The 144179-nt window shown below is 39.3% G+C and overlaps 3 protein-coding genes across 3 annotated transcripts; 1 reads left to right on the top strand and 2 right to left on the bottom strand.

Annotated features, from left to right (window-relative positions):
- Positions 1-5577: 5577 nt before the first annotated feature.
- LOC138901663 (uncharacterized) lies at positions 5578-6018 on the top strand. Its single transcript, XM_070189442.1, has one exon. It carries the CDS (start codon positions 5578-5580, stop codon positions 6016-6018), a length of 441 nt encoding a protein of 146 aa, XP_070045543.1.
- Positions 6019-16573: 10555 nt separating this feature from the next.
- LOC138901662 (uncharacterized) lies at positions 16574-17320 on the bottom strand. The gene is made up of 2 exons (XM_070189441.1): positions 17026-17320; positions 16574-16839 (listed from the first exon to the last, which is right to left on the bottom strand). Exons 1-2 carry the CDS (start codon positions 17318-17320, stop codon positions 16574-16576), a joined length of 561 nt encoding a protein of 186 aa, XP_070045542.1.
- A 28852-nt stretch (positions 17321-46172) lies between these two features.
- Positions 46173-125014, bottom strand: LOC138901661 (uncharacterized). The gene is made up of 5 exons (XM_070189440.1): positions 124707-125014; positions 114086-114143; positions 113574-113976; positions 113170-113419; positions 46173-46368 (listed from the first exon to the last, which is right to left on the bottom strand). The coding sequence occupies exons 1-5, from the start codon at positions 125012-125014 to the stop codon at positions 46173-46175; spliced, it is 1215 nt and encodes a 404-aa protein (XP_070045541.1).
- Between the last annotated feature and the right edge of the window lie 19165 nt (positions 125015-144179).

The raw sequence follows: 144179 nt of genomic DNA, 5'->3' as shown, positions 1-144179 counted from the left end.
CCATGGATCAACCACAATGTGTACAAGAATATCAACAATAACAATGAATGTAAATTGCTCAACAAGGAAGATATCTCAACAATTAATAATTTTGCCTCAATGTGATAACGACTTTCACAACTTCAACACCAATAACTCAACAAGAAGACATTTCACGAAATAACAACTTCAATTACAAGTAATTCAACAATTAAAGATATAACAAGGCAACAAGAAAGGAAATAACTTCAACTAGGCATATAAGAGCAAAACAACCAAGTAAGAGGTAGACAAGTGATAACAAAGTCAAATAAGGCATGTAGAGATAGACTAACACATGTAAGAGTAGATTAACAATGAGAATTGGAACCTGATATTACAATTGAATTAAAGGCATGGAAAGAGTCTAAATAACCTAAACCGTTCAAATACCACAGATGACCTGTGTACCCACTCGTCACCTTGCGTACACGGCTTTCACGTAACACAAATAGCATAATCAATCCCAAATCCTAAGAGGTAGTTCCCTCACACAAAGTTAGGCAAGATACTTACCTCAACTAGGCCAACTCAATCCTCAAAAATAGCTTTTACCCTAACATTCGCCTCCACACGGCTCAAATCTAACCAAAATTGACTTAATATCATCAAACAATGCAAGGGAAAATAATTACGATAGACAAAGCTATGATATTTATACTTTTCCCAAAAATACAACAAAAGTTAATCCGGGGTCCGCCCAGTCAAAACCGGGCTTCAAGAATAGATTACCACTATCCATAACCCCACGAGTCCATATATGTGATTAGTTTAAAAATGCGAGTCCAAATCGACTCTCAAACCTCAAATTCTTATTTTTCAAAAACTTGACAAAATTTCCCAATTTTTCCTCTTTGATTCACACAAATTTGATGTTAAATCTAACATATATTCATGAAATATAATTGCAAATTTATTAGAATCACTTACCCAAAATTTGTAGATGAAACTCCCCTCTCCAAATCGCCTTCTACCGAGTCTAGGGTTCTAAAATAAGAGAATATGTTGAAAAATCCCGACTCCCAGCCCTTTTGTCCGCTGCAGATGTTGCATTTGCGACACAGGGTTCGTATTTGAGAACATGTGAACCCTCGCAATTTGCGGACCAGGGATTGCATTTGCGAACCCTGACAGCCTCAATAAACATCGCAATTGTGACAAAGGCTTCGCAATTACGAAGCTACACATCTTTGCAAAAGCGAACAAATCTTTGCAAATGCAACCCAAGCCTCAGGCTTGCTGACTTCGCAATTTCGAAGGGGTAACTCGCAATTGCGACATCAGAGCACCTCCTGTCACCTTCGCAATTGCGAGGTTAGTGCTCACAATTGTGATAATAGAGCACCAACACACTAGCAATTCTATTTCCGGTTCAAACCATTCTGAAACATATCCGAAACTCATCTGAGCCCTCGGGGCTCTAAACCAAACATCCACGCACATCTAAAAATATCATGCGAACTTGCCCAGGCGATCACAACACTAAAATAACATGTAGAACTACGATTCGGAAATCAAACGCATGAATTTTAAAGTAAAGTTCAAGAACTACTAGAATTCCAACTATGCGTCCGAATCCTACCAATTCAACTCCAATTGATATCAAATTTTGCAGACAAGTTCTAAATAACATAATGGACCTATTCCAAGTTCCAAAATCACATTCCAAACCCAATAGTCAAAAGTAATCCTACGATCAAGTTTCTAAACTTCAAATTGCCAAAATTTGGCAAAACAACACAAATCAACCTACGGACTTCCGAATTCGATTCCGGGCGTAGTCCAAAATCACGATACGAGGTCAACTATTGGTCAGCATAAATAGCTTAGGCTTCTAAGCCTAGAATCAAAGGGTCCAAGTTCTGGGTTCGTTTTTACAAAAGTCAATCATTGGTCAACATAATAACTTATGCTTCTAAGCCAAGAATCAAAGGGTCCAAATCAATCCGAAATCTTTCCGGAACGAAACCAATCAACCATGTAAGTCATAAAACTATAAATACACATGTGTAACCCTCAAAAGGAGAAACGGGGCGCAGTTACACAAAATGACAGTTTAGGTCGTTACACCGAGCCCTCGGGTCTCCAAACCAAATATCAACACAAGTCTAAAAATATTACACGAACTCTCTCGCATGATCAAAACAAAAAAATAACATCTAGAACTACGAATCAGATGTCAAAACGCATGAATTTCAAAAAGAAAACTCAAGAACCTCTAGAATTGTAACCAGAAGTCCGAATATTATCAAACCAACTCCAAATAACACCAACTTGGCAGACAAGTTTCAAATGAAAAAACGGACCTATTCCAAGTCCCAAAACTAAATTCTGAACCCGATAGCGAAAAATTCAACCGACTATCAAACTTAAGAAAACTTCCAAACCTCAAATTGCCAACTTTGACAAAACAAGTCAAATCAACTTAGGGACATCCAAATTATATTCCGGGCATACACCCAAGTCCAAGATCACGATACGAACCTATCGGAGCCATCAAGATACCATTCCGGAATCGTTTTTATAAAAGTCAAACTTCAATTAATATTTTCAACTTCGGCTTCTAAACTAAGAACCAAAGGGTCCAAATCAACCCAAAACCTTCCTGAATGAAACTAACCAACCCCACAAGTCATAAAATCATAAATATACATGTGTGAAGCATCAAAAGGGAAAACGAGGCTCAAATACGTAAAATAATCGGTCGGGTCATTACAGATTTGTTAAGAAGGGAAGATCATACAAAAAGTAGAAAGGGGAATCAAGCACCGGTGAAAGAATTAGCATACCCTTTGTTTCCTTATAGCTTGTTTGGCCAAACTTCTCCAATCTTAGAAGCACTGTTTTTTTAAAAGTGCCTTTTTCAAAGTTAGAGTGTTTGGCCAAGCTTTTGGAAGAAAAAAGAGTGCTTTTGAGGAGAAGCAGAAGCAATTTTTGGAGAAGCAGAAAAAAGTAGCTTCTCTCCAAAAGTACTTTTTTGAAAAGTAGTTTTTTGAAAAGTACTTTTGAACGAAATACACTTAGAAACAGTTTTTAAAAGCTTGGCAAAACACTAATTGTTGCTCAGAAGTGCTTTTCAAATTAATTAGTCAAACACAAACTACTTCTCACCATAAGTACTTTTGAGAAAAAGCACTTCTTAAAATAAGCTATTTTTTACAGCTTGGCCAAACATGCTATTATTCTCACCATATTTCAGAATTTTTATTTTAATTATCAAGTAAAAGGATTAGGCAACTATGAATTTATTCTCTAATAAGTAAAAAGCTTGTTCAATTATTAATCCCTATCTCTTTAATTAGATTGATCTCAACCCATCTCCTCTCTCAATTTGTTATCCCTCCCTAATCATCTCCTCCCCTTCTTACGTCTTCAGATCCAGAAATCCATTGAAGAAGAATAATGAAAATGTGAAATATTTCAGAAATAAACCCCAAAATTTTGAGAAAATAAACCCAGAAAGCCATTGACGTAAAATAATGAAATAGAAATGTTTTTAAAAATAAAATTGATGAAAGGGAAAAGATATCATGAAAGAGAGGAAGAGAGGAAGAGAGAAAAGAATGTGTAATCGAGATGGAAGAGAGAGGAGGGAAGAGAATCAGATTTTTCTAGCTTTAATTTCGAAAAGACAAAAAGCCCCCTCTCACTATGGAGTTCTTATAAGTTATTAAGGGGTACTAAGGGAAATATGAAATGGGGTCAATGCTAACATACTATCTTCATGTAGTATATTAGCAAGACCATACACACACACACACACACATACACACACACACACACACACACACACATATATATATATATATATATATATATATATATATATATATATATATATATATATATATATATATATATATATATGTATTCTGTTTGCAAGGAAGATAACTAACTAACATTTTAAATTGTATGTTCCTGAAATACTATATGTTAACAATTGTACACGGTCAAAACCGAACTTGCCCTTCGTATGACTAATCGAGACTAGAACACGATAGGCCAAGGTTCAACCTCATGTTATATCTAACCATGGTGCGATGTTAGATTGCCGAGCTCGTGACCCAGAGACCGATCAAGATCGAGATCAGCCAAGATAGAGACCGATCAAGATAGAGACCGATCAAGATCGAGATCTGCCAAGATCGAGATCGAGCAAGATCGAGACCGAGCGAGATAGAGATCAAGAGAGACCGAGGGAAGCTTACCGAGCCAAATAACAGAAAGCCGAAATATCCGCAATCAGGCAAGAATCATGACGGAAATCCTGGCACGTATCAAGAAGAGGCCGATTAATTAGCCTATCATGAGATTCCTTACTATATTTAGAATTGTATCAAGAGTAGGACTCCCCTACTATATAAAAGGGGCCTGATCATTTGTAAGACACATCACATTTACGCAATACAAAGCAATATACTGACTTCTTCTAACTTTCAATATCTTGTTACTATGTTATTAAATCAGTTGAATCTTCACTTGGTTTGAGGGTGATAGAACTCGAGGGCCAAGGCTATTTAATTTATTTGGTTCGCATTCATTTCTTTCACAGTCAATTTCAATATTAATATATAAATTTTCTCAATTTGTGCCAAGTTATATCACGTATCTTTAAAACTGCGTATAAATTCATTTGTTATCCGTTTTTTGGGTAAACAGTTTGGCGCCCACCGTGGGGCTAAGGATAATAGTGATTGCCTGGTACTAAATTTCGTAACACACACTATTTTACACTTGTTCTTGTGAGTATCTTTGGTTCCAGGCTAAAATACAAAAATATCAAACTCTCAATCAGCACCTCTACATGTTGACAAAGAGTCCGGTCACCAAGGTAAAAATAACAACATAGCACCCGGTAACGAGATACCGTCTTCTGATCACGCTGGAATTCTGAGAACATATCCGATTGACTCTAATTCGCAAGTGGCTATCAATGCAAATTTGCTTACCGACCCCGAAAATAACGTTCGTGGTGGAGCCCGATCGGTGACGCGGAACACACAAAACGTTAAAGGAGACGGGATCAACCTACGAATGATCTTTGATATGTTGCAGGCTCAAAAAGCAGTGATAGCATAGCTCCAAAACCAGAACCATGCACCAAGCAGGATCGAGCCCGAGCCGTACCAGGAAGTTGTTCACAGGGTCAAATCGGTGCCAAGGAAATCGAACGAAAATGAATAGGGGACCGATCCCCCAATCATGAAAATGCCCGAAGAACTAACGAAGCGAGTTAAGTCTGGGGAAAAAAAGATCAAAGAAAACAACAAGAAGGTGGAAACTTATAACTCCAGGGTTGATCAAATCCCGGGGGCACCACCAATATTAAAGGGTTTTGATTCCAAAAGGTTCATACAAAAGCCCTCCCCCCCGAGCGCGGCTCCCAAACCGATCCACAAGAAGTTCAGCATGCCCTAGATTCCTAAGTATAATGGAATCACTAATCCCAACGAGCATGTCACCTCTTACACATGTGCAATTAAAGGGAATGATTTGGAGGAGGACGAGATCGAATCCGTATTACTAAAGAAATTCGAGGAGACCCTGTCAAAGGGAGCGATGATATGGTACCATAATTTACCCCCTAGCTCTATTGATTCTTTTGCCATGCTTGCAGATTCTTTTTTAAAAGTACACGCCGCAGCCATAAAGGTCGATACTAGGAAGTCGGACCTTTTCAAGGTAAAGCAGAAAGATAACGAGCTGCTCAGAGAGTTTATGTCTCGGTTCCAAATGGAACAAATAGATCTACCACTGGTCGCTGATGATTGGGCCATTCAATCTTTCACACAAGGACTAAATGTACGGAGATCAGTGGCTTCACAGCAGTTGAAGCAGAACTTGATTGAGTACCCGGTTGTTACCTTGGCTGATGTACATAATCGGTATCAATCGAAGATTAGAGTCGAAGACGACCAGCTGGGGGCTCCTTCTTGGTCCGTTTATCCTATCAGGCCCATTGACATGATCAAAATGGACATTGATCTAGAACAAGATTGAACAGTGGTCGATACTATCCATATAATGGAGACCGTAGGGGCAACGAACGTGGGCGCAACCTTGAAAGGAGAAATGATTGAGGCTAGAGCTCTTGAGAGCTCATGAGCAAGAATGGTTTCGACAGGCATACCGGACCTAAAGAAGCACCACGATTGTCAGAATATAACTTCAACGTCAATGCATCCGCCATCATATCGGCTATCGGACGCATCAAAGATATTAAATGGACTCGACCTCTGCAGAACGATCCAGCCCAGAGAAATCCCAACCAAATGTGCAAGTATCACGGCATCCATGGCCACAGAACAGAAGATTGCAGACAGTTGAGAGAAGAAGTAGCCCGGTAATTCAACGACGGGCACCTTCAGGAGTTTCTATGTGATCGAGCCAAGAATCATTTCAGAAACAGAGAGTCCAACAAACAAAACAAGCAAGAAGAATCGCAACACATTATTCACATAATTGTCGGAGGGGTCGATGTTCCCCAAGGGCCAGTGTTAAAACAAACCAATGTGTCGATCACAAGGGAGAAACGAGCTCGGGATTACATACCAGAAGGAACCTTGTCCTTCAACGACGAGGACGCAGAAGGGATCATGCAGCCCCATAACGATGCACTGGTAATATCTGTACTCATGAATAAGACTCAAGTTAAACGTGTGTTAATTGATCCAGATAGTTCGGCCAACATCATTCGGTCGCGGGTCGTAGCACAACTCGGCCTACTGGATCAAGTTCTTCCCGCAGCCCGAGTGCTAAATGGATTCCACGTGGCATGTGAAACTACCAAGAGCGAGATAACTTTGCTACTAAATGTGGCCGGGACCATCCAGGAGACGAAGTTCCATGTGATCGAGGGCGACATGAGGTACAATGTCCTGTTCGGGAGACCATGGATCCACAACATGAGGACAGTACCCTCGACCCTTCACCCGGTTCTAAAATTCCCGACACCAGAGTGAATCAAAAAAGTCTATGCGGAGCAACCCGCCATAAAGGAAATGTTTATCGTTGACGAAGTGATTCCGGTATCGGCACTCTCATCGACAAAAGGGTCAAATTCGAAGGGAAAATAGGAGGCCAAATAGCAACCACAGATGCCGGCCTCGACCCAACTATAGAAGCAGGGGACTGACGAATTACTTAAATGTCCTTCTAAATAATTTAAATGCGTTATTTATAAAATAAAAACTGTCACTTACAAACATACCAAGCCAACGGTTCATGCAACACTAACAGTCACAACTATTAGTGAAAAAACCTACAAACAGATTTATTTGGGACTATATCTATTTTGACTATTCATTCGATAATGCAGTGACTTTTATCTCAAGACCAATTTGAGGAAAAGGTATAATGAAGTGATTCTAATGGCAAAACGCACATTCAAATGTGTCTGGTCTAACATAGAGACTAAAGATGGGTACTATTTTGTGTGGGAGTCATGACAACAAGTTTTCAAGTATGATGAAAGAAAGTCTATTAATTGATAAAATTTCGATTCATAGTACTTTAGATAGTTGTTCTGGCCTTTGTAATGGTCGCGGACTCTAGGAGATGAACCAGTCACTTAGCTTTTCTACAAAAGTTTGGGACCTGCACAAGCTCATATAGACGGCTAAGTATTTTTCCTTTTTTCACTGTCTTGTAATTTATTCTTAAAAAATATATACATCTTTGTCAAGTTTCTCTTTCCAGGCAAAAAAAAAAAAAGAGTGAATATTAAAAATTACATGCTGGGCAGCCTTTGATTGGGAACAACGGAGAATGAAGGTTCTTATTAGTCATGTAACGTTATATGAAAATAAAACATAATTAGGAGTAGTATTTAATTTGAAGATTATTCTGTTGTCTTGAGATTTCTTCAAAAAATAAATAGGGTATTCTTAATGCTTTATTTAATTTTTTGTCATTATTGAAGGAATCATGTGGTGCCAAAAATGGAATGTTGATTAGAACAGTGCTAATCAATCGAATGATTCAACAAATAACAAATCTCCCAAATTGGTAATGTATAGTTATTTGCATATAATTTTTTTTTTACTTGTGATAATACTATTGCATTAGAAGTCATGTCTTGCAAAGCTCATGCAACTTATAAAATTAGTTGTTGTTTTTTTTCAATCTAAAGTTTGTCCACGTTTTATAATAGTTTTTTTTTTTTGTAGTTTAATTGCTATAGGGGGAATGATCTTATTATTTGCTTAATAACTGTATATTTTTTAATTATAAAAAATGATATTGATATACATGTCAATATTATTCTTTGCTACTTTTCTCCTAGAATGGATGACGCCTTTTAACATAAAGTTAAAAAAAGAGTTAGTAATTTTTTTTATCAATGTTGTTTTATTTACAAAAGCTTCATTACATAGATGTACAAAATAAATTAAAATAAGTAAAAAAATATCACATGTATCAAATTAAGTTTTCGTTGTTTATCTTTGTAGATTGTTATCTAATCATACTTACCTCGCAAATAAGCCACCATACAAGGACTTATATTGTATTCTTCCATGTAAAATTACTTACTCAAAATTTTATTTACAAATATTAATATTATTTTATATCACTTGACATACACGTACAACCCACGTGCCGAGAAACTAGTATATATAAAAGTTTGAACACTCTTAACGATTTTCCAACTTCATTACAATACTTCTATTTAGCTGTCACGTGATAGCGACATAGCGCATACTACATGACAACATCATTAGTAATATGTGGATTATGATTAATTTGTTACTTGTTTATCCGTAAAACGGTACAGTTAAATTTATATGTGGTTTATAGATAAATAAATTAATTTGATCCCAAGATGATAAATATATTAGATAAAATGTAATACTTAGCCTTGAAATGGAGATAAACAACAGAAATCGTAATTCCGGGAGCAGGGCTTCCGGGGACAATAATAGTGATATAAATGAACAAGAATAGAGAATTATATTAAGCTTTGAACAAAGTATAGCATATGTTTGTCAGAAAATTCGTCCCCTTTACAATGAGAATAGAGCTCACTATTTGTAGCTGCATCTAGGGAACAAGGTCCTAGGATCAAGCCCATCTTTAATGAAAATTATGAGGACCATTGAAGAATGTGTAACAGTAGGCAGTGAATGTCATATTCTCTGTAACGGGCCACATACTTAATGAGTATCATTCTCTCCAATAACAGACGAGATCGTTGCCTTCGGATCCGAGTGCCTTCTGCCTTCGGCTCCACGTGTCACTTTCTCATGTAATCATTTAATATAACAATATTTTACCCCATATAGATAGTCTCCCTGCTTTCCGGTAGCATAAACTTCTGTTACCGGAAATTTGATAGAAATACCTTAGACGCACGTCTCTCCGCATTTAATACCCCGAACACGCATCATCCCACGATTTAGCATTACTTTTGCATGTTATCGAGGTAATTATGGCCATGATTTTAGCCGTCTAGTCCTTTACTTATACGCATCAAACTTCTTTATTTGCACTTCATAATTCTCTAAACTTTCTCAAAATCTCTTTACTCAACTCGTACTTTGTCCTCAACCTTTCTTTAACATTCTGCTTGAGAGAAAACCTTTCTTCCTTTCTGATTAAAAAATGGCCTCTTTTTAGAGAAACCCAAGTTCCTCAATGAAAGAAGGTAAAGGTGATGATGCTGCTCCTCCTACGGTGAGCTCTATCATCCCAAAGAGTCTTTTCACAACTAAGGTCTTCGAAGAGAAGTATCCTTCCGCTCACCCTCGTACGTGGGCCATTAACGTATACCATTCTTCCATCCGACCTTCCAATATTCCTGTTGTGAAGGAAGACTGCTATTGCCAATATTTAGACATTATCGCTCCTGACCTGACGGAGCGAATAACCTTACCGAAAAAGGGTTTTACATATTTTTATATGTATCCCTTCACTTTGGGGTCGTTCTCTTTGAGTGGAGAGCTTGACTCTGTCATCGTGGAGTTATGCATCTACTACCAGGTATGCCTGGACCAAGTGAGTCCTTCTGTGTGGAGTACAGTTGCTTTTCTTCGGCACCTGTGCCAGGAGACGGGAGAGGAGCTAACCCTAGCTCGATTAATGAACCTTTATTCCCCCAATATTTTTTACAGGGGAATGATAAATTTCAGCAATCGTGGCCACCATGCTCTGCTATCCAGCATGGATGATGACAACGACCGTGGATGGATGGAACGGTTCATCGCCACCAGTGACATATTTCCGGCCACGGCTTCATCCTTTCCGAAATTATGGAATCGCACTCGTAAGTTCATCATTTGTCTTTTCTTCCATTAAAGATCATCCCATATCGTTATTGTCGCTTCTTCTTTTGCTTATTTCAGTGACTCGGTGGATACCACCTAGGGTTGAAGGCTTTGACCAGTGGGTCCTAGAAATACTTGGACGTTACTACGCCCGAGACCCGCACTTGGAAAGAACTGGCCCTTAAGTATGGGTGAAAGGCCAAAAATCATGGTAAGTCGAAGTCATCTTGTTTTTACCTTTCGTATAAGGAAGTTGTATAACATTTCTCAGTTGTCGTTCTCAAGGAGGATATTTTGGCTAATCCTGCTGACGCGGCAAGGCTTCTGCAAGAGGCTTTTACGCAAACAGGTGTCTCTGGGCCTGCTTCTGGTGTAAGTGTTTCTTTTGGGAGTCTCCGATCGGAGAACAAGCAACCAAAAAGAAGACGTTCCTCCGCGTCCGGGGGAAAAAATAAAAAGGCAAAGAGTGCCACACCCGGGTCATCTCCGAAAGTTGTGGTGATGAGCCCCGGGCCCGAGCCGGCCATATACACTGTGATGATCGACGATGATGGAGAAGCCAGTGAAGAGGGGGCTTTTCTACATGGAAGACGACGACCTTCCTCAACTCAACAGACTGCTCAATATTGAGTTAGTTACACAAACCGAGGATGATGCATCGGCACTCTGGGGGGAGTATGATATAGTAGAAAATGCCAACTCCCATTTTAGAATCCCAGTCGCCGTGCCCAATACTGTGAGGCTGAGTACTGGGTCCCTGCCAACTTCGGTTGATGAGCAACCAACAACAAGCACTGCGTTTGCTACAGCCACTTCTCGTCCTTCAACACCATCAGCTTCATCTCCTGATTCACAAACTCTTCCTTCGCCACCAACAACTGCTACATCATCTCCACTTGCCTTGGTTGCCCGAGAGGAGAATGCCCCTCTTCCCCAGTCCCCAGTTCGCGGGAACTTGGAGAAACATTATGCTGTCCCCTCAAAAGATCCATAAAGGAGGAGGAGCGTCACCCTCTCGTTTTCCACCGGATACCATATGTTGTTCCAGCCGATGGAACTTGTTATCTGAAGCCCTTGGCTTCCGAGAAAGATTGGGAAAAATACAAACTCTCTCGGGAGAGGGTTTGTTGAACAATGCCATGCACAATGCAGTGGGTGTACAACCCTTATTTTCTCTGTTATTTCTTCTACGTGTGTTATGGCAGGGTTTTGAAATTGCATTCTTGTTTTGCAGGCCAACTTCCTTGCTTCTGAGGGCCTTCAAAGGCTGATTCGTGATAAGGAGGAACTTACCTCCGAGTAAGATCAACTTTTGGCCGAGCGGGACCAAACTGCTTCTCGCCTCTCAGAGCTCGAAGCTCGAGCTACCGAAGCTATTGAGTTGGAGGCTCGGTTGCAGCAAAGTTAGCAAGAAGTGGTGACTCTTAGCCAAGAGGTCACCCCATTAAAGGCACAATTCAAAGAAACTAGGGCCAAATGGGTTGAGGTTCATAATGCCATTCTTGCTGCATCCGTTCTTGACGTTGACACTGCAGAAAGGTTGAAAGATTTGGAGGCAGCCTTAGCCTCCAAAACTGAATAAGTTACTGTTGTTGAGGCAAAGTATACCCGGTTGGAGGAGAAGCATAAGAGGATCCTAAAGAACAATAAGGTTTATAGTTCCACTATCCGCGAGCTCAATTTCAGCCTCTGGTCCACCAGATCCGGGTGGGAAAATATTTTTGCCGAGGTCAACCGACTTATAGAAGAACTCAAGCGCCGAGCGGCTTCCCTTGTTATTGTAAAAACATATTTTATGTATAGTATGAGGAGAAAAAACTTGGAAGAGGCTAAAGTGGGTGTCATTGATTTTGATGCCAAAATCGCTAAGGACCGTGAGCTAGAGTTAACTGCCAAAAGGGGTCTTCCGGCCCGGCCTGATGCTACCGATTCTTCTGGTTCTGGTTCTGAGTTCTCAGGAACTGAAGAAAAAGCGGAAGGTGATGATGCTAAAGGCCAAAATGATGAGCCGGCGGCGGATCCATCCACTTCTACTAGAGGCGCAGATGCTTCCCTTCCTCTGAGTCCCGGAGATGCAGTAGCTTAGTTTTTGTTTTCTTTTCTTTTCCATACTTTTGTATCGATGCTACTTTTGTTGTGGATAGAAGAACTTTTTCGTTTGAGTATTGTGCAAATTTTTCTCTTTGCATAGCGCAGGTCTCTGCGTACTTTTCTTTTAGTATTTGTGCAAGTTTTATTCTTTGCGTCGAATTGCGCAAGCCTTCGGGTACGTTGTTCCCCGAGAGCATTTTGATTTCGGGAATAAGTTCCTCCAAAATCAACCCTTTGCCGTGAGGGTTTTATAAGAGAGGGCCCTTTTATGTTTACGGTGCTCTTGAAGAGGACGTCTCATGTTCATTACGGCACTATCATTTGAAGTACTTGTTTAACTTTCAAATGATAAAATTAATGCATCGTTCAGACAAGAAACACGATAGATATTAAAGGACTGATGGTACAACTTTGTTTTCGAGTTTTGTCTTCCGGTTGATGTGGCAGTCATTGTTGTCGTATCCTCATATTATTCCCCCTAGTGCCCAGTGTTTGAATGTGAAAAATGTGAATTTGAACACTTGAAGTTTTACACCTTCGAGGATTCCACTAGTGAATTGCTAGATAATCTTCAGTTTGATAGCAAAATTCACTTCCCCTTAGGAATTTATGCTATCGAGCCAAAAATTATCTAACAATCCCCCAGTGTCTTGCACTTGTAAATGGTTGGGTAATCTTTGTTCGACGACAAACTTTACTTCCCGGTAGGAACTTTGCTATCGAGCAAACGACTATCTAACCACTCCGTAATGGTTCTTTGCTTGTGTGCCTTTTCATTTAAAGGTCTTATTGTTGATGCTGAAGCTTCCTTCATAGTATGCTTTCCATTGCTGCCTCGTTAAAAATCTTGCAAGAAAAACCCAATTGGGACAAAAACTGGATGAAGGGAAAAAGAGTGGAGCACATACTTTCAGTGTAGGCGATGCTCATTAGCAATAGTATCTTTTGAGATGTGACACGTCCTAGTTGCTTGGCAACTTTTCTCCATCTTGATTTTCCAACTCGTATGACCCTTTTTCCGGTGACAGCTGAAACCCGATAGGGGCTTTCCCTTGTCGGACCTAACTTCCCTGTATTGAGCTCTCAGATGTTCTGAGTTACTTTCCGCAAAACTAAGTCTCCCACTTTGAAAAAACGGGGATTGGATATTTGATTTTAATATCTTTCCACTCTCTGCTTTTGGGATGCCATCCTTATATCTTAGGGTAGTCTCTCTTACATCCACCGGGATTAAGGCTTCTGCTCCATACATGAGAGAGAAAGGATTTTATCCTGTGCTTGACTTGGCTGTTGTCCGATTCGCCCATAGTACTCCCGACAACTCTTTGGGTCATTTACCCTTAGCTGTTTCCAATCTCTTTTTGAGATTTTGTATGACCAGCGTGTTTGCTGATTCTGCTTGGCCATTTACGCTCAGATGATAAGGTGATGATGTGATCATTTTGATTATTAAATCTTCAAGGAACTTTGTGACCTTTGCGCCTATAAACTATGGCCCGCTGTCATAGGCTATCACTTTTGATATCCCCTGCAAATTATATTCTCCCATAAGATATCTACTACTTCTCGTTCGCCAATCTTCTGATAAGGACCTGCTTCAACCCACTTAGAAATATAGTCAGTTAAAATCAAAAGAATTCTTACCTTATCGGGTGCGGTGGTAGTGTCAAACGATATCCATCCCCCACTTCATGAATGGCCATGGTGACAAAACTGAGTGCAATAATTCTGCCGGTTGATGTACCAACGGTGCGTAGCGTTGACATTTATCATATTTTTGAACATAATCCTTGGCATCCTGCTCCATCCGGGGCCAATAGTATCCTATCCTAATTCACTCTAGCACCAAGGAATCTGTGCCTGAGTGATTTACGCAGATCCCTTCATGGACTCCTCGCATAACATAGTTAGCTTTGGAGGCTCCCACACATTGGGCCAACGGGCATTGGAATGATCTTTTTTTATAATTGATGTCATTTGAAACTATATCGCGCTTCCTTAGTGCGTAGCGGCCGGGATGCCTTGGGATCTCAAGGCAACTTTTCGTGCTCGTGATAGTCAATGATCTTATTTCTTCAATCCCAGACTAAATTGGTTGCCTTTACCTCATAATAGCTATCTGCATCCAGCACTGAGTGCATAAGTTGAACGACCGTACTGAAGTCCGATCCTTTCATTTATGTAGACGAGCCCAGATTGGCTAATGCGTCTGCTTCCGCATTCTCTTCCCTCAGAATGTGCATAATTGACCATTCCCTGAACCGAGCAAACAAAGCCTGGACTTTCATTACTCATTGTTGCATGCATTCCTCTTTGGCTTCGAAGATCCCGTAGACCTGATTTACCACCAGCTGGGAATCACACTTGATTTCCACGACCTCGGAGTCCAATCCCCGATCCATTTCAAGCCCTGCTATTAAGGCTTCATACCATGCTTCATTGTAAATAATAGGAACAATTCTTATGGCATGCCTTAGGATTTCTCCTGAGGGTGTGGTCAACACTATGCCGAGCCCAGACCCTTTCACATTGGAAGCTCTGTCCGTGCACAAGGTCCTGACTTATGATGTCGATTCCGACACTATTAATGCTTCTTTGGTAGCCAGAGGTAAAAGTCCCGGACTGAAATCGGCCACAACGTCTACCAAAACTTGTGACTTAATTGCAGTCCTGGGTTTATATTCTATGTCAAATTCGCTTAATTTGATGGCCCACTTGGCCAGCCTACCTGAGAGTTCAGGTTTATGCAGAATATTACGTTGGGGAAAAGTGGTCACCACAGCTATTGGGTGACATTGGAAATAAGGCCTTGGCTTTCGAGCGGCGACTACGAGGGCTAAGGCTAATTTTTCCTGATGTGGGTAGCGAGTTTCGGCTCCCATTAAAATTTTACTAATGTAATAAATAGGAGACTGCGTACCTTCATCCTCACAGACTAAATGGCACTTACCGCTACCTCCGAGGCTGCTAAGTAGATCAACAATTGTTCTCCTTCCTCCGGTTTTGATAGTAACAGAGGACATAACAAATACCTTTTCAAATCCCTCAATGTCTGCTGACACTCCGAGGACCATTCAAAGTTTTTCTTCTTTTTGAGCAGCGAAAAGAAATGATGGCATTTCTCTGAAGACCATGAAATGAATCTACTCAAAGCGGCCAGTCTCCTTGTTAACCATTTAAACCTCCCTGTTAATTTTATCGGGGTTAACTTTGATCCCCCTTGGTGACACCAGGAATCCGAGGAACTTACCGGAGCTGACCCCCAAACACACACTTCTCAGGGTTAAGCTTCATGTTATGCTTCCTTAAGATGTCAAAAGTTTCTTGCAAGTGTTTAAGATGATCACCTGCGTTCAAAGACTTAACCAGCATATCATCTATGTAAACTTCCATGGTTTTCCCTATTTATTTTTCGAATATTGTGATCACGTGTCACTGAAATGTGGCTGCGGCATTCTTTAGCCCGAAGGGCATCATATTATAACAATATGTGTCAAAGTTCATTATGAACGAAGTTTTTTCCTGGTCCTCCAGGTGTATCTTGATTTGATTGTACCCGGAGTAAGCATCGAGGAAACTCGTTAACTCGTGCCTGGTCGTTGCATCGATCATTTGATCAATGTTTGGTAATGTGAACAAGTCTTTTGGGCATGCCTGATTTAAATCCTTATAGTCTACGCACATGCAAAATTTATTGTTCTTCTTTGGAACTACTACTACATTAGCTAGCCAGTCAGGATACTTTACCTATCGAATTGAACCGATATCAAGTAAGCGAGTTACCTCTTATTTGATAAATTTGTTTCTGACCTCGGCAATAAGACATTTTTTCTGCCTTACCGGAGGGATGCTGGGATCTAGGCTTAGCTTGTGTACGGCCACCTCTGACGAGATACATGTCATATCCGCTTGCAACCGCACAAAATAATCGATATTAAATGTAAAGGAATTCAATAAATCCAGACCTGAGTTCAGGGTGCAGTCTTATCCCCAACTGGAACTTCCTTTCCAAGAATTTTTTGAACAATGCCACTTGTTCAAATTCTTTCTCTTGGCTCGGGAGAAGGCGTCAGTTCCTATAATTGCTATGCCGCAGGCTCCTTCCCTTTGCTACTGGAGACTGAGATTGCATTCATCTCCCTTGCTGCTGGTTGGCCACCTCTTATTTGTTTAATTCCCTTGGGAGTTGGGAATTTCAGTAACTAATGATATGTTGATGGCAAAACCTTTAGCTCGTGCAACCATGGTCTCTTTAGGATGATATTGTAACCCATATCGTCATCCACTACCTCGAAAAGAGTCGTCTTCATCACTCCTTTGACATCTGTGGGCTGCAGGATCTCTTCACGGGTTGTCACGCTTGCCAGATTGAACTCGGCGAGGAGTTTCGTGAACGAAATGATACTTCCGGTGAGCTTGGCTTGCTCCAACACTCTCCACTGGATAATATTGGCCGAACTTCCTGGATCTACCAGAACACGTTTAATTTTAAAATCTAAGACATTCAGAGAGATTACCAGGGCGTCGTTATACGGTAGCAGCAGTACATCCGCATCTTCCTTCGTGAAAGTAATGTCGTCCTCAGCGACTTCTCGGAGTCTCTTATTGTGGGTTACCGACACTTTTTTCTTTTATACCACCGAATATGACACACCATAAATCTCGTTTCCACTGAAAATCATGTTGATCATCAAACGTTGAGGATCCTCTCCTACTTTCGAAGGCTCCGCGTTATCGCGACTGCATCCGTAATTATTTTTAGCCCAGTCACTCAAAATTTCCCTGAGATGTCCATTTTTCAGCAATGTTGCCATCTCTTTGCGCAGATGCCGGTAATCCCCAGTCCGGTTACCGTTTGTTCCGTGGTATTCGGAGCACGAATTATGATCCCTTTTGCAGGGATTGGATCTCATTGGCTTCAGGAACCGTGCCTCTTTAATATTCCTCATAGCTGACACCAGCTCCACTATGCTGACGTTGAAGTTGTATTCAGAAAGCCTGGGTTGGAAGAATCTCGAGGACCAGACGTTTCCTTGTCCTGTAATGACGTATTATTTCGGCTGCGATCAACTCTCATATTAGTAGCGAATCTATCTGGCAGATCGAAAACCTCTGCCATGTCCCTCGGCCCGTTCATAGGTCAAAAAACCCGACTCCTTGAAGACCGTGGATCTGTGTCTAAATCATCTTTCGCTTTCTCTTTATTCTTCTCCCGGTACCGACCCTTGGCCGACGCCGGGAAATGAGCTGATCACCCTTAATCCTTATCTTTGACCCGTACCGGTTGTGAACATCTGCCCAAGTTGTTGCCTGGAACTTGAACAAACTCTCTTTCAACTTCCGTGAAGCGTCGAAACTCCTCGGATTCAGACCTTTGGTGAATGCTTCAGCTGCCTATTCGTCTGGTAGCTACATCTTTTCCTTCTGGAATCTGGTCACAAACTACCGCAGCAACTCGGACTCTCCTTGTGCAATCATGGATATATCGGCCTTTCGGGCTTGTACCTTTCTGGCCCCGGCATGGGCCTTGATGAAAGAGTCCTTGAGCATCTCAAAAGTGTCTATGAAATGCTCGGGCATAAGCGAATACCATGTTAGGGCTCCCTTCGTAAGAGTCTCCCCGAATTTCTTCAGTAAGACTCATTCAATCTCATGGGGAGCTAAATCGTTCCTTTCATCGCCATTGTATAGGTGGTGATATGCTCCTAAGGATCTGAAGTCCCATCATACTTTGGCACGTCTGGCATTTTAAATCGCTTTGGGATCAATTCGGGTACCGCGCATGGTTTGTATGGCAATTGTGTGTTCTTCTTTGAGTCCGTCCCTTTTAGCACTGGTGGTGCGCTCGGAACTTGATCCATTCGGGTGTTTATGTCACGCCCCGACCTCGGGGAGAGCGACCGGGGCTCAAAAGAGTTACCTCAGTCGAGCAAACCTGCATAGTGTCGTCTACCCAATTCACCAACACATAAAGAGAAGAATACATTTCATTAATAAATCAATAAGACTCATATGAACAACACCGGTTCATTTCCATTAGTTACGTCATTAACAATCTTCAAAACAGTACGTTGTATAATCATAGTTAAAGTGGAACAGATGATACCATTATAACATTTTGAGTTTAACTTTCCCATAGCAGATACAACCCACACTATGTCTACGGAACCTCTAAAAAGAACATAAGAGTGCTATGACAATGTCGGCAACAAGGCTCCGGTTATACCTTAAAATGCTATGTACAAAGGATAGAAGATACAAGACCCCGAAATAAAGTGGGGCTCACCAAATCAGCTGAGGAGAGGGTGTGCTGCTATTACTGATCAATTCCACCTGCTATGGAACCACCTGCATCCATTAAAGATGCAGCGCCCCTGACAAAAGGGACGTTAGTACATATGTAATAGTACTAGTATGTAAAACTAAACACCCTCTCAATAGAACGAGCAATAGTAAACGGAGAATAAACATGATATCAATAAGAGACTCATACGGTGTTAAAGTGCCACATTAGGGGAAACGTAAATTTCACGTAGGTTTCGGTAATTTAAGTTGGGAGATATTTAGCACCGATATACTACCGTGTTTTAGCACGGAGTCCGATCTCAACCCGACCGGCTAAGTCGTCTCACCCCGAGACATACACTCACAATACCACCATGTGCGCGGCATGGCATCCAATCTCAGCCCGATCGGCTAAGCCGTCTCACTACAATGCCGTGTGGGTAGACATTACATCACATTTAGCTAGCAATAATCTCATCCTATTTAAGGAGGAAATATCTCAACACACCAATCTCATCCCATATAAGGGGAAATAGTCTCATCATAATAACACGGGGATTTATCCCTCAATCACTCCTACACCGGCACATGTAGTTTCAGGGTTAGGTTGTTCCGACCTACCCTTCCTTGGTGTCTAATAGATACTCCCAAAGCATTTGTTACATATCATACATTTTATTGACATCATTGGCCATAACACAATATCATTCTTGGCACATTGGTCGTACTTCATAATCCCATTTTCAATCATTATCATCAATAATCAACAACAAGGCCTTTTAACATTAAGACTTTAATCACATCCTTGAGCAAATTAGGGTCTTAGGCACATATGGCTTCTTACACAATTGACATGGTAGCTTTCATAAGAATTCACGCTTTCAAATCATAACACAGTAATACACAACCCATACTTAAACCAAATCCTCAAACATTAACTTAACATAACAAGAATCTTTGGAATACACATTGAACACATAATTATTTCGACACAAGGCTTATTTGACAGAAATTCAATTTATAAAGCGCATCACAAGACTTACAAGGACATTGTGGGGTTCAATTCTAAGAGAAGAGTTTAGCCAACATACCTCACTTGAGCTTCCTTAAACTATAAAGTGTTCCAGAAATCTTAGCAACTTCAATCTATTTTAGAAATGTAACAAATTTAACCAAAATTAGGAAGATACTCATGGTTCTAGCTTCTTTGAGAATTTCATCAAATACTAGGTGTGCATTAAGGTTTCAAGACCCTTTCATGGAGGATCCCATCATCCCACAACCCATTATTTACCATTTTAGCTCAAAAACCTCCCTACATCCCTTGATAACGCATGCATACAAAATAAACAACTCCCATACCAAAAATTTATCTTACCAATTACCCATTCCTAGTTAAATTTCGAAATTTAGGTTTAGGGTGTAGAATTTTACTTTGAGGATGAAGACCTAGTGTGCTTTCCTTGATAATCTTCCAAGATTTGAGTAAGAATTAAGGAACAATTGGTTGAGGAACTCTCCCTCTCTTGAGCACTTTCTTTCTCTCAAAATACCAGGTTTTTGCTCAAAAGATAGTACATATTGTCTATTTAACGAAATAGGGTCGGGTTATAAAAACTCAAAAAATGAAGCTCCGGAAAAGGATCTGCGGTCGCATATGCGACCGCATAATGCATCTGCGATCCGGGAAGTGAACATCCGGAACTAGGCAACTCTGCCTGGGTTTGCGGTCACTATGTGGCCTGCAGACATGTTCTGCGGTCTCATAATGAACCGCAGAATAGTTATACGATCGCATAGTCGACCACAGAATAGCACCCAAACCTGGCCAGTCTTGCCTCACACTGCGGCCATTTTGCGGCCCGCAGAGTGATTCTGTGGCCGCATAATAGACTGCAGAAATGCCTTTTTCTGCCAAAAAATTTCCTTTAACTCCTCAGCGCACTGTTCAACCCAAAAAGTCCGTACTACGGCGAGCATGTTCGCCGCAAAGAATTTATACAATTCTCAAACACGTAAGCCTACTTCGGCACCATGAAACCTTAAATTACCTAGCAGAATTTTACGGGGCCTTACAATTTACTTCCCTCATAAACCGCATGAGTTCAATTTTAAAGGGATCACTCTCGTTGTTGTGATCAGATCCGCTCCCCCCGACCTCATCGAAGCCAACCTCGCCCCTCGGGGTGTTATTGTCGACCCTCTATGTTATTTGATTCGCGGGAGCACCAGGAGGAACTGGACCTCGTCTATTCGCGTTGTTGGAAGCACCCGACAACACCTGCTTCAGCTCCGTCATGACCTTATCCTGTCATGTGAGATGACCTATAATGGCCTCTTGTTGCTCCGCAAGATCCTTACTGCTTCAACGACGTGCTCTTCTTCAGCATCATCAGGAGTAGCCTCTCAAACATGTCGCAGATATCGTCTGCTGTGGACCGACATGGCCTCATTCCCCTCGTTGCGGATATCACTAATTGAATCCTCGTGCTGAGGCTGATTTCCTTGGACCTCAACTTTGTGTGCGATGTTGATACCGTTATCTGCCATTTTTTGTGATTTTTTGCAAAGAACAAATAATCAAACGAGTTAGTAATAGATGCAAGGAACAACTCAATTACACAACTGTCAAAGCCCCACAGTGGGCGCCAAACTGTTTACCCGTAAAACGGTACAATTAAATTTATACGTGATTTATAGACAAGTGAATTAATTTGATCCCAAGATGATAAATAAATTAGATAAAAATATAATACTTAGCCTTGAAATGGAGATAAAATAGCAAAAATCGTAATTCCGAAAGCAGGGCTTCTAGGGACAATAATAACAATATAAATGAACAAGAAGAGATAATTATATTAAGCTTTGAATAGAGTGTAGCATATGTTTGTTAGAAAATTCGTCCCCTTTACAATAATAATAGAACTCACTATTTATAGATGCATCTAGGGAACAAGGTCCTAGGATCAAGCCCCTCTTTAATGACAATTATGAGGACCATTGAAGAATATGTAACGGTGGGCAGTGAATGCTATATTATCTGTAACGGGCCACATACTTAATGTTGTAGAATATTCTTCATTAAATGCTACCAGGTGGCAGACATTTATTTCACCTTTATGAGTATCATTCTCTCTGGTGACACACGAGATCGTTGCCTTCGAATCCGACGGCCTTCTGTCTTCGGCTCCACGTGTCACTTTCTCATACGATCATTTAATATAAACATATTTTACCCTATACATTACTGGTTTGGTTTTAAAATTAATTAACAAATGGATTATGTGAGATATCTGAATGTTATTGGTCCAACTCCTTATGAATACTTACATTGAAAAGTACATTTTTTTTGTTTCAGGAAAAACACATTAATCTTGGAATATCGGAGGGTATCTTCTTATTCCCTATCTATTAGGTTGTTTTGTTGGAGGAAGAAAGCAAATACCATTGTAAATGAACTGGCTAAGCAGGGTCATTTTCTGGACAAAATAGCATTATATTTCAAGATACACAAAAGGGGCTATCAAGATGGACAAAGCTGGTTTGGCCAACTTCTGGATTCGACAGAAGAAGAGTAGGCTAATGTTTCCTTGGAACAAATGGTTGAATCTGGAAATAGATTCACATTTGTTCCCAACTTTGTAAGCTGCATTGCAAATAAGTTGACCCTCATTCCTTTTCTTTTGTTACTCTTTGTAAACGAATGGTTTTTCATTCCTCTTTTGGATATAGTGTTGTTTTCAACCTCGTCGTGCTAGTAATTATTTTGCTGTTGGTGTGATTAAACGGGTATGGGTCTTGCCAAATCCCCCTCAGCACAAAAATGTTATTTTAATATAAAAACTCATTATAAATTAATCATTCTGAATATGTCAGAAGTTTGAGAATTCATATACAGACGTAAAGAATTTGAAAGAGTTAAAGACCACGATATCACAACTTACAAGTCTGACGCAAACGAAATAAGCATACTTTAATCGATCAATATATATCGATCTGAATACAACTATTACTTAATAAACAACTTTCTTTATATAAATAAAACGTGATAAAGTCAACTTTTACTTCTCTTTGATGAGATTAATTTGATTCTAGGTATACTAAATTTTTTATTTTTTTTACTTTATTTAAGCATATTAAACATCTAAACTTGGAAGCTAATGATGCACTCCTGAAAAGAAAAAAAGAAAAAGAAAATATAGGCACTTCTCCGTCTGCATACTAGACGGAACGATGATCCGTCCTAAAGAGATAACAACATTTTCCCACTACATACATTACAAAAGGAAAATGGAAATTTTATTTAAGTGCAAAGGGGGTGATGCATATAATATACATCTCAAAAGTTAAGGGGATTATATATAATTGATAAATTAAACATTGAGAAGCGATCATATAATCTCCCTCACTCGCGCGCCCACAAAAGGGACTACCTAGTTAAAAGTAGGAAAATAAATAAGTTATCCTTTGTACTTGTTCAAAAAAATTATTTACATATTAATACTTTACGAACGATCTAATACTCCTTATTCTTGTGCCAAATAAAATTAATATGTCGCGAGGCATAAATACTTCATTTATAATTAATTAATTATTAATAAACTATAAATAATAGGATTACTTATTTTGTCTTTTTACGAGATGACGACATGGTGTACTTATATGGCGACATCATTATTGTTATATGATCGAGGATTCTTATATTTAATGGGATCTGTCAGACATTTGAATGTTATAAGTCCAAAACTTTATGTTTCGCCTTGCAACAACACTCATTATTGTATATTTTATTCTGTTATTTACAGGAACAATTTTTCTTTTTAAGGTAAAACCAATTTGGGAATAACCAAGGGCATCTTCTTCTTCCCATCTATAGGACTGTTCGTGGTAGGAAGAGGAACACACATTGTCAAGTCCATGTAAACATACAAGCTAAGTTAAGGGATCTTGATTCTTGTGTTGCTTATTATTTATATAACGTTGATGAGTTGCCAGCATTTGGTAGAAGAAATGACCTATTGGTGAACTTTAGATGTAGAACAAATGTTTGATGAGATTGCAATATTGTGGACTTTGGCAATTAACCTAGGTGAATGCCGTATATATTTAGCATCATTTTTCCTAAGGGTTGGAAGAACATATAAGCTCATTATGAATTAATCAATATAAATATGTTAGAACTCAAAAGCTTGAGAATCAATCATACAGATGTAAGATATTTGAAAATTTAAAATTACATGATATCACGACTTTACGGTCTGACTTAGGGCTGCTTATCGGGCAGATTGGGCGGTTATTTACTCTTAACGGTTTGGCTTATCGGTTATCGGCTTTTAAATGTATTAATCCGCTAGCCACCCGATAAGATATCGGGCGGATTGGTATCGGTCACTACTAAAAATCTGCTAAAAACCGACCAACTATTTCCGACCAACGTTGGTCGGTCAAAAAAAGCGACCAAAAACCGTCCAGGTTGGACGGAAACTGGGGAAAAAAAATATTTACATTTTTTTAAAACTAAATACCGACCAACGTTGGTCGGTAAATTGGTCAACGTATTGACCAAGCTAGTCAGACAAGAAAATTTTGGATTACCGACCAACATTGGTCGGTAATCTCGATTCAATTTTTTAAATTTTAATAATTATTTTATTATTTAAAATATTTTATAATATTTAAGAATTTATATTTAAAATTACCGACTAACGTTGGCCGGTTAATGTAGGGGAAGCATTTACCGACCAACTTTGGTCGGTAATTGTTATTTTCTGCAAAATAACCGACCAAAGTTGGTCGGTTATTACGTCAACATTGATCAAACTTTCGAATTACTTTTATATTTACTATCTAAATAATATAAATATAATTTGTTAACACTTTTGTAATACACTAACATATACTATATATAACATGCTATTTGTAAATTGATTCATCGACTTATAACTTACTTAGATACATCGATGAATATTAAAAATAAAACGTTTGACCTATGTCGACTAATAGTAAAAATAAAACGTCTCGACTTATATCGATTAATCTAGCTATGCCATGTATTATTAGTGATGAATGAATGAAAAATAAAAGAATTAATACTAAACATCTGTGACATACATATATATGACATACATATATATATATATATATATATATATATATATATATAGATCACAAATTAAATAAACGAAAGAAGATATTAGTATTAAGTAAACGAGTTAAATTAATAGGTCAAACATGGTCAAACTTTAACAAGCTATATATATACACACTAACATATACTATAACAAGCTATATATATAGTTAAAGTATTACAGTGAAGTGTGTTTGTATGTGTATATATAGATATATATAAGAACACGAAGCGCTAGGACCACAGGGTCGGGTTCTTTTAGGGATAGAAATGGGAAGATACTAATTAGTATATACACTTTATCATCAAATATATCTATTTGTAAATTGATTCATCGACTTATAACTTACTTAGATGTATTGATGAATATTAATTGATGATTCATCAAAACGTCTCGACCTATATATCGATTAATCTATGTCATGCATTATTAGTGATGAACGAATGAAAAAAGAAGTTATTAGCATCAATTACAATATAGTGTATGTGTGTGTGTGAGAAATTACTCACATACTTAATTATAACTTAGAAAATTTACTTAGATAGATGCTATTATAATTTATTAAAATTAAATAGTTAATATAATTATTTATAAAGATTATGCTTATAGTTTATAATTATTTATAATAATTGCATAGTTAAATAAAATAAATGCTTGTAGTTTATAATATATTTTTTTATAGTTTATAATATTTTAAGAAAACAAACACAAAAAAAAAAAAGAATTTAAATTTTTTTTTTAAAAAAAAACCGACCAAAGTTGGTCGATTTTTGGTCAAACGGTCAGCACGTAATATACCGACCAACTTTGGTCGGTAATTCTAAAATCAGAGAAGTGAAAAACGGGGAAAACCCCCATTTCTCTGAAATTTTTTCCTCTTCACTCTAAACCTCCCCCTCTCTCCTTCTCCCAGCCCTCCCCCTCACCGTCGCCGCACCGTCACCGTCGCCGCTGCTACTGCCACTGCCGCCCCTCTCCTTCTCCATCTCCTAAAAATTCTAGGTTTGAATTACAACCCATTTATTTATTATTTCTAGATTATGTTAATTAGTTATGAATTAGTTTCAATTGATTAGTGTTTCAATTATTTGAACTTGTTTTAATTAGTTTTGTTAATTAGTTTTATTAACTAATTAGTTTTGTTAATTAGTCAATTAGTTATGAATTAGTTTAGTTTAGGGTATGGGTTGAATTTCTTTAGTTTAGTTAGTTTATGTTTAAACTCGTAGGATATGAATTGAAATTTTAGTTTTTAGGATTTGTTCTTGTGAATTGAACTTTTAGGATATGAATTGAACTTTTAAGATATGAATTGGACCTTTTGGATATGAATTGAACTTTTAGGATATAAATTGGTGTAATTAGGAAAAAATAATTATCTTGAATTAACTAAAAAAGATATAATTAATTTATAATTGTAGAATAAATTAATTTGTTGTTGTGAATCGAACTTTTAGGGTATGGGTTGAATTTCTTTAGTTTAGTTAGTTTATGTTTAAACTCGTAGGATATGAATTGAAATTTTAGTTTTTAGGATTTGTTCTTGTGAATTGAACTTTTAGGATATGAATTGAACTTTTAAGATATGAATTGGACCTTTTGGATATGAATTGAAATTTTAGGATATAAATTGGTGTAATTAGGAAAAAATAATTATCTTGAATTAACTAAAAAAGATATAATTAATTTATAATTGTAGAATAAATTAATTTGTTGTTGTGAATCGAACTTTTAGGGTATGGGTTAAATTTCTTTAGTTTAGTTAGTTTATGTTTAAACTCGTAGGATATGAATTGAAATTTTAGTTTTTAGGATTTGTTCTTGTGAATTGAACTTTTAGGATATGAATTGAACTTTTAAGATATGAATTGGACCTTTTGGATATGAATTGAACTTTTAGGATATAAATTGGTATAATTAGGAAAAAATAATTATCTTATATTAACTAAAAAAGATATAATTAATTTATAATTGTAGAATAAATTAATTTGTTGTTGTGAATCGAACTTTTAGAGTATGGGTTGAATTTCTTTAGTTTAGTAAGTTTATGTTTAAACGCGTAGGATATGAATTAAAATTTTAGTTTTTAGGATTTGTTCTTGTGAATTGAACTTTTAAGATATGAATTGGACCTTTTGGATATGAATCGAAATTTTAGGATATAAATTGGTGTAATTAGGAAAAAATAATTATCTTGAATTAACTAAAAAAGATATAATTAATTTATAATTGTAGAATAAATTAATTTATTGTTGTGAATCGAACTTTTAGGGTATGGGTTGAATTTCTTTAGTTTAGTTAGTTTATGTTTAAACTCGTAGGATATGAATTGAAATTTTAGTTTTTAGGATTTGTTCTTGTGAATTGAACTTTTAGGATATGAATTGAACTTTTAAGATATGAATTGGACCTTTTGGATATGAATTGAACTTTTAGGATATAAATTGGTGTAATTAGGAAAAAATAATTATCTTGAATTAACTAAAAAAGATATAATTAATTTATAATTGTAGAATAAATTAATTTGTTGTTGTGAATCGAACTTTTAGGGTATGGGTTGAATTTCTTTAGTTTAGTTAGTTTATGTTTAAACTCGTAGGATATGAATTGAAATTTTAGTTTTTAGGATTTGTTCTTGTGAATTGAACTTTTAGGATATGAATTGAACTTTTAAGATATGAATTGGACCTTTTGGATATGAATTGAACTTTTAGGATATAAATTGGTGTAATTAGGAAAAAATAATTATCTTGAATTAACTAAAAAAGATATAATTAATTTATAATTGTAGAATAAATTAATTTGTTGTTGTGAATCGAACTTTTAGGGTATGGGTTGAATTTCTTTAGTTTAGTTAGTTTATGTTTAAACTCGTAGGATATGAATTGAAATTTTAGTTTTTTGGATTTGTTCTTGTAAATTGAACTTTTAGGATATGAATTGAACTTTTAAGATATGAATTGGACCTTTTGGATATGAATTGAACTTTTAGGATATAAATTGGTGTAATTAGGAAAAAATAATTATCTTAAATTAACTAAAAAGATATAATTAATTTATAATTGTAGAATAAATTAATTTGTTGTTGTGAATCGAACTTTTAGGGTATGGGTTGAATTTCTTTAATTTAGTTAGTTTATGTTTAAACTCGTAGGATATGAATTGAAATTTTAGTTTTTTGGATTTGTTCTTGTGAATTGAACTTTTAGGATATGAATTGAACTTTTAAGATATGAATTGGACCTTTTGGATATGAATTGAACTTTTAGGATATAAATTGATGTAATTAGGAAAAAATAATTATCTTGAAATAACTAAAAAAGATATAATTAATTTATAATTGTAGAATAAATTAATTTGTTGTTGTTTTATTTGTATAGATGGAACATCGTACTTGGATGTACAATAGAAATTATCCTAATCGGCGGGGATTGCGGGAGGATTTTGTAGAAGGGGTTGATGACTTTATTAGACATGCAATGTCACTTCCACCATACCAAAGTGAAGGAGTAATTAGGTGCCCTTGTGTCAGGTGCGATTGTATGAAGTTTAAAAAATGGGAGGAAGTTAAGCTTCATCTTTATAGGAAGGGGTTTATAGTGAATTACTTTGTGTGGACTAATCATGGAGAGATCGATGGTAGCCGTGGGATATTTCATAACATGGTTGTTGGTGAAAGTAGTAGGTCGGTGGAGAATACAAATCTTGATTCTAGAATTTAGGATATGGTTGCGGATGCTTTTGGGGGTGAGCCCAATGAAAATGTTGAACAAACTCCTAATGATGACGCAAAATATTTTTATGAACAGTTAGAGGAAGCCAGTCATCCACTACGTGAAGGAAGTCCGCACTCTGAGCTGTCTGCTGCAGTTAGATTACTAAGTATCAAATCTAATTGGAATATTTCTCAAGCAGCCATGGACTCTTTCATTGACCTTATGAGTGAACTAGTTGACCCTAATATCAACTTACCTGGTGATTTCAGTTAGGACTTTCGTCAATGAGAATTGATTGTTGTGAAGATGGTTGCATGTTATATTATAAAGATGATGCAACTTTAGACAGTTGTAAATTTTGCGAAAAGCCTCGTTTCAAGAGGCTTTCCAGCTGGAATATGGTCGCTGTCAAGGCAATGCATTATTTACCTCTTATACCTAGGTTAAAGAGGTTATATGCGTCGATGAGTTCTGCTCCTCATATGAGATGGCACTTTGAAAATAGAAGACCACCTGGTGTTATGTGTCATCCTTCAGATGGAGAATCTTGGAAGCACTTTGATAGGACATATCCAGATTTTGCTAGTGAACCAAGGAACATTCGGTTAGGTCTGTGTGCCGATGGCTTCATACCTTTTTCTATATCTGCGACACCATATTCATATTGGCCTGTCTTTCTTACACCTTATAATCTACCACCTGAGTTATGTATGACTAGTCCATATATATTCTTAAATTATATTATCCCCGGTCCACATAATCCGAAAAGTTTGATTGATGTATATTTGCAACCTTTGATTGATGAGCTAAAACAATTGTGGTATGATGGTGTTGAAACATATGACATATCAACCAAGCAGAATTTTAATATGCGTGCTAATTTAATGTGGACTATTAATGATTTTCCTGCGTATGGAATGTTGTCTGGGTGGATGACTGCTGGGAAGCTAGCTTGTCCTTACTGCATGAAAAATAGTAAAGCGTTCACTTTGAAACATGGCCGAAAGCAATCATGGTTTGATTGTCACCGTCAATTCTTGCCTGATGATCATGAGTTTAGAAGGATGAAAAATGCATTCAAAAAGAATAAAGTGGAATATGATTCTCCACCTCCGATACTTTCAGGTGAGGAAATTTGGGAGAGGGTCCAGAACTTCAGTAAAGTTACTGAGGCTCCACCTTATAGATTCCCCGGATATGGTGTTAATCATAATTGGACGAAACAGAGTATATTTTGGGAGTTGCCTTATTGGAAGGATAATCTTCTCCGACACAACCTTGATGTCATGCATATTGAGAAGAATTATTTTGATAATTTGTTCAACACAGTGATGGATGTTAAAGGTAAGACAAAAGATAACCCGAAGGCTAGAATGGACTTACAAGAATATTGCAAGCGGCCTGAATTATACTTGCAGACAGCAAACAATGGTAAGGTGTTCAAGCCCAAAGCAAGTTACACATTCACTTTGGAGGAAAGACGACAAATTTGTGATTGGGTTACGAAATTAAAGATGCCTGAGGGTTATGCGTCGAATCTTGGAAAAAAAGTAGATATGGAGGTAGGGAAGTTGAGCCATTTGAAAAGTCATGACTGCCATGTTTTCATGGAGACCTTAGTGCCTATTGCATTTTGTGGTTTGCCTGAAAGAATCTGGAAACCCATCACAGAGATTAGTTTGTTTTTCAAAGACTTGTGTTCTACCACATTAAGGGAAGAAAACCTACTTCGGATGGACCAGAACATCCGTGTAATTTCTAGTAAGATGGAAAAAATATTCCCATGTGGTTTCTTTGATGTGATGGAACACCTTCCAATACACCTTGTACACGAGGCACGACTTGGAGGGCCTGTTCAATGCAGATGGATGTATCCCTTTGAGAGGTAATATTATAAGTTTGATGTACTATTCTATTTTATTTGAATGTTATTGGCTAACATGAGATTATGTAGGACAATTGGCAAATGCAAACAATTTGTTAAGCAGAGGAATAAGATTGAAGGATCTATATGCGAAGCCTATCTTGCAAAGGAAACTGCACATTTTTGTTCTTATTATTTTGAGAGTAACGTGCCATGTTCTAGGAATAGGCCCAATAGGCACACGGTCGAATGTGTGAATGATCCATTATATCCACCAATGTCCATATTCAATCAACCAGGCCGATGTTCTAAGGATGTTAGAAAGAGAAGTTTGAGTGATATGGAGTACAAGTCAGCTACACTTCATGTGTTGCTAAATTGTCCCGAAGTTGTACCCTTTCTCAAGTAAGTATTGATTTATTAGTTATCAAAATGTAAAATTTACTGTGACTACATATTGATGCAACTACTAAAAATATTTGATATGTCACAGTCACTTCGTGGGTCAATTTGGCTATGATGCTGTATATACGAGATTTTTGATACGTGGTTCAAACAGTTTGTAAGTGTATATATATATATATATACATATGTAGTGAATGTATAAAAATTGATTCATAAGTTGTGCTAACTTATGATTTTTTTTAACTCTATGTAGGTAAATAATCCAAATAATGGTGTAAATCAATTTTTGAAAGATATATCTTGGGGACCTGGGCTTCAGGTCACAACAATGTCTAAGTACGTAGTGAATGGTTATAAGTTTCATACAGAGGATTGCTCTAAAAATAAAAATAGCAACAACAGCGGGGTGTGGGTTCAAGGTGGTGATGGCAACCAAGTTGGAGATATTGATTATTATGGTGTGGTCAAAGAAATATTACAACTAGAATATACAGGTTGGCCATATAAGAAATTGATACTCTTTAGATGCAAGTGGTTTGACCCAAATCCAACAAGAGGTACAAGAGTACACAACCAATACAACATAATTGAGGTTAATCATACGAGGGAGTATGATCGCTATGATCCTTTCATAATTGCACATAACGTTAGGCAAGTGTATTATGCTCCTTATCCATTGCGGCGGAATAAGTCCGATTGGTGGGTTGTAATAAAAATTAAGCCTGTAGGTAGGGTGGAAGTCGAGAATGTGTTAGATGTTGCATATCAAAACGATATCTCCAATGTTCACCAAATAGTGGACGATCAGTTAGAAAATGATTTGGAACATCCTAAACGCATATTGGAAGAAGTTGATATAAATGAAGTAACAATTATAGAAAATGAGGACGAAGAATCAACTGATGAAGCTCAAACAAGTGAGGACGAAGAATTCTCGGACGAGGAACAATACGTCGATGAGGATTAAAAAGTTGATTTTTTAAAGCACTCTCGTTTTATAGCTAGTTTCTTATATGTTTCAATCTAAATGTGTATTATATTATGCAGATGGCAGGCAAGGGTCAAGGTAACAATGACCCTACTAGTTCTCAGGGTCGAGAAAAGGGTAGGAAGGGAAAGAGGAGGGTAGAAAATAATACTCCCTCTTGTCCACCCTTTTCAGAGATGCCTATGTCTTATCCTCCACCACACGACTATACTGAGCTGCCACAGCATCACGAGCCGTACACCTTCATTCAGACATCCAGTCTTCCATCACAGGGCCACAGGACTATACATCCGACATACAGTCCAGCTGCCTCACAGCCATCTGCATCACATCCACATGGATCACATCCCTACATATCACAGCCACATGGATCGCATCCACCCATGTCACAGCCACTCGGGTCATAGCCACTCGGGTCACAGCCACTCGGGTCACAGCCACTCGGGTCACAGCCACTCGGGTCACAGCCATCGGTATCACATCCACTTGGGTCGCATCCAGCTATGTCGCAGTCACAGGGATCGCAACCATCTTCATCATCGACTCCATCTATTGCAGGCCTTCGCCTGCGAGGCATTAGCTCTGACCCGCCTACACCGTCTTCACATGCCTCTGATACACATGCTTCGGATGGTGATGACAAGGTAGTGCATTATGATCGATATGGAAGGATCATCATAGTTCCTGAGGGTGATGGGTAAGTGTTATTCATTATTTTTGCGTCTATTGATTTGTAACATTTTTACTAAGATATTAATGTGCTTTTATTGTTAAATTGCAGGTTCAGGCTGGGTAATAAGACTACGAGGATAATCGCCAATGCCATCAGAAAGCTTTTTGATGGCCCTTATGCGACTTGGACCGATTGCCCATTCTCACTGAAGGAGCAAATTTTCAATCAATTTAAGGTATAAATGTTCTTTTAAACAGTTTAATAATTTATATTTATGATGTTTCCATCTAATATTTAACTTTTGAAATACAGAGCAAGTGTGTATGGGAAGACCGCTATAGCGCGGAAGTAGCTACAAATTTTTATCATAAAGCTCGCAAGAGATTGGCAGATGCTTTCCCGGATGCTAGAAAGAAGAACAAGAGGCCTGGCTGGTTACTTGAGAATTTGTGGAATGATTTGCAAAGGCAATGGCTTACCGCAGAGTTCTTAGAGAGGAGCAAAAAAGGAAAGAAAGCTCGCGCATCCGAGAAGGGAGGCTCCTTGCACACTGGAGGTGCGATCAGCCTAGGGACAATAAAAAGAAGATTGGTACGTAATTGCTTAAATTATTTTACTTTTCTAAGTATATCTATTCTGTTTATTAACTAAATTAATTTGTTTTCAGGAAAAGAAGTATGGGCGTCCAATGAGTCATGATGAGCTATTCAAGGAGACACATATTGTGAAGAAGAAGAAAGAGGGGAATTAAGATAGGTGGGTCGAGGACCGGGCCTCGACTGCATATGTAAGCTTTCAATTTTATTTAAGTATTATAATTTACTTTTATAAACAACTTGAAATACTGATTTAATTTAAAATAATATAGGGTCGCTACCAAAGTAACGTGGAGGAATTCATCCGTAGTCATCCAGCTGGTGAATCGGGTGAGCCAACCCAACCTTCGGACGAGGATGCTGAAAGAATATGGTTGGAGTCTGTTGGCGGTCCAAAATGGGGGAAGGTATATGGGCTTCCTACTAAAAACTTCCATCGCTATAAGTGTGGAATGCGAGGAATAGGGACTTCCTCGCAAGGCGAGCAACTTAATAGGGAGAGCCTCTCCGCTATGCGGGAGACAGTGACAAAGCTCACATCAGAGCTAGAAGCGGCCAAGGAAAGAGAAAGGCTTAGAGATGCTCAATTCCTTGGCATGCAAGCTCAGATCAGAACTCTCCTATCTAGTGGAGCTTTTCTGTTGCCCCGATCTCGTGAGTCATCTCCAGAGGGTCGACCTCCACGTGATCGTTCCTCTTGCCCTGTTCGTGATCGTTCCTCCCGTCCTTCCCGTGATCGTGCTTCCCGTCCTCCACAAGACCGTTCTCTATATCGTCTTGTAAATGAATGTTCATCATACGATGATGATGATGTTGTAGAAAACACCCCTTGACTTTTATATACTTTGAACTAGACAAATAGAACCAGTTTTGAACTAGTTGTAATTAGTTTTAACTTGGTTTTGGATTTTTATGTTCAATTGAACTTTAATTTGTTAGTTTTAAAGTATTTATTAAATGTTTTGGTTGTTGTTGTTGTGTTGTTGTTGTTCTTGTGTTTTTGTTGTTGTTGTTGTTGTTGTTGTTGTGCTGTTGTTGTTGTTGTTGTTGTTGTTATGTTGTTGTATTGGTATGCTGGCAGGTGGTGTAGCTGCCAAAACAGGCATTTATGCCAAAATTAAACCCAGAAAAACCGACCAAAGTTGGTCGGTTTTTAATTAAAAAAATAAATTATTCCAAAATACCGACCAAAGTTGGTCGGTTAATGAACATTAAATTCCCAGAATTCAATACTACCATCCAATTTTGGTCGGTATTTTGCTTGCATTATTGAGATTACCGACCATAGTTGGTCGGTACGGTTTAATTTTAATTATTTTTAAAATATATATATATTTTCAATTACCGACCAAAGTTGGTCGATTTTTTTTAATTTTAATAATTAATAAAAAAATATAATTTAGTTAAACCGACCAACTTTGGTCGGTAAAATTAAATTAATAAAATATGTTTCCGACCAAAGTTGGTCGGTAAGTAATTAAACTTGTCAGATGGTCGTTTTAATATACCGACCAAAGTTGGTCGGTAATTTCTGACCAACTTTGGTCGGTAAGCCATTCTGACCATCAAAACACCGCCCACACCATAATGGTCGCGTTTTGGTCGGTAATTTGCCATAACCGACCAACGTTGGTCGGTATTTTTGGTCGAGTTTTAGCAAATTTTTAGTAGTGGGTTTAGCTCTTATCGGACGGTTATCGGGCGGTTTATCGGATTGTTTGCTGACCGCTGTGACTCAAAATAAAATTCATATGCTCAGCAGACTATATTCCAGTCTATAGAATATGGCACCTAAGAAGAGAGCTAAATAGAAGAAATATAGAGCTACATTCCAGCGTATTTTTCAGTAGAATCATCTCTGGGGATGAGCCTATTAACAACTTATAGCTATCAGAAGAAATAGAAGAGAACACTGGGTATAACACATGATATCAAAATTATATAATAGTAACTAACTGGAATAGTAAATTATAACTAAATGTCTAATAGTAAATTAGTAATAGATAGAGTACTAGAAGTGGAAGAAGGGTTTTTGATTATTTAATATATATATGGATAAAAATAAATTATATATATATATATATATATATATATATATATATATATATATATATATATATATATATATATATATATATATTTTAACGGGTTAACGGATTATCCGTTAAGAAAATTGAATAATCCGCTCCCAAACCGATAAGCCGTTAATAAAAAAATTTCAATCCGTTCCCCGTCCGTTAAACCGTTAAACCGATACCAATAAGCCATTAAGCTTCGATTTCGGTTCGGTTTTCGGTTTCGGTTCGGTTTTGAACACCCCTAGTCTGACTAAAACAAAATGAACATATGACTCTATATGACTAACCAAACCGAGATGTACATATTTGAGTTGTGACTTGAATAACAATTTTTATTATATTGATAAACGTAATAAAGTCAACTTAATTTTACTTCTCCTTTTCAAGTCAATATCACACCAAATTAAAGTCTTGTGTTGCTTATGCACTAAATTTGCAAGTGTTGATGAGTTTGCCACCGTCTGATTGATGGATAAAGTTCTTGTTGAACTCTAGGTCAGAATATATGATGAGATCAAAGTTGGTCGGTAAGTAATTAAACTTGTCAGATGGTCGTTTTAATATACCGACCAAAGTTGGTCGGTAATTTCCGACCAACTTTGGTCGATAAGCCATTCTGACCATCAAAATACCGTCCACACCATAATGGTCGCGTTTTGGTCGGTAATTTGCCATAACCGACCAACGTTGGTCGGTATTTTTGGTCGATTTTTAGCAAATTTCTAGTAGTGGGTTTAGCTCTTATCGGACGGTTATCGGGCGGTTTATCGGATTATTTGCTGACCGCTGTGACTCAAAATAAAATTCATATGCTCAGCAGACTACATTCCAGTCTATAGTATATGGCACCTAAGAAGAGAGCTAAATAGAAGAAATATAGAGCTACATTCCAGCGTATTTTTCAGTAGAATCATCTCTGGGGATGAGCCTATTAACAACTTATAACTATCAGAAGAAATAGAAGAGAACACTGGGTATAACACATGACATCAAAATTATCTAATAGTAACTAACTGGAATAGTAAATTATAACTAAATGTCTAATAGTAAATTAGTAATAGATAGAGTACTAGAAGTGGAAGAAGGGTTTTTGATTATTTAATATATATATTGATAAAAATAAATTTTATATACATATATATATATACATATATATATATATATATATATATATATATATTTTTTTTTTAACGGGTTAACGGATTATCCGTTAAGAAAATTGAATAATCCGCTCCCAAACCGATAAGCCGTTAATAAAAAAATTTCAATCCGTTCCCCGTCCGTTAAACCGTTAAACCGATACCAATAAGCCATTAAGCTTCGATTTCGGTTCGGTTTTCGGTTTCGGTTCGGTTTTGAACACCCCTAGTCTGACTAAAACAAAATGAACATATGACTCTATATGACTAACCAAACCGAGATGTACATATTTGAGTTGTGACTTGAATAACAATTTTTATTATATTGATAAACGTAATAAAGTCAACTTAATTTTACTTCTCCTTTTCAAGTCAATATCACACCAAATTAAAGTCTTGTGTTGCTTATGCACTAAATTTGCAAGTGTTGATGAGTTTGCCACCGTCTGATTGATGGATAAAGTTCTTGTTGAACTCTAGGTCAGAATATATGATGAGATCAAAATGTTGATAAAATTGTTGGCGAATACAGTGTAATGGTACTTCTTTTAAGTGTCGAAGGAATATATAAACTCATTATGAATCAATCATTCTAAATATGTCAGAAATTTGAGAATCAATATATACAAATATATAGAATATAATGCTCGTACTTAACCTGCTGGCAATTCAAATATCTTACCACAAATTCAACTATATCCTTCTTCATACGCCGCCACCATAATGCTGCCTTTCGTCATGATACATCTTTGTGGCACTTGGATGAAAAGAATAACGCGAACTGTGTGCCTCCTCTAGAATCGTCTCCCTCGGGCCATCAACATTAGGAACACATAAGCAACTCTGGAGTCGCAGAACACCATCATCACCTGTAGTACTCCTTGGAATCACCCCGTAGCACAGCCTCTCTAAGAACTAGCAAGTGCGGATCATCATACTGATGAGCCTTGATCCGCTCGAAAAAAGAAGAATGAGCCACAATACATGCAAGAACTCGGCTGGGCTCTGCAATATCCATCCTCACAAATCGGTTAGCTAAGGACTGAATTTCCAAAGCCAAAGGCCTCTCCTCTAATGAAATAATCACCAAACTACCCATACTCTCGGCCTTCCTGATCAAGCCATCCACGACCACATTTGCATTGCCCAAATCATAGAGGATAGTAATATTATAATCCTTCAGTAACTAAAGGTCCTTGCCCTGCCTTAGATTAAGATCCCTCTGCTTAAACAAATGCTGAAAACTGTGATGGTCGGTATAGACCTCGCACGACACCCTATAACGATAATGCCTCCAGATCTTAAGAGCATGAACTATCGCAGCCAACTCCAAATTATGCACGTGGTAATTCTTCTCATAGGGATTCAACTGATGAGAAGCATATGCAATAACTCGCCCCTCCTGCATCAATACACAACCCAAACCAACGCGCGAAGCATTGCAATACACGGTATACATCCCTAAATCGGAGGCTAAAACTAACATTGGTGTTGTAGTTAATCCGGTCTTGAGCTTATGAAAGCTCGCCTTGAAATCATTGGACCATCTGAACTAAGTACCCTTCTAGGTCAATCTAGTCAAAGGATCTGCAATAGACGAGAAGCCCTCCACAAACCAACGATTTTAACTTGGTAGCCTCAAGAAACTCCTGATCTCGAACCCGGTGGTAGGACGAGGCCAACTCTGAACTGCCTTGATCTTCCTGCGATCCACCTTAATACCATCACCTGATACAACATGCCCCAAGAATGCCAGAGAATTAAACCAGAACTCGCACTTGGAGAACATTGCATATAGCTTTTGTTCCTGCATGGTCTGAAGCACCATCCTCAATTGCTGCTCGTGCTCCTCCATACTACTCGAGTTAATCAATATGTCATCAATGAAGACAATGACAAATGAGTCATGATATGGCTTGAACACTCGATTCATCAAATACATAAATGTTGCTGGGGCATTAATCAAGTCGAAGGACATCACTAGAAACTCATAATGCCCATATCTAGTCCGGAAAGCTATCTTTGGAATATCAGAAGCACGAATCCTCAACCGATGATACTCAGATCTCAAGTCTATCTTCAAGAACACTCTAGCACCTTGTAGCTAATCAAACAGATCATCAATGTGCATCAACGGATATTCATTCTTAATGGTGACTTTGTTCAGCTGGAAGTGATCAATGCACATCTGCATACTCCCATCCTTCTTCATCACATATAATATCGGTGCACCCCAAGGAGACTCACTCGGCCTGATGAATCCATTCTCGAGAAACACAAAAAGTTGCTCCTTCAACTCTCCCAACTCCACTAGATCCATGCGATGAGGCAGAATAGAGATAGGTTGCATGCCTAGTGTCAAATCAATGTTGAAATCTTTATCACGAACCGGTGGCATACCTATAGATAAGCAGGAAATACATCAGAGAACTCCCATACCACAAGCACTAAATCAATCGTGGGAGTCTCTATAGCAGTATCACGAACAAAGGCTAGATAGGCCAAACAACCTTTATAAACCAAATGTCGACCCTTCAAGAAAGAAATAACCCGACTAGAAGTACCAATAGATGAACCTCTCCACTCCAACCTAGGAAACTTTGCCATCTCAAAGGTAACAGTCTTGGAATGGAAATCGAGAATGGCATGGTACAAAGACAACTAGTCCATGCCCAAGATAACCTCGAAGTCCATTATATCGAGTAATATAAGATAAAGTCTAGTCTCATAGCAACAAAAAGTCACTACACAGGACTAGTAGACCCGATCCACAACAACTAAATCACCCTCGGGCGTGGACACATATACAGGAACACCCAAATAAGGGTAAAATAGAGAAGAAACACAAGAATAAGTAGACCCTGGTCAAATAGTATCTAAGCATCTCTATGACAGACATAAACAGTACCTGTGATCACTACAGCAGAGGCAACTGCCTCTGATCTGGCTGGAAAGGCATACAATCTAGCCGGAGCGCCTCCTGACTAGCCTCCACCTCTAGGGCGACTCCTAACCACATGCCTTCCTCCTCCAGCTGGCCGGACGAGCAGTGTGGCAGCCAGTGCGGTAATCATGGGCCGATGGTCCTGCTGCACTACCTTGCCCCGAAGTCTGGGACAAAACCTCTTTATGGGGACCAACTCCCCGCACTCAAAACAATGTCTATGAGAGGAAAATTGTTGACTATGAGCCTTTCCCTAATAACCGGAATTCCCACTAGAGGATCCCTAAATAGTTGGCAGACGATAAGTACTCTCTGGAATAGCGCTGAAGTAGGGTCACGCTGGAACACCCTGAGTAGGTTGTGGTGCTGAATGCATTGGCTTGCTGATGGCGTCCAAATCCGCTACTAAAAGGTAAATGGACACGGTCGCATGCAATGCAATTTACCAAACTATAAGTCAGAGTCGAATCCCACAGATAATAATATGTAGGCGATTAGGCGTGTAAGAGAATTATCACTTATTATACTAAGCCAAACACTTCGAAAGGTTTTGAGAAAATATTTATAAGTAATTACGAAAATACAAACCAACCTAGAAAGCAAGTAAAATGATCAATGGCTACAAGATTGGATGCATTGGGAATTACTCTCAAGTAACGATCCAATGTATTTCACGACCAAATGGTAAGAAATTCTCAACCAAAAGCTTCAAATCTTCAAAACCCAAGTGTGTGCGCAAGAACCCTAGCTCTAAAACTTGTGTTCTCTAGTCAAAATAATCCAAAGATATGTTTTCAATAAGCTAGGTTGTGTATTTGTGGGTTTGGAATGAAGCAAATGTGAATTATCAATCATGCCCAGGTCTGAAGCCCGTTGACCACACATGCGGAACAATCATCGCAGGTGCGGCTCCGCAGATGCGGAATTTCTGCACGCAGATGCGACAATTGGTGGAAAATGGTTACTCCGCAAAAGCAGACAAGTGGTCGCAGAAGCGTGTACGCAGAAGCAGACTCCAAGCGCAGAAGCACGTCTGCATAAGCAGTTCATCAATCGAAGATGCGATGCGTGCCTCGCATATCTTCTTCCGCAAATGCGCACCATTTCTCGTAGATGCGAGACCGCAGATGAGGATGGTTCTGCACAGATGCGATTCCACTGGAAAAATTTTGCACTTCTTTCACTCTTTTTGCACAAATCCACTTCATTTAATTTCAATTCTCTTCGAGACTTCATTTACCTGAAAATCTAGCAATGCACACCGTAAATCACCTCATTTTTTAATTAAAAGTCACAAAACTAAAGAAAAGAGACTAAAATAAATGGTAAAATCACCACTCATCAACAACTCCAACTTAAAACTTTTGCTTATCCTCAAGCAAATCAAAACCAAAAATTCAATGAGGCTCTACTATTTAAAGCACAATTAGCATCGCTATCATTTCCAAATCACATTCTCCAATTAAGCATAACACTTATGGATTTGGGTGGTACTAATAATTTGTCTCAAGTGTGTGAATCTCAACAAAATAACTCCCTTATTTAAAACAATCTCAAGAATGCAATGGAGTTTTAACATAATCAAGTGACAACAATCAAGCCTTAAGAAGTAACTCAGAAGCACTAGTCTACTACATATGCTCAATTTACTCAATTTGAAATATATTAATGTCACCAATTCATCATAATCCATGTGCCCTCACAAGAAAGAACGTCCCAAAATCACCATATTTACAATAACAACACAAGGGACAAATGCACAAAGACACTCACTCTCAATAAAGAATTTCAAGTGTTACAAAATATCATGTCATAAGCTTGCCCTTATATTAATTCGCCGCCTATTCAAGAATATTTGGTTAGAGATCCTATAAGGACTTTTTAAGCTTGTAATGTAGGCTTAGAGAAGGGTAGGATAAGCATTTGGGATACAAGTAACTACACCCTCCTTGAACACAACTACATTTATCTTTTCTTTTCACACCTTGCTTCTTTTTAAACCACATAGCCCTAGTGGACATCTAGTTACCAACATAGAACCACCTTAAAGTACCTCTTTGTTTTTCTCAAGACTACATATTTTTTTTATACAACTATTTTCTCTTGGAGCTTGAGTATCTTCATATCAACAACTTTGAGGTATATGTTTCTACACACAATGTACATCTTTACCATTTTCCAATTAACACCAACAACCCCAACTTAGGCTTTTAGCCTCATTCTTAACATTCAAGGAGGGAAGGGTACAAAAAAGAGAATTATTTCACAAAAAGGGTAAAGGTTTGTAATGAGATAGCCAAAGAAAAAGTTAAAGGCTCATATGGGGTTAACTAGTGATAGTATTTATGCAATGGTAGGCTGGAAAGGCTAAAGAGGCCTTTTCAAAGATCACCAAGAATGCCTAAGGTCATCCCTCCAACCAAACATAATTAACATTAGCCTTGAAAGACCAATCGGGCAAGTTCTAGATGACAAAAATAAACACAAGAATTATTTTTAACAAAAACTAACAACATGGCACATGAACTAATCAAGACAGATCAATTTCACTTCTTAATAAAAATAATTAGAGAAATATCATGCCAACTAGTGGGCAAAGAGTCATAAAATGAGCCAAAAAGTTATCACAAAAATTATTCTTCCCCATGAAACTTACTTTTTCAATGTACAACCAAAATTTGGAGGGGTATTCTTAATTCACACATCACACACAAGAGACTAATTTTATTAGTATCAAACAATTCAAATGTCTCCACATAACAAAACAAGACTAATTCCTTTAAGAACGTCGTCACGCCATCCATCATAGGGAAAAGTCACCCGATTCAACACAAAACTATTCCTCAGGAAAGAACCATAGCATAAAGAAAATCCAAGAATAATTTATTAAAAAGTATATTACCACTAAAGAGGTAAAAATAATATAAACTAAAAACTACTAAAGAAAAAAAAAACACTAAAGGAATAAAAATAAAATAACTAAAGAAAATAAAATAACAAAAGCAACTAATACTAAAGGAACAAAAATAACATAAACTAAAAACTACTAAAGAAAATAAATAAATAAAGAAAAATAAAATAGAATAACAAAGGCGACTAATCCGCAATTATATCACCAATCACAAACTATGCCCGGCAAAGGCACATGATAAACAATGAACAAGCCCGGCAAGGGCACACATATCCATACAAAAGCATAAGCCCTTCAAGGGCACAATTTAAGCATCAATTCACAAATAAAGTATATTCCCTAAAGCCACCCCCAACTAAAAACACTGCAGTGTCCTCACTGCATAATATCAAAATAAAATAAGAGTAGTTTAAGGGTCTCCCTGAGGTCTGCATCAGACTAGCAGACTGCGGAAAAACGCTAATCACTGCCGTGTAGAGCTCTCAGCCTCATCATTATCGGTAGCATCAGCATCAACATCAACATCATTCGACAAGATGGAATACTCTTCACTATCATCTTTGTCCTCGACCGGTATCTTCCTGTTCGGCTGCCCCCATTTGAAGATGGCCTTGATGCCTCCCCACATCTTTATCATGAACTTGCTCTTCTCTTTATTTCTCTCTTTATCCATGTTGAAGTCTTCCTGAAGATCTTCATGTGCCTTTGCCATGTTGCCATAGGCTGCCTTGAGCCTCCTAACAGAAGCTGCCAACTTCACATGCGACTCTGCTTGCTTTTTCTGGTTCTCCAGGTAGGTCTTCATTTCTTCCCTGGTAAAATATTCGGGCATAGGCTGGGAGTGTGAGGGCCCACTAGGGAGCTGTGACACTAAGTCACAGATGGAGACAAACTGTGAGTTCAACATCCCAAATGGTCCCTCAGGCAGTGCTGCATGTGTGGAGGAACCCTCACCTACAACAATATTCATTTTCCTCTTATTGCTTTTTACCACACTACCTTCTCCTGTCACTCTCAATGGGTGAAAGGTCTTATCCGCCGGTATCAAATGATCTCCATTCCATTCTTCAGCATGTGCATGTACTCCTTCTGCTCCCAAACTATGTAGTGACCGACATTCACAGGAATGCCATCAACGATGCAAGCAATTATCATGACCCTGGTATATGTGACATCAGACACGTTCCCACAAAGAGACACTCTGATCGCAATGATATACAACCACATTTTTGCTTCGGCTGTGAAATCACCACATTTGATGCTTTTTTTCTTTTTAGCCCAAGTCACTCTTTGACCTATAGGACAAAGCTTTGAGACTAGCCAATCATCATTGTCACATGTATCTCTTTTTTGCATTGGCTCGAGATGATGCTTTTGAAGCCAATAAACATCATTTATCTCTTCAACTCCAAATTTTACAATCTTGCCCCTTATTGTAAGTTCATGATTTTGGAAATGTGTATGCTTTAAGTTGGCATAAAACTCCCTAACCCATTTCTCATTGGCCTTGCATAAAGTGGGGATGAAGCAGGTCCAGCCGCTTGAAACTAGCTGGCCATGGAAATCTGAAAGGAGCTCGGCCACTTTGTCATCGGCAAGTCCTTTCTCAAGTTTGAGCTTCTTCGTGAGGAGATCATCACAATACCGGTTTTGGCACTCGGAAGATATGAATCTGCTGGCATCATAGTTCAAATCCTTATCGACTTCTTCAATTTCATGATCAACCGCCACATTTTTGTTCATGTTTGAGTCCATTTTAATCTCAATGTACCTAAAAGAAAATAAAAACCAATTTAGTCGAGAATTATAATCATGTTAAGCAATTCAAAACAATACAATTAGGCCAAACAATCAAGCCAAACGGGCCCAGCAAGCCAAAGTTACATAGCTACTATTTTGCCCCAAACTGCCCAGTCAACGCACCCGCTAAAAAACTATCGCAGGTGCGGTTCCGCTTCTGCGGAATGTTCTTCGCTTCTGCGAAATTTCACAGTTGACCAAATATCGCACCTGCGGAGAAGGCATTGCAAGTGCGAGGATGCATCTGTGGCATTTCTCCCGCTTCTGCGGTGTTCATCAGGGGTTTCAAAACACCCAGCAACTGTCGATTTCTTTCACTTCTAAACGTGGTTTTAGCACACAATTTATACTCAATACTTCTAAATTAGTGCACTAGATGATTATACGACTTGATTAAACCTAAATTTAAGGAACTTAGCAATAAAAATTCTTTCAAACAATTTGTCGAACATTTAGTGAGCATTGAGAATGTTATACTTCTTCAATTTTATTTGGTACTCAAGCTTCCCAAAATTGTTTTTCATCATCAACAACACACACAAACACACTCTTAACCAATGTCCTCGCCCCTAATATTAACACTAATTAGAACGAAATGGGGTTATGGGAATTCTGCCATGGAAAAGAGATGAAGAATAAGAAAATAAAAGTAGAAGAGGGGAGTAGAAGAGAGAACTAAAAATGATACCTGTTTGTCTTGTGTGAGGGCAGTAGAATGCACGAGCAGTGGAGATTAATGTGAGAGATGAGAAGGCGTTTTGAGTTTTGGGGAAAAATTAGAGTCTCACCTGATGAAGGGCTTTAAAATTTACCCGAAGATCGCATCTGCACGCCTTTAGCCGCGTCTGCGTAAATGCTGATGCCTATAAACTTCCGCTTCTGCAATAGAGTCGCATATGCGGCCAAAACTTACGCTTCCGCGAGGCCGCATCTGCATGGATGTTTCCACAGATGCGGCTGCACCAGATTTTTGCTAGGCAAAACTGGACAACCACTGTTTTTGTTCACTCTAACACTTCAAACTCTTTAATTCAACTCCAAAAAATCTAAAACTTTGTAGATTAGTCAAAAATAATATATTAAGCTATTCTAAAAAAGAAAATTTCAAAAATGAACTCAAAATTTAAAAAATGATGGGTGTGTGCTTGGCCAATGTGCGATCGCATTTTCGGTCGCATAACCATTATGCGGTCCACAGAAATGGCATTCCACCGCATTTTTGAGCGACAAAATCTTACGAACTTCTGACTCATTCTGCGACCAATATGCAGTCCGCATAACTAATATGGGATCGCATTATTTTTGGCGCAGAAAGCAAGTTTAGCCACTTTTTCTTCACTTTCCCTGCACTCTAAGACACACACACACATCAAAATGTTCAACAAAAATAACTAACATGCAAAAAAGAAAAATCTAACAACAATATTTGAAAACAATGGGTTGCCTCCCACCAAGCACCGCATTTAACGTCGTGGCACGATGCAAAGCAACCTTACCACTTTTCTCGCCACTTGGAAGATATAAACTAGGCACCTAACTTGGAATCAAGCTTGTGACCACGAGCAACGGGGGGTGGTAAGTAGATGATCAAGTCAAACTTTAATTTCTTCAGTTTGTATTTCTTGGCTTTCATGTGAGGAATTTTATTTTGCCTTCTTGAACTTTCAAATTGTAAAATGTATGGCCTTTGCCTTTCTTCTTTGCAATCCCTCATTGATTCGTGTAGTTCAATTCCCATATCACCACACATCTCCAATATTGAGACATGCTTGGAATGTGACATCAAGCCTCCAAATTTTAATTCTTTTCGAATTTTGACATCCTCTTGGTCCCCTGAACTAGAGTCAAATTCAACCATCTTCTCAACTACATTGATTAACTCGAATTCCATATTTTTCTTGGCACCACTAACAAGCAAGGAATCAGTTGGCGGATGTTCAATTCTTGATTTCTCAAAATAAAGCTCACTTTCTTCCTCGAAGTTGGACTTTTCTTTACACACTCTCAAGTTGGTAGGCATAGTGAGCCTCAACCAATATTTTCATTTGAGCTTCCAAAGTGTGGATATTCTCATCATTGTTTGAGTCAAAACTTGTTTCAAGTCCTCAAGTGCCAAGTTGTGCTTCTCCTCATTTTCAAGAATGGCCTCCAACATGAGCATCATCTTCTCATTTTGAGCATTTGAGAGTTCTTCTTGATTTTGATCAAGTGCCAAGAAGCTTTTTCGGTTTCAACCTCTAAGGAAGGTTCTTTGCTATCATTTACTTATGAGGCTTATTGGACCTCTAAAGCTTTAAGCATTTCTCCCATTTGTGAGTTCAACCTTTCAAGCGCCAAATCGTTTTGGAGACTATTCTCCAAAAGCTCCTCCAAGGCATTTTGCTCTTTATTTCCTCCTTCAAGTAGGCATTCCATCATTAGCTTGAACTCTCCATTTCGACCATGCTTAATTACTTCCACTTCCATATCCCTATACTTATTATCACAAAAAGTAGAATCATCATAGCGGGGGTTCGGGGAAGGGAAGGACAAATAAGCACAATTATCCCAATGGCCATTTTTACCACCACACTTATCACAAATACTCCACTCATGGGTTTGAGATTGTGCGCACAATCTGCCCTCGGGAGAATTTAAAACAATTTGCCACGAGTGTGGTCCTCCACAATAAGGACATGGTCATCAAAGTATGAACAACTACCATCCGACCATTTTTCATTACATGATACCATTTTTAAAAATTAAGAAAATAAACAAGAAACAAACAAGAAAAATAATCAAAGATAAGAAGATAATTACACAAATATTTACAAGTCTGGACCAAAGCATGTACGATTACTTCTCAAACAACCTAAATACGTCAAATTATTCCCCGTCAATAACGTCAATTTTAATGACGTCTAAATCCACTACTAAAAAGTAAATAGACACGGTCGCATGTAATATAATTTACCCAACTATGAGTCGGGGTCGAACCCCACAAAGAACAATATGGAGGCAATTAGGTGTGTAAGAGAATTATCACTTATTATGCTAAGCCAAACACTTGGAAAGATTTTGAGAAAATATTTATAACTAATTGTGAAAATGTAAACTAACCTAGAAAGCAAGTAAAATGATCAATGGCTACAAGCATGGATACATTGGGAATTACACTCAAGTAACGATCCAATATATTTCACAATTTTACAAATATGAGCGAGTTTATGTTAATTAGCCTTGGGTAATAATTCTATATTAGCTTCTTTCGAAGACTAATAAGACCTCCTAGTTGAGTTATCCCTAAAAAAATTAAGACATTAAGCATACCCGGATATGGATACAAGTAGTTCAATCCTATCTCTAGGTAGAATCAATAAAGTGAGGGTTAACGCCTCAAGTTCTTGTTAACTAATCTTTCTCAATACCAAATTAGTTTTTCCAAAATTAATTCGAAGTAAATGGGCGATTCCTAGTGTTAGCTAATCCCTTTAGAAACATTAAAGAACAAGAATAATTAAAGAAATAATAACTCACTTGATAATAAATAAAAATCGTTCAATACATAAGCACAACAAGGTATTTAATCCACACTTTAAATAAAATATTCCCATAAATATGATTCAAGTGTTAAAAAAAATACTACACACTTAGATATACAATACAAAGCAAGAAAATAAAGAAATGAACATAATGGGTAAGAAATTCTCAACCAAAGGCTTCAAATCTTCAAGACCCAAGTGTATGTGCAAGAACCCTAGCTCCAAAATTTATGTTCTCTAGTAAAGAGACTCAAAAATAATCTTAAGATATGTTTCCAATAAGCTAGGTCGTGTATTTGTGGGTTTGGAATAGAGAAAATGTGAGTTGTCAGTCCTACCCAGGTCTAAAGCCCATTGACCGCACCTGTAGAACAATCATCGAAGGTGTGGCTCTGCAGATGCAGAATTTCTGCACGCAGATGCGACATTTGGTGGAAAATGGTTACTCCGCAAAAGCGGATAAGTGGCCGCAGAAGCGGACTCCAAGCGCAGAAGTGCGTCCGCAGAAGTGGTTCATCAATCACAGATGCGATGCCTGCCTCGCATATCTTCTTCCGCAAACGCACACCTTTTCTAGTAGATTTGAGACCGCAGATGCGGATGGTTCTGCGCAGATGCGATTCCACTGGAAAGTTTTTGCACTTTTTTCTCTCTTTTTGTATGAATCCACTTTATTTAATTTCAATTATCTTCGAGACTTCATTTACCTGAAAATCTAGCAATGCACACCGTAAATCACCTCATTTTATAATTAAAAGTCACAAAACTAAAGAAAATAGACTAAAAAAATCGTAAAATCACCACTCATCACCTGCTAGGATCGGCCCTCATAAACTAACCCGTGCCCTCAGACGGGGCGCCACTGAATCTACCAAAATGCCGAGGCCGCTTATCCCTCCACATAAACTCTCTGCTCTTGTTGCGGATACATTCAATTCTCCTAGCTATCTCTACAACCTGGAAGAATGAATTCCCCATCTCTGCCTCTCTGGCCATAGAAACTTGAATATTAGGGTGCAACCCTGCAACGAACCTCTACACTTACTCTACAAATGGGGAGAGTATGATAGTTGCATGATGAGACAAGTCAGTGAATCTCGTCACATAGTCAGCCACAGACATTTGACTTTGTCGGAGCCACTCAAACTGACGACATAGCTCATCTCTCTATGAAGGTGGAATATTCTTCTCCGGGAAAAGGTGTGTGAACGGATCCCAAGTCAAGGGAGTTGAACCTGCTGGCATGCTCTAGAGATAAGAGTGCCACCACCTACGGGCCTTACACTCCAGCTGAAATTTGGCGAAGTCCACCCCATTGGACTCCACTAATCCTATATTATGCAGCCTCCTTCTGTAATGGTCAACGAAATCTTATGGGTCCTCTGATTGCTAACTGCTAAAGACCGGAGGATGAAGTCTAGTCCATCTATATAGTCACTTCAACTCCTCAAAGGTCGCAACGAGTCTGGTCTCAACTTTAACCATTGCAACCGATTGAGCCACGCCCGCCGGCAGTGCACCTAGGGTCTGATAAATGGCATCAGCGTGCTCGGAATAATGAGCGGTAGGGGTCTATGCTACCCTTCCCACTTGAGATTTTAATGACCTGACCAGTCATAATGAGCGGTAGTCATTTTGGCCTGTACTTTCCAGTTGTTATATAACTTGTCATGGTAGTTGGTTCGGGTCCGGAGAGGATTCAGAATGAATTGAGACACTTAGTCTCAAGGTTGGAAAATTAAGTTGAAAAGGTTTACCGGGTGTTGACTTATGTATAAATGACTCCGGATTAGAGTTTTGATGGTTCCGTTAGCTCCGTTGGGTGATTTTGGATTTAGAAGCGGGCACGGATTGTGATTTGGAGGCCCGTAGTTGAATTAGGCTTGAAATGGCAAAGTTGGGAATTTATAAGTTTGACCGGGAGTGGGCTTTGTGGTTATCGGGCTCGAATTGGAGTTCCAGGAGTTGGAGTAGGTTCGTGGCGTCATTTGTGACTTGTGTGCAAAATTTAAGGTCAATCAGACGTGATTTGATATGTTTCGGCATCGTTTGTAAAAGTTGAAATTTCCTTAGTTTTAATAGGCTTTAATTGGGGTGCGATTCATATTTTTGATTTTGTTTGATATGATTTGAGGGATCGACTAAGTTCGTATCGTGTTTTAGGACTTATTGGTATAATTGGTTGAGGTCCCGGGGGCCTCGGGTAGAGTTCGGATGGTTGACATATCGAATTTGGGGTTTGGGTAATTGCTGAAGCTGGGAGTCTGCTGGTGCAATCGCACCTGCGGAGCTTTGATCGCAGGTGCGATATGTGTTGCACAGAAGCGGCCAAGAGCGAAGCCGGGCAGTGCTCACAGGTGCGAAGAGATTCATCGCACCTATGGAGTCGAATGTGCCAAGAATCGAGCGTAGAAGTTGAAATGGAGATGGGGGCTATGTCCGCAAAAGCGCTCGTGCGGCTCGCAAAAGCGAGTCCGCTGGTACGCTCCTATGGTCCACAGGAGCGGTGGGAATTGCAGAAGCGGAGAAGTTGTCACAGGTGCAAGAAGGCCTGGGCAGTGTTTTAAAAATGAGGGTTCCGTGATTTTCGCCATTTTAAACATTTCAAGCTCAGTCTAAGGCGATGTTTGAGAGGAGTTTCGAGGGATTTCTTGAGGTAAGTCACTTATGGTTAAATTTATTCAATAATTATGTTTCCTTATAGAATTTCCCACCTAGATTATAGGGTTTTGAGGTGTAATTTGAGGGGTTTGAGGCTAGGGAATTGGAGAGTTTAAATTGGAGATTTGGGTGTCGATTTAGTGTTGGATTTTGGGTAAATTTGGTATGGCTGTACTTGTGGTTGAATGGGCTTCCGGGTTTTGGGACATTTATTAGATTCCGAAACGTGGGCCCGAAGGCCGACCTTTGAGTGGACTTTTTGACTTTTAATTAAAATCTTAGTAATTTCATATGGAATTTATTCCTTTAGCTCGTGTTGATTGTATCGAACTATTTATGGCGAGATTCGAGGCCTTTGGAGTTTGATTCGCGAGGCAAGGCCGTGTTGGAGTAGAGATTTGCACAGTTTGAGGTAATTAACACTTTTAAGCTTGGTTATGAGGGTGTGAAACCCCGAATTTTGTATTATGTGATTGGTGTTGAGGCGACATATGCTAAGTGATGGGTTTGTAGGCGTGCACCGTATAAATTATGACTTGGTCGATTCCATGGAACTAAATAGTAGTTAAATCTCGCTGTTACCCGTATTTTCACCATGTGCTAGATCTATTGAGTTGTCAGTCATGTTAAAAACCTTGCTTAGGCTATATGATGGTACTATTGGAACCCACAGTGGTCGTACTTTGTTGCTGAACTTATTTCATAATCTGCCAAATCGTACTCAGTTATAATTATTGCTTGCATATTTTGTCTCAGCCTCTGTTGTCTGTTTTTGATATATCATATCATCATTCGTAGGCTGAATATCATGATTTTGGTGAGCCTGAGAGAATGGAGAAGTTATTGGCTGATTGAGGCTGAAGGCCTATTGTGAGTAGTATTATGGGATCGGGTTGTACACCGCAGCAGGTTTATTGATTCATGCTAAGATTTGGCTTATTATAGCTCTTAGGCTGGATCGGCCCTCCGCAGTCTACACCCACAGTGGGCACAATGCTAGCAGTTATGACATTTTGGCTGGATCTGCCCTGTTTTATTTGCATGTGGGCTGGATCTGCCCTGTTATGTTTTAAGTTTTGTTGTGAAATCTGAAAGCATGTCTAAGTTCTTGTTGAAATCATGTCCAAATTATTGTACCTTCATTTGTTGAATATAAATATCTGAGATATCATTGTTATATTTATGTAACTTTCGTACTATTAAATGTTGAAAGTGAACCGTAAAAATTGGGCTTGTCACTACTTTCAGTCCAAAGGTTAGATTTGTTACTTATTGAGTTGGTTGTACTCACGCTACACACTGCACCACGTGTGTAGATCCAGGTGCTCCCGGTTTCGGCGGTTGTAGATTTGCAGAGGCCAGAAATTCGGAGATCATCGAGGTAGCTACTTGGCATTCGCAGACCTTGACTCTCCTCCTTTATCTTTCAGTTTATTCATTCAGTTTTAGTTCTAGATAGTGTATCGGACTTGGTTATTTTGTAGATGCTCATGTACTTAGTGACACCCCGGTTTTGGGAAGAATTTATGTATTGAGTTATGATTTCCTATCCTGTTGTAAGAGATTTTCCCTTATTTAAATTGGTTTAGTATCTTTCAAAGATATAAAGAGTTGGAAATGTCTGAATAGTCGGCTTGCCTAGTGCCATGATAAGCGCCATCATGAAGGGTTGGTTTTGGGTCGTGACAAGTTGGTATCATAGCCTAGGTTACATAGGTCTCACGAGTCATGAGCAGGTTTAGTAGAGTCTTGCGGATCGGTACAGAGACGTCTATACCTATCCTCGAGAGGATGCCAAACCCTTAGGAAACTTCACATTCTTGTATACTTGTCGTGCGGATTTGTTGATTCCGGAAACCAAAACTTCTGTTATTATATTCTCCCATAGACAGTGAGGACACGTGCTACTAGACATGATGGACAACCACTAGCGCCACCAGCTAGGGCCACGAGAGGCCGAGATCGTGGTAGAAGCCGCGGTAAGGGCAGAGGTGCAACTGGTACAACAGCTAGAGCAGCACCTGCAGATCCACCAGTTGCTCCAGCTCAGGAGCAGGTTCCAGATATGGTTGAGCCAGTGGGGCCAGCTCAGGCACCAGTTGTGCCCATTATGATCCCAGGCCTTCAAGAGGCTTTGGCTTATATTTTGACTGTGCACTAGCCTTGCTCAAGCAATTTCTATTCAGACCGCGCTAGCCACTTCTCAGGCCGGGGGAGGTACTCACACTCCTGCCGCCCACACTCCAAAGCAGGTGATGCAAGGACTTCAGATACCGGAGGTATTTCCAGCCCAGCCGGTTGCAGGTGCTCAGGCCCAGGTGGGTCCCGTTATGACTGATGAAGAGCGGAGGAGACTTAAGAGGTTTGGGAGACTCCAACCTCCATCATTCAGTGGGGCTGAGTCTGAGGATACCCAGGACTTCTTGGATAGGTGCCGGCAGATTCTTCGCATGCCGGGTATTCTTGAGACCAGTGGGGTCTCATTCACTACTTTCCAATTCACTGGGGCTGTCTTCACATGGTTGGAGGCCTGTGAGAGGAGTAGGCCAGTCGGTGCTATGCCACTATCATGGCATGAGTTCTACGCTCTCTTCTTATAGAAATTTGTGCCACCGACCCATAGGGAGGAGCTGCACAGTCGGTTTGAGTAGCTATGCCACGATGGCCTGTCTGTGACCCAGTATGAGATGATATTTTCAGAGTTGTCTCATTATGCAGTTTGGTTGGTTCCCACCGAGAGGGAGAGGATTAAGAGGTTCATTGATGGCCTCACCTATCAGCTGCGTTTTGCTAAGACTCGGGAGAGTGTATCTGGTGTTCAGTTCGACAAGGTGGTTGATATTTCTTGGTGATTAGAGATGGTCCGTAGTTAGGAGCGTGAGGAGAAGGAGGACAAGAGGCCTCGTGGATCGGATGGTTTCAGCGGTGTTCCTTCTGGGGCTCAGTTCTACCACGGCAAGGGTCGTCCTTATAGGCCCGCTCAGATGGATCGTCCAGTCCATCGTGGTGCATCATCCAGTCATGGTTCATACAGCACTAGACCGGGCCAGTCATCCCCCACTGCTCTCCCAGCTCATAGTTCATCTCGTGTACCTTTAGTTAAGGGTTCGTCTGCACCAGGTTCTTTTGGTAGTTATTCTGGTTCTCGGGGTCCGTCTCAGTATTTGCCACCATTTTTCGAGATAGGATGTTTTGAGTGTTTAGAGTTGGTTCATATGAAGAGGTTCTATCCCCGCCTTACATGAGTCCAGTTCAGTAGAGGATTCAAGCCACGACATCCACACAAGTTACTTCACCACCCGCCTATCCAGCTCGGGGTGGGGCTCAGGTAGCTAGGGGTCACCCAAGAGGGGGAGGTCGATCAGGTGGTGGACATGCCCGATTCTATGTTATTCCTGCCAAGCCAGCTGTTGTTGCTTTAGATACAGTGATCACAAATATTATCTTAGTATGCCACAGGGATGCTTCTGTATTATTTGATCCTGGTTCCATTTATTTGTATGTATCATTTCATTTTGCTCATTAGCTGGATATGCCCCGAGATTCCTTAGTCTCACTGTTCATGTATCTATGCCAGTAGGCGATACAATTATTGTGGACCGTATATATCGGTCATGTGTAGTGACTATGGAGGATTGGAGACTAGAGTTGATCTCTTATTGCTTAGTATAGTTGATTTCAATGTGATCTTGGGGATGGATTGGTTGTCTCCATTTCATGCTACGCTGGATTGTCACACTAAGACTGTGATGTTGGCGATGCCGGGGTTGCCAAGGATCAAGTGGAGAGGTTCGCTAGTCTATGTTCCCAGTAGAGTGATTTTATATTTGAAGGCCTAACGGATTGTTTGGAAGGGTTGTTTATCTTATTTGGCCTTTGTAAGGATGTTGGTGCTGATTCCCCTACTATTGATTCTATTCCGGTGGTACGAGACTTTCCGGATGTGTTTCATGAAGACTTGCCGGGGATGCCGCCCGACAGGGATATTGAATTTGGTATTGACATGGTGCCGGGCATTCAGCCCATTTCTATTCCTCCATATCATATGGCACCGACTGAATTTAAGGAATTTAAAGAACAATTTTAGGAACTCCTTGATATGGGGTTTATTATGCCTAGTGTGTTTCCTTGGGGTGCACCTGTTTTGTTTGTGAAGAAGAAGGATGGCACTATGTGGATGTGCATCGACTATAGGCAGTTGAACAAAGTAACAGTCAAGAACAAGTATCATTTGCCACACATTGATGATCTATTTGACTAGCTTTAGGGAGCAAGGGTGTTCTCTAAGATTGATTTGAGGTCTGGATATCACCAGTTGAAGATTCGGGACTCAGATATTCTAAAGACAACATTCAGGACCCGTTATGGTCATTATGAGTTCCTTGTGATGGCTTTTGGGATGACCAACACCCCAGCAACATTCATGCATCTGATGAACAGTGTGTTTCAGCCTTATCTCGACTCGTTTGTCATATTATTCATTGATGATATCCTGGTATACTCTCATCGCCATAAGAAGCGTGCCCAGTTTTTGAGGATTGTGTTGCAGTGGTTGAGGGAGGAGAAATTTTATGCCAAGTTCTCCAAGTGCAAGTTTTGGCTTGGTTCAATGGCGTTCTAGGGGAATGTGGTGTACACTAAGGGGATTCAGGTAGATTCGAAGAATATAGAGGCAGTTCAAAGTTAGCCCAGACCATCCTCAGCTATGGAGATTCAGAGCTTTCTCATCTTGGCCTGTTATTATCGTCGCTTCGTGGAGGGTTTCTTGTCTATTGCATCGCCCTTGACCAAATTAACCTAAAAGGGTTCTACTTTTAGGTGGTCGGATGAGTGTGAAGAGAGCTTTCATAAGCTCAAGACTACCTTGACTATAGCTCTAGTTCTAGTTCTACCTTGAGCTTCTGGTTCTTATACAGTGTATTGTGATTCTTCTCGGATCATTATTGGGTGTGTCTTAATGCAGGAGGGTAGGGTGATTTCTTATGCTTCACATCAGTTGAAGCCTCCTGAGAAAAAATACCCCATCCATGATTTGGAGTTGGCTACCATCGTTCATGCATTGAAGATTTGGAGGCATTATCTCTATTGTGCATCTTGTGAGGTATTTACGGATCATCGAAGTCTTCAGCAGTTGTTCAAACAAAAGGATCTAAATTTGAGGCAGCGGAGATGGTTGGAGGTGCTAAAGGACTATGATATCACTATTTTGTATCATCCCAGTAAGGCCAATGTGGTGGCCGATGCCTTGAGTAGAAAGGCGGTGAGTATGGGTAGCCTTCCTGTTGGTGAGAGACCGCTTGCAGTTGATGTTCAGGCCTTGGCCAACCAGCCGTGTTCTAGCTTGTGTGGTTTCTCGGCCTTCATTATATGATCGCATCAGAGAGCTCCAGTATGATGATCCCTATTTAATTTTCCTTAAGGACACAGTTCAGCACAATGATGCTAGGGGTGTTACTATTGAGGATGATGGGGTGTTGAGGATGTAGGGTCGGATTTGTGTGCTTAATGTAGATGGGCTACGTGAGTTGATTCTTGAGGAGGCCCACAGTTTGCAGTATTCCATTTATCCAGGTGCCGCAAAGATGTACCAGGACTTGTGGCAACAGTACTGGTAGAGGAGAATAAAGAAGGATATAGTGGGATTTGTAGCTCGGAGACTTAACTGTCAACAGGTGAAATATGGGCAGCAGACTAGGAGGATTCCTTCAGAGTCTAGAGATTCCAGAGTGGAAATGGGAGCGTATCATCATGGATTTTGTAGTTGGGCTCCCACGGACTTCAAGGAAGTTCGATGCTATTTGGGTGATTGTGGATCGGCTGACCAATTTCGTGCACTTCATTCCACTTAGGACTACTTATTCTTTGGAGCAGTTGGTTGAGATTTACATCCGCGAGATTGTTCGCCTTCACGGTGTGCCAATGTCTATCATTTTAGATCGGGGCACATAGTTTTGGAGAGCTGTGCAGCGAGAGTTGGGTACCCAGGTTGAGTTGAGTACACCATTTCACCCTCAAACCAACGGATAGTCAGATTGCACTATTCAGATATTGGAGGTATGCTACGCGCTTATGTCATAGAATTTGGGGGTTCTTGGGATCGGTTTCTGCCGCTCGCGGACTTTGCCTACAACAACTGCTACCAATCGAGCATTTAGATGGCTCCATATGAGACTTTGTATGGGAGACGGTGTCAATCTCCGGTTGGTTGGTTTGAGCTAGGTGAGGCTAGGCTATTTGGTACTGACTTGGTTCAGGATGCTTTGGACAAGGTTAAATTAATTCAGGATCAGCTTTGCACGGCGTAGTTTAGATAGAAGAGTTACACCGATAGGAAGGCTCGGGATGTTGCTTTCATTGTTGGGATAAGGTACTGCTCAAGGTTTCACCCATGAACGGTGTTAAGAGATTCGGGATGAAGGGCAAGTTGAGCCCTCGGTATATATGGCCGTTTGAGGTACATCAGATGAATTGGAGAGGTGGCTTAGAAGCTTGCCTTGCCACCTAGTTTGTCAAGTGTGCATCCAATATTTCATGTTGCTATTCTCCGGAAGTTTGTAGGCGATCCATCTCATGTTTTGGATTTTAGCACGGTTTAGTTGGATGGTGATTTGACTTATGGTGTGGAGCCGGTGGCTATTTTGGATTGGCGGGTTCAAAAGTTGAGGTCAAAGGACATAACTTCAGTGAAGGTGCAGTGGAGAGGGCAACCAATTGATGAGGCTACTTGGGAGACCGACCGGGAGATACGGAGCAGATATCCACGCCTATTTGAGACTCCTTGTACGTTTCTAGACCCGTTTGAGGATGAATGTTTGTTTAAGAGGGGGAGGATGTAACGCCGATCAGTCGTTTTGAGATTTGTAGTCCTATTCCCCCATTTACTGGTCATTTTGTACTTTACAGTTGTTATACGACTTGTCGGGGTAGTTGGTTTGGGTCCAGAGATGTTCAGAATGAATTGAGACACTTAGTCTCAAGGTTGGAAGCTTAAATTGAAAAGGTTGACCTGGGTGTTGAATTATGTTTAAATGACTCTGGATTGAAGTTATGATGGTTATGTTAGCTCCGTTGGGTGATTTTAGACTTAAGAGCGTGTCCAGATTGTGATTTGGAGGCCCATAGTTGAATTAGGCTTGAAATGACAAAGTTGGAAATTTATAAGTTTGACCGGGAGTCGACTTTATAGTTAACGGGTTCGGATTGGAGTTCTGGGAGTTGGAGTAGGTTCGTGGAATCATTTGTGACTTGTGTGAAAAATTTGAGGTCAATCGGACGTGATTTGATAGGTTTCGACATCGTTTGTATATGATCGAATTTCCTTAGTTTCAATAGGCTTGAATTGGGGTGCGAATCATGTTTTTGATGTTGTTTGATGTGATTTGGGGGCTCGACTAAGTTCATATCATATTTTAGGACTTGTGGGTATAATTGGTTAAGGTCCCGTGGGGCCTTGGGTGGAGTTAAGATGGTTAACAGATCGAATTTGGGGTTTGGGTGATTGCTGAAGCTGGGAGTCTATTGGTGTAATTGCACCAGCGGAGCTCTGATCGCATGTGCGAGCTGTGTTGCGCAGAAGTGGCCAAGAGTGGAGCTGGGCAGTGCTTACATGTGCGAAGAGATTGATCGCACCTGCGGAGTTTCAAGTGCGAAGAATTGAAAGTAGAAGGGAAAATGGAGATGGGGGCTGGGTCTGGAGAAGCGGTTGTGCGGCTCGCAAAAGTTAGTCCGTTGATGCGCTCCTATGGTCCGCAGGAGCGGAGGGAACCGCATAAGCGAGATATGGAGCACTTCCGTGGCACCGCAGAAGCGGATAAGTTGTCGCAAGTGCGAGGAGGCCTAGGTAGTGTTTTAAAAATGAGGGTTCCGTCATTTTCACCATTTTAAACATTTCAAGCTCGGTCTTAAGGCAAAATTTGAGATAATATTCGAGGGGTTTCTTGATGTAAGTCACTTGTGGTTAATTTATTCAATAATTATGTTTTCCCATTGAATTTCCCACCTAGATTATATGGTTTTGAGGTGTAATTTGGGGGTTTGAGGCTAGGGATTTGGAGAGTTTAAATTGAAGATTTGGTTGTCGATTTGGTGTTGGATTTTGGGTAAATTTGGTATGGCTGGACTCGTGGTTGAATGGGCTTCAGGTTTTTGTGACTTTTATTAGATTCCGAGATGTGGGCTCAGGGAACGACTTTTGAGTGGACTTTTTGACTTTTAATTAAAAGCTTAGTAATTTCATATGGAATTTATTCCTTTAGCTCGTGTTGATTGTATCAAATTATTTGTGGATAGATTCGAGGAATTTGGAGGTCGATTCGCGAGGCAAGGGCGTGTTGGAGTAGAGATTTGCACTGTTTGAGGTAAGTAACACTTCTAGGCTTGGTTCTGAGGGTGTGAAACCCCAAATTTCATATTATGTGATTGGTGTTAAGGCGACGCATGTGCTAAGTGACGGGCATGTATGCATGCACAGTATGAATTGTGACTTGGTCGATTCCATGGAACTGAATAGTTGTTAAATCTCACTGTTACTCATATTTTCACTATGTGCTAGATCTATTGAGTTGTCATTCATGTTAGAAACCCTTCTTAGGCTATATGATAGTAATATTGGGACCCACAATGGTCGTACTTTGCTGCTAAACTAATTGCCTAATATGCCAAATCGTACTCAGTCACAGTTATTGTTTGCATATTATGTCTCAGTCTCTGGTGTCTTAATTTGTTATATCATATCATCATTCGTGGGCTAAATATCATGATTCTGGTGAGCCTGAGAGATTGGAGAGGTTATTAGTTGGGTGAGGCTGAAGGCCTATTGTGAGTAGTATTATGGGATCGGGCTGCACGCCGCAGCAGGTTTATTGATTCATGCCAAGATTTGGCTTATTATAGCGCTTGGGCTGGATCGGCCCCTCCGGAGTCTCTACACCTATAGTGGGCGCAATGATAGCAGTTATGACATTTGGGTTGGGTCTTCCCTATTTTATTTACACGTGGGCTGGATTTGCCCTGTTATGTGTTAAGTTTTGTTGTGAAATCTGAAAGCATGTCTAAATTCTTGTACCTTCACTTGTTGAATATAAATATCCAAGATATCATTGTTATATTTATGTAACTTTCGTACTGTTAAATGTTGAAAGTGAACCGTAATAATTGGACTTGTCACTACTTTCAGTCCAAAGGTTAGATTTGTTACTTATTGAGTTGGTTGTACTCACGCTACACCCTGCACCTCGTGCGCAGATCTAGGTACTCCCGGTTTCGGCGGTTGTTGATTTGTAGACGCCAGACCTTCTGAGATCATCGAGGTAGCTGCTTGGCATTCGCAGACCTTGACTCTCCTCCCGTATCTTTCTGTTTATTTATTCAGTTACTACTAGACAATGTACCAGACTTTGTTATTTCGTAGATGCTCATGTACTCAGTGACACCCCGGTTTTGGGAAGAATTTATGTATTGAGTTATTATATCCTATCATGTTTTAAGAGATTTCCCTTTATTTAAACTGTTTTAGTATCTTTCAAAGAATTAAAGTGCTAGAAATGTCTGAATAGTCGGCTTGCCTAGTACCATGATAGGCGCCATCACGACGGGTTGGTTTTGGGTCGTGACGGAGACATGGTTAGATCTGCTGGAAATAACCTAGCCCGAGTCATAAAATCCACAAACCGCAACATACGGCCCATGACCTCCAAAAATCACGGTGCGGTCATAAAATCTACTAGGCTAGCTCGGCTGAAGGTACCTCATCCTACTCCTTAGTAATAGGACCCTCCACCGGATCCACAGTTGGTACCACTAGGGAAACCCTAGGGCGCCCTCGTCCTCTAGCAGAAGTTGTGGCCTCCCTCGGCCTCTGCCTCTACCTCTGACTGCTGGGGGAGCAGCTCCTCTACCACTGGGTGCTCTCGTTGCATGTGTTCTCACCAACTATGAGAGAATAAGAGAAATATACTTAGCATAACATCTACTCCACGATAATAGATGAAAAAAAAAGAAATGTTTCCTAATACTCCACAACCTCTTAAAGATAAGTACGGACGTCTTTGCACTGATCCACAAGACTCTACTAGGTCTGCTCATGACTCGTGACACCTATGTAAACCTAGTGCTATGATACCAAACTATTATGACCCAAATCCCATTATAAGTCATGATGGCTGTCACACCGAACCAACTCGTGATGTTTCATATTTTTGTTCATAGGATCTAGGCCATTGAGGCCTCCAGGTGATAATTACCAAAGTTTAAAATGAACACAACTAATTAACAAGGAAATCATTGGCATTTTATACATACTACAACGTTTTTTAACAAAATTGTAACTGCCTCATTTACACAATATACTACCAAACTTTAGCTTGCAAGCCTCTAAGAGTACCAAAAGACACATACACGCACACAAATAGGTCGAGATAGGGCCCTACTGTACCCAAAATATTTATAACATTTTCCTCTGTACCTATCAACTTCTTAACAGCTACTCCAAAGAAGTGGAGACCAACAACCAACAGTTGAACCGTGCACCTACTGGACATAAATAAAGTGCCAAAAGAGAAGAGGCGTCAGTACAGATAATATACTGAGTATGTAAGACAAAAACAAAACACAAGCAACTTAGAGTATTAGCATAAGAATTGTGAGTACGTGATTCCAGCCTGAATACCGTAGACACGCTACTAGGGGCGTAAACCAAACCGTGGAAAACTAGGGACCATGGATCGTAAATTGATGCAACTTTTGTAAAACCATGCCTCTAAATTGGGCCATACATTATTTTATACTATATATTTATATATATATATATATATATATATATATATATATATATATATATATATTCATATCTTCAGCCACACTTTGGGGTAAATTCTCATCATTCTATACCCAGCCTCATAGAAGGCTCGGTCATACCTGGCCTCAGGAGGTCTCGATTGTACCAGGTCACAATAGAACTCGGCGTAGCTTGCCTCAAGAGGAATCGATAGCCTCACATCACACATCATCATATCCGGCCACACCTGGGCTCATAATATCTCATATCACGCCTCAACATACCCAACTGATCAGTGGTTGCACAATAGGTGTCATACGCGGCCGAAGACATATTACCAACAACAACACACAAGAACAAGATAACATTACTGAGAGGGCTTAGAACTACTAAACCTTACAGTACATGAGTCATTTAGAAAGAAGGATAGACTTACACTATCTCATGCCAAAAAAGAAGATTGCCCTACATTCCTTGTTGAAGAGCTAACTTTGCTTCTATGGTGGTTAATTTTTCCTTTAATGAACCATCAAAATCAATGCCACCAGACGATGGGGGTCACAACAACGACTCAAAGTTCCTCCAAGCTAAATCTTGCCAAATTCAGATTTACCTTCAATTTTACCTTAATTTGCTAGGAAAATTCTAAATAGGCGTAGAGAGTATTTGAGAGGACTTGTTCTGATGATATTTCTAAGAATGAAAGAGAAATAGCCTTAATGTCATTTTATATTATTGCCAAGCCTTGGAATTTCTGCCGCCTCTACATGCAAAATGGGTTGCCCCGCCATTATTGCTGCACCCGGTGAGACACTTTACACAGGCCTACTGACACAGGTGACCACCTTATGGCTTTGAACATGCCTCCCACTGATTGGACATGCTAGAATCCATACTTATCACACTTTGTTTAAGTGTGGGGTGTAACATCATCCCCCCTTCGAAACATTCGTCCTCGAATGTTGAATTATGGCCCATGGTGACAGTCGCAACGTTGCCTTTCATAGTGGGAAATAGATGGGGGTACCGAGATTTCATATCTTCTTCAGCTTCCCACGTCATTTCTTCTTTATTCTTGTTCCTCCAAAGTACTTTAACTGAAGCCACTTCTTTGGTTCGTAGCTTAAGGATTTGTCGATCTAAGATAGCCTTCCAAATTTCTTCATAAGATAGGTCTTCTGTAACTTGGATATATTCAATAGGTGTAACACGGGATGGATAACTTAAGCACTTTTAGAGCATAGACATGTGGAATACCATATGTACTTCTTCGAATTCCGGCGGGAGCTCGAGCTCGTAAGCCATATGACCAACCTTCTATATAATTCTATATGGTCTGATATACCGGGGGCTGAGTTTACCTCTTTTGCCAAATCTCATCATGCCCTACATAGTTGATACCTTCAAGAATACAAATTCTCCTACCGCAAACTCTAAATCTTGATGTCGGTTATTGAATTAGGATTTTTGTCTACTTTGGGAGGCCAACAATTGGTTTTGAATTAGCTTCACCTCTTCGCCCATATATGGCCTCATAGGGTTCCATTTTAGTACAGGCATGGTAGCTGTTGTTTTAAGAAAATTTGATGAGTGGTAGATGGACCTCTTAATCTCCTTTGAAGAATAGAACACATACCCGTAACATGTCCTTGAGCATTTTAATAGTATGCTCGGCTTGGCCATCAGTTTGTGGATGGAAAGCTTTACTAAGGTTGATCTTTGTTCCCAACCCTTTTTGGAATGATCTCTAGAAGTTAGCTGTAAATTGGGCACCTCTGTCTGATATAATAGAAGCCAAAATTCCAGGGAGTCAAACTATCTCCTTAATGTATATCTTAGCATAATCTTCAGCGGAGAAGGTAGTGTTAATTGGTAGAAAGTGAGCTGATTTGGTGAGTCGATCCATGATAACCCATATAGAGTCAAACTTTTGGTGTGATCGGGGAATGCGGTTACAAAATCCATGTTGATCACTTCCTATTTCCAGGTCGGAATTTCCATATTCTGCAGCAACCCTCCCGATTTCTAATGCTCAATCTTGACTTGCTGACAATATGGACACCGAGCGATGTATTCAGCGATGTCTCTCTTCATCCTATTCCACCAGTATAGTTATCGAAGATCATGGTACATTTTGGTTGAACCTGGATGAACTGAATATTGGGGCTAATGAATCTCTTCCAGGATTCGCACTCGGAGTCTCCCGACATCAGGCACACACAACCAGTCCTTGTGTCTATGAACTCTATCCTCTGATAGCTTGCACACTTGCTTCTTTTGTGATGGAACGCTTTCCCTTATTTCCAACAAGGATAGGTCTTCAAATTGTCATGCTTTCACTTTGGCTACTAGCGAGGATTCGACAGCGTTTGTAACGATGACTGCTCCGTTGTCGGAATCAAAAAATTGCTCGCTTAGGTTTGCCAGCCGGTACAAGTCTTTTGTCATCTCCAACTTCTACTTTTCCACATGTTGTAGACATCCCATGGATTTCCAACTCAGTGAATTAGCTACAACATTTGCTTTCCCGGGATGGTATAAAATGTCAACATCATCGTCCTTTAACAGTTCAAGCTATCTTTGCTGCCTCAAATTTAATTCTTTTTGCTTGAATATGTACTGCAACCTATTGTGATCGGTGAATATGTCAACACGATCTCCATACAAGTAGTGACGCCATATCTTCAAGGCAAATATAACAACTGCTAGCACCAAGTCATGAGTTGGGTAATTCTGCTCGTGCCTCCTTAGTTGCCTCAAAGCATAAGCGACAACTTTCCCATGTTGCATTAGAACACTGCCCAATCTCACTCTAGAGGCATCACAGTGTACAACGTACCACCTGGGTCCTTCGGGGAGTGTTAGGACTGGTGCCGAGGTTAACCCGTTCTTTAACACTTAGAAGCTCTTCTCGCAAATATCGGTCCATTGGATTTTTACTGTTTTGTGCGTCAACTTCATTAATGGAGTATCTATAGATGAGAAACATTCCAAAAACCTTCGATAGTAACCGACCAAGCCCAAGAAGTTACGTACTTTGGTAGGAGTTATGGGCCCGGGCCAACTCTTAACTATTTTAATCGTTTGATCTTCAACCTTGATTCCTTCACCGGATACTATGTGCCCAAGAAAGGTCATTGATCTCAGCCAGAACTCGCACTTGGAAAACATGGCATACAACTTGTGATCCCGGAGTTTGCATAAAACCATCCGCAAATGTTCTACGTGCTCTGCCTATGATCGAGAATAAACCAGGATATCCTCTATGAACACGATCACAAATATATCTAGATACGACCTGAATATTCGATTCATCAGATCCATGAAAGCTGCTGGTGCATTGGTAAGGCCAAAGGACAAAACGAGAAAGTCGTAATGGCCATATCGGGTCCGAAAGGATGTCTTTGGGACATATTATCACTTGATCCTCAGCTGATGGTACCCGGATCTAAGATCAATCTTCGAGAAAGACTTAGTACCTTGCAATTGATCAAACAAATCATCGATTCTTGGAAGTGGATACTAGTTCTTGATGGTTACCTTATTCAGCTATGGATAATCGATACACATCCTTAATGAGTCATCTTTCTTGCGAACAAATAACACTGGGGCTCGCCACCGAGAAGTACTGGGTTGGATAAAACCCTTATCAAGAAGGTCATTTAGCTAATCCTTTAATTCCCTCAACTCAGCTGGAGCCATCCTGTACGGGGGAATCGATATCGGCTGCGTATCGGGTGGTACGTCAATAACAAACTCAATCTTACTCTCAGGTCAAATACTCGGAAGCTCATCAGGGAACAAATCGGGGAATTCACTTATGATCGGTACCATCTAAAGGGTGGGAGGCTCCGCCCCCGCATCTTTCACCCGTACCAAATGATAGAAACATCCTTTCGTGATCATCTTCCGGGCCTTAAGGTAACAAATAAACTTCCCTTTTGGCACTGCAACATTGCTCTTCCATTCGATAGCAAGTTCTCTCGGAAAGTTAAAGCGAACAACTTTCTTCCAACAATCCACGGTAGCATAGCAAGAGGCCAACCAGTACATGCCCATAATGTCACGACCCAAAATCCCTCCATAGAAGTCGTGATGGAACCTAGTCTCTAAGACTAGGTAAGCCTAACACTTACTGAATTAATAACAGATTTTAACCAGTCAACTATTAAACATAAACCTGAAATTTCTATATAAAGCCAATAATCCAAAATAGATATATAACGTCCCAAAACCGGTAGTACAAATCATAAGCTCTACTGAGTTTGCTCGAAAGTCTCTAAGTATAGCTGTTCTGGAATAAAAATAAACAAGACAAAGTAAACTTCCAAATATGACTCTGAGTCCTGCGTACACGGCGGCAGGTATACCTTGAGTCTCCACAACAATACTCAATCAACTAACTAATGATCAACACGTTCCGAGGTGCCTAGATCTACACAAAAATGTGCAGCAAGCGTAGCATGAGCACACCACAGTAGTACCCAGTAAGTATCAAGACTAACCTCGGTGGAGTAGTGACGAGGAACAGTCAAGAAACCTACTAGACATAAAAACCTATACAAGTATGAGTATAAAACTAACAGGGAATGATATAAAGCTGAACATGGTAAGAATAATGTTACAATATTTGCAATAAAAACCAGAAATAACAATTAACAACAAGGACCAACAGGTAATAACGTCGTAAAGTAAGTGGAATACAGTTAAAGCCCGGTGAAACCAAGTAAGGGAAAACAAGTAACAACCCAATAAAACAACCGCTTTCACACAATGTTTATACAAGAATTTCCCCTAGGTACCACACCTCATAATCACAAATCACGGGTCCCGAATCGCGAACCATTAGCACATGGCATCTTGTGCCCACATTGCAAATCACAACCGTACGGACAACTCACGTGTCAATACCATTAATACCTCATAATTCCACGGACAATTCACGTGCTAAGAGAGTAACAATATCCCACATCCGCATGGACAACTCACGTACTAACGGTGCAACTCACGCACAAAAGGCAAGTATACAAGAATATATGTAAATAATCTATAAACATCAAGGTTCATCTTCTTAGACTGATATGAGTGACAAATTACTGTTTATGCTTGTGCAAGTGTTCTATCACAATTCGAGTCAACAAGTAAGATCAAAGACAACGAATGTCACATAGGAAACAACAAAACAAAACTGTATTATGCATGACTCACACAAGGAAAGCACACCACTACACAAATATCATCAATAACAATGCCCACATGCAATCACAAGTCATCACAAACCATCCCCGACATAGCCCATTGTCTCGCCGCGTGCCCAAAAAAAATGTGAATGTCTATCTTGTCTCGCCACAAGCGCATAATAATATTCCCACCCTATCTCGCCACATGCGCAAACCCACATATATAGCCTGCCTTGTCACGCCAAATGTGAAAATATCAATAATAACAATAGCAAGGACAACTCACGTGCAAACACCCTGACAATCCTCTCAACAATACCACGTGTGCCAAAAACATAACAACAAAATATAACAACTCGCACCACATGTGCCCATGTCACAATATTTCCTTAGAAACAATTCCAATACTACAACCACATATGTCACCCGTCTGGCCTCTATCCTAGCTGATGGTGCAGGTATAGCAGCAACTAGAGTGTAACTCATAGCCTGAATACAATGCTGTGACACACTTGTCCGGAGTCTGGGACAATCTCTCACCATGTGGCTGGTATCTCTACACTAAAAGCAACCTCTCTGCTGACATGGCTGTGGAAGCTTTCAGGTATGAGTACTTTGAAACCCATGAATATCTAAAGCACTAGGTGAAACCTGAAGTGCAAACTGAACTGGCTGACCCACAAAACGTCTGCCATGACACACCCTACCTCTAATATAGGGATCAGTAGATCCTCCCGGTCCATGAGGCCTCTTAGCCTTCTAGTCCTCTCTCTCCTGGCCCCGCACACCCTCTAATCTACAAACGATCTCTACCACATGCTGAAACGAAACATCCATCTCCAGCTTTCGAGCCATGATGAATCGAATACCATAACTGACACCCTCAATGAACCTACGGACTCGCTCACAAACTGTAAAAACCAAAGCAGGTGCGTGACAGGACAACTCACTGAATTTGATGATGTACTCTGACACTGTCATAGTGCCCTAGCGCAGCTGATTGAACTATGTGTGCCACGCTTCCTAGAGGGTCTGGGCAACAAACTCCCTCAAAAATATCTCTGAAAACTGAGTCCAAGTGGGTGGTGCTGCATCAGCTGGCCTACCCTCCTCATAAGCCTTCCACAACTAATATGCTGCTCCAAATAATTGGAACATAGTAAAAGCAACTCCGCTCGTCCCCACAATACCCATGGTGCGGAGAATACGGTGGCACTTCTCTAGAAAACATTGTGCATCGTCGGTAGCTAGGCCACTTTAAGTAGGAGGATGATACTTCTTGAACCTCTCAAGTCCCGGCTGCTCCTCCTCATATGCCCATGGACTGACCTCAGGCTAAACCAGAATAACATGTTGTGCTGGCATGACATCCGGAACCTAAACAATGTAGACCCGCTGCTTTGGAGTACGGGCGGTGGGAGTTTGAGCTCCTCCCACGGTCTGTGAAGTAGTTGGTGCAACTGTAATTAATACACCTGAGCTAATGTACCAAACATGCTCAGGAACTGCGCTAAAGTCTCCTGAAGTCCTGGGGTAGCAACATGCGCCTCTAGTGCCTGTCCCCCAATCGCAACTACCGGTAGCTCCTCAATTGCTGCTCTGGCATTAGCACATGCTCCTCCTCGACCTCTGCCTTTGCCTCTTCCCCGTCCCCTAGCAACACTGGCTTTGGGGGCAGCGACATCAGTAACTATACCTCATGTTCGCACAATCTGTGAAAGAATATAATGACAAAGGCTCAAACTCCGAAATCAATAAACTCGCATGATAGGAATCAAAGAATAAAAGTTTTCCTAATAGTTCCTTAGCCTTTCAAAGATAAATACAAACGTCTCTGTACCGATCCGCAAGACTCTACTAAACTTGCTTATGACTCTAGCACTTATGAACCTAAAGCTCTGATAACAACTTATCACAACCCAAAATCCATCCATAGGAGTCGTAATTGTCACGCCCGAACTTAGGGAGCGCGACTGGTGCTCAACCGAGTGAACCCAATCGAGCAAGCCTAATTTACATTAACCTCTCATTATTGCTCATGCATGATTTACCACAACATAATTAGATCTCGACTTTCATATTGAATACATTTGGCTTAATGGCCCATAAATTCTTTCGCATGATGGTTAAACAGCTTTATAAATAACTATAAATACTGTGAACATAAATACATGACAAAACTCATATCTTTAATTACATGACCCACAATGTACATGGAGCTTCTATGACAATAGATACCTATTCAATACATAGACTGTTCTTAACGTTTACTTACACAATACAAATACACCTATTCAAGGGCTTGGAAATAAAAAATGAATATGATGAATCATGGTAACAATAAAAGGTCTTAGATAGTCGTTAACGTCAAGAACATTTATTAAGAGCTTCCATTAGCATTTACAGATATTAAGTCGGGGATCCTCTATAACCACCTTCACACAAAGTGGCCATACCACCTCACCCCAACATATGCGGTTGGAGGTGTATCACGATACCATAATCTCTACACAAAGTGGCCCTACCGCCTCACCCCAATATATGCGGGTGGAGGTGTATCACAATACCACAATCTCTACAGAAAGCGGCCCTGCCGCCTCACCCCAATATATGCGGGTGAAGGTGTATCACAATAACACAATCTCTACACAAAGTGGCCTGGCCGCCTCTCCCCAATATATGAGGGTAGAGATGTATTCCACAATACCAAAACTCTACACAAAGCGGCCTTGACGCCTCACCCTAATGTATGGGGGTGGTGGTGTAACCCCAATCATAATACCATATATAAACTTAAAGCGACATAATTGTTATTACATTTAAGGTCGTAATTTCTCATATCATTTGAATACTTCATGTTCATGCTCATCATGGAGAAACTCAACTCATTACATTAGCACATTCATGGTAAATCAATAAGTCAATTTCAATGGCACATAGGCTCAATTTCTTTCCTTAAGGTTCATCATCATTTAGCATAGGACATCTCCCTTTCATCTCGTTATTCACTCATTTGACATCTTGAGTCCATTAGCTAAGTTCATGGATCTTGGGGACTTAACATCAAATTCATTTACATTAATTATTTTAGTAGCATACATACTATGATTGAAACCATTGGGACATACAACACCTCATAATTCTCATTTTGGCAAACAACCACATTTCATGTTTATACCATTACTTACTTGTACTTGCCATTGGTGATCATAGGACATCAAGAACAATTAAAATATTTAGGAACACCATAGCCTCTCCTGATGAGGGCGTAGGAGCTTATAACACATTGGAAACATAAGTACAAATACGTTCATCTCATAACCTTTCACACCATATATCAGTTCAAAATTACTTTTAACTACTTATAACATCATTATTTCATTGACTCCCTTAGCCATACATATTATTCTTAATTTATGGAACTGTGGTCGTATATCATATTCCGCATTTTTATTTCTTTACTTTCAAGGATTATCATCAAATAGAAAACTCTTGAAATACCTTTCCCCAAAAAAGGCAATACACAATTTCAACTCATGAATATGTAAGAACTCAAAACATATTATAAATACCTACCAAGCATAGCATTAGTTAGAACAACCACATTTGGACATGACTTGAGTATATAAGCTTTTGGATAATTCTATTTTCGCACTCAATTTGGAATAGTTGAATCAAGGCTCATTTCATAATATTTCACGCATCATTTCATTTCATTGGCGCTATTGGCCACAAGTATAACTTTCATTCTTGGCACGGTGTTCACATTTTATATCCCCAACTCACTACTTTCACTTTCAAGCATCTATATAGATTATCGACAACAAGGAATCCCTAATAACGACTTTTAGTACACCTATGATAATTAAGAGTCTTATGCACATTGAGAGTTCTTACACAATTTGGCATAATAGCCTTCACTTGAAACACTACTTTGAGTCATAACATTTTTTTACCCAACTCATGCTTTGAACACGTTCCCGAAGGATAACATCATATGATAAGAGAATCCGACACACATTTTGAACATATACCTTTCAACACAAAGCTTTTTTGAAATATTTAATTTATAAAGAATAACTCGGGACTCACAAGAACATCATGGGATTCAATTCTAGGAAAGAATTTTAGCCAACATACCTTGCTTGAGCTTTCCTTAGATTACTACAATGTTCCGAAAATCCTAGCAACTTCAATCTATTTAGAAACATAACAAAAGTGAACCATAATTAGAAAGATATTCATGGGTTCACCTCATTTAAACATTTCATCAAATACTAGGTGTGCAAATTTGACTACAAGGTTCTTCTACAAGATTTTCTTCATTCCACAAATCAATCTTTACTTATTTGAGCTCAACAATATTCCCACAAACCTTATTGGTACATGTGTGTATAAATAATACTCTTACACCGAAGAATCATACTCCCAATCACCCATCTTTTACCCCAAACTCGAAATTGAAAACTAGGGTATTGAACCTTACCTCTTAGATGAAGAACTTGAGGGATTTCTTGTTGGATTTCAAAGCTTGGACAAGATCTTGATGAACAAAGCACTTGAGCTTCTTTATTTCTGTATAACACTCTCACTTCTTTCTAAAATCATCAGATAATAGCCCAAAAATAAGCCCCAAATGCTATTTATCAAAATGAGGTCGGGTTATAAAAATAGGAAAATGGACCCTCCAAACTCAGGTCTGTGGTCGCACAATGGACCATACAATGGGTATGTGGGTCGCACAATGGACCGCAAAATTAATGCCCAGAACTGGTTTACATTGGTCAGGTCTGCGACCATTTTACGGTCCGCATAATGATTCTGCGGTCACACATCTGACCGCAAAATGACATTCTTCTAGCCTTTGGTAATTTGGTCATAACTTCTTGTAGGAGTGTCCAAATGACAAACGGTTTGAAGCGTTAGATATGTTCGTCCAAAGTTTGGTCTTGTGCGCACTCATTTGGAACTTTAGTCTATCATGAAATTTCCAACTTGACTTAGGCTTAGGGCTCTCCTTAGACCCCACACCACTTATAATATGCCCCGTACACTTATTATCATATCCAATTGATATTCATCATATTAATAGTCCTCGTCTGCACACAAAATAATATAATTAACGCACATCAACTTTCTTAATAGCGCTTAAGTACTTCAAAATTTTACGAGGACAGTAATGGCCCTTAGTCTCTAAGAATATGTAAGTCTAACACTTACTTAATTAATAACAGATTTCAACCAATCAACTATTAAACATGAACCTGAATTTTCTATATAAAGCCAACAATCCAAGGTAGATATATAATGCCTCAAAACCGGTAGTACAAGTCATAAGCTCTACTGAGTTCGCTCGAAAGTCTCTAAGTACAATTCTTCCGGAATAAAAATAAATAGTACAAAGTAAACTTTCGAAGGTGACTCTGAGGCCTGCGAACGCGGCGTCAGTTATGCCTTGAGTCTCCACAACAATCTCGATCAGCTAACTAATGATCAACACGCTCCGAGGTACTTGGATCTACACAAAAATGTGCAGCAAGCGTAGCGCGAGTACACCACAGTGGTACCTAGTAAGTATCAAGACTAATCTAGGTGGAGTAGTGATGAGGAATAGTCAAGACACATACTAGACATAGTTACCTGTACAAGTATGAATATAAAACTAACAGGGAACAATATAAAGCTGAACATGGTAAGAATAATGTTACAATACTTGCAATAAGAACCAGGAACGACAATTAAAAACAAGGAGCAACAAGTAATAACGCTGTAAAGTAAGCGGAATACAGTTAAAGTCCGGTGAAACCAAGTAAAGGAAAACAAGTAACAACCTAATAAAACAACCGCTTTCACACAAGGTTTATACAAGAATTTCTCCGAGGTACCACACCTCATAATAACAAATCACGGCTCCCAAATCATGAATCCTAATCACATGGCATATTGTTCCCACATTACAAATCACAACTGCACGGACAACTCACGTGATGCACAGACAACTCATGTGCCAATACCATTAATACCTCATAATTGCACTGACAACTCACGTGTTAAGAGAGTAACAACAACACACATCTGCACGGACAACTCATGTGCTAACAGTGTAACTCACGCATAGAAGACAAGTATACAAGAGTACATATAAACGATCAATAAACATCAAGGTTCATCTTCTTAGACTGATATGAGTGACTAATTATGGTTTAAGCTTGTGCAAGTGTTCCATTACAGCTCGAGTCAACATGTACGATCAGAGACAACGAATGGCACATAGGAAACAACACAACAAAACTGTATTATGAATGATTCAGACAAGGAAGGCACACCACTACACAAATATCATTAATAACAATGCCCCCAGGCCATCACAAGTCATCACAAATCATGCCCGACATATCCCCCTTGTCTCGTCGTATGCGCATTAATAAAGTAAATGCCCGCCTTGTCTCGCCACACATGCATAATAATATTCCCACCTTATAACGCCACATGCGCAAACCCACATATATAGCCTGCCTTAATAAACCGCATGTGAAAATATCAATAATAACAATAGCACGGACAACTCACATGCGAACACCCCGACAATCCTCTCAACAATACCACCTGTGCCAAAAACATAACAACACAATACAAAAACTTGCACCACATGTGCCCATATGGCATAATATTTTCTTATTAATAATTTCAATACCATAACCACATATAGCCATCAGCTCAGCAACACTAAATACAACAACAATAACAACAACAACAATAGTAACACAGGAGTGCGGCAAGTAAAATAACACAAGAATTACAAAACAAAATGAAATAGAAGTATGAGATCGCAATGAAAGACATAACAAGTGATAATGGCTTCAAATAAGAATAATTCAACAATGAGAGAGATAATGTGTAACAATGATGTCAAATAAGAATAATTGAATAATATAAGAGATAACATGTAGCAATGATTTCAATTAAGAATAACTCAGCAATAGGAGAGATAGCATATATCAATAATTTCAATTAAGAATAACTCAACATTAGGATAGATAACATGTAACAAATATTTCAAGTATGGACAAATCACAATGGGAGAGATAACATGGCAATAAAAGAGGCAACAACTTCAATTAAAGCATATAAGAGTATGATTGGCAATAAAGGGTATAACATGAACCAATCAACTTCATATAAGGCATGTAAGGGTAAATTTAACAATGGAGGATATACATGATATAGAAACTTCATTTTAATGTACATAGGAAAACCTAAGAATCTAAAACAGTCAAATTTCCACATATAAGTCGTGTAAACACTCGTCACCTCGTGTACACGTCTTTCACGTAGTTCAAATGATACAAGCATACCAATCCCTATGGGGTAGTCTCCCCCCACAATGTTATGAAAGATAGTTACCTCAAAAGCCCTCAGTCAATACTCTAAAATAACTTTTCCTTACAATTCACCTCCGCTCAGCTCAAATCTAACCAAAATCGACTTAATATCATCAAATAATACAATAGAAATCAATTCCAATAAATAAAGCCACAATCTTGCCCGGTCAAATGTCAACCCCGGGCTTGTCCGGTCAAAACCCGGGTCCAAGGGTAGATTCCGGCTACCCATAACCCCATAAGTCTATAGATGTGCTTTATTTCAAAAGCCGAGTCCAAATCGACTTGGCATGACGCCAAACTTTGCAGACAAGTTCCAATTAACAAAACGAACCTATTCCACGCCCCGAAACAGAAATCCAAACACTATAGCAATAAAGTCAACTTACGGTCAAACTTATCAAAATTCTAACCTTTCAAATTACCAACTTTTGGCAAAACACACAAATCAACCTACGAACCTCCGAATTCATTTCCGGGCATACGCCCAAGTTCAAAAGCACGAAACGAACCTTTTGGAACCATCAAAACATCGATTTGGGGTCATTTTCACAAAAGGCAAACCTTGGTCAACATTTTCAACTTAATCTTCTAAAATGAGAATCGCTCATCAAAATAAATCCTGAAACATCCGAAGATCGAATCCGACCATGCACGCATTTCATAATACACAATATGAAACCACTCGTAATCTTGAACCACTGAAAGAAACCTTAAAGCTTAAAACGACCGGTTGGATCATTACATTATCCACCTCTTAAATAAATGTTCGTCCTCGAACGTTCCAAGAGTCTTTACCAAGTCATCAAATCACGGTATAAACTCACCATACACATACCCACGGGTGATCCGACGTCACCCCAATCCTCATAGGCCCGACAATATAATATTAATTGTAGATTATTCCTTCTACTCATGCTGATAAGCCTTAGAATCAAATTTTTCACATCCACTAAGTGCCCTATCATCACGCGAACACTCTGTAAAATCCTCAACTAGATGCAACAACTCATGCATACATCTACAAGATACAACCACGCGACATAACACATCACCATATGCCTATAGAAACAACTCTAACCACAATAATTGCCTATTCCCAAGCCCGATACCGAAAACCAGACACATATCGACTAGAACCTTATTCCAAACCTTTACAACGCTAAAAATGATGCAAGAGACATATGAAACTCATAGCTACTCACCTGATCAAGAAGCCAATTCAAACGCCACCCAGGCAGATACATCGCAATCCAAACCCAACAAGCATAACTCGAATACGACTGAATATAAAGAGAGGAACATTTGAGAGAGCTATCAAACAAGTCTAATAGGCATAACCGTCCACTGATACCATACTACGGTTTCAATCTACAAGGAAGGAACAAGACACACGCATCAAACACAACGAATCTTACCATAACATAACTCCACCGCGACTCATAGCCCGGTACAAACACATATATCCATAAAGAATACCAGGTCCCCATCCTCCACTTAAAATCACGAGTAAAATAAACATCTCAATAACTAAGCCAGTCTACTAACTCAATCTTTTAGAACCAAAACCACAACATGTAACAGACTCCCATACCTATAGAACACCCGAATCATAGGTCATGGACAAACCACCTAGAAATTGAATCAAAACCTATGGTATTAACTAACAGAAAGTCCACCCAAGTATCATGACCAGCATTAGCAACTAAACCAGAATGATAGACATGGGCTATCACAATAGAATTCCCCAAATGGTGTGAACACACAAATAGAGTTCAAGAATCACAAAACACAACCATATCTGAAGCAAGGTATGCTGAATTTTATTAATAAATGGGACCGGATCGAAATAACACAAATGCATATCTATAATCAATCGAAACCATGGATGTAATGACATCATCTAGTGCATCAACCTACGTCGAGCCAGGAAGATCATATCAACGGGCACAACCTCCCCCTCTAAGGCGACCTCCACCTCCCTGACATCCAACATAGATGGTGGTGCAAGTATAGCAGCATCTGGAGTGGAACTCATATCCTGAATACAATGTTGTGACATACCTATCTAGAGTCTAGGACAATATATCACCATGTGGCTGGTATCTCCACACTCAAAGCAACCTCTCCGCTGACGTGGATGTGGAAGCAGTCCGGTATGGGTACTTTGGGACCCATGAATATCTAAAGCACCACGTGAAGCTTGAAGTGCAAACTGAACTGGATGACCCACAAAACATCTACCATGAAGCACCTTGCCTCTAAAATAAGGATCAGTAGATCCTCCCGGTCCATGAGGCCTCTTAGCCTCCTTGTCCTCTCTCTCCTGGCCCCGTACTTACTCTAATCTACGAGCGATCTCTACCACCTGCTGAAACGGAACATCCATCTCCAATTCCTGATCCATGTCGAATGAATACCATAATTGAGCCCCTCAATGAACCCGCAGATTCGCTCTCTAACTGTAGAAACCAAAGCAGGTGCGTGACGAGACAACTAACTGAATCTGATCTCGTACTCTGACACTGTCATAGTGCCCTGGCACAGCTGCTCGAACTCTGTGTGCCACGCATCCCGGAGGGTCTGGGCAACAACTCCCTAAAGAATATTTTAAAACACTGAGTCCAAGTAGGTGGTTCTACATAAGCTAGCCTACCCTCCTCATAGGTCTTCCACAACTGATATGTTGCTGCAAATAAGTGGAACTTAGTAAAAGAAACTCCACTCGTCTCCTCAATACCCTTGGTGCAGAGAATACGGTGGCATTTCTCTAGAAAATCATGTGCATCCTCGGTAGCTAGGACGCTATAAGTAGAAGGATGATACTTATTGAACCTCTCAAGTCTCAATTGCTCCTCCTCAGATGCCTCTGGCCTGACCTCAGGCTGAATCGGAATAACAGGTTATGCTGGCATGACACTCGGAACCAAAATAATGTGGACCCGCTCCTCTAGAGTATGGGCGGCAGGAGTCTGAGCTCCTCCCCCGGTCTGTGAAGTAGCTGGTGCAACCGTAATCAATCTGCCTGAGCCAATGTACCAAACATGCTAAGGAACTGCGCTAAAGTCTCCTGAAGTCCCGGGATAGCAACAAGTGCCTCCGGTGCATGTCCCCCAATCGCAGCTACTGGTGGCTCCTCAATTGCTGCTCTGGCAGGTGCTCTGGCCGTAGCACATGCTCATCCTCGGCCTCTGCCATTGCCTCTTTTCCGGCCCCTAGCAACACTGGCTTTGGGGGCAATGACATTAGTAACTACAGCTCGTGTTTTCACAATATTTGTGAGAATATAATGACAAAGGCTCAAACTCGCACGATAGGAATGAAAGAAGTAAAGTTTTCCTAATAGTTCCATAGCCTCTCGAAGATAAGTAGAGACATATTTGTACCGAACCGCAAGACACTACTAAACATGCTTATGACTCGAGCACCTATGAACCTATAGCTCTGATACCAACTTGTCACAACCCAAAATCCCTCCATAGGAGTCGTGATGGAACCTAATCTCTAAGACTAGGTAAGCCTAACACTTACTGAATTAATAACAGATTTCAACTATAAGGCCCCGTGAAATTCTTCCCAAACAAGCCGGGGTTCCGTGATGCCGGGGCAAGCGTAGAGGTTAATAATAGTAGAAATTATTTGCCTTGGGAGGCCAAGGAAGAAATGAAGAAAAAGTATCCTTATTTACTTGAATAACCATGTATTTATAAAGTTGTGTTTTATGAAAATTCTAAGGGTTACCTTCTATGAATTATGTATCATTTGAACAAATTGACGTTAAGGGTGTTCCTTTCTGGTAATATAATGTATGTAAGGCCACAGTTGGTGTTGTTTTATGTTATCTTACGTCATTGGTTTATGTATATGTTTTAATGATGTGTTTCTAGGGATCTCTGACAGGTGGATAGGTGGTTACAGGGGAAACTCGGGCAAAATGTTTTCGAATTTAGGGAGTTAGTCAAATTTGGGGCAGATGGTGTATGGTATGAAACCTGAGATGCATAAGATGCTAATAGTGAACCTTGACCCTCATTCGAGGATAAATGATCTTAAGTGGGGGAGGATGTAAGGCCCCGTGAAATTCTTCCCAAAAAAGCTGGGGTTACGCGATGCCGAGGCAGGCACTGGGGATTTAAAGGAAACTATTGGGCAGAAATAGGCGTTTTTGCGGCTCATTATGCGCCACATAATCACTCTGCGAGCCGCAGAATGGTCGCGGAGTGAGACAATTTTTCTGGGTCATTTTTTTGTCATTTTTGCGGCCTATTATGCGTTTTGCGGGCCACACTCTAGTAGCACAACCAGCCTTGAAGTTTTGCGGAGGGAGGTTCTGCGGCACATTATGCGACCGCAGAACAGCTCTGCGGGCCGCATAGTGACCGCAGACCCAGTCAGCTCCTTTTCAGTTTTGGCACCCAATTTGTGCGGTCGATATGCGGACCGCATATCCATTTTGCGATCGCATATGCGACCGTAAATCCTATTCCAGGGCTTTATTTTTGGGGTTTTTAAACCCGACCCTTCTTCGTTAAAACATATGCCATAGCCCATTTTGAGCACATTTCTGATATTTTTAGAGTGAGAGAGTTCTTAGATTGGGGGAGTAACCTTCAAACTATTATCCATCAATTCTTGCTCAATCATTGAGGATTCACAAAGAAAGTCTTCATCCTAAAGGTAAGAATCTATGTCCTAGCTCTCAATTTCAAAAATTTACAAAAATGGGGTAATTAGAGAGACAATTATTGCGTGTGGGGGTTGTTGTCTTGCATGCATGTATTATTGGAGTATATGGGAAGGTTGTGAGATAAAAATGGTAGAGAATGGGTTGGTGAATGATGGAATCTTCCACAAAAGGGCCTTAAAACATTGATGCACACTTAGTGTTTGATAATATGCTCAAATTAGCTAGAATCATGACCATCTTTCTAATTTTGGTCCAACTTGTTATATTTCTAAAATAGATAGAAGTTCTAAGAATTACGGAATGTTTTAGAGTTTAAAGGAAGCTCAATTGAGGTATGTTGGCTAAACCCCCTTCTTCTAAGAATCGAATCCCACGGTGTTCATGTAATTGGTGTAAGTCCTTGATCATTATTGAATTGGCTATTTCTAATGTGGTTGTGCTGAAGGATGTATGTTCAATATTTATTCTAAATGCTTCATCATGTCATCTTGCCATTTGAGGATGTGTTCAAAATGTAGAATATGTGTTACAAATGTTAAGACTTCATGTCAAGATCGAATAAAGGTTGTTATGCCAAATTGTATGAAAAGCCTCTATGTGCCCAAAATTCCCAAATTGCTCATATGTGAATTTAATGTCTTGAATGGGAAGCCTTATTGTTGTTTATAATGATAATGATATTTGAATGTGGAAAAGGGAACTAGAACTATGAAATACAGCCAAGTGCCAAGAATGACTTGTAATCGTTATCACTAGAGCCAATGAATCGAAAAGATATGAAAGAAGTATGATGTGAGATGATTGACTGAAAAAGGTAAATTCTTGGGTGAGACGGCCTAGCCGATCGGGCCGTGATCGGACGCCATGTCGCACACATAGTGGTGACTGTGCTGGAAATGATAATTGAAATTGTGGTTATGGATGGTGTCTCAAATGAGACGACCTAGCTGATCGGGTCGTGATCGGACTCCGTGTAAGAATACGGCGGTATTGTGAATTATGGTATATCGGCACTAAAGATCACCCAACCTAATAACATGGAAATTGACTTGAAAACTTATGTGATCCTTAACTTGATGTCTTAATATTATTTGAAGCTATTATTGAATTCTTGATTGTTCCCCTTGTATTATTATTAATTCTATTGAGATGGTGTTTGGGTTTACATACTAGTGCTATTTGACTGTACTAATGTCCCCTTTGCCGGGGGCGCTGCATCTTTAAATGGATGCATGTGGTTACATATGTCATGCCCCGAACTCAGGGAGTGCGACCGACACTTAACCGAGCAAACCCCGTCGAGCAAGCCTAATTTACATTAACCTCTCATCATAACTCATACATGATTTACCATAACATAATTAGATCTTGACTTTCATATTGAATACATTTTGCTTAATGGCCGATTTATTTTTCTCGTGATAGTTACACAGCTTTATAAATAGCTATAAATACTGTAAACATAAATACATGACAAAACTCAAATCTTTGATTACATGACCTACAGTGTACATGGAGCTTCTATAACAATGGATACCTATATACATAAAATGAACTAGACCCAAACACCCACTAAAATTGTAGCGGGCTCCCCATAAGCTGAGTGGTGAAGAAGATCCCTATCAAAGATCCATTTCATCTTGTAGAAGTATACCTGCATCCATTAAAAGATGCAGTGCCCCCGAAAAAAGGGACGTGAGTACATGTGGAATAGTACTCGTATGTAAGGCAGTCAAAACAATATATGAAAATACAGTAACTCAAATAAAAGGCAAACAAAGTACACCAAGAAACTACAAAACATCCCATAGGATCACATTTCAAGTCTTATTATACTTGCATCATTCTAAACTTATTTTAGGATCAACTGAGCCATATATACTATACGTGGAATACATAATATAATGTAACTATAACAACATGTACAAACAAGGCTAGTGAAAGTGGCACCTTCCTCCCTTATATTACACATATACATTTCATAGATCGTCCTTAGCGTTCACATATCATATTATACACCTATGAGTCTAATATACCGTTCATAGTGTTCACTTACACAATATAAATACACCTATTCAAGGGATTGGAAATACGACATGAATATGATGAATCATAGAAACAATAAATGGGCTTAGATAGCCATTAACGTCAAGCAAATTTATTTAGAGCTTCCATTAACATTTATAGATATTCAGTCTAGGATCCTCTATAACCTCCTTCACACAAAGCGGCCCTGCTGCCTCACCCCAACATATGCGGTGGAGGTGTATCACAATACCACAATCCCCACACAAAGCGGCCCCACCACCTTACCCCAATATATGCGGGTGGAGGTGTATCACAATCCCTACACAAAGCGGCCCCACCACCTCACCCCAATATATGCGGGTGGAGGTGTATTACAATATCACAATCCCTACACAAAGCGGCCCCACCGCCTCACCCCAATATATGCGGGTGGAGGTGTATCACAATACCACAATCCCTACACAAAGCGGCCCTACCGCCTCACCCTAGTAGATGCGGGTGGAGGTGTATACCACAATACCACAATCCCCACACAAAGAGGTCATGCCACCTCACCCCAATATATGCAGGTGGATGTGTATTCCATAATACAAAAATCCCTACATAAAGCGGTCATGCCATCTCACCCCAATATATGTGGGTGGAGGTGTATCACAATACCACAATCCCTACACAAAGTGGCCCTACCGCCTCATCCCAATATATGAAGGTGGAGGTGCATTCCATAATACCACAATCCCTACAAAAAGTGGTCATGCCGCCTCACCCCAATATATGTGGGTGGAGGTGTATCACAATACCATAATCCCTACACAAAGCGGCCCTACCGCCTCACCCCAATATATGCTGGTTGAGGTGTATTCCATAATACCACAATCCCCACACAAAGCGGTCATGCCGCCTCACCCCAATATATGCGGGTGGAGGTGTATTCCACAATACCACAACCCCTACACAAAGCGGTCATTCCGCCTCACCCCAATATATGGGGGTGGAGGTGTATTCTCAATCACAATACCATGTATAAACTCAAAGTGACGTAGTTTGTCATTACATTTAAGGTCGTAATTTTTCATATCATTGGAATACTTCATGTGCATTCTCTTCATGGAGAAACACAACTCATTACATTAGCACATGCACGGTAAATCATTAAGTCGATTTCAATGGCACATGGGACCAATTTCCTTTTCTTAAGGTTCATTATCATCTAACAAAGGACATCTTACTTCCATCTCATTATTCACTCCCTTGACCTCTTTAGGTCATTAGCTAGGTTCATGACTCTTGGGGACTTAACAATTGATGTCATTTAGATACATTGTTTTAGAAGCATACAACTATAGTTGAAACCATTGGGGCGCACAACACTTCATAATTCTCATTTAGGCAACGACCACATTTCATGTTCATACTATCACTTACTTGTACTTGCCATGGGTGATCGTACAATATTAAGAGCATTTAGAACATTTAGGAACATCATAGTCTTTACTCGCAAGAACGTAGGGGCTTATAACACATTGGAATGAAAAGTACAAATACGTACATCTCATAACCTTTCACACCATATATCACTTAATCCGTACTTTCAACCACTTACAGCATTATTATTTCATTGGCTCTCTTGGCCATCCATATTATTCTTCTTTCATGGCACAATGGTCGTATTTCATATTCCACACTTTCATATCCTTCCTTTCATGGATCATCATCATAAATATCAACATATACAATATTCCGGAAATCACAACTTTAGGTTCATTAGTAATGAAGACTTTAAACACAATGGATTCCTTTCCAAGAAATAGAATAAAATGATTGGCAATCGAAGCATAAGTTAAAATCATAAACAAATAACACAACATTTATTCTTGAAATATTTTTTCCCATAAAGGACAATACACAATTTTCATTCACGAATATGTAAGAATGAAAAACACATTGAAAATACTCACTAAGCATAGCATTAGCTAAAACAACCACATATGGGCATCACTTGAGTACATAAGCTTTTAGGCAATTCTATTTTGAAAATCAATTTTAGAATAGTTGAATCAAAGCTCATTTCATAATCTTTCTCACATCATCTCATTTCATTGGCACCATTGGTCACAAGTATAACTTTCACTCTTGGCATGTTGGCCACACTTTATATCCCCAATTCACTTATTTCACTTCCAACCATCTTTATAGGTTATCAACAATAAGACATTTACAATCAAGACTTTAAGTACACATATGAGCAATTAAGAGTCTTAAGCATATTGTGTTTTCTCACACAATTTGACATCATTACCTTCATTTGAAACATTACTCAAAGACATAGCATTTTAATACACATATAATTCTTGAACACATTCCCAAAAGATAACATAATGTGATAGGAACATTCGGAACACGTTTTGAATACATAATTCTCGACACTTTTCTTATTCGGGACATTTGAATTTATTGGGAACAACCCGGAACATAGAATAAGGAACTTGAGAAATCCATACTTGAAACTTACGGGAACATCATTGAATTCAATTCTAAGAAGGAAGTTTAGCCAACATACCTCGCTTTGAGCTTTTCATAAATTACTACACCATTCCGGAAATTCTAGCAATCCCAATCTATTTTGAGACATAACAAAATCGAACCATAATTAGGAAGATATTCATGGTTTCGGCTCATTTGAGCATTTTATCAAACACTAGGTGTGCATATTTGACTACAAGGTTCTTCTACAAGATTTTCTTCATTTCACAACCCAATCTTTACTTATTTGAGCTCAACAATCTTCCCACAAACCTTATTAGTACATGCATGTAAAAATAATACTATTACACCCAAGAATCACACTCCTAATCTACCATCTACCCAAATCCGAAATTGAAAACTAGGGTATGGAACCTTACCTCTTAGATGAATAACTTGAGGGATTTCTTGTTGGATTTCAATGTTTGAGCAAGATTTGATGAACAAGGGCCTAATAATTCCTCCTCACACTCTTGGGCACTTTCCCCTCTCTAAATATATCAGATTATCCATCCAAAATGACCCTAAGATCGTTTTATAGGAACTAGGGTCCGGTTATGAAATTAGAGAAACGGACCCTCAAAAATTCGGACCGGGCTACAGATCAGGCTAGGGATGGTCTGTAGCAAGCTACAGACCAGGCTTCGCGAGCTCTGTAGTGAGCTACAGACCAAGCTACGCGATCTCGATAGCGATATACAAACCAGGCTTCGCGAGGAATATAGCAATGTCTAGCGCTCTATAGACCTGGCTTCGCGAGGGTTATAGCACGGTCACATTCTTTTAGCCTTTGGGAATTTGGTCATAACTTCTTGTAGTAGTGTCCAAATGACAAACGTTTTGAAGCATTAGAAACTAGACTCAAAGGGCTTTAATTTGCTAGGTAGACCACCTCCTAAGTAGTTTTAATTTGGTAGCTTCATGCATTTGAAGTAGGATAATGTTAATTGATACATCCTTTCAACTTAATGTATCCAACTTGTTCCACACGAATTCTTGCCATTCACAAAACTCCTTAGTATGTTCCAACACAACTTAAACATATATTTTACATTTCATAATAATGTGGTTCTATCCTATGGGTCTCCTTTAATACTCGAACACGTTATTCCCAAATACTGTTGGCGCACTTTAAAATCTTAAATCATTAGGAAATTTTTAACGGGGCCTTACAACATAGAAAGCAGTGTTGATCAGCGTTAGTGGCACATCCTCTTCCCAGCAAACTTGGTGAGCCCCACTTCATCCCGAGGTCACGTATTGTATCTTTTATTCATATTATTATCACGTCTCAAGGTATAGCCGGGGCCTTGTCTCCGGCACTATCATAGACTTTTTTGTATCTTTGAGAGGCTCCTTAGACATTATGTGGGTTGTATATGGGTGTTGGGAATGTTAAACAAGTTATGTTGTATTTGATCACTTGTTCCACTCAAACAATAAGAATATGTGTACTTTGAGACTTAGTAGTGAAGTAACTAATGAAACGATTTAGTATTGTATGTATGAACTTCCTACTATCTAATTAATGAAATCATGTCTTTTATTGATCATGGATGAGTTGGGTAGAAAGTATCTAACAGGCTTTCTCGACCGGGTTTACTCGTTTGAGTGTCGGTCGCGCTTCCCGAGCTTGGGGTGTGACATCAACCAATCAACTATTAAACATGAACTTGAATTTTCTATATAAGGCCAACAATCCAAAGTAGATATATAACTCCTCAAAACCGGTAGTACAAGTCATAAGCTCTACTTAGTTTGCTCGAAAGTCTCTAAGTAAAACTGCTCCGGAATAGAAATAAACAAGACAAAGTAAACTTCCGAAGGTGACTCCAAGGCTTGCGAACGCGGCGGCATGTGTACCTTGAGTCTCCACAGCAATACTTGATCAGCTAACTAATGATCAACATGCTTCAAGGTACCTAGATCTGCACAGAAATGTGCAGCAACCGTAGCATAAGTACACCACAGTGGTACCTAGTAAGTATCAAGATTAACCTCGGTGGAGTAGTGAGGAGGAACAGTCAAGACACCTACTAGACATAATATGTTGTACATGTATGAATATAAAACTAACAGGGAACAATATATAGCTGAACATGGTAAGAATAATGTTACAATACTTGCAATAAGAACCAGAAACAACAATTAACAACAAGGAGCAATAGGTAATAACGCCATAAAGAATTTCCCTGAGGTACCTCATAATCACAAATCACGGGTCCCAAATCACGAACCCTAATCACTTGGCATCTTGTGCCCACATTACAAATCACAACCGCATGGACAACCTATGTGCTGCACAAACAACTCATGTGCCAATACCATTAATACATCATAACTGCACGGACAACTCACGTGCTAAGAGATAATAATATCCCACATCCGCACGGGCAAATCATGTGCTAATAGTGAAACTCATGCACAGAAGGCAAATATACAAGAATACATGTAAACGATTAATAAACATCAAGGTTCATCTTCTTAGACTGATATGAGTGATTAATTACGGTGTATGCTTGTGCAAGTGTTCTATCACAGCTCGAGTCAACAAGTAAGATTAGAGAAAATGAATGGCACATAGGAAACAACACAACATAATCGTATTATGCATGATTCACACAAGGTAGGCACACCACAACACAAATATCATCAATAACAATGCCCCCAGCACATCACAAGTCATCACAAATCATCCTCGACATAGCCCCGTAGTCTCGCTGCGTGTGATATAATAAAGTAAATGACCCCCTTGTCTCACAACATGCACATAATAATATTCTCACCTTGTCTCGCCACATGCTCAAACCCACATATATATCCCACCTTGTCACGCCACATGTGCATCAATAATAGCAATAGCACGGACAACTCATGTGCGAACACCCCACCAATCCTCTCAACAATACCATGTGTATCAAAAATATAACACAATATAACAACTCGCACCACATGTGCCAATATGTCACAATGTTTCCTTAGAAACAATTCCAATACAACAACCACACATAGCAATCGGCTCAACAACAACAACAAAAATAACAACAACAACAATAACAACAACAACAACAACAGTAACACAGGAGTGCGGCAAGTAAACCAACACAAGAATTACAAAAGTACAATGAAATGAAAGAATGATCTCACAATGAAATACATAACAAGTGATAATTCCTTCAAATAAGAATATCTCAACAATGACAGAGATAATGTGTAACAATGATATCAAATAAGAATAACTCAATATGAGAGATAACATGTAGCAGTGATTTCAATTAACAAAAACTCAACAATAGGAGATATAACATGTATCAATGGTTTCAATTAATAATAACTCAACATTAGGAGAGAAAACATGTAAGAACGATTTCAAGTAAGGATAAATCACAATGGAAGAGATAACATGGCAAAAAAAGAGGCAACAACTTCAATTAAAGCATATAAGAGTACAATTGGCAATAAAGGGTAGAACATGAACCAATCAACTTGAAATAAGGCATGTAAGGGTAAATTTAACAATGGAGGATATACATGATATGACAACTTCATTTTAATGTACATAGGAAACCTAAGAGTCTAAAACAACCAAATTTCCCCATATAAGTCATGTACACACACATCACCTCGTGTACACGTCTTTCACGTAACTCAAATAGTACACACAAACTAATCCCTACGGGGTAGTTCCCCCACACAATGTTAGGCATGATACTTATCTCAAAAGACCTCAATCAATACTCTAAAACAACTTTTCCTTTACAATTCACCTCCGCTCGGCTCAAATCTAACCAAAATTTACTTAATAACATCAAATAATGCAAAAGAAATCAATTCCAATAAATAAAGTCACGATCTTTATACAATTCCTCAAAAGTCAACAAAAGTCAACCCCGGACCCACCCGGTCAAAACTTGGGTCCAATAGTAGATTCCGACTAGCCATAACCATGACTCTATACATGTGCTTTGTTTCATTATCCGAGTCCAAATCGACTCTCACAACTCAAATTCTCATTTTTATAAATATAGACAAGTTACTCAAAATTTCACTTTGATTCCCATAACTTTGATGTTAAAACTCACATATAATCATGTTAAATAGTTGGAAATTGAACAAAATCACTTACCCAATGATTGTAGATTAAAATTCCTCTTCCAAATTGTCTCCTATCGAGTCTAGGGTTCAAACATATGAAAATGAGACAAAAATCATGTCCCTGAACCTTTATGTCTAGGTACATGTGTCGCAATTGCGACCTGGGGTTCACAAATGCGAACCCCACAAATGGGAGGACGAGATCGCAAAAGCAAAGACCCTCACAGTCCTACTGTAATGACCCGACCGGTCGTTTTTCTTTCTAGAACCCCGTTCCCCTAAATAAGAACCTTGTATGTGCTATTACTATTTTATGACTTGCAGAGATGGTTAGTTATGGGTTTGGAAGGGATCGAATTGAAATTGGAGCATTTGGTTCCTTAAGGTTGGCAAAAAGTCTAAGTTTGACTTCGGTTAATAATTTGAGCAAACGACCTCGAAATTGGGATTTGACGGTTCCAATAGGTTTGTATGATGATTTCGGACTTGGGCGTATGTTCAGATCGGGTTTTGGATGACCCGGGAACGTTTCGGCACCAAATAGTGAAATTAGTTCCTTGAAGGTATTTGAAGTTCTTTAAATATGGTTTGGAATAGGTTTTGGTGATATCGAGGACCACATAGAATTCTGAGATAGGTAATAGTTCAGTGTGGTGATTTATAACTTGCACGCAAAATTTTATGTCATTTCGAGTAGTATAATTATGATTCGGCGCGTTCGGAGCAATTTGGAAACTTGGGGTTCATATTTTGATTCAATTTGGTTTTGGGGAGTGATTCTTGGTTTTGTTGTTGTATTACGCATTACGAGAATTTGAGCAAGTCCATATTATGTTTTTAGACTTGTTGGTGTAGTTGGACGGGGTCGCGAGGGGCTCAGGTGTGTTTCGGACCGCCCGGAGTTAAGTTGAAAAACACCAAACACTCGTGTTCACGATGAAGGATTTGGGGACTGGAGTTTTTCCCTTCACGTTCGCATAGGAAGGGACGTGTTCAGGGAGACTTGGGACTTTGGCCTTCGTGTTCGCATTAAGCAGACCGCGTTCGCTTAAAAGCCTAGGCCTGGGCAACCGAGTTGCCATACGCGTTCGTGTGTTGGGCAACCGCGTTCCCGAGGAGTAGGCGGCCCAGTGCATCGCGTTCGCATGAGTCCTCTCACGTTTGCATAGAGCCTTTTTCCTGGGCTCTTCAGTTTAGCTACCGCGATCGCAAGAGCTTGGCCGTGATCGCGTATAAGGACCCCTGGGCAGAATCATCTTTTAAAAACGGGACTTAAGCTATTTTGGCACATTTTCTTTCATTGTTGGGCGATTCTTGGAGCTCTTGGAGAGGGTATTTCACCTAGCACTTTGAGGTAAGTAATTTTCGCACAATGTGAGTTTAATACATAGTTCATGGGTAGATTATAACATGTAAATTAGTAAAAATCATGGGTTTAGGTGAAAACCTAGGTTTTTGACAAAAATGAGATTTAACCACGAAAGTTGTTATGGAATTTAGTAAAAATCATATACTTGAGTTTATGAGGTTATGGGTAATAACTTTCTTCGAAAAGTTTCGGAATCCGGGCATGTGGGCCCGGGGGTGAATTTTTGGAATCTTACACTCAGGGTTGGATAACCTCTTTACTAGTTAGAATACGAACCTTTGGGCATGTATTGATTAGTTTATATACTATTTAAAGAGTTTTGGATTGTTCGGCACCAAATCGAAAGTTTGAGCATAATCTTGGACCGGAAAGTAGGCTTTGAGGCGAGGTAAGTCTCTTTTCTAACCTTGTAAGAGGGAATTAACCCCATAGGTGAACTTAATCAATATGTACTTCTATTTGTGAGGGGGCTATGTACACACGAGTTAACGAGAGTCCGTGCGTAGCTGCTATTCATGCTTATCTCCAGGCAGATTTAGGTTCACAACATGCTTTGTTGAAACCGCTGCTTGTTTATGCTTACTGATTGTCTAGTATAAAGCTGAGGTTGAGGATTTCAATACTTTAGAAGCTTCTAGTTGAATTTCTTATTTCGGAAAGAATTGAGAGATATTAAGATAACTTGATAAAATCTATGTTCAACCGCGTCGCAAGTATATTCTGTGAGCGGGGTAAATTTCCACTACTCTCATGGGAGCGGGTCGTTTGCCTCGGCAGGTTAATAGATGCATCTATGGTTCGTGTCGTTCGACCCTCGGCAATGCATAGTATATGTATATGTATATTTGGATCGGGTCGTACGTCCACGGCATAATTCGTGCATAAAGATATTGGAAGCCTTTCTATATTTAATATTGTTTCATTGGCTTGAGAGTTGAAATGGTTAGATGAGGGAAATGACTTGGTTCTTACTCGCGATAAAAGGAATTGTTTATTTGCTTCCGGATCTGAGTTGTATTATCATTTTTATATATCATGATTAATTAGAACTTCATATTTTTATATTGTTGGCCATAGTAAGTGTCGAGGTCGACCCCTCGTCACTACTTCTTCGAGGTTAGACTAGATACTTACTGGGTACACATTGCTATTGTACTCACGCTACACTTCTGCACTTGATGTGCAGGACCTTAGGCAGGTGCATCTGGATATCAGTCTGGCGCGCACGCTTGACTCCTGGTACGAGACTACACGGTGATCTGCCCTTCCGAGCCATTCTGCAGCTGCCGAAGTCTTTCTGTTATTATTGTTCTATCTATTTTATCTCAGACAGTGGAGTAGTAAATCTTTTGTATGTTCTACTAGTAGCCCATACTCTTGTGACACCATGTCTTGGCACATACACACTAGTAGACTCTTGGTTTTGGTTTTTTTTTTTCATGATCATGATTGCATTTAATTATCTTTCATGTTATTTATTTTTAAATCTATTAATTCTTGAATCTTTTAAATTTAAAGAAAGTTTAATTACTTGGAAAAATCTTTTAAAAAGGAGAGATCACATAGTTTTCTCATTGTTATCTTGCTTGGAGACGACGCTAGGCGCCATCATGGCCTAACATGGAATTGGGTCGTGACAACATGGTATTAGAGCACTAGGTTCACGTAGGTCTCACAAGTTATGGGCAGGCCCAATTGAGTCTTGCAGATCGATGCAGAGACATCCGTATATATCTTCGATAGGCTATAGGGTGTTAGGAAACTACTCTTTATTCATTTTGTATCGTGCATTTGATGGTGTACTAAGTTTCTTCTCTTACTCCATCACAGATGGTGAGAACGCGCACGGCAGATGTTCCGCACCTGGGAGGAGCTGCTCCCCCTGTTGCTAGAGGCTGAGGCAGTGGTCGGATGAGGGCACCAGCCCAAGGTAGGGGATGAGGACGTCCCAGAGTTTTCCCAGTTGCACCACTTGCGGATCCAATAAAGGATCTCATAGAGGAGGGGCAGGGTGAGGTGCCCGCAGCAGAGCCAGCTCCAGTCGATTTCATGATAGCACCGGACTTTCAGGAGGTCATGGGTCGTATGCTATGGTTCATGGATTCTATGACCCAGGCTAGTTTATTTCTGGCAGACCCAGCCACATCTCAGGCGGGAGGGGGAGCACAGACCCCTACTGCTCAGGCTCCTGGGCATGCAGTTGTTGTATATCCGACCCCGGGCACACTACCCGTGGGCGGAGCCTAGCCAGTCGCAGCAGCTGTACCTGAGCCTAGACCAGCTACGACCGGAAAGCCGCATAAGCTAATAGATAGATGGACCAGGCTTCACCCTCCGGTCTTCGGGGGTGAGCGACATGAGGATCCCTAGGACTTCATTGATAAGTGCAGGGATAGATTGCACAACATGAGCATATTAGAGTCTTATCACTACCTTTTAGCTGGAGGGCAGGGCCCGTAGACGGTGGAAGTCTTATATTCTTGGCAGACTAGCAGGTTCTCCTCCCATGACTTGGGACCAGCTTACACATCTATTCTTGGGCAGATATATCCCACCTTCTCAAAGGGAAGAGTTGCTATTTTAGTTTGAGCAGCTCCAACAGGGTCAGATGTTAGTGACCGATTATGAGGCGAGATTCTCTGAGTTGTCCCGCCATGCACTTATGATACTTCCTACTGAGGCGGAGTGAGTGCGGAGGTTTGTTGCAAGGTTGCACTCAGGTATTCAGGCTACTATAGCCCGGGAGGTTGAGATGGGGACTTTCTATCAGCTAGCAGTGGAGATTGCTCGGAATATTGAGGGTTACCATCAGAAGGGTAGAGAGCAGATGCAGCGGGACAAGAGGGTCCGTATTTCGGAGAGCTTAGAGGTTCCCTGGCTAGGGGAAGGGGTTAGTTCATGAGGGTTCAGCCCAGCAGGCCCACATATCCAGCACTGCCGCCTCCTCGGGGTGCTCCAATGCGACCCTATTTCAGTGCTATGCCAGAGAGTTCTTACCGCCCACTAGCTATTCAAGGTTCTTCCAGTGGGTATTCAGGCCATCAGGGTCAGACTTCAGGACAGCAGATCACTGCACCGAGAGGTTATTATAAGTGCGGGGATCCTGGCCACATGAAGAGATTTTGTCCCAGACTTTGGGGCAAGGCAGTGCAGCAGAGTCAGCAGCCCATGATTTCAGTACCAGTAGCCGCACCAGCCGTTCGACCTCCCAGAGGCGGAGGGCAGGTGGGTAGGGGTCGTTCTAGAGGTGGAGGTCAGCAAGGTGGTACTCCAGCCAGATTCTATGCTTTCCCAGCCAGACCAGATGCAGTGGCCTCATATGCCATTATCACGAGTATTATTTCTGTCTACGGTAGGGATGCTTTGGTACTATTTGATCCAGGGTCTACATATTTGTATATATCATCTCTATTTTCTCATTTCCTGGATATTCCTCGTGAGTCCTTGGGTACTCCTGTTTATGTGTCCATTCCTGTGAGCGATTCTATTGTTATGGATCGAATCTATCGGTCCTATGTGGTCACATTCTATGGTTACGAGACTAGAGCGGATCTTATGTTGCTTGATATGACTGACTTTGAGGTCATCCTGGGCATGGACTGGTTATACCCATATCACACCATTCTTGATTTCCATGCCAAGACACCTTAACGATGCCGGAGTTGCCTAGATTGTAGTGGAAGGGTTCGTCTATCATTATATCTAGCCAGGTTATCTCTTTTCTGAAGGCTCGACATATGGTCGAGAAGGGTTGTTTGGCTTATCTAGCTTATGTTCGGGATATTACCGCGGAGACTCCAGCGATTGATTCAGTTCCAGTATTCCGGGAGTTCTCTGATGTGTTTCCTTTCGACCTTCCAGGCATGCCACCAGATCGTGACATCGATTTTTGCATTGATTTGGCTCCAGGTACCCAGCCTATATCTATCCCAACCATATGGCTCCGAAAGAGTTGAAGGAGTAGCTTGAGGAGTTGCTAGCAAAGGGGTTCGTCAGACCAAGTGTATCACCTTGGGGTGCACCAGTGTTATTTGTGAAGAAGAAAGATGGGACTATGCGGATTTGCATTGATTACCACAAGTTGAACAAGGTTACCATTAAGAACAAGTACCCGTTGCTGCGTATTAATGATCTGTTTGACCAGTTGCGGGGTGCTAGGGTGTTCTCTAAGATAGACTTGAGATCGGGGTACTATCAGTTGAAGATTCGGGACTCGGATGTTTCGAAGACTGCTTTTCGTACTCGATATGGCCATTACGAGTTTCTAGTAATGTCCTTCGGCTTGACTAACGTGCCAGCGGCATTTATGGATTTGATGAACATGGTGTTCATGTCACGCCCCAAACCTTGGGGGGGCGAGACCGGCACCCGGTGCCTCACCTATCCTTGCGTACCAACTTGCGACTAAGGGACTCTGAACGTATAATGTCATACTTTGGCCATGGGCCACATTACAAGACAATTTGCGAACGCTGACTAAATATACATACAAGGCCTACAAGCCCAACATATTGCACTAACTAACATGATATGTCTACAAGCCTCTACTGATGGATGTATTGTGATCGGAATAGGACCCAACCTACTCATAACATATATACATATATACATAAGATGTACATAAAGCTCTAGACTCGGCAACTCCGAAGGGCATGGAGCTTACCGATCAAGCTGAACTCGGGCAACACCTAATGAGGAGGTCTACCTGTCTGTCTATCTGAACCTGCACACATGAGATGCAGTGCCCCCAGTAAAGGGACGTCAGTACGAAATAATGTACCTAGTATGTAAGGAAATAGACTGAAAGCTAAAACTGAACTGATAATATAATAACTGAAAGTAACTAGGAGTCAAAGATAATCTAAAGATATGCTCACCTGCTGATAGTAACTCATCTCTCTCAATATAGTAAGTAAAATAGTTGTCCGATCTTATAAGGCTCGGTATATATAACTGCTCGACCATAGTAGGCTCGCTCATAGGCGCTCGACCATACTAGGCTCTGTATCTCGACCAACTGCGCTCGCTCATAGGCGCTCGGCCACAGTAGGCTCGGTATATAACTTACCATCTGATCAGAGGTTGCCCAATAGGGGCCTGCCCATCGATTATAGCTCGATGGTGTTGAAAATACTGTAATACTGTGTATATATATAGACCCTCTACTCTCTTGACTGGAAGAAGACAATACTCAATTGAATATAAAGTCCCGATATGGGAGAATACTGTAACTTATGAGACTAGGATAATGTATATAAATTCGGGAGTATGAACTTCTCTTTATGCCTCGTATTCAAACTCATGTAGTTGCGAGATCATGCCAAAATGAAGGAAGGGCTTAGCCTTAACATACCTGAGTTGATTCTCTTGACAATCCATCTAACATACGTTAATGGCAACAAAACACGTGACGACAAGATCAGAGTAGGGAAAAATCCGTATGATATTCTTGAGAAAGATTGCACCGTGCTCCCTTGTAATTGCAAAATCTCACGTTGCTTAAGATGCTATGAAATCTTGTCGAATTGCCATGAAATCTTGTTGAATTACCATGAAATCTTGTTGAATTTGTTGAAGATGCTAAAATTCTCACGTTACTCATGAATATGCATCTCTCTTTATGAAGTAAAGAGATCCTTAAATGTGTGAGCTCCATCTGTTACCTAGAATTGCAATTCTCTTAGAATTGTAAATGCAACATATGTATTTGGATGACTTATATTGGAATCATTATTAAAGAGAGTGGGCCCCACTTTAGGATGACTTTGCCATAAGATCTTCTAGTTGTGACACCAAGTACATGACTTAAGAGTCATTTTTAGCTAAAGCTTCTTTGCAGCAACGTGGGGGAATTTGTCCTCACCTATTAATTATCCACCAATCCTTAATTACATGGTTAATCTCCCATTAAATTAATAATTAACTAATTATCCACATAATTAAGAATTATCTCAAATTACTTAAAATACTATTCATTTTTAACACACTTTATACATCATACCATAATGGTCATGTGGTACCTTGTATGGCACTAGTCCATAAATACCGGGTATTATAGCTCGGATCATATTTTATCCCAAATTGTTAAACTTCGGCGAAACTTATTTTCTTCGATTCGCTTACCCTTTCACTTTCATGAATTTACATATCTCTTGTTTGAAATAGCATACTGCTTATAATCTCAAAATAATCTCATTCGCAAACTTACGTCGATTACCTTACGGTGAAACTTTAATGTACGAAAATGCAGAATGTAACATCTCATTTCCTATCTTATATCAATTTACTTATGGCGTACTTTCACGTATGAAAACATGGGGTGTAACATCATTCCCCCCTTTGGAACATTCATCCTCGAATGTTGACTGATGCACTTGTCATTTTCACAACCTATGTCTTCTGAATACTTTAGTACTCTCCTTTCCATCTAGGCAACTTTTCTGTGAATAAATCCAAAGGCCAAGGCATTCCCCCCTTTAGGCCTCTTTCTCACACCACGACTTGTGGTCGGAATCCTTCCAATCTCGTAATTGTTGCTACCTTCTGTCATGCAACCTGTACCACTTTTTCCTTGTATGTGTGCCTATGCGACTCTTCCCTTCAACTTTTTCCTCCAGTTTTTAGCCAATCTCTAGGCCTCACGTTGTAAACATATACAGAGCTTGACAAGATGTCCCTCTAGGCATCTATAGGTATATTGAAGTTCTTCGCTCGGTACTTTGTTGAACTTACGAATATTACTGTATCTCATTTCATAGATCCGTTTATCCATCCGTATGACTTTACTCCATCTAGGTAGGTCATACTATACCATAACTCTTACTTTGATTTATTGCTACTGAGGTCTGCTACCAAACTCTAGGTTACTTTCGTTGCTTATCCCATAAGCGTAAATCTATGTCCTTTAATGCTTCCTCAGTACTGTTCATCTTAAGAATGACGGCCTAATCTCATCTCATACTTTGTGACTATTTTCCATCCATTTTTGATTCACCTCAATATTGATCTACAATCTACCACTGATAACTTGAAACCACTTACATAATCACTAGGGCTTATGTCTCATCGGGGAACATTTGAAGTGATTTTCCTGACCCACCTAGGGGCGATACGATACTATACATCCATAATCGTATTTTCATAGCATCTCAATGTGATTTACCTTATGTGGGTATTTTAATCATGAACAATTCATGAAATCATTAATCAATCGCAGGCCCAAATGCCATCCTTCATCTAACACAATTACACCTTCATTCTACTACCAGGGCATCATTCCATCTCTTCTAAATAATACTAGTCTTAGACTCCTTTGAGTCCATTCTCGTCACCTTCTCACTCATCCTTTCTTACCCTTACTCCTATCTTTCTAAAACCTTGTCGCTTTACCATACATTAGCTTGCGACCTATACATATCTATTTATACTTCTCGCAACCTTCCTTCAACTTGCTTGCACCACAGATTTCTCGTGTTATTTTAGAACATCAAGTGAGACATCACATCGTCTCTAATTCTTTTTTTACTCTCTTAACTGGACCTCTCGATACCTATAAATCATCGACTGGAAGATATGCCACTAACGACACCTCTATCATTCCTGGATATTGAATTCCCGCGCTTCTAGCCTTCTTTCCGTAGTACGGACTATTCATAACCTTCTGTATTTGAGTATCTCGTGCATTGTTTACCTTTACCTTACTTACCTTAAAATTTCACATCACATCTTATATCTCTTTCTGACCTCCCTTCCACACAAGTATAATTCACCTGCACAAATTGAACTTCTATCATAATACTTGCACCTCTTTACATGATTCGGTGAGAGCTTCATACTAACTTCTTATGAGGTTGGTACACTTCTAACTGGATTTATCGCAGAGCCATTATAAAAATATGGATACTGTATTGTCTCTCTTGTACCTCTGATATTAAGAGTTGTCCTGCAATGTTCTCAATCACTATGTCCATAATTTTCTGGGCTTAATAATCCAACTCCTGATTTATTTGGTTGATGTAACTCTTTAGTTTCCTCTTCCTTCTGATCAGCCTTCATGTAGGCTTGAGCTATCTTCTGATCTGCGGCTCCTGGTATTAGTTATTACTTTAGCCTTCCATGAGCACTATAGAATATCCATGATACAATCTTTTAACAATTCAATTCTTTGTTTATACCCTTGGCTCAATTCTTTAATTTAACTTATACCAGAATCTTCTACGGATGTATGAATATCGGTATATATGTTGCATGGATAATATTCTGAAATTGTAATTGTGTTCATGACGCAACTAACTCTAGATCCCTGATCAAATAATTCCTTTTGTTCCTTCTCAGCTTTCTTTAAACATAGGCAATTGCTTTTCCGGGTCTTTCTACCCCCTTGTTGCGTGCATACTTAACTTATCTTAGTGCCCATACATATTGGAATTCCATACCACTCATATGATCTTGAATATCACTTCTGATTTTACTCCCCGTTCATTAGCCATGGTAGGTGCCACTTTCTTTTGGAGTGCATACAATTTTGTAGGGAGACTGTTTTTACATAACCATTTCTCCGTCATGTTACCATGTTTAGGTTTAACCCTTCTTCCTTATTTCCTCAGCTAGACTTTCATTGTAGTACTTAGGGAGACCTTCTGGCTCTTGTAAAGTTACAAGCTTGTTATATCATTTACCCAACAGAGTTTTTGATGTTTTTACTCACCTATAATTATCCTTAGTTACTTACTTCCACGCCCTTGTACTTGTAGGGTTGCTTCTGAACTAATATTTTTGACTGTCCTTCCAGTGGCACTTTCTTTTATTTCCGTAATACTCATACGGTACCTTTAACTACCCCAACTCATATCTGAATATATATCAAGTATTACAATGTCATAACTGCGAGGCTAAATTCACTATATTGGGTTTTACTATGTTTACCTTGCACGATTTGTTGATTTGTCTGTAACCTCTTATACAGCCATAACTACGCTCTTCTTGAATCAACTAATAATTTCTCGTTGGCCCATTCTCATATAGAAATTCTGCGCAATTTTTCTTGGGTTATTTCCTTTGTCTTCACTTACGCCTCGCACTCGCTCCTTATCTATCAATAACATTTCGGGAAGGAACTCTTAATTCCTCTCCTTGACGTCATGGTTGCATAATGTTCTGAAATCGTAGCATATATGTAGGCTTTGGATAATTGCAATCTCATCCCTTTTTCATTTTTTCTGCATTCTTCCTTTACCATTCCATAATTACTAGAACCACTTAATTCTGGCTTAATGCCACATCATTCCATATTTCCCCTTTAGGGAAGTACTAAGAGTTGGAGCTACGATGACCTACCTACAGATATTTTACCTCTTCATCTTTGGCATCCTTTCACATCATCGATGACCCTTACTCGCCTTGCGGTAATCCTTCTGTACCTAGGATAACAAAATTCCTTACTCACGAGGGTGAGACCTAGTATAACTGGCACACATCATCCCTTAAGCTTAATTTTGCTCACATTGCTTTCTTTAGGAAATCGTCTTCCTAAATGACCTTTAAAGGTTATTCTTCTGTCGTCCATTCGATTATTGCTGTAATGCAGTCTTTGAAATTCTCATGATGCCGACTATTATCAAATTACTCAGTCGCTAATTCATGTTTAGTTTATCTTGTTCACCAGCCCATACTGATTTCTATTACTCTGGGGTCTATCTTTTCCTTCTGGTAGTCGCGTTAGAGTCACGAACTTATTTCTCAAAGTGAGGATATGACTTTATGTCCTATACGCTTTTGTTGTCTCAAGGCATGTCACCTCTCGTATTTCCCTTCAATTGACTATAGATTCTGTAATACTATCATTTTTTGATCTACCGTTGTCATCCATGTATCACTTCTTACTCATAATGCTCCATTAATTCTCTTTTTATTTCTTGCTAACATTTCTGTCAATCACTTTATTCCGAAAACTTCGGCAAGACATTCTTTTGCATTTTATCTCCCTTTGCTCCATCCACGGGCTCTTCGGGTTGCCTAACATTCTCTCCCTACTAGGGACAGGAGCCATACTAAGGTAATATTTATCCATTCTAGGCTTCCAGTGCCTATGTTTGTAGTACTCATATCCAGATGTACTATTTTAGAGTGTGCCATTTGGGTGTCTCACAACGAGATCTATTAGTACATTTGCAATCTCCTTCGAAAATGTCAACTAACGCAAACAATCAATTCACCATTTTGGGTTACTCTAACCCCAGCCGGATCCTGATATCCACTCATTTTCTTAATCTACACCTGTTAGCCCCCAATAGGGTATAACTAAGATGGGTGTAGCCAATTATGCATACCTCTGTTACTGTTAGTGTAACTCACAATGCTTATATTGTTTTACCGGAATTGTAATACTGATAATCTTCATGAACTGGGTGCCTTGTACCCTTCTTCACCGTGCTTCTTTTATTTGCTGAAACTTGTGTCTTCCTCCTTATTCCTTTTTACCGTAAGAGTGTATAGGCTTTCTTGCCTTAGGGACCCTTATCAAGAAGCTTACACATCTTAGTATACACATGATTTGTTGAATACCTCATATTTATCCATCATAAGCATGATGCAAAAATTGAGTTCCTCTGACTCAACTCTTCCACAGCTATATTTCTCACCAACTGTCTTTCTAGATGTAGGTATTGTCATACTATAAGTAAGATGGAGTTTAGGAAATTGAGTTCTTACAACTGAGCTCTACCACACGATCTAGAGTAGGAAGAAAGAGTGACAGTCCTAAATGCTCTGTAGTCTCCTGCTTATAAGTGTGGTGCACGACACACCCATAAACAAGACTCTACTAGACACGACTTGTAGACTCCCTAGGACATAACTACTGATACCACTTTTGTCACGACCCAAACCTATGGGCCGCAACGAGCACCCGGTACCTTACTTAACCGAGTACCAACATAACATATCTTTCTTATTGTACTTTCATTGGCAAATGGGCCAAATGGTACGTCATGGGCTAACCAGAATAAATATAGGGGAATACTCAATATAGGATGACCCAACCTGATATAAAAACTTATACATGTGATATACGGGCCTATAAGGCCATCATGATAATTTGTAAACTCAAAATCTCGGACGGCAAGGCCATACAAGCATATGTATACATGACATTTGTCTACAAGCCTCTAAGAGTATATATACTTAACACAAAGGTCGGGACAGGGCCCCGCCATACCAAACAATATGCGTCTAAATTATACCGACCAAACAAACAACTCCAGAGCAAATGGAGCGCACCAACATCTTCCGTTGAGCTGATAGCCTACTTGGAGGACTCTCGACCTGTCTATCGGGACCTGCGGGCATGAAACGCAGCGTCCCCGGGCAAAAGGGACGTCATTATGAATAATGTACCGAGTATGTAAGGCACATAAATAAGTACATAAAAGACATGGATGAAATATAGAGTAAATGACTCAACATGTAGGTCTGGATAACTCTGTAAATCATGAAATACTTATAGTGTCGTGCATATGCGTATGAATGTCATGTCGTGCATAAGTACATGTGTTCATAACATCATCAAGCTTCTGAGGTCATCCCATCATATCATCTCGACCACTGTGGGCAGAATCATCAACGTATACCAGTTGATCAGGTGGTGGTGCGTATATAACGCCGTAACATTTTTTTCATATTCCATATATATATATATATATATATATATATACGCGTATATAACGCCATCTGTCATGGGTCAATGTACATGTATAAATAAATGAAAAGCATGAAAACATGTTAATAATCTCAATATTCCTTTCGGATAAACTTTATCAACTGCGTATTATTCCGAGACCCATGAGAAGAAGATATAATAATATGTCACATGGGAAATCAAGAACACAAAGACTCCTAGTATTTCTATGAATAGAGTCACTTATGAAAACTGTGTGTTTGCTCGTTTCTTCTGTCCAAAAAGAAAGAAGGGATAGCCTTAACATACCTGGAGTAGGGAAAATTCGTATGATATTCTTGAAAAAGGTTGCACCGTACTCCCTTAGAATCGCAGAATCTCACATTACTAACGTGCTAAGAAATCATGTTATAATGTTTTTGTGGGAATTTGTAGGAAATTGCTAAGGAATCACGTTACTAAGTATTAAGAATTTTCGTTGGATTGAGGTTAAAATCTGTTTTTGCAAGGTTTGAATTAGGAAGAAGGTTATAATATTTGATTATTTAAGACCAAATGAAGCCAACTCCTAAAGGCCTTCACGTAGGTGTCATGTCTCTTACTTTAAAATAGCCACCTTTCAATCAAAATGGTGAGTCACTTTAATTAGCATGGGGGCTGTCACATTGGTTGATTTACTTCTTATCCAAAAACCTTAGTCTTTATCCAAAGACAACCAATAATTATTAATTAATAGGTAATGTCTCATTACCCAATAATTAACCAATTACCCACATAATTAAGAATTATCTCAACTTACTTAAAATACTACTCACTTTTAACACACCTTATACTCCTTACTATCATGGCCATGCGGTACCTTATATGGTACTAGTCTATAAATACCGGGTATTTTAGCTCGGGCCGTATTTTATCCCAAAATGTCAAACTTCAACGAAATTCATTTTCTTCGATTTGCTTACCCTCTCACCTTCACGAATTTACTCATTACTTGTTTGAAATAGAATAAAATGCTTAAAATCTTAAAATAATCTCATTCCCGAACTTACATCGATTAACTTACGACAAAACTTTAACGTACGAAAAATGCGGGATGTAATATCTCATTTCTGAGCTTTCATCAGTTCACTTATGGCCTGCTTTCATGTACGTAAATATGGGGTATAACAGTATATGTATATTTGGATCGGGCAGTACGTCCACAGCATAATTCATGCATAAAGATATTGGAAGACCTTCTATATTTAATATTGTTTCATTGGCTTGAGAGGTGAAATGGTTAGATGAGGGAAATGGCTTGGTTCCTACTCGCGATAAAAGGAATTGTTTATTTGCTTCCTGCTCTGAGTTCTATTATCATTTTTATATATCATGTTTAATTAGAACTTTATATTTTTATATTGTTGGCAATAATAAGTGTCGAAGTCGACCCCTCGTCACTACTTCTTCGAGGTTAGACTAGATACTTACTGGGTACACGTTGTTATTGTACTCACGCTATACTTCTGCACTTGATGTGCAGGAACTCAGGCAGGTTCATCGGGATATCAGTCCGGCGCGCACGCTTGACTCCTGGTACGAGACTACACGGTGAGCTGCCCTTCCAAGCCGTTCTGCAGCAGCCAAAGTCTTTCTGTTGTTATTGTTCTGTCTATTTTATCTAAGACAGTGGAGTAGTAAATCCTTTGTATGTTCTACTAGTAGCCCATACTCTTGTGACACTATGTCTTGCCACATACACATTAGTAGACTCTTGATTTTGGTTTTTGTTTTCATGATCATGATTGCATTTAATTATCTTTCGTGTTATTTATTTTTAAATCTATTAATTCTTGAATCTTTTAAATTGAAAGAAAGTTTAATTACTTGGAAAAATCTTTTAAAAAGGAGAGATCACATAGTTTGCTTACTGTTGGCTTGCCTAGCGACGACTTTGGGCGCCATCACGGCCTAACATGGAATTGGGTCGTGATACCTGCTAATGTCGCAAATGCGAACATGACTCTTCGCAAATGTGATCCTCAAGATCGCAAATGCGAACAAGCTCACCCACCCCCCACCCCACATCAAAAATGCTATCTCTAGGTTCGCAAATGCGAACCTAGCAGACTTCAGCCTAATATCGCAAATACGACCCCTATCTCACAAATGTGAGACCTGAAGCACCTGTTCAATGCGGTAACTTGTATGGTACTAGTCCAAACACTCTATAACGCGTCCAAAATGCACCCGAGCTCTCATGGCTCCAAACCAAACATCAACACAAGTTGAAAAATATAGCTTGAAGTCACTCGCGCGATAAAATCATCAAAATAATATCTGAAACCATGAATCGGACCTCCAAAACACATGAAATCAACATGAAACTCAAGAACTTCTAAAAATACAATTGCGCATCTGAATCTTGTCAAATCAACTCGGAATGACGCCAAACTTTGTGGAAAAGTTTCAATTGAAAAACCGGACCTATTACAAGTCCCAAAACATAAATCTAAACACAATATCTATAAAGTCAACCTACGGTCAAACTTATCAAAATTCTAAGCCTTTAAATTGCCAACTTTCTGCAAAACAACACAAATCAACCTACGGACCTTCGAATTTGATTTCGGGCATACGCCAAAGTCCAAAATCATGATACGAACCTATCGGAGCCACCAAAACACCATTCTGGGGTCGTTTTCTTAAAAGTCAAACCTCGGTAAATATATTCAACTTAAGCTTCTAAAATGAGAATCACTCTTCAAAATAAATCCTAAAATATCCGAAGATTGAATCTGACCATGCACGCAAGTCATAATACACAATATGAAGTCACTTAAGACTTCAAAGCACTAAACGAAACCTTAAAGCTCAAAACAACTGGTCATATGATGACAACAAACTCTATCATTGCAATAAGAACCAGAAACAACAATTAACAACAAGGAGCAACAAGTAATAACGCTGTAAAGAATTTCCCTGAGGTACCTCATAATCACAAATCACGGGTCCTAAATCACGAACCCTAATCACTTGGCATCCTGTGTCCACATTACAAATCACAACCGCATGGACAACTCATGTGCTGCACGGACAACTCATGTACCAATACCATTAATACATCATAACTGCACGGACAACTCACGTGCTAAGAGATAATAATATCCCACATCTGCACGGACAAATCATGTGCTAATAGTGCAACTCACGGACAAAAGGCAAGTATACAAGAATACATGTAAACGATCAATAAACATCAAGGTTCATCTTCTTATACTGATATGAGTGATTAATTACTATGTATGTTTGTGCAAGTGTTCTATCACATCTCTAGTCAACAAGTAAGATCAGAAAAAAATGAATGGCACATAGGAAACAGCACAAAAAAACCGTATTATGCATTATTCACACAAGGTATGCACACCACAACACATATATCATCAATAAGAATGCCCTTAACCCATCACAAGTCATCACAAATCATCCTCCACATAGCCCCCTTGTCTCGTCACATGCGCAATAATAAAGTAAATGCCCCTCTTATCTCACAATACGCTCATAATAATATTCCCACCTTGTCTTACCACATACACAAACCCACATATATATCCCACCTTATCACGCTGCATGTGCATCAATAATAACAAGGGCACGGAAAACTCATGTGCGAACATCCCGACAATCCTCTCAACAATACCACGTGTGCCAAAAACATAACAACACAATATAACAACTCGCACCACATATGCCAATATGACACAATGTTTCCTTAGATACAATTCCAATACAACAACCACACATAGTACTCGGCTCAACAACACTAAATAAAACAACAACAACAACAACAACAACAACAACAACAACAACAACAACAACAACAACAAAAAATAATAACAAGAGTAACATTGGAGTGCGGCAAGTAAATCAACACAAGAATTTCAAAAACACAATGAAACAGAAGAATGAGCTCACAATGAAAGACATAAGAAGTGATAATGGCTTCAAATAAGAATAACTCAACAATGAGAGAGATAATGTGTAACAACGATATCAAATAAGAATAACTCAACAATAGGAGAGATAACATGTAGCAGTGATTTCAATTAAGAATAACTCAACAATAGGAGAGATAACATGTAGCAGTGATTTCAATTAACAAAAACTCAACAATAGGAGAGATAACATGTATCAATGGTTTCAATTAATAATAACTCAACATTAGGAGAGAAAACATGTAAGAACGATTTCAAGTAAGGATAAATCACAATGGAAGAGATAACATGGCAATAAAAGAGGCAACAACTTCAATTAAAGTATATAAGAGTATAATTGGCAATAAAGGGTAGAACATGAACCAATCAACTTCAAACAAGGCATGTAAGGGTAAATTTAACAATGGAGGATATAGATGATATGACAACTTCATTTTAATGTACATAGGAAACCTAAGAGTCTAAAACAACCAAATTTCCACATATAAGTCGTGTACACACTTGTTACCTCGTGTACATGTCTTTCACGTAGCTCAAATAGTACAAACAAACTAATCCCTATGGGGTAGTTCTCCCACACAACGTTAGGCATGATACTTACCTCAAAAGCCCTCAATCAATATTCTAAAACAACTTTTACTTTACAATTCACCTCCGCTCGTCTCAAATCTAAATAAAATTTACTTAATAACATCAAATAATGCAAGAGAAATTAATTCCAATAAATAAATCCATGATCTTTACACAATTCCTCAAAAGTCAACAAAAGTCAACCCCAGACTCCCCCGGTCAAAACTTGGGTCCAATGGAAGATTCCGACTACCCACAACCATGAGTCTATACATGTGCTTTGTTTCATTATCCGAGTCCAAATTGAATCTCAAAATTCAAATTCTCATTTTTCAAAATATAGACAAGTTTCTAATTTCACTTTGATTGTCATAATGTTGATGTTAAAACTCACATATAGTCATGTAAAATAGTTGGAAATTGAACAAAATCACTTACCCAATAATTGTAGATGAAAATCCCTCTTGAAAATCATATCCTACCGAGTCTAGTGTTCAAACATATGAAAATGAGACTAAAGTCATGTCCCTCAGCTTTTATGTCCAGGTGAAGGTGTCGCAATTGCGGCCTAGGGTTCGCAAATGCGAACCCCGCAAATGGGAGGAAGAGATCGCAAAAGTGAAGACCCTCACAGTCCTGCTAATGTAGCAAATATGACATTAAGTTCGCAAATGCGAATATGGACACTTCGCTAATGCGATCCTCAAGATCGCAAATGCGAACAAGCTCATCCAGCCCCCACCCCCACCCTCCCGATCTCCGGGTTCACAAATGCGAACCTAGCAGACTTCAGCCTAATATTGCAAATACGACCCATATCTCGCAAATGCGTGTCCTGAAGCACCTGTTCAACACCAACAAAACTAAAACTCTTTCAAACACTCTGAAACGCGTCCAAAATTCATTCGAGCCCTCTAGGCTCCAAGCTAAACATCAACACAAGTTTAAAAATATAATACAAACTCGCTCGCGCAATCAAATCATCAAAATAACATCTGAAACCATGAATCGGACCTCCAAAACACATGAAATCAACATGAAACTCAAGAACTTCTAAAAATAAAACCGCGCATCTTATTCCTGTCAAATCAACTCAGAATGACACAAAACTGTGGAAAAGTTTCGGTTGAAAAATCGGACCTATTACAAGTCCCGAAACATAAATCCAAACACGATATCTATGAAGTCAACCTACGATCAAACTTATCAAAATTTTAAGCCTTTAAATAGCCAACTTTTGGCAAAATAACACAAATCACCTACGGAACCCCGAGTTTGATTTCGGGCATACGCCCAAGTCCAAAATCACGATACGAACCTATCGGAGCCATCAAAACACCATTCTGAGGTCGTTTTCACAAAAGTCAAACCTCGGTCAATATTTTCAACTTAAGCTTCTAAAATGAGAATCACTCTTCAAAGTAGATCCCGAAACATCCGAAGATCGAATCCGACCATGCACGCAAGTCCTAATACACAATATGAAGTCACTCAAGACCTCAAAGCACTGAACAGAACCTTAAAGCGCAAAACGACTGGTCATATGATGCCATCAAACTCTATAATTTCTAATTCATTCAAATTAGCCAAGGTATGACAATCATGAATCATTACATCACAACCTCGAAACACCCGCCTAACTACCGCAGATTCTCCCACAGGCGTGGACACTTAGAATGGTTGACATAACAATTCTAGTTTCTTACCACGGCTACTAGCAACAAATGGGAAAATGTACGATAAAATGCATCCTAGATCTATGAGAGCATACTGATTAATAGAGTATACAGATAGTATACCTATGACCACGCCGAGTGACAACTCTAAATTCTGACGACCTGAAAATCCATAGATGCGATTATGTTATTGCCCACCTGGGCTAGACAATCCACTTCTACCTCTACCCCTTCCCATCGGTGGTTGTATACCTTGCTCACGAGGATACGATGTGGATGAAAAAGTTATTGCAGACCCCGCTGGTGGTATCACGCCATCCGCATTTCTTGTTGGGAAAAAGCGTATGATGTGACCCTGTTGCCTACAAGAATAGCACAAATATGAACCCTGACGACAATGACCAAAATGATTCCTACTACACCGGCCACAATGAGGCACTGGGGGCCTCATCTTACTAGGGCATCCACTAAATTGTCAGCTTTGACCCCGAGGATTCTGATTCTAAACAGAATAGGTGTTCTGACCATGGCTTTGATCTTGAAACTGTGATGTTTCACTTGTCGCAGGATGAGATGGATGTCGAGAAAACGAGGGTCTAAACTCACCTCGTGACTCTCCCATATCACCTACAGACCGGGCTCTCTTATGTTGTCCCCGGTCATGCTCTCGAGCATCTTGCTGTTGCTTTTTTCGATCCTCTAAGCTCTGCGCATAGACTTGTATGCGAGCACTATCCAAGTTTGGACTTAGAGAAGCAGTGATGCATTCATTGATCAAGTGTGGTCCTAGTCCACCCATAATTCAGTACTCTATCACTCATCTCTACTACAATCAAAGAAGCATACTTGGCCAAGGAGTTAAATTTCATGTTGTACTCCCGAACACTCATGTTACCTTGCTCCAACCATAAGAATCTATCCAGCTTATCTCGACGGAGCTCAATAGGGACATACGCTACAAGAAGGCTTCAAAAAATGCCTTCCATCCAACCGGTGGGGAAAGAGGTCCCCTAGCCTGCTCACACGTCTCATACCAAGTCACAACAATATCCCGCAATCTATGAGGCAAGCTCCTCGGACTGTGTATTAGTGTCATGTATAAATCATAAGGTCCATTGCATTTGGTCTAGAAAATTCTGGGGATCTTCGTTGTGGTCTATTCCTATGAATACCGAGGAGTCCAAATGTATAAAATCCAGGACTCTCATGCTGACCTCTCTACCCAAGGAGGCAGGGATTTGATGCAGGGCCTAAGAGTCTACTAATTGAGTCAATAACTGCACAATATCTCTCATGTCTAAATTCGGCTTGGGAACAACTGAAGGAGGAATATGAGGTGCATTAACTTCTCTAGGCGGATCTGGAGTTAGTGGTGTTATCCCCAAAACTTTAGTTCCAACCTCATCGTGGGGTCCATGTTGACCCATGGGGGCAGGTGGCACCTGACTGCTACCTTCTCCTTCTTCTTCATTTAGTCCCTAAGCAAGTGTTTGCCATCTTATGGCAGGCATCGCTATTAATATAAACAAGATGGAAATCAGAAGCGAATATTTATGATCTCGTTTCTATCGCACGATCTAGATCATGAAGAAGGGTATTCATCCTAAATATCCTATAGCCTCCTACTTATAAGTATGGTGCACCACATATCCATAAATAAAACTCTACTAGATATGGCTTTCAGACTCTCTAGGACACCACCTGGCTCAGATACCAAGTTTGTCATATTCCCAACCTTGGGAGGTGCGACTGGCACATGACGCTCGAAGGCCCATGCGAACCAACTCGTGCTCTTTCATCTTTTCGTTCATAGGTTCTGGGCCATTGAGGCCTCCAAGTGATAATAACCAATGTTTAAAATGAACACAATTGATTAACAAGGACAACATTGGTATTTTATACATATTACAGTTGGTCTTAACAAAATCTTAATTGCCCCTTTTCACAAAATATTACAGTTGGTCTTAACATATTTTATACATACACGCACACAACTTCGTCGGGACAGGCCCGCACCGTACCCAAAATGCTTACAACATTTGCCTTCGTACCTATCAACGTCTGAACAGCTACTCCGAAGAAGCCGAAAGAAACAACCAATAGATGAATCGTGCACCTACTGGGGATGGACGTCACCGGGTCTATCTGTACTTGCGGGCATGAACACAACACCCAAAGAGAAGGGGCGTTAATACGGATAATCTACTGAGTATGTAAGACAAAAAAATACAAGCAACTCAAAGTATTAGCATAAGAATTGAGTGTATGTGATTCCACCCTGAATACCATAGACACGGTACCGGAGGCATAAACCAAACAGTGGAATAGGGACCATGGATCGTAAATTGATGCAACTTTTGTAAAACCATGCCTCTCATGGGGGCCATACATTATGTGATACTATACATATATATTCATATCTTCAGCTATACTTTGGGGCAAATTCTCATCACTCTGTACCCGTCCTCATAGAGGGCTCGGTCGTACCCGACCTCAGGAGGTCTCGGTTGTACCCGGTCTTAACAGAACTTGGCGTAGCCGGCCTCAATAGGACTCGGTAGCCTTACATTACAAATTATCGTACCTGGCCACACCTGGGGTTAGTAATATCTCATATCATGCCTAAACATACCCAACGGAACAGTGGTTGCACAATAGGTATCGTACCGGCCAACTATAACGTGGATCGGTAGAGTAAATATGGATATATATATATATATATATATATATATATATATATATATATATATATATATATATAAGTGCAATGCAGTAGCAGTTTCAAGAGATAGCAATTTTTAACTTTAGAAAATCATACTCTACGACCACAGGATACCAACCGGAATAATGTAGATTTTAAAAGACATATTACTAGCAACAACGCATAAGAAAAAGATAACATTACTAAGAGGGCTTAGAACTACTAAACCTTACGGTACGGGAATCATTTATAAAGAAGGGGAGACTTATACTAACTCATGCCAAGAAAGAAGATTTCCCTACATACCTTGTTGAAGAGCTAACTTTACTTCTATGGTGGTTAATTTTGCCTTTAGTGAACCTTCAGAATCAATTACACCAGACGATGGGGGGCACAACAATGACTCCAAGTTCCTCCAAGCTATATCTTGCCAAATTCATATTCACCTTCGATTTTGCCTTAATTTGCTAGGAAAATGCTATAGAGGCGTAGAGAGTATTTGAGAGGACTTGTTCTAATGATACTTTTGAGAATGAAAGAGAAAGAGCCTTATTGTCATTTTATATTGCTACCAAGCCTTGGAATTTCTGTCGCTTCTACATGCGAAATGGGTTGATTCACCTAGTGACACACTTGGAGACTTACTGACACGTGTGACCACCTTCTGGCTTTGAACATGCCTCCAGCTTATAGGACATGCTAGAATCCATACTTATCACACTTTATTAAGCGTGTGGTGTAAGAATGGTGCCCAACGATTCTGTTAGGCAAGCCAAAATGTGAACCTCCAACTTAATTATCCATTTTTTTAACTTTTAAAATCAGGAATTTCATTAAGTAAATGGGATTTAATTTAAAACCCATGTAAAACATATATTTCTTCTTACCAAGTCACAAAATGTGGATAAATCATAAGCGAAGTAATAGTAATATTAGGTACAACTATGAACATCCACTAGAAACCCCCATTTTTAGTAGAATATACAAAACGACTATACAAGTGCATGAGAAATTTAGTAGAATATACAAAACGACTGCAACTACTATCTAAAATAAAATAGACTAAAATAATAAATATGATAAGAGGAAGACTCTGGGTGCTGCATATTGAAGCATGGAGAGCAGCTCAACAATAAGTCCTCGAGAGTGCGTCTATGTGCCCGAATGACCACCGGAAGTACATGTCTCGGTACCTGCACAATTAGTGTAGAAGTGTAATATTAGTATGTAAATCAACGCATACCCAGCAAGTATCTAGTCTAACTTCGAAGAAGTGACGAGGGGTAGACTTTAACATTTACTAGTGGTCAAATAATAATGTACACAATGTAAACAGATATGAAACTCAGCAAGTAGCCATGATACATGTAAATATAAATAATAAAACTTCCAAACATGAATTATTATGAAATCACCAAATACCATAACTTGACATGAAGGCACAAGGTCAACTGATACCAATACAAAATCAAATCTCAAGTACTACGCATGAGTTTGCCGAGTCGAATGGCCCAATCCCATAAGAATTGTGTTAAACAATACCGTCGAGCGAATGGCCCGATCCCATAAGAATAACTCACAGTACTACTGAGGCGAATGGTCTGATCCCTTAAGATAAATTTATAACATTGTCGAGGCGAACGACCCGATCCCATAAAAGTAATTGCCGACGCGAATGGCCCGATACCATAAGAGTAGTTTACAACATTGACGAGGCAAATGGTCCGATCCCATAAGAGTAATTTACAACACTATCGGGGCGAATGGCCCGATCCCATAAGAGTAGAGAAACTCTCTCACTCGCGAAGATACATGCGCATCGAGAAGATACGGAACTACCGTCCATCAAATATTTCACAAAGTCCAAAGTAAGAGACTCGGTCAACAAATTTATTCTAGTCTCAATCTCAGTCATAACTATAACTAATCAAACAACAAGATTAATTCAAATAGTACATTTAAAGCATGGTGTGGATCTAAGTTTACCCGAACATAGATATGAATCTAGCTACGTACGGACTCTCGCCACCTCGTACGTATGTAGCACCCACAACAAATAGCACACAACAATTAAAACACCTATGGGGATAATTTCCTCTTACAAGGTTAGGCTAGAGAGTTATCTTGTTTCCAAGCTCACTACTCGTCTTTCAAACATCACTAGTCGCCTCAAATTGATGCCGAGCAATCTAAAACTAGTCAAAGGTCATACAAACTAATAAATATATGCCTAAAAGGTCATAATTTAATTATTAGAGTAATTTCCCAACCCAGCTCGAAAAGTCAACAAAAGTCAACCTCGAGCTCACGTGCCCGGATTCCGGAAATATTTGAAGATAAATGTTACCCATGACATTACGAACTAAAATATATAACTTGTTCCCAATTTCATATTCAATTGTTCTGCATACATGAAGAGGAACCAGGTCCTCCATCGCGCTCATAGAGCCCTCCTCACATTCGCAAAGAGCAAATCTCAGGCCCCTTCTCCAGCCTCCTTTGCGATCGCGGGACTACCTTCGCGATCGCGAAGCACACCAGCACATGAAATATCAGCCAACTTCAATTTCTCTCAGGGTGGTCCAAACCTCACCCGAGCCACTCGGGCCCCCGTCTAAATGTACCAACAAGTCCATAAACATAATATGGACATATACGAAATCTCGGAATATGTAAAATAACATCGAAACCAAGAATCGTACTTTAAAACAAATTTAATCAACTTTTGAAACTTCAAACTTCTTCCAACTAACTCTAAACACGACGAATCATATTTAGACAACTCGGAATGATGCCAAATTTCAACAATAAGCGCTGAAACACTCCTATTCCACCCGAAACTCAATCCACACATACTCCCAATTCAAAAATCATCATACAGACCTATTGAAACATTCAAATCTCGATTCCGATGTCGTTCACTCAAAGTGTTGACCGAAATCAAACTTTGCCACCTTAGGCCACTATTATGGAACTAAGTGTTCCTAATTCAACCTGAACCGTTCCGAATTCATACCAACCATCCCTGTAAGTCATAAAATAGGGAAAACACATACGTGAAGTATTAAATAGGGAAACGGGTAACTAGAAAGCAAAACGATCGTCGGGTCGGTACATATCAATATTCACATTTGGACTCTTTCTAAGAATGGATCATGTGATCGATATAACTGTGGACCTCTTTGCCAGAGATTAAATATAACAGTTGTCCCTACTCGAGGGAAATCGGTAATTGTGTGCTAGTTCTACCTTCCCACTAGCGAGGGTTGTAACGGTAATCGGTACTCAATAATTTACAAGGTGCACCAGGTCTACGAACCCACCATTAGCTACGGGATCCTTCAAAGTCTCCTCTCATTTATACTTGTCTTTGTAATCATCTAATACTCGTATAAATATATTTTTAAAATAGTACAGGTCATTTCAGTTCTTATCGAATCATGTAGTTTAATACGATAATAGTAATCATTATCAAGTAACAGTAAAATATGTCTAGATACAGTGAGAATATTTAAAATAGTGATAATCATCTCAAATAAATATTTCGGTATTGCATCAAGTAAAGGACTTGTCCCACATGCAAATTTTAAATATTATGTAACACGCTTTATTTTCAAAATTATGTGTAAATCATGCAAATTATGGAAACACAAATTGCGTTAAGGTTACTACTCACAATACTCGTATCAAAACACCAAAATTGTCACCACGAGCGATGCGTACAACTTTCTTCATTCAATCTTTTACCACATCAACATCGATCTCGTGTCAATTTCCTTTTTAAGGCTAATTCATATCTAGTTTAGAATACCCAACCCTTGGAGTTCATGTTTGACTCTTAATTCATCATTTATACTTACTTGTGCTACTAGTAAATTTAAACCAATCAAAAAATCCACCAAATTCGGCCTATTCATACCATATACTCAGTTAATTTACGGAAAAGTCTCGTGGATTTCTCCAAATTTCCTTAACCTTATCTTTTAAACTCTTAATCCAATCCCAACAACATCTCTACTCAGTCCTATAAGAAATCTTGAATATAAAATAATATTGTCTCAAAAGAAGAAGAATTACATGAAGTTACCTGGAGATTATTGTTGAAACTCAAGAATATGTGTCGATGATTAAGTGAAACGCGGTATTCGGTTCTAAGAAACACCATAAACTTTTTCTTTCTTTTTCCTATTTGATATGTTGTTGGCTAAAGGAATTTTTGTTTTCAAACCCTTTTATAGCTTCGTCACATGAAGCAGATGGACTAAGACCCGTTGAATCGCCTTCCTTCTTTATTTTATTATTATTTTCTTTCTTTTTGTTGTCTTTTAGTATTTGTTTGTTCTTTATTAACTTAAACTTATTTTATTTGTAAATTTCTTAACTACTTATTAACATGAGATATTACATTCTCCCCATCTTATGAAATTCGGTCCCCGAATTTAACTCAAGTACGTACCTGTAGACTGAAATGAATGGGGTGCCTCGCATAGCATCTTCCACTTTCCATGTAGCATCATCAACTGTATGGTTTCTCCATAAGACTTTCACGAACACAATTTCTTTTGATCGTAGATTTCTTACTTCTCTATCAACAATAGCCAACAACTTCTCCTTGTATGACAACTTCTCATTAAGTGGTATAGTCGGTTGTTCAAGCACTTGAGAGGAGTCCGATATATATTTTCTAAGCATAAAGACGTGAAACACTGGATGAATAAAAGATAATCAGGAGGAAGTACCAAGCGATATGGCACAGCTCCCACTCGTTCAAGTATATCGTACGGACCTATAAACATCGAGCTCAACTTTCCTCTTTTTTCGAATCGCATCACGCCCTTCATAGGAGAGACTCGTAGAAACACTTTGTCCTAATTATGAACACTAAATCTCTTTTTCCCTTATCTGCATAAGACTTTTGTCTGCTTTGAGCCATGAGCAATCTCTGGTGGATCAACTGGACCTTGTCAATAGATTCTTGTACCAAATCAGGTCCCAATAAGTTAGTCTCACCAGCTTCAAACCATCCGATAGGAGAACGACATTTTCTACCATACAATACTTTGTAAGGTGCCATATGGATGCTGGATTGGAAGCTATTATTGTAAGAAAATTCAGCTAAAGACAGATAAGCGTCCCAACTACCTCCAAACTCAAGAATGCAAGCTCTCAACACATCCTCCAAGATCTGTATAAAACGTTCAGACCGTCCATCTGTCTGCGGATGAAATGTGGTACTAAGATCTACTCGTGCACCCAATGTTTCCTGGAAAGATTTCCAAAAGCATGAACTAAATCGTGATCCTCTATTAGAGATGATGGATATTGGAACTCCGTGAAGTTAGACAATTTCGTTCATAAATATATGTGCATACCTCAGTCCACCATATGTAGTCTTCACTGGCAAAAAGTGTGTTGTTTTTGTAAGATGACCTACAATTACCCACACAGAATCATAGCCTCTAAGGGTACGAGGTAGTCCAGTCACAAAGTCCATGGTAAATCTTTCCCATTTCGAATATCAAGCTATTATAGTAGTCATGCGGGTCACTGAGGCTGAGCCTTGACCTACTGACAAGTCAAACAACTAGAAACAAAGTTAGCGACATCTTTATTCATACCTTCCCACCAATAAAATTGCTTTAGATCAAGATACATTTTAGTAGAACCAGATGTATAGTGTAATGACCCAACCGGTCATTTTAACTTTTAGAACCCCGTTCCCAAACAATAAAACTTCCAGTATGTGCTTGTAATGATTTATGACTTGCGGGGATGGTTGGTTCGGGATTTGGAAGTGTTTGGGGTGAAACCGGAACACTTGGTTCCTTAAGTTGGCCTTAAAGTGCTAAGTTCGACTTCGGTCAACATTTTGAGAAAATGACCCCGGAATAGAATTTTGATAATTCCAACAGCTCCGTATGGTAATTTTGGATTTAGGAGCATGTTCAAAACCTTATTTGAAAGTCCGTTGTTAAATTAGGCTTGAAATGGCTAAAAACAAGAATTTAAGTTTGGAAGTTTGACCGATGAGTTGACTTTTTCATACTAGAGTCGGAATCCAGTTCCGAAAATTTTCATAACTCCGTTATGTTATTTATGACTTGTGTGTAAAATTTGAGGTCAATCGGAGTTGATTTGATAGGTTCCGACATCGAAGGGCCACGATCGAAGCCACGATCGAGGCCCAATTTTCCGAAGGCTGCCTGGGCAGTTTATAAAAGAGGACATTCGTCCCCTTTGCCATTTTTGACGAACTTGAGCTTGAGCAGAGGCGACTTTTGTTAGGTTTTCAAGGGAAAAATATTGGGGTAAGTGATTTTAACTCGGATTTAGTCTACATATACAAGTATATCATTGTTTTCACCATAAATTAGTGTTTTGATATTTAAATTTGGGAAATTTGTATTAATCTCATAGAAACAATTTTTTTTGAGATTTCGGTATCGGTATGGAGTCGGAGTTTAGTGAAACTGGTATGGTTGGACTCGTAATTGAATGGGTTATCGGATTTCGTAACTTTTGCCGGATTCCGAGACGTGGGCCCCACTGACGAATTTTTAATTAATTTCGGGATTTTTAATAAAAATGTAGTATTTTGTTATAGAATTGATTCCTATAATTTTTAGTAATTGTATCGAATTATTTTGGCTAGATTTGAGCCAGACAGAGTTGGATAATCGTGAAAAAAGCCTTATAGTGGATTAAATTGGAGCAAGACGAGGTAAGTCTCTTGTCTAATATTGTGAGGGGGAAATTACCTCATAGGTGATTAAAATTAAATAATTGTTGCTAATTGTGGGGGCTATATACGCATGAAGTAATGAGAGTCCGTGCGAAGCTACTATTAATGCTAAAGTCCGGGTAGTTTAGGACTCAAAGCATGCATTACTTGTGTAAATAGTATTCTTTAATTAATTAATATTAATTGATATATATGAATATATTGTGAATTGTTAGATAAAGATATTAAAGGATGAAAATCTCATAGGCTTGATTTTCTGTTTAAATCAATTAATTGTTAAAACAAATTATTCTCCTCCCGAATTTATCTTATAATAAATATACTCTCCTTCCGGAGGCACATAAGAATATATCATCCTTTCTTGTGGAGATGGCCGAACGCCTCGGCAGGATAGATGCATCTATGGATTCCGTCGCACGTCCCTCGGCAGTGTACACGACACTCTGGATCGGGTCGTACGTCCTCGGCAGAAATCGTGCTTAATAATAATAATTATCCGATACTTTAATAATTTATTTTAGCTTGTGAAGCTAATTAATAAATTGGAAAATCCTTGGAATTTAATGAATTATTATTCTTGCTTGTTTAGGAATTAATTGTTCCTCCTGTAAATGAGATTTAATTGATAAATTGAAATTTATTTGAATTGAAGGAATTTAATTAATATATTGAGAATTGTTACATTTGAAGGAATTTGATTATTTCCGCTGATTAAATAAAGTTTTGTAAATTCTGTAAATCATGCTAATTTAAAAATCCTAGTTTTATTTCAGTTATTTTTATTGACCCATAGTGAGTGTCAAAGTCGGTCATCTCGTCTCTACCACTTCGAAATTAGGCTTGATACTTACTGGGTACACGTTGTTTACGTACTCATACTACACTTGTTGCACTTTTTGTGCAGGACCTGAGACAGGTACTAGTGGAGGACCTATCATCACATATCCACGTCATCCCGAGGCATAGTGGTGAGCTGCCTTTCTGAGCCGTTCTGCAGCTACCAGTGTCTCTTCTTATATTTACATTCTGTCTATTTCATTTCAGACAGTATTTGGAGTTTTGTATAATCTACTAGATGCTCATGCACTTGTGACAACAGGTCTTGGCACACACACATTGGTAGAGTTTGGGTTTATATTTTTTTGGTTTTAAATTTTATCAATGTATGCTTAATTTATTAGATGGCTTGCCTAGCGGTAATGTTGGGCGCCATCACGACCTACAGGTGAAATTGGGTCGTGACAACATGGTATCAGAGCACTAGGTTCATGTAGGTCTAACAAGTTATGAGCAGACCTAATAGAGTCTTACAGATCGGTACGGAGATGTTTGTACTTATCTTCGAGAGGCTATAGGGTGTTAGGAAATTACCTTGCTTCACATTCCATCATGCAATTAATGTAGCACTAAAAATCCTTCTCTTATTTTCTCACAGATGGTGAGAACACGCTCGAATGAAGTTCCAGACCAGGAAAGAGCTACTCCCCCAGTTGCTAGAGGCCGAGGGAGGGCTCCAGCCCATGGTAGAGGGCAAGGACGTCCCAGGACTATTCCGGTTATGACGCTAGTGGATCCAGCAGAGAATCCCATTATTGAGGAGCAGGGTGAGGTTCCTGTGGCAGAGCCAGCTCCAGTGGACTTCACATCTGCACCGGGATATCAGGATGTCATGGGTCGTATGCTGCGATTCATGGACAATATGACTCAGGCCGGTTTATTTCCGGCAGACCCAAACACATCTCAAGCGGGCGGGGAGCACAGACCCCTACCGCGCAGGATCATGGACAGGCAGATGCTATATACCAGACCCAGGGTGCACTACCCGTGGGTGGAGCCCAGCCAGTGGCACCAGCTACACCTGAGCCCAGGCCAGCTGTAGCTGCCGATCCTCAGAAACTATTGGACAGATGGACTAGACTACATCCTCCTATCTTCGGGGGTGAGCGACATGAGGATCCACAGGATTTCATTGATCGTTGCAAGGATAGATTGTACAAGATGAGGATATTGGTATCCCATGGGGTTGATTTCGCTACTTTTCAGCTAGAGGGTAGAGCCCATAGATGGTGGCAGTCTTATGCTCTTGGCAGACCAGCAGGTTCTCCTCTCATTACTTGGGACAGGTTCACCCGTATCTTCTTGGACAGGTATATTCCACCCTCCCAGAGGGAAGAGTTGCGATTTCAGTTTGAGCAGCTCCAGCAGGGTCAGATGTCAGTGACTGATTATGAGGCGAGGTTTTCTGAATTATCTCGCCATGCACTAATGATACTCACTACTGAGGCGGAGAGAGAGCGAAGGTTTGTAGCCGGTTTACATACTGGTATTCAGGCCACTATGGCTTGAGAGGTTGAGATGGGTACTTCTTATGAGCGAGTTGTGGAGATAGCCCAAAGGATTAAAGGTGTACGTCAGTGGAGCCAAGAGCAGATTATGAGAGATAAGCGGTTCAGGTACTCTGGAGAGTTCAGAGGTGCTCTGTCCGGGGGTAGAGGTCAGTTCGTGAGGGGGCAGTCCAGCTGACCCCTATATCCAGCACCATCACCTCCTCGAGGTGCTCCAGTGCGACCTTATCTCAGTGCTATCCCAAAGAGTTCTTACCACCCACCAGCTATTCAGGGTCCTCCCAGTGGGTATTCATGTCCCTAGGGCCAGACACTTAATCAGCAGCCCATCGCACCGAAGAGTTGTTACGAGTGCGGGGATCCCAGTCACATGCAGAGGTTTTGCCCCAGGCTTCGGGGTAGACCATTACAGCAGGGTCAGCAGCCTATGTTTATTGGACCAGTTACTCTACCAGTAGTCCGACCACCTAGAGGTGGAGGACAGGTGGGTAGGGACCGTCCTAGAGGTGGAGGTCAGCCAGGCGGAGGCCAGACAGTTGGCGCTCCAGCTCGGTTCTATGCTTTTCCGACTAGACCAGATGCAGAGGCCTCAGATGCCATAATTACAGGTATTATTTCTGTTGTGGCAAAGATGCCTCAGTATTATTGGATCCAGCATCTACGTATTCATATGTGTCATCTCTATTTGCTCCATTCCTGGGTGTTTCTCGTGAGTCCTTGAGTACTCCTGTTTATGTGTCCACTCCTATGGGTGATTCTGTTATTGTGAACCAGATCTACTGGTCCTGTATTATTACATTCTTTGGTTATGAAACTAGAGCAGATCTCCTATTGCTTGAGATGACCGATTTTGAAATTATTCTGGGCATGGACTGGTTATCTCCATATCATGATATTCGAGATTGTCATGTCAAGACTGTTACCTTGGCTATTCCAGCATTGCCTAAGCTGGAGTGGAAGGGTTCGCCTGTTAGTTCATTTAATCGAGTTATTTCTTTTATAAAGGCTCAACACATGGTTGAGAAGGGTTGTTTGGCTTATCTAGCCTATGTTCGGGATACTACTGCAGAGACTCCGGCTATTGATTCAGTGCCTGTAGTTTGGGAGTTCCCCGATGTATTTCCATCAGATCTTCCATGTATACCACCTGATCGTGATATTGATTTCTGTATTGACTTGGCTTCAGATACTCAGCCTATATCTATCCCACTGTATCGCATGGCTCTAAAAGAATTGAAAGAATTGAAAGAACAGCTTGAAGAGTTACTAGCCCAAGGGTTCGTCAGACCGAATGTATCGCCTTGGGGTGCACCAGTATTATTTGTGAAAAAGAAGGATGGAAAAATGCGGATGTGTATTGATTATCGCCAATTGAACAAAGTCACAATTAAGAACAAGTACTCGTTGCCGTGTATTGATGATCTATTTGACCAGTTGTAGGGTGCTAGGGCATTCTCTAAGATAGACTTGAGATCGGGGTACCATCAGTTGAAAATTCGGTATTCGAATGTTCCGAAGACTGCTTTTCGGACTAGATATGGTCATTATGAGTTTCTGGTGATGTCCTTCGATTTATGGATCTGATGAACAGAGTATTCATGCCATATATTAATTCGTTTGTCATTGTCTTCATTGATGACATCTTAATCTATTCGCGCAGTAAGGAGGAACATGAGCAGCATATGAGAGTAGTGCTTCAGACATTGCAGGAACAAAAGCTATATGCTAAGTTCTCTAAATGTGAGTTTTGGCTAGAGTCTGTAGCATTTTTGGGACATATTGTATTAGGCAAAGGTATTAAAGTTGATCCCAAAAAGTTTGAGGCAGTTCAGAATTGGCATCGTCCCACTTCAGTGACTGAGATCAGGAGTTTTTTGGGTTTAGCAGGTTATTATCGTCGGTTCGTGGAAGGTTTTTCATCTATTGCAGCACCTTTGACCAAATTAACCCAGAAGGATGTTCAGTTCCGATGGTCCGATGATTGTGAGTCAAGCTTTCAGAAGCTCAAGACAGCACTGACTACAGCACTCGTGTTAGTGTTACCATCTGGTTTGGGAATATATACAGTGTATTGCGATGTGTCATGCGTTGGCTTGGGTTGTGTATTGATGCAGGAAAGGCGAATTATTGCATATGATTCACGTCAGCTGAAGCCCCACGAGAAGAATTATCCAGTACATGATTTGGAGTTAGCTGCGATTGTTCACGCTCTAAAGATTTGGAGGCATTATCTTTATGGGGTATCTTGTGAAGTTTACACTGATCATCGCAGTTTGTAGCATTTGTTCAAGCAGAGGGATCTAAATTTGAGGCAGCGCAGATGGCTGGAGTTACTAAAAGATTATGATATTACTATCTTGTATCATCTGGGCAAAGCAAATGTGGTTGCAGATGCCTTGAGCAGGAAGGCGGAGAGTATGGGTAGTTTGGCTTCCATTTCAGTAGAGGAAAGGCCATTAGCCTCGGATATTCAGCCCTTGGCTAACAAACTTGTGAGGCTGGATATTTCAGAGCCCAACCGAGTTCTTGCATGTGTGGTGGCCCAATCTTCACTATTTGAGCAGATCAAGGCTCGCCAGTATGATGACCCATACTTGATGGTTCTTTGTGAAACGGTACTACGAGGTGGTGCCAAGGAAGTTACTATTAGAGCCGATTGTGTTCTGCGACTCCAGGATCGTCTATGTGTTCCTAATGTGGATGGACTGAGGAAAAAGATCCTGGAAGAGGCACACAGTTCTCTGTATTCTATTCATCCGGGTGCTGCTAAGATGTATCGTGACTTGAGGCAACATTATTGGTGGCGACGAATGAAATAGGACATAGTTGAGTATGTATCTAGATGTCTAAATAACCAACAAGTTAAATATGACCACCAGAGGCCAAGTGGCCTACTTCAGCAGATGACTATACCAGAGTGGAAATGGGAACGAATTACTATAGACTTTGTAGTTGGGTTGCCGCGGACCTTGAGGAAGTTTGATGCAGTTTGGGTGATTGTTGACAGGTTGACTAAGTCGGCACATTTTATTCCTGTTGTGACTATGTATACTTCAGAGAGGTTGGCCCAGGTTTATATTTAGGAGATAGTTCGGTTGCACAGTGTGCCAATTTCCATAATATCAGATAGAGACCCTCAGTTTACTTCACATTTCTGGAGAGCAGTACAAAGTAAGTTGGGGACCCGTGTAGAGCTCAACACAGCCTTTCATCCGCAGACCGATGGACAGTCAGAGTGTACAATTTAGATTTTGGAGGATATGCTCAGGGCGTATGTGATCGACTTTGGAGGTCAGTGGGATCATTTCCTGCCTTTGGCCGAGTTTGCTTATAATAACAGTTACCAATCCAGCATCAAGATGGCTCCATTTGAGGATTTATATGGTCGGCGATGTCGTTCACCTATCGGATAGTTTGAGCCAGGTGAGGCTAAGTTATATGGTACTGATTTGGTAAGGGATGCCTTGGAAAAGGTAAAGTTGATTCAGGAGCGACTTCGTACAGCACAGTCCAGACAAAAGAGTTACGCGGATCAGAAAGCGCGTGATATATCATTTATGGTAGGTGAAAAAGTTCTCTTGAAGGTTTCACCGATGAAGGGAATTATGAGATTCGGGAAGAAGTGCAAGTTAAGCCCGAGGTTTATAGACCGATTTGAGGTGTTGAAACGAGTTGGGGAGGTTGCTTATGAGCTTGCATTGCCTCCCCGCCTATCGGGAGTTCATCCGATTTTTCACGTATCTATGCTCCGGAAGTATCATGCCGACCTATCACATGTGTTAGACTTTAGCACAATTCAGCTAGATAATAGCTTGGGTTTTGAAGAGGAGCCAATTGCCATTGCTGATAAACAGGTTCGCCAGTTGAGGTCCAAGAGGATTTCTGTAGTAAAAGTCCAGTGGAGGGGTCAACCAGTTGAGGAAGCAACTTGGGAGGCCGAGGAAGACATGCGGAGCAGATATCCACACTTATTCAGCGCTCCAGATACAATTCTAAACCCGTTCGAGGACGAACGTTTGTTTAAGAGGTGGAGAATGTAATGACCCAATCGGTCATTTTAACTTTTAGAACCCCGTTCCCTAAAAATAAAACTTCCAGTATGTGCTTGTAATGATTTATGACTTGCGGGGATGGTTGGTTCGGGATTTGGAAGTGTTTGGGGTGAAACCGGAACACTTGGTTCCTTAAGTTGGCCTTAAAGTGCTAAGTTTGACTTCGGTCAATATTTTTAGAAAACGACCCCGGAATAGAATTTTGATGATTCCAACAGCTCTGTATGGTGATTTTGGACTTAGGAGCGTGTTCGGAACCTTATTTGGAATTCCGTAGTTAAATTAGGTTTAAAATAGCTAAAACCAAGAATTTAAGTTTGGAAGTTTGACCGATGAGTTGACTTTTTCATACCAGAGTCAGAATCCAGTTCCGAAAATTTTCATAACTCCGTTATGTCATTTATGACTTGTGTGTAAAATTTGAGGTCAATCGGAGTTGATTTGATAGGTTCCGACATCGAATGTAGAAGTTGAAAACTCTTAGTTTCATTAAGCTTGAATTGGGGTATGATTCATGGTTTTAGCGTTGTTTGATGTGATTTAGAGGTTCGACTAAGTTCGTATGATGTTTTAGGACTTGCTGGTATATTTGGTTGAGGTCCCGAGGGCCTCGGGTGAGTTTCGGATGGTTAACGGATCAAAAGTTGGACTTAAAAAGCTGCTGCAATTTTCCCTTCTACTGTATATTCTGGGCTGTGATTGAGCCCCAGATCGAACCCAGATATCGAGCCCCAGATCGAACCCAGATATCGAAGCCACGATCAAACTTGATCGAGGCCATGACCGAGTCCCAGGCTCGAGGCCTAATCGAGGCCATGACCGAGTCCCAGGCTCGAGGCCATGACCGAGTCCCAAGCTCGAGGCCATGATCGAGGCCATGACCGAAGCCCAGGCTCGAGGGCCACGATCGAAGCCCAATTTTTCGAAGGCTGCCTGGGCAGTTTATAAAAGAGGACATTCGTCCCCTTTGCCATTTTTGACAAACTTGAGATTGAGCAGAGGCGACTTTTGTTAGTTTTTCAAGGGAAAAACATTGGGGTAAGTGATTCTAACTCGGATTTGGTCTACATATACAAGTATATCATTGTTTTCACCATAATTTAGTGTTTTGAGATTTAAATTTGGGAAATTTGTATTAATCTCATAGAAACGAATTGTTTTGAGATTTCGGTTTCGATTCGGAGTCGGATTTGAGTGAAACTGGTATGGTTGGACTCGTAATTGAATGGGTTGTCGGATTTCGTAACTTTTGCCGGATTCCGAGACGTGGGCCCCACGGACGAATTTTTAATTAATTTTGGGATTTTTATTAAAAATGTAGTATTTTGTTATAGAATTGATTCCTATAATTTTTAGTGATTGTATCGAATTATTTTGGCTAGATTTGAGCCAGACAGAGTTGGATAATCGTGGAAAAGGCCTTATAGTAGATTAAATTGGAGCAAGACGAGGTAAGTCTCTTGTCTAATCTTGTGAGGGGGAAATTACCTCATAGGTGATTAAAATTAAATAATTGTTGCTAATTGTGGGGGCTACGTACGCACGAACTGACGAGAGTCCGTGCGTAGCTACTATTAATGCTAAAGTCCGGGTAGTTTAGGACTCAAAGCATGCATTACTTGTGTAAATAGTATTCTTTGATTAATTAATATTAATTGATATATATGAATATATTGTGAATTGTTAGATAAAGATATTAAAGGATAAAAATCTCATAGGCTTGATTTTCTGTTTAAATCAATTAATTGTTAAAAGAAATTGTTCTCCTCCCGAATTTATCTTATAATAAATATACTCTCCTTCCGGAGGCACATTAGAAAATGTCTTCCTTTCTTGTGGAGCGGGCCGAACGCCTCGGCCGGATAGATGCATCTATGGATCGCGCCGCACGTCCCTCGGCAGTGTACACGACACTCTGGATCGGGTCGTATGTCCTCGGCAGAAATCGTGCTTAATAATAATAATTACACGATACTTTAATAATTTATTTCAGCTTGTGAAGCTAATTAATAAATTGAAAAATCCTTGAAATTTAATGAATTATTATTCTTGCTTGTTTAGGAATTAATTGTTACTCCTGTAAATGAAATTTAATTGATAAATTAGAATTTATTTGAATTGAAGGAATTTAATTAATATATTGAGAATTGTTACATTTGAAGGAATTTGATTATTTCCGCTGATTAAATAATTTTTTGTAAATTCTGTAAATCATGCTGATTTAAAAATCCTAGTTTTATTTCAGTTATTATTATTGACCCATAGTGAGTGTCAAAGTCGGCCATCTCGTCTCTACCACTTCGAAATTAGACTTGATACTTACTGGGTACACGTTGTTTACATACTCATACTACACTTGCTGCACTTTTTGTGTAGGACCTGAGACAGGTACTAGTAGAGGACCTATCATCACATACCCACGTCATCCCGAGGCATAGTGGTGAGCTTCCTTTCTGAGCCGTTCTACAGCTACCAGTGTCTCTTCTTATATTTACATTCTGTCTATTTCATTTTAGACAGTATTTGGAGTTTTGTATAATCTACTAGATGCTCATGCACTTGTAACACCAGTTCTTGGCACACACACATTGGTAAAGTTTGGGTTTATATTTTCTTCGTTTTAAATTTTATCAATATATGCTTAATTTATTAGATGGCTTGCCTAGCTGTAGTGTTGGGCGCCATCACGACCTACAGGTGAAATTGGGTCGTGACATATAGTGTATCTAGAATTGTGGGTTTCTTCAGGAGTGTCATGTATCAACATATCTACGTCTACTACGTATAATTGGTTACCTAATCAAAGAACACCATCATTGTCAACAACCATATTCTTTCTTTTACCAACTAAGACCTCATTTCTGTATTTGCATATTTTTGTTTATGCATGTCTTCAGCCAAAGGTCTCTTTGTAGCAGCTATATGTGCCAAACTCCCCATAGATTTTCTGTTGAATGCATCAGCTACAACATTGGCTTTTCTAGGATTATACAATATAGAAAAATCATAGTCCTTGAGTAATTCCATCCACTGACACTGCCGAAGAGTCAGATCTCTCTGCTGAAAGACATACTTCAGATTCTTATGGTTAGTATAAATCTCACAAGTTTCACCATATAGGTAATGACTCAAAAACTTTAAAGCAAATACCACTGCATCCATCTACAAATCATGTGTAGGATAGTATTGCTCGTGCTTTCTCAACTGTCTCGAAGCATAAGCTATAAAGTAACCATTTTACATGAGAAAACATCCTAATCCGACCCTCAAGGCATTAGAGAATACCGTAAATCCTCCAGAACCCGATGATAAGGCTAATATTGGCGCAATTGTCAGACATGTTTTGTGTTTTTGAAAGATCTGCTCACATTCCTCCGTCCACTGAAACTTTGCATTTTTCTGTGTTAGCTTTGTCAGTGGCGCTGTTATTCTAGAGAAATCCTACACAAAATGCCTGTAATAGCCTGCTAAGCCTAAAACGCTGTGAATCGTTGTCGGAGAAGTAGGTCTGGGCCAATTCTACACAGCTTTTGTCTTCTTAGGATTTACCATAATTCCATCCTTAGATACAACACACCCTAGAAATGCTATTGGGTTTAGCCAATATTCACAACTATGTCCCAAGTCCATGCTTCAATATGCAGCACCAGGAGTCTTTCTCTTATCATATTTATGAATTCAGTCTATTTTATTTCAGATAGTAGCCGTAGTTGTTTTGTATATTCTACTAGATTTCTCATCCACTAGAAACCCCCATTTTTAGTAGAAATCTAGTAGAATATACAAAATGACTACAGCTACTATCTGAAATAAAATAGACTTAAATAATAAATATGATAAGAGGAAGACTCCTGGTGCTGCATATTGAAGCATGGAGAGCAGCTCACCACTAAGTTCTCGAGAGTGCATCTATGTGCCCGAATGACCACCGGAAGTACATGTCTCAATACCTGCACAATTAGTGTAGAAGTGTAATATGAGTACATAAATCAACGCATACCCAGCAAGTATCTAGTCTAACCTCGAAAAAGTGACGAGAGGTAGACTTTAACACTTACTATTGGTCAGATAATAATGTACACAACGTAAACGGGTATGAAACTCAGCAAGTAGCAATGAGACATGTAAATATAAATAATAAAAATTCCAAACAAGAATAATTATGAAATCACCAAATACCACAACTTGCCTTGAAGACACTGATACCAATACAAAATCAAATCTCAAGTATTACGCATGAGTCTGCCGAGGCGAATAGCCCAATCCCACAAGAATTGTGTTAAACAATACCGCCCAGGCGAATGGCCAGATCCCATAAGAATAACTCACAGTACTGCTGAGGCGAACGGTCCGATCCCTTAAGAGAAACTTACAACACTGTCGAGGCGAACGACATGATCCCATAAAAGTAATTGTCGACGCAAACGGCCCGATATCATAAGAGTAGTTTACAACATTGACAAGGCAAATGGCTCGATCCCATAAGAGTAATTTAAAACACTGCCAGGGCAAATGGCCCCATCTCATAAGAGTAGAGAAACTCTCTCACTCACGAAGATACATGCGAGTCGAGAAGATACGGAACTACCATCCATCAAATATTTCAAAAAGTCCAAAGTAAGAGACTCGGTCAAAAAATTTATTCTAGTCTCAATCTCAGTCATAACTATAACTAATCGAACAACAAGATTAATTCAAATAGTACATTTAAAGCATGGTGTGGATCTAAGTCTACCCGAACATAGACATGAATCTAGCAACGTACAGACTCTCATCACCTCATACGTATGTAGCACCCACAACAAATAGCACACAATAATTAAAACACCTACGGGGATAATTTCCTCTTACAAGGTTAGGCTAGAAACTTATCTCGTTTCCAAGCTCACTACTCGTCTTTCAAACATCACTAGTCGCCTCAAATAGATGTCGAGAAATCTAAAACTAGTCAAAGGTCGTACAAACCAATAAATATATGCCTAAAAGGTCATAATTTAATTATTAGAGTAATTTTTCAACCCAGCTCGAAAAGGAAACAAAATTCAACCTCAAGAACACGTGCCCGAATTCCGGAAATATTTGAAGATAAATGTTACCCATGACATTACAAACTAAAATATATAACTTGTTCCCAATTCCATATTCAATGGTTCTGCATACATGAAGAGGAACCAAGTCCTCCATCGCGTTCGTAGAGCCCTCCTCGTGTTCGCGAAGAGCAAATCTCAGGCCCCTAATCTAGCCTCCTTTGCCATTGCGGGACTTCCTTCGCGATTGCGAAGCACACCAGCACAAGAAATATCAGCCAACTTCAACTTTGCTCCGGGTGGTCCAAAACTCACCCGAGCCACCCGGGCCCCCGTTCAAATGTACCAACAAGTCCATAAACATACTATGGACATATACAAGGTCTCGGAACATGTAAAATAATATCTAAACCAAGAATCGCACTTCAAAACTAACTTAATCAACTTTTGAACTTCAAACTTCTTCCAACTAACTTCGAACATGACGAATCATATTTAGATAACTCGGAATGATGCCAAATTTTAACAATAAGCGCTGAAACACTCCCAGTCCACCCGCACATACGCCCAATTCCAAAATCATCATAGGAACCTATTGAAACTTTCAAATCTCGATTCCGAGGTTGTTCACTCAAAGTGTTGACTGAAATCAAACTTTGCCACCTTAGGCCACTATTATGGAACTAAGTGTTCCTAATTCAACCTAAACCCTTCCAAATTCATACCAACCATCCCCGTAAGTCATAAAATAGAAAAAATACATACTTGAAGTATTAAATAGGGGAACGGGGAACTAGAAAGCAAAACGATCATCGAGTCGGTACATATCAATATTCACATTTGGACGCTTTCTAAGAATGGATCATGTAATCGATATAACTGTGGACCTCTTTGCCAGAGATTAAATATAACAGTTGTCCCTACTCGAGGAAAATCGGTAACAGTATGCTAGTTCTACCTTCCCACTAGCGAGGGTTGTAACGGTAATCGGTACTCAATAATTTACAAGGTGCACCAGGTCTAACGAACCCACCATTAGCTACGGGATCCTTCAAAGTCTCCTCCTATTTATACTTATCTTTGTAATCATCCAATACTCATATATATATATATATATATATATATATATATATATATATATATATATATATATATATATATATATATTTTAAATAGTACAGGGCATTTCAGTTCTTACCAAATCATGTAGTTTAATACGATAACAGTAATCATTATCAAGTAATAGAAAAATATGTCTTGAAGCAGTGAGAATATTTAAAATAATGATAATCATATCAAATAAATATTTCGGTATCGCATCAAGGAAAGGACTTGTCCCACATGCAAATTTTGAATATTAGGTAACACACTTTATTTTCAAAATTATGTGTAAATTATGCAAGTTATGAAAACACAAATTGCGTTAAGGTTACTACTCACAATACTCGTGTCGAAATACCAAAATTGTCGCCTCGAGCGATTCGTACAACTTTCTTCATTCAATCTTTTACCACATCAACATCGATCTCGTGTCAATTTCCTTGTTTAGGCTAATTCATATCTAGTTTAGAATACCCAACCCTCAGAGTTCATGTTTGACTCTTAATTCATCATTTAAACTTACTCATGCTACTAGTAAATTTAAACCAATCCAAAAATCCACCAAATACAACCTATTCATACCATATACTCAGTTATTTTACGAAAAAGTCTCATGGATTTCTCCAAATTTCCTTACTTTCTCTTTTAAACTCTTAATCCAATCCCAACATCATCTCTACTCTGTCCTATAAGAAATCGTGAATATAAAATAATGTTGTCTCTAAAGAAAGAAGAATTTCATGAAGTTGCCTGGAGATTATTGTTGAAGCTCAAGAATTTATGTCGATGATTAAGTGAAACACAGTATTCGGCACTAAGAATCACCATAAACTTTTTCTTTCTTTTTCCTGTTGATATGTTGTTGGCTAAAGGGAATTTTGCTTTCAAACCCTTTTATAGCTTCGTCACATGAAGCAGATGGACTAAGGCCCGTTTAATTGCCTTCCTTCTTTATTTATTGTTATTTTCTTTCTTTTTGTTGTCTTGTAGTATTTGTTTGTTCTTTATTTACTTAGACTTAATTTATTTGTAAATTTCTTAACTACTTATTAATAGGAGATATTACATTCTCCCCATCTTATGAAATTCGGTACCCGAATTTAACTCAAGTACGTACCTGTAGACTTAAATGAATGGGGATATTTGACTCGCTTAGCATTTTTCACTTTCCATGTAGCATCATAAACTGTATGGTTTCTCCATAAGACTTTCACGAACACAATTTTCTTTTATCGTAGCTTTCTCATTTCTCTATCAACAACAGCCAGCAGCTCTTCCTTGTAAGACAACTTGTCATTAAGTGGTATAATCGGTGGTTCAAGCACTTGAGAGGAGTCCGATATACATTTTCTAAGCATAAAGACGTGAAACACTGGATGAATAAAAGATAAATTAGGAGGAAGTACCAAGCGATATGCCATAGCTCCCACTCGTTCAAGTATATCGTACGGACCTATAAACCTAGAGCTCAACTTTCCTCTTTTTTTGAATCGCATCACGTCCTCATAGAAACACTTTGTCCTAATTGTGAACACCAAATCTCTTTTTCTCTTATCTGCATAAAACTGTTGTTTGCTTTAAGCCGTGAGCAATCTCTGGTGGATCAACTGGACCTTTTCAATAGCCTCTTGTACAAAGTCAGATCCCAATAAGTTAGTCTCAGTAGCTTCAAACCATCCTACAGGAGAACGACATTTTCTACCATACAATGCTTCGTAAGGTGCCATATGGATATTGGATTGGAAGCTATTATTGTAAGCAAATTCAGCTAAAGACAGATAAGCGTCTCAACTACCTCAAAACTCAAGAATGCAAGCTCTCAACATATCCTCCAAGATCTGTATAGTATGTTCAGACCTTTCATCTGTCTGCGGATCAAATGTGGTACTAAGATCTACTCATGCACCCAATGCTTCCTGAAAAGATTTTCAAAAGCATGAAATAAATCATGATCCTCTATTAGATATGATGGATATTGGAACTCCGTGAAGTCAGACAATTTCATTCATAAATATATGTGTATAGCTCACTCAACCATATGTAGTCTTCATTGGCAAAAAGTATGTTGATTTTGTTAGACGATCTACAATTACCCACACAGAATCATAACCTCTAAGGGTACGAGGTAGTCCAGTCACAAAGTCCCTGGTAAATCTTTCCCATTTCGAATCTCAAGCTATTATAGTAGTCTTGCGAGTCGCTGATGCTCAGCCTTGACCTACTGACAAGTCAAACAACTAGAAACAAAGCCAAGTCAAACAACTAGAAACAAAGTTAGTGACATCTTTATTCATTCCATCCCACCAATAAAATTCCTTTAGATAAAGATACATTTTAGTAGATACAGATGTATAGTGTATCTAGAATTGTGGGTTTCCTTAGGAATATCATGTATCAACCCATCTACGTCTACTATGTATAACTGGTTACCTAGTCGAAGAACACCATCATTGTCAACAACCATATTCTTGCTTTTACCAACTAAGACCTCATTTCTATATTTGAATATTCTTGTTTATGTATTTCTTCAGCCAAAGGTCTCTTTGTAGAAGCTATATGTGCCAAACTCTCCATAGATTTTCTGCTGAATGCATCAGCTATAACATTGGCTTTTCTATGATGATACAAAATAGAACAATCATAGTCCTTGAGTAATTCCATCCACTGACGCTACCGAAGATTCAGATCTCTCTGCTGAAAGATATACTTCAGATTCTTATGGTTAGTATAAATCTCTCAAGTTTCACCATATAGGTAATGTCTCAAAAATTTTAAAGCAAATACCACTGCAGCCATCTACAAATCATGTGTAGGATAGTATTGTTCGTGCTTTTTCAACTGTCTCAAAGCATAAGCTATAACGTAACCATTTTACATGAGAAAACATCCTAATCCCACCCTCAAGGCATTAGAGAATACCGTAAATCCTCCAGAACCCGATGATAAGGCTAATATTGGCGCAATTGTCAGACATGTTTTGAGTTTTTGAAAGATCTTCTTACATTCTTCCGTCCACTGAAACTTTACATTTTTTTGTGTTAGCTTTGTTAGTAAAGCTGTTATTCTGGAAAAATCCTGCACAAAATGCCTGTAATAGCCTGCTAAGCCTAAAACGTTGTGAATTGCTATCGGATAAGTAGGTCTTGGCCAATTCTACACAGCTTTTATCTTCTTAAGATTTGCCATAATCCCATCCTTAGATACAACATGCCCTAGAAATGCTGTTGGGTCTAGTCAATATTCGCACTTTGAGAACTTAGTATAAAGTCAATGCTCTCGCAAGGTCTGCAACACATTCCTTAGATAATTCTCGTGTTCTTCTTTTCTACGAAATATATCATGATATCATCATTAAATACTATTATAAATCTATCCAAAAACTGCTTGAACACCCTATTCATTAGATCCATAAATGTAGTGGGAGCATTGGTCAGTCCAAAATACATCACAATAAACTCATAATGCATGTACTGAGTTTTAGAAGAAGTCTTAGGAATTCTAAGTTGATGATAACTAGATCGAAGATCAATCTTTGAAAAGTGGGCAACTCCTTGTAACTGATCAAACATGTCATTTATATGAGGTAAAGGATATTTATTGTGTATCGTTACCTTGTTCAGTTGTCTATAAGCAATGCACATTCTTAGGGACTCATCTTTCTTCTTTACGAATAATATTGGTGCACCCCATGGTGATACACTAGGTCTGACAAAACCCTTATCTAACAAGTCCTGCAACTTGCTTTATCTCCCTCAACTCTATTGGTGTCATGAAATATAGTAGTATTGACATGGGTTGTGTGTCAGTGGCAAATCATTACCAAAGTCTATTTTTCATACTGGAGGAAATCCTGGTAAATCCTCAGGAAATACGTCAAAAAATCCTCGAACTACTGGTACATTTTCCAAACTAAGTGTTTCCGCACTTGTTTCCCTTACCATAGCTAAGAGACCTAAACAACCCTTCTTCAATAATCGTTGAGCCTTCATAAAAGATACAACTTTACAAATATCTGGAACCTGACCCCCTTTTAGGACAAAACAGGGTTCGGTTGGTATCTCAAACTGATAGGATAGCAAGAAGATAACTAATCCATTCCCATCAACATCTCAAATTCAATCATATCAAGTACAATAAGGTCAGCTAGAGTATCTCTACCCTCAACCTGAATCTGACAAGTAAGATATATGTATTCAACTAATAGAGACTCTCTAACAGGAGTAGGAACTGGAAAAGAATCATTCAATAGCTCAGGCTATCTACCAAACCTCAAAGCAAAGTACGAGGACACATAGGAGTAAGTCGATCCCGGATCAATCAACACAAGTGCATCAAATGAACAGACAGAAAGAATACATGTAACCGCAGCATTCGAGGCTGAGCATCAAGTCTAGTAATAGCAAAAACTCTCACCTGACCTCTACCAACATTCCCTTGTCATTGATTCACAGTAGCACGATCTCCAGCACCTTAACCTCTATTTCTTATACCAGCAAAACCTGAAGTATTATGAGTAGTCTGAGTAGGTACAGATAACTGTACAGAAGCCTAGCAAAAATTCTTTGGAAGGTGAGGGCAATCCCTCAAGTAATGTCCTAACTAGCCACACCGAAAATACTCTCCAGTCAGAACAAAACATTGTCCCAAATGTGATCTACCGCAGGTTTGGCAGGCTAGAGTCGTGGCATATATCTACCTAGAACTATGATGGACAAAGGATGATGGTCCCTCCGTACTCTGTTTGTAACGTGATCTGTATGCGGACTGTGAAGCCAAGCTTGTTACTATTTGAAAACCCTATAGTTCTTGTCCCTGATTTCCGGCTCTGCAATTTGCACTAAAATCACCCTTGAAGGATCCCCTTATCTTGGCCTTGTTACGTAAATCATTGGTTGCACGTTCATCACGTCCCTTGTTTTCAATCTTTCTGGCGAGACCGACTGCATCAAAGTAGGACAAAGTCTTCACCTGTGCGGTAGGCACTAAGTAAGGAGCATATCTAGCTAGATCACAAAACCTTGATGTCATATGTTGACATATCCATATCTGGAGTTTGAACCAATATCTCAAAGTGTCTAGCATATTTCTACCTCAGGTTGTTAGGAATAAAATGATCCATGAACAACTTACTGAACTCGTCCCATGTCAGTGGTGATCCTCCTACTGGACTTCCTAGCAATACCATTTCATACCATGTATTAGCCATGTCCTCTAGCTTGTGTGTTGCAAGATCCACTAGCCTCTCTTTAGAACATCCTAGGGCTCATAATGCCTTAAGTGTCCCATCCAAGAAACTTCGAGGATCTGCCAAACTATCAAAACATGTGAATTTTGGTGATTTCAACTTCAGAAACTCTTGCAAAGATACCTTTTTATTCCCGAAAGGCTGAGTCTGTGCAGGTGCCTATGTCAGCATAGGTGCAGTACTATCTTGCCTAAATCTCTCCCGCCTATCCATTTTGTCCACCAAGCTTTCTATGACTTTCTTCATGAGGATAAGTGCCTCAGCAATAACACTTTCCTATGATGGTGGAGGTTGGCTAGCACTCATTTCAAGAGTGGGATCTCTTGCAATACTCGTGGTGGTACAATGACCCCTCGTGGTAGTAACGTGGCCTTTATTTTGTCCCTAACTGCCAGCTCTGCCTCTTTCCCTTAGCTAAGTAGACTCCCTACCTGAAGTGGCATTTGGGACCTCTGTTCTAACTCTGCCATTAGATGTTCGAGTTGGAGACATCTAGTTAACAGAATTAACAATGTCAGATTCATCTAGTTAACCCTAAACATCACACACGTAAGTATGAGTAAGAAAGAAAAGAAAGACACATTCTATCACTCCCTCGCAGAATCACGATTATGGGAATGGTCGTCTACATAACCATAATTGAGATTCTACTACTACTGTATGCTCCATTAGTCATAGGAATAACCTAGGGCTTTGATACCAATTTCGTCAAGACCCAATTTAGTATCATAACTGGCGCTTAGGAGCAAGTGCCCCAAGTAAGCCTCAGCTATTTTTTACAGAAAATCGGACAGAGTTTCCCCTGTTTTAGGACTATCCAAAAGTTTTCCTATCTCATAAATAAATAACAAGCAACTCATATTCACCTAAACCAGTCACAGTCTTCATCTACTGACCAAAAATGAGTTTTCACCAACATTTCCATCCTTATCAACATAATAATATGAAACCCATCTCAAAGTACAGAAATAAGTGCAATACTAGTAACTAGTCCTACATAACGAATGAATACTCATGACACTAATAAAAATGACTATAAACGACTCTAAGAGTTCAATTTAAAAGACAAAAACATATAAATAAACTTTTTGCCCACGCGAACAAGTGCATGGCTCACCAGGAACTATCAACTCGTGTACTCTAATTAACGAAATCCTTGCTCGCGTCAACTGCTATCTTTGTAAAAAAAAAATAGCGGGGAGTGAGTCGCTAGCACAGTTAGTAATAACACTTAATCAAAATTGGTTTTAACGGGGACAAGTCAGAAAATATGCCAGTACAATAATCAGAAATAAAAATGTCCTTCCAAGTACAATAAACAATAACAAGTTTCATCATGTGTTTCATGTAATAGAAATTAATTAATAATTCAGCAATAAAATCATTTAATACCATGTCATATCAATATTCACATTTGGGAGATTTCTAAAAATGGATCCTGTGATCGGTAAAACTGTATAATCGAGGGAAATCGATAACTGCATACTAGTTCTACCTTCCCACTAGCATGGGCTGTAATGGTAATCGGTAATCTATAATTTACAAGGTGTACCAGGTCTAACGAACCCGTTGTTAGCTACGGGATCCTTCAAAGTCTCCTTCCATTTATACTTGTCTTTGTAATCAGTCAAGACTCGTATAAATATATTTTTTTAAATAGTACAGGGCATTTCAGTTCTTATCTAATCATGTAATTTCATACGATAACAGTAATCATTATCAAGTAACAGTAACATATGTCTAGTAGTAATGGAAACATTTAAAATAATAGTAATCATCTCAAATAAATATTTTGGTATCACATCAAGTAAAGGACTTGTCCCACATGCAAATTTCGAATGTTCGGTAACACACTTTATTTTTAAAATTATGTTTAAATCATGCAAGTTATGAAAATACAAATTGCGGTAAGGTTACTACTCACAGTACTCGTATCGAAATACCAAACTCGTCACCTTGAGTGATTCGTACGATTTTCTTCAATCAATCTATAACCACATCAACATCGATCTCATATTAATTTCCTTGCTTAGGATAATCATGTAATTTCATATGATAACAGTAATCATTATCAAGTAACAGTAAAATATGTCTAGTAGTAATGGAAACATTTAAAATAATAGTAATCATCTCAAATAAATATTTCGGTATCACATCAAGTAAAGGACTTGTCCCACATGCAAATTATGAATGTTCGATAACACACTTTATTTTCAAAATTATTTTAAATCATGCAAGTTATGGAAATACAAATTGTGGTAAGGTTACTACTCACAGTACTCGTATCGAAATACCAAACTCGTCACCTTAAGTGATCCGTACGACTTTCTTCAATCAATCTATAACCACATCAACATCGATCTCATATTAATTTCCTTGCTTATGATAATTCATAGCTAATTTAGAATACCCAACCCTCGGAGTTCATGTTTGACTCTTAATTCGTCCATTTATACTTACTCGTGCTAATGGTAATTTAAACCAATCCAAAAATCCACCATATACAAGTTATTTATACCATACACTATGAGGTTTCAAGAATACATGTGCATGATCATGAATGCCACCCTTACGCTTCACATTTCATCTCAATAATAATATCCACCCTTATGCTCCATACCCCAACACAATAACAATATTCACCCTTATTGTTACGCCCCGCAGTATTACGTCGATGTTACGCTCCGCAGTATTATATTACGACGATGTTATACCCTGTAGTATTGTACGTTGAATTTGTCGTAAGATAATTGACATCAGTTCAAGGGCAAGATTATTTGGAGATTATAAGTATTATACTATTTCAAACAAGTGACAAGTAAATTCGTGAAGGTCAGAGGGTAAGCAAATCGAAGAAAATGAATTTCGTTGAAGTTTGTCATTTTGAGATAAAATATGGTCCAAGCTACAATACCCCATATTTATGGATTAGTGCCATACAAGGTACTATATAACCACGATAGTAACGTGTACAAGGTATGTTAAAAGTGAGTAGTATTTTAAGTTGAGATAATTCTTAATTATGTGGGTAATTAGTTAATTATTGAGTAATGGGATATTACCTAATTAATTAGGCAATTATTGGATAAATAATAAATTTCTCAACGTGGCAGCCCACCCTTCAAACTAAGTGACTCATAAATCAAACTGAAAGGTGGCAAACTAAAGTTATAAACACAAGTCACTATATTCTTCATTACGTGTAAACATATACTTAGACGATTTGTGACCCTTCACCCTACACCTACACATATATGATATAGGACTGGTTCAATGTAAGAAAAATTTGACTGAATTCTTAGTCATTCGCTATAAAATTATTTATTTGAATATCTCTGGTTCCTTTGGTCTTTAGATGTTCAAGTGATTCAATTATAATGTTCTTTCTATTACAAAGATACGTTAGAATGTATTAAGAGAATACATAACATATTACTACTACAACACCAAAATAGCACACGATGGAGCACTTGATTTCATAGCATCTTAAGCAATGTGAGATTTTGCGATTCTAAGGAAATACGGTGCAATCTTCCCCAAAAATATCATACGAATTTTCCCTACTCCAGGTATGTTAAGACTAAGCCCTTCCTTCATTTTGGCATGATCTCATAATTACATGTGTTTGATAACGAGGCATAAAGAGAAGTTCATACTTCCGAATTTATATTCACTATCTTAGACTCACAAGTTACAGTATTCTCCCTTATCGGGATTTTATATTCAATTGAGTATTGTCTTCTTCCAGTCAAGAGAGCAGAGGGTCTATATATATACAGTATTACAGTATTTTCACCACCATCGAGCTATAATCGATGGGCAGGCCCCTATTGGGCAACTTCTGATCAAATGGTAAGTTATATACACAGCCTACTGTGGCTGAGCGCCTATTAGCGAGCCAAGTTGGCCGAGATACACAACCTAGTATGGTCGAGCGCCTATGAGCGGGCCTACTACGGTAGAGCAGTTATACATACCGAGCCTTATAAGGTCGGACAGCTATTTTACTTACTATATTGAGAGAGTTGAATCAGTATCAGCAGGTAAGCATATCTTAAAATTATCTTTGACTCCCAGTTACTTTCAGTTATTATATTATCAGTTCAGTTTTAGCTTTCAGTATTCTGTTGCCTTACATACTTGGTACATTATTTCGTACTGATATCCCTTTTGCGGGAGACGTTGTATTTCATACGTGCAGGTTTAGAAAGATAGACGAGTAGACCTCCTCAGTAGGTGTTGCCCGAGTTCAGCTTCATCGGTAAGCTCCGCGTCCTTCGGAGTTATCGGGTCTAGAGTTTTATGTACATCTTGTGTATATATGTATATATATGTTATGGATAGGTTGGGGCCTTGTTCCGATCACAGTACATCCATCAGTAGAGGCTTGTAGGCATATCCTGTCAGTTAGTGCAGTATGTTGGGCTTGTAAGCCTTATATGTATATTTTGTTGGTTTACCAGCTGTAGTAGTTATGACGGCCTTGGTGGCCCAGCTTTATATTGATGTTTAGTCAGCGTTTGCGAATTGTCTTGCAATATAGCCCATGGCCAAAGTATGACATTATATGTTTAGAGTCCCTTAGTCGCAAGTTGGTACGCAAGGATAGGTGAGGGTGTGTTATGCACCACACTTATAAGCAAGAGGCTACAGGGCATTTAGGACTGTCACTCTTTCTTCTTACTCTAGATCGTGTGGTAGAGCTCAGTTGTAAAAACTCAATTTCCTAATCTCTATCTTATTCATAATACGACGATGCCTACATCTAGAAAGACGGTTGGTAAGAGATTGCAGGTGGCTGTGAAAGAGTTGAGTCAGAGGAACTCGATTTTGCATGATGCTTATGATGAGTAAATGTAAGGTTTTCAGTAGATCATGTGTGTACTAAGACGTGTAAGCCTCTTGATAAGGAGCCTTAAGGCAAAGAATATCTATCCACCCATATGGTGAAAGGCAATGAGAGATTCAGAAGATAGATACAAGCTTCAACAAGTAAAAAGAGCAAGATGAAAAGGGTACGAGGTACCCAGTTAATGAAGATTATCGATATTTTCAACTCCGGCAGAAAAATATAATCATTGTGAATTACCTTCAACGGTAACAGAGGTATGTATAATTGGCCACACCCATCTCAGTTATTCCCTATTAGGAGCTAACAAGTGTAGTTTAAGAAAAAGACGGGATATTAGGATCCTGCTGGTGTTAGAGTAACCCAAAATGGTGAATGGATTGTTTGTGTTAGTTGATATTTTCGAAGGATATTACAAAGGTGCTAATAGATCTCCTTGTGAGGCACCCAAATGGTGCACTCTAGAATATTACAATTAGATGTGAATACTAGCATGATCAAAAGAATTCAGAAGATAGGCACTGAAAGCCTGGAATGGATAAACATTACCTTAGTGTGGCTCGCGTCCCTAGTAGAGCGAGAACGTTAAGCAACCCGAAGAGCCACTGGATGGAGCAAAGGGGAGCTAAAAGCAAAAGAATGTCTTGTTCGAGTTTTCAGAATAAAGTGATAGACATAAATGTTAGCGGGACATAAGAAAAGAGTTAATGAAGCATTATGAGTAAGATATAATACATGGATGATAACGGTAAATCAAAAGATGACATTATTACAGAGTCTATAGTCAGTTGAAGGAAAAGACGAGAGGTGATAGGACTTGAGACAACAAAAGAGTATAGGCCATAAAGTCATATCCTCATTTCGAGAAATAATTTTGTGACTCCAACGCGACTACCAGAAGAAAAAGTTAGACCCCAGATTAATAGAAATCAGTATGGGCTGGTGAACAAGATAAACTAAACATGAATTAGGGAATGAATAATTTGATAATGGTCGACGTCATGAGAATTTCAGATTTTGTTCTGGCAATAATAGAATGGACAACAGAAGAAGATTCATGAGAAATTCAGAGAATGGTCATTCAGGAAGACGCTTCCCTAAAGCAAGCAATGTGAGCAAAGTTTATCTTAAGGGACTGTATGTGCCAGTTATACTAAGTGTCACCCTCGCGAACAAGCAAATTTATTATCCTTGGTATAGAAGGATTACAGCAAGGCGAGTAAGGGTCATCGATGTTGTGAAAAGACGCCAAAGATGAAGAGGTAAAACATCTATACGTAGATCATCGTAGCACTAAATCATAGTACTCCCCAAAAGGGAGGAATATGGAGTTATGTGGCATTAAGTCAGAATTAAGTGGTTCTAGTAACTATGGAATGGTAAAGGAAGAATGCGATAAAAATGAGAAAGGGATGAGATCGCACTTATTCAAATCCTACAGATATGCTATGATTCCAGAACATTATGCAAGCACGACATCAAGGAGAGGAAGTAAATGTTCCGGCCCGGGATGTTTTTGATAAATAAGGAGCCAGTGCGAGAGGTAAGTTAAGACAAAAGGAATAACCCAAGAAAGATTACGTGGAATATTGATATGAGAATGGGCCAAAGAGTAGTTAGTAGTTGACTTAGGAAGGGCCTAGTTATGGCTAGACAGGTGGCTACAGACGAATCAGCAGATCGTGCAAGATAAACATAGTAAAACCCAATATAGTGAATTCAGTCTCGCAGATATGATATCGTAACCTTGAGAAATATTAAGATAGGAGTTGGGATAGTTAAAGGTACCGTATGAGTGTTACGGAGGTAAAAGAGAGTGCCACTGGGAAGACAATCAAAATATCATCTCAGAAGCAACCCTATGAGCACAATGGCATGAAGGTAAGTAAGTAAAGATAATTACAAGTAAGAAAGAACATCAAAACTTTCGCCAGGTAAATGATGTAATAAGCTTGCAGCCTTGCAGGAATCAGAGGGTCCTCCCTAAGTACTACAATGAAAGACTAGCTGAGGAAGTAAGGAAGAAGGCTTTGACCTAAGCTCAGTGGCCTAAAGAGGAAGTGATCGTATAACAACAGTCTCACAACAACGTTGTATGCACTCCATAAGAAAGTGGCACCTACCATGGCTAACGGACAGGAAGTAAAAATCAGAAGTGATACTCAAGATCATATGAGTGGTATGAAATTCCAATATGTATGGACACTAAGATAAGTTAAGTATGAACGCAACAAGGGGGCAGAAAGACCAGGAAAAGTAATTGCCTATGTTTAAAGAAAGATGAGAAGGAACGAAAGGAATTATTCGATCAGTGATCCAGAGTTAGTTACGTCATGAATGCACTTACGATTTCGGAATATTATCCATGCAGCATATATACTGATATTCATACAGTCGTAGAAGACTCCGGTATAAGTTAAAAGAAATAATTGAGCCCGGGGTATAAACAAAGGATTGAATTGTTAGAAGATTGTATCATGGATATTCTATAGCGCCCATGGAAGTCTAAAGTAATAACTAATATCAGGAGCCGCAGATCGGAAGATAGCTCAAGCCTACATGAAGGCTGATCAGAAGGAAGAGGAAACTAAAGAGTTACCTCAACCAAATAAATCAGGAGTCTGATTATTAGCCCCAGAAAATTATAGAAATCTTGATTAAGAACATTGCAGACTTACTCTAATATCAGAGGTACAAAAGAGATAGTACAACAACCATATTCTATAACGGATTTACGATAAAGCCAGTTAGAAGAAGTATCAGCCTCAAAAGAAGTCAGTATGAAGCTCCCACCGGATTGTGTATACACCAAAGGTGCAAGTATTATAATAGAGCTTTATGTTGTGGATGTGAATTATACCTATGTGGAACTAAGGTTATGAAAGAGATAAAAGATGTGATACGGGATTTTAAGGCAAGTAAGGTAAAGGAAGGTTGTGAATAGTCCATACTTCAAATAGAAGGCTAGAAGCGCTAGGATTCAGTATCCAGGAATGATAGCAGCATCGTTAGTGGCATACCTTCCAGCCTATGGTTTCTAGGTATCGAGAGGTCTAGTTAAGAGAGTAAAGAAGAGTTTGAGACGATGTGATGTCCCTCTTGATATTCCAGAATGACACAAGAAAATCTATGGTGCAAGCAAGTTGAAGGAAGGTTGCGAGTAGTATAAATGGATATGTGTAAGTCACAAGCTAAAGTATGGTAGAGCGACAAAGTTTTAGGAAGAGAGGAGTAAGGATAAGAAAAGGGGAGTGAGAAGGTGACGAAAATGGATAAGTCCTCGGGATTAAGCCCAAGAAAACAAGAAGAGCCGATGGTTTCTCTAAGTTATAGAAAACTCAGTATAGCTTGAATAAACTCAAAGGAGTCTAAGACTAGTAGCATTTAGAAGAGATGGAATGCTGCCATGTTAGTAGAATGAGGGTGTGATTGTGATAGATAAAGGATGACGTTTGGGCCTTCAATTGAGTAATGACTTGAAGAGAATTTCATGAATTGTACGGGATTAAAATACCCATGTAAGGTGAGTCACATTGGGATACTATAAAATACGGTTATAGAAGTATAGTATCGCCCCTAGGTGGGTCAATCTAATCATTTCAGATGTTCCCCGATGAGACGTAAGCCCTAGCGGCAGTGTTACATAAAAGGTCAAGTTATCAATTGTAGATTATAGATCAATATTGAGGTGAATCAACAATGGATGGATAAGAGTTACAAAGTATGAGATAAGAATAGGCTGTCATTCTTAAGATAAACAGTAACGAGGAAGCATTAAAGGACTTAGATTTATACATCTATGATAAGAAGCAAGAGAGTAACCTGGAGTTGGGCAGCAAACCTCGATAATAATAAAACCAAGGTAAGAGTTATGGTATAGTACGACCTGCCTAGATGCAGTAAAGTCATACGGATAAATAACCAGGTTTATGAAATAAGATATAACAATATTTGTATGTTCGACAAAGTACCGAGCGAAGAACTTCAGTATACCTATAGATGCCCAGAGGGACATCTTAGTAAGCTCTGTATATGTTTACAAAGTGAGGCCTAGAGATTGGATAAAAGCTGGAGGAAAAGAAAAAGGGAAAGAAGAGTTACATAGGTGCACTTATAAAGTCAGAGTCATACAGGCTGCATGATAAAAGGTAGCAACAGTTACAAGATTGGAAGGATTTCGACCACAAGTCGTGGTGTGAGAAAGAGGCCTAAAAGGGGAACGCCCTAGCCTTTGGATTTATTTACATAACAATTGCCTAAATGGAAAGGACAGTATTAAAACCATTCATAAGAGCCATCCAGTTATGAGACCGATAAATGCATTAGTCAACATTTGAGGACTAATGTTCCAAAGGGAGAATGATGTTACGCCCCGCAGTATTACGTCGATGTTACGCTCCGCAATATTATATTATGACGATGTTATTCCATGTAGTATTATACGTTGAATTTGTTATAAGAAAATTGACATCAGTTCAAGGACAAAATTATTTGGAGATTATAAGTATTATGTTATTTCAAACAAGTGACGAGTAAATTCGTGAAGCTGAGAGGGTAAGCAAATAGAAGAAAATGAATTTCGTCGAAATTTGTCATTTTGAGATAAAATACGGTACAAGCTACAATACCCCATATTTATGGATTAGTGCCATACAAGGTACTACATAACCACGGTAGTAAGGTGTACAAGGTATGTTAAAAGAGAGTAGTATTTTAAGTAAGTTGAGATAATTCTTAATTATGTGGGTAATTGATTAATTATTGGGTAATGGGATATTATCTAATTAATTAGGAAATTATTGGATAAAGATTAAATTTCTCAACGTGGCAGCCCACCCTTTAAACTAAGTGACTCATAAATCAAAATGAAAGGTGGTAAACTAAAGTTATAAACACAAGTCACTACATTCTTCATTAAGTGTAAGCATATACTTAGAAAATTTGTAACCATTCTGCTTCATTTGGTCTTTAGATGTTCAAGTGATTCAATTATAATGTTCTTTCTATTACAATGACACGTTAGAATGTATTAAGAGAATACATAACATTTTCCTACTACAACACCAAAATAACACACGATGGAGCACTTGATTTCATAGCATCTTAAGCAATGTGAGATTTTGCGATTCTAAGGGAATACGGTGCAATCTTCCCCAAAAATATCATACGGATTTTCCCTACTCCAGGTATGTTAAGACTAAGCCCTTCCTTCATTTTGGCATGATCTCATAATTACATGTATTTGATAACGAGGCATAAAGAGAAGTTCATACTTCCGAATTTATATTCACTATGCTAGACTCACAAGTTACAGTATTCTCCCTTATCGGGACTTTATATTCAATTGAGTATTGTCTTCTTCCAGTCAAGAGAGCAGAGGGTCTATATATATACAGTATTACAGTATTTTCACCACCATCGAGCTATAATCGATGGGCAGGCCCCTATTGGGCAACTTCTGATCAAATGGTAAGTTATATACACAGCCTACTGTGGCTGAGCACCTATTAGCGAGCCAAGTTGGCCGAGATACACATCCTAGTATAGTCGAGCGCCTATGAGCGAGCCTAGTACGGTAGAGCAGTTATACATACCGAGCCTTATAAGGCCGGACAGCTATTTTACATACTATATTGAGAGAGTTGAATCAGTATCAGCAGGTAAGCATATCTTCATATTATCTTTGACTCCCAGTTACTTTCAGTCATTATATTATCATTTCAGTTTCAGCTTTCAGTTATTCTGTTGCCTTACATACTCAGTGCATTATTTCGTACTGATGTCCCTTTTGCCGGGGATGCTGCATTTCATGCATGCAGGTTCAGACAGACAGACGGGTAGACCTCCTCGGTAGGTGTTGCCCGAGTTCAGCTTTATCGGTAAGCTCCGCGTCCTTCAGAGTTGTCGGGTCTAGAGTTTTATGTACATTTTTTGTATATATGTATATATATATGTTATGGATAGGTCGGGGCCCTGTTCCGATCACAGTATATCCATCGGTAGAGGCTTGTAGGCATATCCTGTCAGTTAGTGCAGTATGTTGGGCTTGTAAGCCTTGTATGTATATTTTGTTGGTTTGCCAGTTGTAGTAGTTATGACGGCCTT

This window comes from Nicotiana tomentosiformis, chromosome 11 (assembly GCF_000390325.3).
Source record: "Nicotiana tomentosiformis chromosome 11, ASM39032v3, whole genome shotgun sequence".
NCBI lineage: Eukaryota > Viridiplantae > Streptophyta > Magnoliopsida > Solanales > Solanaceae > Nicotiana > Nicotiana tomentosiformis.
The sequence above is the reverse complement of the archived record's forward strand: the minus strand, read 5'-3'. Positions and strand labels throughout refer to the sequence as shown.

Coding starts and splice junctions, on each gene's coding strand:
- LOC138901661 (XM_070189440.1), bottom strand. CDS start 125,014: ATGGATGCAGTGGTATTTGCTTTAAAGTTTTTGAGTCATTACCTATAT. Junction 113,977..114,085: donor ACTACATATGGTGGACTGAG/GTATGCACATAT, acceptor AAATCTTTCCAG/GAAACATTGGGTGCACGAGT. Junction 113,420..113,573: donor GTTCATAATTAGGACAAAGT/GTTTCTACGAGT, acceptor TTATTCATCCAG/TGTTTCACGTCTTTATGCTT.
- LOC138901663 (XM_070189442.1), top strand. CDS start 5,578: ATGATATGGTACCATAATTTACCCCCTAGCTCTATTGATTCTTTTGCC.
- LOC138901662 (XM_070189441.1), bottom strand. CDS start 17,320: ATGAGGAATATTAAAGAGGCACGGTTCCTGAAGCCAATGAGATCCAAT. Junction 16,840..17,025: donor CAGTGGAAACGAGATTTATG/GTGTGTCATATT, acceptor GTGTTCTGGTAG/ATCCAGGAAGTTCGGCCAAT.